This window comes from Nelumbo lutea, chromosome 3 (genome assembly GCF_056320005.1).
Source record: "Nelumbo lutea isolate HS-2025 chromosome 3, American lotus-T2T, whole genome shotgun sequence".
Taxonomy (NCBI): Eukaryota; Viridiplantae; Streptophyta; class Magnoliopsida; order Proteales; family Nelumbonaceae; genus Nelumbo; species Nelumbo lutea.
The window spans coordinates 42,982,440-43,121,927 of NC_142686.1; the positions used below are offsets into that span (position 1 = coordinate 42,982,440).

The 139,488-nt window shown below is 37.6% G+C and overlaps 2 protein-coding genes and 2 long non-coding RNA genes across 5 annotated transcripts; all 4 read right to left on the reverse strand.

Annotated features, from left to right (window-relative positions):
- Positions 1-16,187: 16,187 nt before the first annotated feature.
- On the reverse strand, positions 16,188-39,657 carry LOC148864540 (BolA-like family protein). 2 transcript variants are annotated; one of them, XM_088976777.1, is made up of 4 exons: positions 39,193-39,657; positions 30,006-30,073; positions 17,656-17,829; positions 16,188-16,891 (listed from the first exon to the last, which is right to left on the reverse strand). In XM_088976777.1, exons 1-3 carry the CDS (start codon positions 39,469-39,471, stop codon positions 17,679-17,681), a joined length of 498 nt encoding a protein of 165 aa, XP_088832903.1. In that variant the 5' UTR covers positions 39,472-39,657; the 3' UTR covers positions 16,188-16,891; positions 17,656-17,678. The 2 variants fall into 2 exon arrangements, with proteins under 2 accessions (XP_088832903.1, XP_088832902.1); XM_088976776.1 differs by lacking the exon at positions 16,188-16,891 and having other exon boundaries at positions 17,439-17,829.
- A 14,295-nt stretch (positions 39,658-53,952) lies between these two features.
- LOC148864541 (protein MODIFYING WALL LIGNIN-1-like) lies at positions 53,953-55,792 on the reverse strand. Its single transcript, XM_088980594.1, has 3 exons — positions 55,424-55,792; positions 55,110-55,318; positions 53,953-54,489 (listed from the first exon to the last, which is right to left on the reverse strand). The coding sequence occupies exons 1-3, from the start codon at positions 55,526-55,528 to the stop codon at positions 54,228-54,230; spliced, it is 576 nt and encodes a 191-aa protein (XP_088836720.1). The 5' UTR covers positions 55,529-55,792; the 3' UTR covers positions 53,953-54,227.
- A 4,195-nt stretch (positions 55,793-59,987) lies between these two features.
- LOC148864542 (uncharacterized) lies at positions 59,988-62,057 on the reverse strand. The gene is made up of 3 exons (XR_016109023.1): positions 60,634-62,057; positions 60,377-60,406; positions 59,988-60,221 (listed from the first exon to the last, which is right to left on the reverse strand). It is a non-coding gene; the product is annotated as an uncharacterized LOC148864542 (long non-coding RNA).
- A 3,073-nt stretch (positions 62,058-65,130) lies between these two features.
- On the reverse strand, positions 65,131-69,984 carry LOC148864543 (uncharacterized). Its single transcript, XR_016110049.1, has 2 exons — positions 67,083-69,984; positions 65,131-65,568 (listed from the first exon to the last, which is right to left on the reverse strand). It is a non-coding gene; the product is annotated as an uncharacterized LOC148864543 (long non-coding RNA).
- Positions 69,985-139,488: the final 69,504 nt, after the last annotated feature.

Below are 139,488 nucleotides of genomic sequence, written 5' to 3' on the forward strand. Positions count from 1 at the left end.
ACTAATAAATATAAAAATAAATATATTTATCATTACAATATTATCTTCAGCAACAAACAATTTAAAAAATAATTTCAATATAAATTAAAATATATTAAAAGATGAAATAAAATGAGGGTAGTTGGACCAGTGTTAACGCACCGACATTACACTGAATCCTTTCCACAAACTGTCCATACCATACTGTGGGCCATCCATAAAAAGATATTGTGAATGATAAATTGATGTATGGCCCATCCCTGTTCATGCTATTTTGTGGACAGAGACCATCCACACAAAGCAAAACACCACATTCTATCGTGGATGGGACTAACAATATTTTTACACTACCAAATATCCTCTTAATTGTTACATATTTTTTTTCAATTTATGAGAGAAACGTTTATTATAAAAAAAAAGCAAAAAGTGATGATTTTCAATTTTATGGGCAATGATATTGAGTTGATTGTTGTACTATTAAATACTTTCATTATATGACCACTCTGTTCATTGAAAACAAAACAAAAAAAAGTAAGTCATTCTGTTGAGCCACTTCAGCTTTTATCAAATTGCCCCTCAAAAGAGCTGAAATCATTGTATTAAAAGATTTATTGCTTTGACTTTTAGGCTGTGTTTACCTTTTCTTCCAAACCAAACACAACTTTAGTGAATAGGTTTTTATGGAAGGTGTTAGATACTCAATGGTTGAAGGTGAAGTTTTGTTTTGGATAACCATTCAACAAATTAAATATCTCAATACCGAGGAGAATCTTAAAAGGAGAGATAATAAAGTTTGAAGGATTAGAGAACCAGATTAGTAGCTAGGTTTGTCGAGGGCATACTGAGCAAGAGTATATACAACCCTTATTGGGAATTTGGATTTTGTTTGTAGAAAATCCATCCTCACTCATGCATTGGAAATATCTCCCCATGAACAGAAACATACAAATATTTAGATGTTCCCAATGCATAGGTACAAGTATGGTTTTCAAATCGAACCGGACTAGAAAAATTGGGAACTGGTCAAGTGACTGGTTCTGTTTTCCCCAAAAACTGGATTTTCCCACAAAACCATTGATTTTGATCAGTGAACCGCTAAACCAGACGATTAACCGTTCAACCCGGTAACCAGACCCCTTACCGGTTCAGTCTCCAGATAGATTTTTAAAGACTATGGGTACAAGCGTTGTTTGTGAAGACAAAATCCGAATGTTCCTATAATTAAATAGCATCGAGACATCATAAAACCAAGAAGAAACTCCAGCACATTGCAACCACAGAATGTATTGTATAAATGAGGAAGTGGTCTATCTTCCAACAGGAACTGGACCATGTCCTTCACATCACCTACAAAAATAACTTTACATAGACAAAGAAACGGGAGTTAATGGATTGCAATAAATAATATTAGGAAAATTTATTATTAGTTCATTCTCACAATTTTTTATTGGTTTTCTCAATGTATTGTTACAAATTCCTATTTATGCCAAAGTATCCGCTGCATTGTTATAAATTCCCTTACTTGTTCCTAGCTGTACAATCTCATAAAAATTTATAAATAGGAGGAATTTAAATATTATATCTAAAAGGCAAAGTAATAAGTTGTTCAATTCAACTTCAACCACTCTAGATGTAATCAAATTAATGGATCCGCCTAGTTAATGGATATGATTGATTAACCTGCAATCAGTCTCCAAAATATGACAGTTGAAAACTTCATTACTCAGTTCTTACCATTTTTTATACCAAAGAGATCCATGTGATGCATGAACTAGTGTAAAAAAAAAACACAAAATATTGAGAGAATTGGGGTTTAAAGGAATGAGGAGAGAGAGAATAAGCTGACATGGACGAAAACGGCTATTAAATAAGAAGTTGAAGCAATTGGAAAATGTTAATATTTATAAAAAAAAAGTTAATAATCAATTCTTTCTTAAAATTTATTGATATGCATGCATGTACTAAGAAGAGAAAATGTAAGTCAAAATTTAGAACTCATATATGGTTATACAAATGGTTGAAGCATGGTATGGTGATTGATGTGTTGTTTCCCTACTTAGATTTGTTTTGTAGCTTTTTGCAACCATAAATTTTATTGAGTATAGTATAGAATTAATTAGGAAATTTAATGGAATCCTTAATGCTGTGTTTGGTTTAAAGGAAAAAGTAGGGAAATGAAGGAAAAGGTAGGTAAACCTTTAAAAACCTTGTATAGGTTTTCCTACCTTTCCCTACATTTTCCTTCAAATCAAACATAGCCTAAGGGAAAGAGAATTAATAGCATTAGTAATTGTGAGAAGAGATAATTAAAGAAATAAATTAATGAAGAGAGAAAAACAAATTTCAATTTGAATTAATAAGTTAAAAATATGAATTAATGAGAAGGAATAAAAATAAATATTAGAGTTATTGAGTAGGGGTGTAAACGGATCAAATTCAAATCGGATCAGGCAATATCCGAATTCCAATCTGATTAAATATTCAAATATTCGAATATTCAATTTGCGTTTGAATAATTAATTATTTTAGATAATTAATAAATATATAAAATAAATATTTTATTGATATAAGTATTATAAAATATTTTATATATTATATATAAGAATTAAATAATCGGTCGAATTTGGATATTTATCGAATCGAATAAAGTCATATCTGAATTCAAATCCGATTAACTATTTGGTATGAATAGAATATCTGAATTCGATTTGATTATATAAAATATCGAATTCAAAATCGGATTTTCAAATACCGTTGACATCCTATTATTGAGAGAGAATATAAATGAACAAATTTGAATTTGAAAAATCTTATGGTTAAGATTTTAAATCCTCTCCCTCCACTTAGATTTTTTCACTTCAATGAAATTACAATCACCACCTCTCCACGGGGAGTAAATTGGGACCCAGTAATCTATAGATACCAATATTAACTTAAATTGAATATTGAATTAACACTCTAAATAACTAAAATAATAAAAATCCTAACAATTGAAATACATTATCATAAATGACCCAATAATTGAGATGATCGCTTTGTATCATTCCAAAAAAAAAATGTAGGATCAAATTGGCAAAATTACAGGCTCTCCTTGGTATGGCAAATGGCTGAACATGCACCTTACTCTGTCTCCACCCGATCATCTTTAGTTAGTACTATGTGAGATACCAAAGAGAGGATTGGTATTAGTAAAATGATTTCTGATGCAACCAATTTAGCAAATCAATTCCAAGTTCTTAAGTTTTAGTTGGTAGATTTAGTGGGTGTGGACTGATCCACACCTCACCCTGTGGCAGGGACCAATCCATATCACACCACAGTCCACAGTTGTTCTGAACTGTGGACAAACTCTAGTCCACACTCACAGTGGCATTTTGTAGTGTGGTGTGGACCAATCCACACTATACTTTTTTGACTCAATGTATCTCATGTACATTTTATGAATGATTTACACCAACATTTTAAAAAATGACCTAGAAACGGAATTGTTCTGGCCACCAGTTTTATGGTCAATGATTTGACCGTCCGATTCGAACGAATTACCCATTTTGACAAACAAATTAAAAAATAAAAAACGATAAAAAACTGTTGGACAGGTTGATGGTTTGACCGCTCGGGTCAACGGGTTTGGGGTAAAATGGAACTGCTTGCTTGGACGGTTCTCGAGCTGAATGGTACAACCGTCTAGGTCAACAACTGTTCGAAAACCTTGATCTACATAGTTAATCATAAATATCTAATTTTTGGATTTTATATGATAAATATATTGAAAAATGCATCAATGAATTAATATTAACCAATAAATATTAATTTTTTATAAAAACAATAGTAAAATAATTAAAATTATAAAAAATATATTTTAAATATTTTAAATATAATTTTATTGATAAAACATTAAAATAGAAAAAAATAAAAAATTAAGTAAAATAATTAATATTTTATTAACAAAAATATTAAAATGTGAAACAAACAATAGGGTAGCCTTTCAGGGAAAGTGTGAAGTAGGCGATCAAAAATCAAGTGTGGACGGTCCCCAACGACGAGATTTTATCGTGGATGAGAAATTGGGGTGTGGATAGGACCGGCCCCGTCCACATCCAGCCGAACGCGACCAAATCTCGTGGACGGGACCAAGAATTAAGCAGTTCCAAACACCGCCTAAAATGAGCAATTAATTAACATAGATTTTCTTCCATTAGTTCTCAATTATATTTGTTTTTACATGAATAATAGAAAATAAAAGAATGTCTATATATATTGGGTCGGGAGTATGTGGAATTGATTTTGAACCTGCAAGAATTGAGACAATAGAACTAGAACCAACCCAATTGGTTTGGGTCTGTCAGGTCCAACCCAACCCATTGACAACCCTAAGGAAAATTGGTCTAGGGCAACAAGTATGCATGTATGTTGTTCTTGCTCTCTTCAATTAATGGACCAAATTTGCAAGCCTTGTCAGTCATCTACAATGGTTTTGAGGGATCAGACTTTTAGAAGCACTAGTAATTAACCACATGCGTTGCACATGAGAAACTCTTCTTCATATTAATTGTTTGAATTTAGATATATCTTAGTTAAGATAAAATTTGAAAATTAGCAAAAGTAACAATATGATTAAAAATAAACTTAAATGCTTGTAGCAAATGTGCATGTGTATTGTACATGGAAATTTTAAATTACAATAACAATTATTATTATTATTATTATTATTATTATTATTATTATTATTATTATTATTATTATTAAATTTTGTACCATTTCTGTCATAAATAAAAGTAATTTTTATTTTAACAATTATTTTATTTAATATGATGAATATATAACATTGGAAATGTTCCCAAATGTTTTCGACAAAATTTTGTACTTTTTTATTTTTTGTCCTATATTTTTTTAAATATTTATTATTCAATTATAACATCATGAGTTTCTTTGAAATGTTGGATCATTGAACCACCATCTAGATAAGAAAATAGCTTTGATTTTGGATTAGTTTTAAATTATATATGCAATTTATATTATATAAATAATTTTTATTTACCACACTTAATTTTTGTTTGGCATGATATAATATATATATATATATATATATATATATATATATATATATATATATATATATATATATATAATATCTTATGTATGAGAATTAATGAGAGAGAATAGGAAAATAGTTTTATTTGCAATTGATTTTAAATTTTATATTCTATTTTCATCATTTATAAAAACATTTCTTATTTATCATATATATTATTGTTTAATATGTTGAATATATGATGTTAAAAATGTTTCCATTTTTTATGTATATATTTTTGCATTTTATCTATTTTAAAATTTTATTATTTAATTGTAGCAACATGGATTGGCCCATTTGACAAAAAATGGTTTAATTTCTTACCATCACCAAGATGAAAACATTATTTTTTAGGTAGATTTTAAAAGCATAAGCTTTTATGTTTTTTGGATTATTAATTTATTTATGTATTTAATTAATAGAATTTAATGATGAGAAAGAAAAATGCCTTAATCATATGATTCAGTGAATGTGAATGCAAGCAATACCTTAAATTTTGGATTTAATGAAAAATAATTGAATGCATTGAATATCTTAAAATTACCTCTTTTCAATTCATTTAATATCAGTGACCAACTACCCTATTTGCCCTCATTTTTCATCAATAAACTTAAATATAAAAGGTTAAATTTTATCATAAAAAAAAATCAAAAATATTCTTGAAGTTATTGATGCTTTTTAAAGTAGTATAGATTGATTTAACTGCTATCATGTCTTTTGGGTGTCATAGTCGAAAAATTAAAAATAGATGATGACATGTTTGAGAAATAAGAAGAGGAGGTACATGTGAGCCTTGTTGCGAAAGGACCCTTGGCCTCTTTCATCTGTATTATATATATTCTAGATTTAATGATCATTGGGTTGGCCACAGCTCGCATGATTGCCAAGCTCTATTACATGAGGATGACCACTTATTTGTATATAACTCCTCCATTCCTTGTACAACGTCAAAAATAATATAAGCATAATGTTGTAGACCAGCTGACATATTACCTCTTAGCTTATCAAACCATACACCGTGGGGCTTCAAGCGATGGTATGTCAACTTAGAATTCATATTTGGTTTCAAGAAAAATGTAGGAAAATGAAGGAAAACGTAGAGAAAAACCTTTACAAGCATAGCTTAAATGTATTTATTCCCACCCCTTATAAATAGCATCTCCCGTGAATTAGAATCTTTCCTCTATTGACATTGACCCAAACTGTACAATTGCATTATGAATTCTCACATTCTGAGGTGGACTGAACTCAAATTATCCAAATTTTGATAGGCGCGCCACCTTAGCCATATCTGCGGCAGTTTTGACAAGACCCTCAGCATAGGTTGTGCAACAGTCAACAATCCTGTCAGAAGCACCCTTGGACTAGACCCTATGCTGGTGGTCCTGATAATCTGAGCTGGAGGTCCAACCCTTTCCTGTGAGGAGATGAACGGATGACCGACAGGTGAGGTATAACTGGGAAACTTTGGCCAATTTCCATGTAATAAATCACCAAGATAAGTATTCACTTCTTGCTCATGCTCATGTAGATCTGAATCAAACCGACCGAGTTATATAGGATCTAGCATTATGTGTCTCAATTAATTGATAATTGGATTGTGATTGGTTTTTGATATAGGCGCATGTGGCAAGGCTTGGGATGGTGTCACATGGCATCGGTCGGATGCAATCCTAGCCGCTCACTAATAATAACCTCCAACTACTCCCAAGGCAAGGTCAAGTATAAATAAGGGTACCCCACCCTCTCCTGCTTATTAGCTTTCGAGTGATCCAGTCTGAGCCTTCTTTTCAGGCTTCGTCTAATTCCTCTCATACACTTAATTAATTTGACTGTTAGAGTCTTCACCTTTGGGATAACATCCATGCCCTCTGACATATTCTTTTATTCTCAAATTAGACACATCGGCCTCAATCCCAAGAAGCAGATTTACCTTGTTGCTCTCAGCCCCGTCATTGGCAGCAACAGCTTTGGTTATTTCAAACCAATTAAGACCTAAACCAACTATATATCATACATGATTGTATATATATATATTATAAAAATAACCCTACTCTAATACTTATTTTTCTCTTTGATTGTAACAATATCTATATTTCTCATAATATATTTACAATAACGTGCAAATATGTAATTAACAAATAAGTAGGTTTAATTACTGTCAAACCACAGGTTAATAGTATACCTGTGACTATAATTAGATATTTTTTGTTAGACTGTGATCACCAAACTTACTTATCCGGTCGGGGCCACCAAACTTAGACCAAACCCGATCCATCGACAGCACAATATATGTATCTCCACACAACAATGCTAATGCAGCTAACACATCGAGCTTGCATATTTGCTCATTAAATTGATGAGGTTAGTATAATTTAGAATTAGTGATGAAGATGTTACCATGGTTACTTAGGGGTGTAAGTTGGGTATCCCGTATCCGATTTTGAGATTTTACACTGAATTAGGCCCGGATTTTCGGGCTGGGCCATTGGTCCGCCCAAATTGCACTATATGGCACGGTGGAGGCTTCAGTGGGACAATAGTTTGGTATTCTTATGGGCCTTGACAATGTTGGCGAGACAAATTAGAAGATGTACCGAGTGTATGGTGTGCCAAAACTCAAAAGGATTGATGTTGGAAAGGACATCAAAGCATCAATTTAGTACAACATTACATTCCCCAAGCAAATACATACTTGTTCAAAAATGTGCCATGCAATCAACAGAGGATGCTGAAGTAGTGGTTCCTCTTATTGCCAACAAGGCCATGATTGAAACTAGATTTAGAGCTGTCAATGTGTAACGTCTGGTTTGGGACAGGGTGGACCAGCCCCGAATCAAATCGATTATTAATGGGTTTTATAAGATAGAACTAGAACTGAACCAATTATTAATTGAGACGATTAGACGCAATTATACTTGACATTTATAATTACCAATGATACTAATAATTTAGAAGTTACGTTTTTTATAATAGGATCTTAATAAAAATGACTGTAAAATAAAATAGTAAACTGTTTAAAATAACTGTTTTTTACCCTTTTAAACATACAATATAACAAAATTTTCAAGAAAACCATGAGATCTTTATATAGTATTAATTATATAATTGATACGGGTCTTAATCAGTTGAGAACAGCAATAACCAATCATGATTCCAATTCTTAATTGGAAACAAACCACAAAACCAGAACCGATGTAATCAGTGGTTTGTGTCATCGATTAATAATTGAGTCAGTCAGGACCGGTTCTAATTGGGTCAGGCTCTATTATCCCGAGTAATAATTGGTTCAGTTCTGAATCAGTTAATAGAATCAGATTAATGGGACCGACCCAATCCCAGACCAGACCTGACCCATTGACAGCTCAAGCACCATTCCCTGCTGCATGTGAATTGCCTCCAAAGTCCGAATCAATGAATGCCTAACTGTAGTTCTGATCCCATCCTCTTGGCTGAATTAATGCAATGGGAGGTAACACCCTGTACCTCACAAACAGCTGATATTTGTTTTTAGATCTAGTCAGAGCCTTGTGTAAAGAAGAGGTCTAAGCCACTCAGAATCTTCCAGATGTAACATCTGGCTCGTCTCACCATCCCCTGCTCAAAACAAGGAGAGATTGAGACTTAATATATAGATAGAGCCAAAACAAGTGGAACAGAACCTGTTATATCTTCAACAAACTAGATGAAATTCCATATTCAATTTCCTTTAAGGCCAAACCAACTCTGATCTGTTCTCTCTAATGCACAATGATTGATGGAACCTTGCGTTTAGTACTTGTTGGTGCAATAGAGGAAACAAAAGCTAGGTGACAGAGAAATAGGGTAGGTGGGTGTAGAAAAGAAGCCCAAGACCCAAGTGACACGATTAGGCAATTTTTTCGGTTAAATACATGTACGCTCATAGAATTGTGGTAGGTGTACCCTTATCGTGCAATAGGTTCACACAACTGCACCACACGATTCCTTGCATACTTTTCCATGTTCTCTCTCTTTTCATGTCTCCTAGAAGGATTTGTTTCACAGGAAAGCTTTGCTCCCCGATGGGTACCTACCTGATAGGAAGATTCATGTAGCCCTAATTAAGAAACTAAGAAGCTGTTCCAATTCCAAGAGGAAGAGGCTCTCTTATAAAATGGGTTCCCTGCATTTCTATCTTTGGTCTCTGGGGAAAAGGGGATAAGAGAATTGTAAGATTTTGAGGCCAACAGGTGAAAGTGGGTAGCTTAGCACCTTCCATTGACATCGGCTTAAGTATATATGAAGGAGAACTCATTTGGGGTAACAACAGCTGAACAGCATTAATTGTTGATTTTTCTGGATTATGATGCTGCACTCTTTTTTTCTTTCCAACAAATAGATTGTGAAGATGCAAACATTCAGACCCTTTTGGACCCAAAACAACATTGATGCTTTGGTGCCAATTGGAATTTCAATCTAGTATCTGAGTTCCCATCCTAAAGAAATTCTTAAACTGAAGTAAAAAGTAGTTGTATTTTATTCCATTGTGGTCTGATTAAAGTACTTGCTCTACTGGAACTCCCATTTGGATTTCAAAACAATAATTGTGCTTAATTTCGTGCATGTTTTTATGTTTGTGGGTGATTAGGAGAAGCAGAGAGAGAGAGAGAGACAGGGCAGAGAGAGCAATGAATTTAAAACTCAGCCTAGTTGACTCGGTTCGCTTGGATATATTTAGTAGATTAGGCATAAATTACTGAGCTTGTTGCATCTGCGAGCAAAGGATAAACATGTAATGTCAACAAGTTAACATGGGCTCTGAATCACAAGTTATCCAGTTTCTAAGTTCTTTCTTTCCTGTTCTTCTCTCAGCCTCTCCATAAGCAACAAATTCCTTATATAGCCTACCTTAATAGAGCCCAAGTTATTGACTATTGGGTGATTCTCTAGGTGCAACTCCCTGTTGTCCATCCACTTTGGTGCAATGTAGTACTGTAGTCCTTCCAACCAACCATCCCATGCTCTCTATACTTCTAACTAAATTAAAATTTGAGTTCTTCTCTTATTCTGCTCTACTGTGGCTATAGATAATTGGACTAGTCTTGAGGTTTGTAATCTCTTTTTTTCTACATGCTTGTCAGTTAGTGATGAGAGTACCACTTGCTCAATACTCATAAAATTCTGGCCATCACTGTGCTTGGATGGTCCTCATTTCTGTCTCCTAAGTAACACCAATCTGTAAAAAACCTCAAAACAGTGTCAATGCCACTAAACAAATGTTGGGGTTTTTCTTTCCAAGGAATAACTTCAGTCCTATTATCTCAGTTGCACAAGCTAAGTACCCAAACTTGATTGGACTCCCATTTTGACATGCTAATAATAAGCAAATTTGGAAGGCTATAGAAATTCCAAATTATTAAGCAGTGGTAGATTATCACAATATTAAAAAAAGTTTTTTTTTAAAGAAAAAAAAAAAGAATGTAGTTGCTGTGAGCTGCCAATGCACAACATGTCAGCTGGCATCTCCAAAAAGACACTAGACCCATATCAATTTGACTGACCCATATCACTTCCCAGATGATTTGATAGGCCCATGGACCCCCATAGGTGTTGGCAAGTCTAACCGTTGAAGTGTATTTTTCCAAAACAAGCAAGTTTACTTTCATGACACTCCAAGCAGCCCTTAAAAAATTCAGGAAAAAGCTGGAAAAGAAGAGAGATTTGTTAGGTAAAAATATGGGGTTTTTCAACTAATAACTTGCTTTTCAGAAGCTTAATTGTTAGGGTGAGAAGAGATTTAAGTAGGCTTGTAACAGAATTGAAGACTATATTACGGGTGTTTTAAGTGATTGGGTAATCATGAGGCAACGCCCAGGATTCATTCTAGTCAATTCCATGCAAAGCTCAGAATCTCTTGTCCAATCCAAGGTAAGGAAACGTATAAATGAGAATCTCCTGCCGCTGTCATTTGCTCTCTCTCTCTCTCTCTCCCTCCTCCCCTGTTGCCTGCAACTCTGCACTTTGTAGAAAACCTCCCCCTATCCATTCATTTCTCTTATCGCCAGTTCCCATATATACTAGAACTATAAGGAATCCCCCTCCCTCCTCTTAAATCTCTCTCTCTCTCTCTCTCTCTCTCTCTCTCTCTCTCTCATACGTTACTCTGCATTTATTTGAAATAGCCTACCACCCATTAGCGTGAGACTAAAGAAAACCTCACCTTAACTTGCCTTCTCTACCTCCTCTTCTACAACATTGAGCAGAAAAGGTTCAATTTCTCCTATCGACTTCCTACCCACAATACAAACCCAACAACAATTTAAGAGAAGAGAACACCAAGCAGAAGCAGCAGCAGCAGAGAAACAAAACCCAGAACCCAGAATCCAACATCCTTCCCTGAATCAGTGATCAGTCTCATGGCTTCTAAACCCCTCCTATTCTTCATCTCTCTTATCCTGCTCATACTCCTCCTCCCCACCACAAGCAATGGAGCCATATACAGGACTCCCCGCTCCGCTGTTCCCAGCAGCAACGGCCTCAACAACAAAAACAACAATCAAGTTCAAGCCACAGCAGCAAGCCTTGACAACAGGATTGGCGGACTCAAAGCATTCAGTTTCTTCCCCAAAGGCACCCCAGTCCCACCATCCGGCCCGTCGAAGCGACACAACCGAGTTATCAATGGCGATGGTGATCCATCAAATGACTCTTCTCCCATGGTCACAAGGCCACCTTTTCATTACAATGAACACCATAACTGAGACCCAAATTCCAGGCTATCTCTTCATCGGATACATTTTAGTTGGTGAATACAAAAATACTGTATGTGTACGTATGAATTAATTGTTTCTCATATATTTTCATGGCAGATGCCTGGATAGCAGTCTATACCAGATCATTACTGTATTTTCTCTGCTACTTTCACTTTTGTTTAGCAACAGAAGATTTTGAGAAATAAGCTGAAGTTTCTAACCTTGAAGATTAATTTTTACTATTTGGCCTTTAAATTGACGACAAATCTTCTCTTCTCTGTGTTTGAACCAAGACCCAATTGCCAACTTTTGAAGGAAACGTTGTAAAATGTATTAATTTGCATGCAAATGAATTGAATGAGATTTTATCTTAATATTTTCTCTTAATTGAACTCATAAACTCAATTATTGCACGTCTTAATTATCCATTTATTTAAAATTATTTCTCCTCTGTTTGTTCTCTTAAATTGAGTGTTCTGTTTAAACAGATGACATCTTGCATGACGGTAGGACGTGAAGGGGTCATTAAGATTGGGGTCACGGTACGACCCAACTCACCCCTTTATTCTTGGCTCAATATAAATATAAAGTGATTTGGGCACATTCCATTTTTTTATAAACAGGGCACATCCGTGAATTGACAAAGATTTTGCCTTCAAAGGCTGAAGGCTCAAAGCCTTATGGTGAGAAGGGGTGTGAGAAGTGAGAACAGGCAATCCATCCATGCACTGCACTGGGAACATTTCCCTTGAATGGCAACATACAAGTATAGAGATGTTCTTGATGATGTGTGGCTGAAATGCTTGCTCTCAGCCTATTAACACGCTTTCCGCTGGAGCCTGTCAGCAGATTCAGGCTGTAGGGGTGTGACCCCTTATCAAAGTTGTGATGCGCCCAAATCACTCCCCCTAATCCAATTTGGCTTACTTTCTGGAAAGGTATATGACTGGTCATGATATTGGTGGGATCTCACTACACAATGTGATGTAGAATTAATAATAATAATAATAATAATAATTTCTTTAGCTAGAATTAAGTGCCAAAATTGTAGTAAAGGGAATAATGTAACATGGCTTGGACATCTTCTAATAAGTGGGCATCTCTCTCTCTCTCACATAAAGAGGATGAGGATTCACCTATGGATGGGTCCTACTCAAGTCCTACTTAAAAAGAGTGCTTGCACAAAAAAATTCAGCTTGATTGGTCGGATGATTTCTTGGTTTTCGACATCTATATATCTGCTGATTTTTTGCTGAGTAGTACCCATCCATAGGTACAGACGCCTGTTTGCTCCTCCAAATGTACAGTAAATTTGCTCTTATTTTCCATGTTTTATGCTGTGTTTGGTTGTAATGCAATTTTATTTGCACTAATACAAATGTATGGGAGTACAAATGAAATAAATGCAAATTTTGGTTTAATCTTGTTTTAGATTTTACTTTATTCTGCTTTGGGTCTTATTTTAATTATTTTATTTGTACTGCAATCAAATAAAGTAAGGTAAATTTTGAAACAAAAATAAATCAAAATTTGCATACAAATCATTTGCACCACCATATTTTTGCATCGGTGCAAATAAATTTGTTCTTTAACCAAATACAGCCTAAGTAGAAGAATCCAAATTCTTCCCTTGGTCCTAATCCACTGTTAAATGTGACATGTAATGCTAGAAGAAGCATTGGCAACCCAAGGTTTTTTCACACTTGGCAAGCATCGCCATTTTGCCACAGCACCCATTTGCATCACTAGCATCTAAGCCTTGTCCCAACTATATATGGGGTCAGTTACAGAAATCTTGTTTTCGCCACACTGTTCTATTCAATTTCATATCCATTGTCAAGGGTGCTTAAATTATTTATTATGACTTTCATCCAAATTCCTTTCGGCATGCCTTTAATTCTTCTGGCCCCTTCAACTTGTAATAGATCACCTTTCCTAATAGGTGTTATAGATGGTATTCTATATAAATGATCACAAACCATCATCCATCCCCATGGCACATAGATTAAGTCATGTAAGGATGAATCTTAACCAAGCCAATTATAAAATCTTGTTAAAAGGGTTTTTTAGTCAGATTGGCCACCAATTCAATTTCCCAGTCCACATCAGACCCATATGCCTATTTTTATTAGTATTCTCCGCAAGTAATATTGGTCATTGCAATTTTTTAATATTTAAATGTTGAACTTGTTCAAATGAAGGGTTTATTCTGTTCATATGGCAGGCATTTCGAGGCTCAAATTTGTTTTTGTCCCATAAAAGGAGTATGTAGGGCCTCTTGGACCCAAAACAATTTGACACGTGGAAGATTCTTTGATCATTCAGCCTTGATCTATGGTCTAGATCTGCTGATCATAAGACGCTGTACACAACACCCTAGAGCCACACATCAAGAACATCTCTTGTACTATGTTTGACATCATGGGGAAATATTTGCAATGTACGACTATGATATCTTGTGCACGGGAAGTGTCTAAAGTTTTGTGGTCAGTACTCAGTAGATCCCAACTCTAGCAGACTCCCTCCCATGATCCCATCATTCATCGTTATCAAAAGATGTATCCCTTTTTTTTTATATATATAATTTTCCCTTTTGCAAAGAAGGAAGATGATGTGTGGGGTTGGCTAAATGGAGGCGGGGAGGACACTACAAGTTGCATTCTGTAAGATAGAAATTACTTGCAATGACATCATCTTATGGTCTGAATGCTGTTTATGGCTTTCATCTCTCTCTCTCAATATGAGTTGAGATTTTCTGCCAATAAAATATGTTTTAATCCTCTACCAAGGTTCAAAATATCAATACGTCCGATATGCTATAGGGGTGTATCGGGTATTTTGATACTCGTCTTTTTACCTTTTTTATTTTTATTTTTTCAAAACTGGTTCAGGGGAACCGGTCTAGGACCCCTCCATCCCCTGAACCAGTCAGACTCCTGATACACCCACTATAGGAGTGTATCGAAAGGGTCCCGAAACGATACATATCAATTGATATGTAACGATACTTTGAACCTTGCCCTCTACCAACTTGATCCAACACCACACATCTCACTATGATACTGAGACCACCATAGATGGGATGTGCGGTGTGGGATTATGTTGATAGAGGGTTGGAACATGTTTTATTGATAGGCAAATTATAAGATTGCCTCCAAAAGGACAGGATCATCTCTCCTCCACCTAACCACTACATTCCATTGATTTCATTTCATTTCCATCATATAACCATCTGATTTCTTGATGGTTATACGCAATTATAAGATTGCCATGTAGTAAGGAGATCTTTATAACCTAAAAGTCTCAATGAAATCATAGAAAAGAGGACTCTTTAAGCCACATCCAACCTAAAAAGTATTGACTTACAAATCCTTCAATTTCTTACCATGTGATTTATGGGTAATCTCTTTAGTTGAGTCATTTCTTTCCGGTCATGAATTCAATCACATGTATCAACCATCCAATCACCTTTTCAGTTATGATAGTCTAATGTATTGCTTCTTTAACTGAAAATTAATACAGATATATGGTTGCTGATCTTAGCCATCCATTTTGGGTACCCCCCTCCCCTGGTAGGACATCTTTGATGAAAGACCATCTTGATCAGATCGTTCAACCACTTAATATTAACTAGAAATTCTTCTAAGTGCGGCATAATCACTTTCGGACGTCCCAAAAGTATGATAACTTGTGGGTCAGGAACATTGAACTTGGTTGGTTTTTGTCTAAATCCTCTGACAGAACAATAAACTAGACCCTTAATGTCACTATGATGGATCAGGATAGAAATGGAAATAGGGGGAAGAACTGAAGGGGTCAATTCTGCGGGTTTCCAGATTCCAATCTTTTTTTTTCACTCTTTTGGTTTCTCTTCCATATAATCAGCACAGAACTCAGGAACTGGCACATTTTAAGCCTTCAATTCTGCACTTTGGCAGATCTGAACCACTTAGGAGGAACCATATGAAATAGAACTATGAAAGAGAGGAGCAGCGTTCAGTTCCACTCCCGCTGTTCATCCAAAAACACCTTACAATGGATGTTGTTCCACCCTCTTCCCTTGAAAAGTAGGAGACCAAGATATGGTCCTTGCATATTGCCCATGAAATGGGTCGACGCAAAGTAGGCCCAATTCATAGCTCTTAGCATATCCAACCAATGACGGACGGCCCATGAAGTTCAATATAATTGAATATACAATTCCAAAAGCTTGCATTCCATTAATAAAGTTGCCGGATCATTAGAAACATGTAACCTTCGGATCATGGGAAATCTTAACACAGTCAATGTGGGGTAATGCCGCAGTGGTGCCCCCACTCACAAAAGAAATGAAGAGGAAGAGCCACCCATCCATACCCTAGTTTTCAGATTACAAGAGGCTTATCACCCACCTTCTTTATAATCTGTGAAGAAAAAAGTGCAATTATGACCTGAAAAAAGTTGGGATATTTTGAAAAGGTTGTTGAACCACGTGAAGAGAGAGTACTAAACAAACTAAAAACAAGGAGTTCAAGTCAATTCTGGTGATGTAATTTAGGGACCCATGGAAGTAACACAGATATTAGAAATCTACAACTCAATCAGGATCCCCTCTCCATCTCCACCCTTTTAGATCATCTTATCCATATATAACCCATTATGGAAGCTCCTAGATAGATCTGAACACCACACAACTCTGTTTTGTTTCAACTTGTAATTCCAAGGTTCTCATTTGCTTTTCCCCCTCACTGTTATCAAAACATGAAATCTTCTTGGCCAGAATAATCCGAATAGATCAGTTAGGGCCCAAATGATGGATTCACTACAAGCAGTTTTTCTTTGACTTTCTTTTCAACTTATGAAGATAGATCAACTGGTTATGAGCGCAGGTTATGCAAATCCAAGATTTTGCCTTATCAATTGTCTTAGCACTGGGAGGGGAAATGGTGATCGACCACCCAATGGCAGTAGCACCATGTGGATGTTAAAAGCTTGAAACAAGATATCCATCGCTACAACCTAGATTTGCATATCTGACTTAAGTGACTTTGCTAGAATGGTTTACCAAGTGTGAAATGGCTCCAATAAGCATGGGTAAAAAGGACGAGAAAAGAATCATCAGCCTCACGTAGCAAGACCCATGTGCTAGCTGCAATCATGTTCAATGATCATTAAGAAAGTTGGTTAGTCATCCTGTGCCAAACAAATGAACAGAAAAAGAATGAAGCTCCCATCATATTCCTAATTCAGAGTCTCTACAGGGGCCTACAATAAGTATGTCTGTAAGATGTGACTAGTCATTATGAATAAACTCGATGCCAGATCCAAGTATGACAAACTGACACTGACTCGAGAACAGTATGAGAGAACTTCATACCTTGAAGCTGAGATAAGAATAAAGTATGAATTTTTCTATAGTGGCACTTACCTATGGCATAGGGTTCGCATGAAAGCTGATAAAGCACAACTCAATACTTAGTGTGGCCCAAAGGAAGAAGATTTGAGTTTTGCAAGATAAATCGAATTCCATTTGCTTATTTGACTTGTCAACCTGGACGTGTAGAGTATCCATTTGGATGGAATACCAGCTGGATGTTTGGTTTTCTTGATGTTGAAAGGATAATGGGCTCATAATAAAGATATGCTGGACAAAAGGATAAAAACACAACTGGGAAAGGTAGAAGGGCCCGTTCAAGTGGAGGAAGTTCCATCAATGATCAGGTTTGGTGAACAATATTCCATCACCATAAAGCAACCCAAGCCAATGATGACTTTGAGTCTACATCTTAAGACCATATGATGTGTTGGTGGCAACCCTTCAGAGAATTGAATAAACTGGGAGAAATTAATAGTAACTTCAGTGAAAACAAGTTTAACTTCCTCAAAGAAAGCTAAAATAAAATTTGCATTAACTGTTCCTTCTAGGATATGTTATTTTAATCCTCAGATGCTTCAGTAGGGGTTCTTGTGGTCATCTGGTCAACTGCATGTACAGTGCTCTGTAGCTCTTCCCATATTGCTTTGTAAACCATCCTCTGCCTATTCACAGCAGATTGTCCTTCAAAGGCTGAGGAGACAACATCAATGCTGCAACACCAGGAAAGATCTTTTAAAAGGAAACAGTGGTTATTTTATCAACTAAATTGGAGGCCAGAGCATTCTAAACTAGGGAACATTTTAAAACACAGGTAATAGATGACAAGATGACACATGCTTAAAACAGCATGATATATGCTCAAATAAATCTATAGCAGTCGTAATGTTTTCTTTATGGTGATTAAACATCAAAAATAAATGGATGTATTGTAAAATCCCAGCTTTATGTCTTTCCTACTGCTTATGTTTTTAGAGTGGAAAAGCATGCTTTAGAAAGACACATGCATTCAACTACCCCTCCATAATCCCTGCAAAAAGGAGCATGGGTCTGATCCTGGATTTAGTACCAGATGGAGCTCTGCCTTTTATATCGAAGGCTGTTTGATTGAATAGCCACATATAGAATCAAAGCAATCTAATGATCAAAAGATCCTACACCTGGTCAATGGGAACTTCTCAAATATTATATTTTTTATTTAATTATTTTTATAACTCTTGCTGATGGTATCATGGTAGACTACAAAAAGGCAATGATCTTCTTGACCATTACCTTTTTTATTTGATTATCATTTTTAGAACTCTTGCTGATGGTATCATTTTTACAAAACGCCTTTTTGTAGCTTAAGTACATATCTAGTCCACCCCTCCCAAGACCCTAGATATTTGAGACAAGCATTGTGGGCAATACCCCACATTACATGTGACCTGCATGTTCACTGGTCCAGATTGCCTAGCTAGAGTAAGCCATTTAGATCCTTAAACCAGATAATCAGTCAAAAGGAGAGCCACATTAGGATTGCCAATGTTGATATGTTATTTGCACGTGGAGATCACATGCAGAGGAGCAGGACCAACCATACAAAAGCATGCTATCTACAATATCACTCTAAAGTACAACACGTGTGCGTATCTTCTTTTTTTTTTCTGAAAGGATGCCCCATAGAGATAATGTTGGCTTGTTTGAAAATTTTTATCTTTTAGTATCAAAATTGAAGTTATATCACATGCATCTGAAGGACAAGAAAACTGTAAAATGCCTTTTTGTGGCATTCATTCATCTGTCTTCAAAAGAGACCTCTGATATACACAGTAAAGGCATCTAGCATCAGCAATTCAAACCTTTACTTTTCTTTTCAAACACATTATTTTTTATGGTGGGTCATCATAACCTTCCAGAAGGATTTTAGAACTAGCAGTAGGTACTTATTAATCATAACAACCTGGCCCTAGTGAGTTAACAGAGCAGGAATCCTCTCATCATCGCTTTACAAGCACAATACAATGAATGAAACCAAAAACACAAAATTCCAGAAGGAAAAGGATAAGAATCTGGTCTTATTGCATATAGGTCTAAATATTGAAGTAGGTCAGCTGTCATTGTGCAGCTTTGGAGAAATTGTACAGAATCCAAACTGTAAACAATGACTGCCAGCTGATTAGGACTTTCAAAGTGCATACAATTAAGTTTATTGCGGATATCCACTTAATAATTCAAATGACTAGTACATTGTTTTTATCAGGATGACCTTCATATCTTAATTTTTATCACAGATAATTGAAAATTTACTCTCTTTGATCCTTGAGTATACACAAACCTACCAGCACACACTTCATGGCTTTAAAACCATTCGACAGCTATAGTAGTTATGTGGCTATATTATTAATAAAATGAACTAAAACATGACTTTGATACCATATATCATAAATAAAGCAACTTGAAAATAGCATCCATGATACTTGAACTATGCAAACCAACTTTGCAAAAAACAATGACTGCCAGCTGATTAGGATTTTCAAAGTGCATACAATTAAGTTTATTGTGGATATCCACTTAATAATTCAAATGACTAGTACATTGTTTTTATCAGGATGACCTTCATATCTTAATTTTTATCACAGATAATTGAAAATTTACTCTCTTTGATCCTTGAGTATATACAAACCTACCAGCACACACTTCATGGCTTTAAAACCATTCGACAGCTATAGTGGTTATGTGGCTATATTATTAATAAAATGAACTAAAACATGACTTTGATACCATATACCATAAATAAAGCGATTGGAAAATAGCATCCATGATACTTGAATTATGCAAACCAACTTTGATTGAGGAGGTTCCATATTCCATCCAATTGTAAACAAATTGAATCCAGATCACCGTGATAAGAGTGAATTCAAATTCAAATTTGGACAAATGGATACCATTCGCAGCCCTAAATTTCATGCACCTGCATTTTTAAACACTCTAGCATGGGCAGAGACATTGATGTAGGAAAAGGAGTTGCATCTCTCCACATTTTGAAATCTAGGACATAGGTACAGGTGTCAGTATTCCTGGAAAATTACTTTTAATTCATCATAGACAATCCATCTTGTGGAGACTGTCAAATTTTCGAAACAACTTTGGTGGGGAGATAACCCCTCTTGCTATTTTTCCTAGTCTTTCAACCAATGTTTTCAACCCATCTTGGCTCAGAGAGATGAACCGTCGAAATTGTCACTCAGCCCCTTCTCTAGGTCTGGTTTTTCTAAAACCCAAAAATTGACCAAAACCGTTACTTAGTCAAAACCCCACCTAACAAGGCAATTAAACCATTGACCCATTTGATCCGGTCACCAAGTCATGGGTTACACACTAAATGCATATTAAAACCTCTAGAGGCCATAATTTAGCACTTGGTTGTCCAATTGGGGTGATCTTTTTTATTTTAGGTAACTTTTCAAGATCTACATGTTTTGAGGCACCAAAGGTGCCTTTCCCACTATTTTGCTAAAAAAAAAACACCCTTTTTACACAAATCTCAATTTTTAGCTTGTTCATAACTAAAAATATTAACTAGACAAAATAATCCATATATATATATATATATATTACATGTAGATTGTAATTATATATTATTTATTTTATATATTATATATTTATACATGTACATATACAAGTGTACATAGGTTGATGACATGTCATGGTCTGACCCATCCGAACAAAATAGTCAAACCGCCAACCCATGACCTAGAGGTAAAACCATTTTAGCCTCTAGGTCAGTTTTTTTTTTTTTTGGTCAATAACGCAGTTCATTAATTATCAACAATTAGAATTACAAAGAGGAAGACAAACTTTCTTATCTTCCAACTTCAGCTTAATCCCCAAGAAATGAGCATTGACTCACTGTCCACCCCTTGTTTAGCTAGCCCATCAGCAAAAGAATTAGCTGATCCTTTTACCCAACCGATTTTAACTTCCATTTCTCGAACCAGCCATATGAATTTCCTTTTTTTTTGAGAGAGAGGCCATATGAATTTCCTTCTCATATTGCTATATCTCCATAAACCACTATTGTCTTTCTTCAGCCACCCTACCACCACCCCCGAGTCCCCTTAAATTATGAGTTTTCTAAGATTCATCTCCCTAGCTTTCTGGACTCCTTCCAAGACTGCATGGATCTCAGCTCTAAGGGAGTCACCCACTCCAATGGGGCCTAAGAACATTGCAGAAACAACCCCTTTCTCATCCCTAAAAACACCCCCAATCCCTGATTGTCTAGGGTTCCCTTTGCTACTTCCATCAAAGTTCAGTTTTATGAAGCCCGCAGGTGAGGGAGTCCAAGACAGACTCATTACTGCTTTAGTCTAGGTACAGCTAGCAATCTCACCCCACTTCCTCAGCATGTCATCCACTGTATAGTCTGTGAATAGCTCTAAGGATTTCATCCACTGTAACCCTTATACGGATCAGGGCCCTCAGATTTTCAGCACTTCTTTCTTCTTTAGAGAAGATTTTGGAGTTTCTTTCTTCCCATAAAGACCAACAGACTGCTGCCCTCAGTCCTCTCCACATAGTCCTTCCCCTTTTCATACGCCACCTAAAAAAAGAAGCAAAAAGACTTTGCATATTTGATGGAGGATTCCAAGTACACCCAAATAGAGAGAAAGCCCACTCCCAAATTGATTTCGTAAATTGGCAAGACACCAATAGATGGAAACCAGTCTCCCCATTAGCCTTACAAAGAACACACCAATGAGGGGACAAACAAGAATCGGGTCTCTTCTTTTGGAGCGTCTCCCCATCAGTCTTACAAAGAACACACCAATGAGGGGACAAACAAGAATCGGGTCTCTTCTTTAGGAGTAGATAGTGTTGATTCTTTCCAAAAATGCTTCCCAGCAAAAACTACCAACTCTAGAAGGAATTGGTCTGCACCAAACCTCATTAACAGGGAAGGGGGGGGGGTTTACAGGATTGGTGGACTGGCTTAACACTTTAAAAAAGGAGACACCTCTAGGTCAGTTTTAAAAAACTACTTTCAATTATCAAACCTTAAGGACTCTTCTAGTGCTTTGTGTGACTCTACTTAGTTAATTTGTGTTTCAGGGAACTTTGGTTTCAAAAGTTATGGGATAACAAAAATGGAGGTGGCTAGGTTAATTGACTTTTAGATGGGGTTTTTCTCCTTGGTAGAGGTTCTAACAAAAGAATCTAGATTCCTATTCCAACTAGTTCCTTGTGCTTCATTCCCCACGGCTCTTTGCTCTCCTTCAATCCCCTTCAAATGGTTCAATAACCCAATTTAATGCAATTTGTGTCAATCTAACTCCACCTAAAATCACAGTTTTCCGCTTGCTACTTGGAATTATTTCTCTCAAAATTTAATACTTGTGACATACCTCAAAAGAAAGGGCCACTAGGCCATTGTCCTTTCAGATGTGTTTGAACTATGGTGAATGCAATTAACATTTGCTAATCCCCTCTTCTTTTGTCTCTAAGATTTAGGAGCACTTCTCTTTATTTGATGCTAGGTGGATACCCTCGGAAGATGTTGTAAGCTTGTTCACAAACCAATTTCTCTCTAACCAAGAAAACAAGACAAGATTATTATGAGATGTCTCAGACCAGCTACACTATGGACAAAATGGGAATTAAGGAATTCTACTATCTCTGAAGAAAATCTTGAACTATGAAAAGTCTAACTGATTTGATCACAACGAAAGTAGTAAATGGCTGCAAGCATTTGAGAAATTTAGATTGTTTAGTGTGAATGAGATTATGAGAAGATAGCAAGCAGCCAGGCAGCAAGTGTCTTTTTCATCTATCTGAAGTGACATTGTCTAACAAAAATAGAAGCTAATGGTGAGAATTGTTACCATCTAGAGGTTCGGTGCAGACCAATTCCTCCTAGGGTTGGTAGTTTTTGTTAGGATGCCTATCTAGAAAGATTCAATACTGGTGATTTGCTTCAAAAGAAGAGACCCAATACATGCTTATCACCTCATTGGTGTGTTCTATGCAAAGCGGATGGAGAGACTGGTTTTCACTTACTAGTGGGCTTTTTCTCTCTTTGGGCGCAGATGGAACCCTCCTTCAGATCTGCAGAGCCTTTTTTCTCCTTCTTTGTTCAGGTGGCACATGAAAAGGGGAATGACTATGTGGAAAGGACCGAGGGCTGCAGTATGCTGGTCTTTATGGGAGGAAAGAAATCTTAGAATATTCTCGAATGAAGAGAGAGGAGCTGAAGAATTGAGGGCTGTGATCCATATCAGGGCTATACAGTGGCTGAAATCTTTAGAACTATTCGCAGACTACATAGTGGATGACATGTTGTGGAAGTGGGGTGAGATTGCAAGTTGTATGAAGTCCAAATCAGTTATGAAGGTGTCTTGGACACCCCCACCTGCTGGATTCCTAAAATTGAACTTTGATGGGAGTTGTAGGGGGAATCCTGGGCATTCAGGGATTGGGGGTGTTTTTAGGGATGAGAACAGGGTTGTTTCAGCCATGTTCTCAGGTCCAATTGGAGTGGGGGATTCTCTTAGAGCTGAGATCTTGGCAGTTATGGAAAGAGTTCAGAAGGCTAAGGAGATGGACGTCAGAAAACTCATAATTGAAGGGAACTCGGAGGTGGTGATAGGGTGGCTGAGGAAAGACAACTATGGATTATAGAAGTACAGCAATGAGAGAAGAAAGTTCACGTGGCTGGTGTGGGAAATGGAAATCAGGATAAGTTGGGTTAAAAGATCAGCTAACTCTATAGCTGATGGGCTAGCTAAACAGGGGATAGAAAGAGATGTAATGTTTTGAGCTAAGTTGTAACTAAATTGCTTCTTTTTTTCCTTTTATTTATTTGAGGACTTAAGTTGCTTTTGGAAGATAAGAGTGTCTTCCTTGCTGTAACTGTTCTTGTGATATTTTAATAAAATTGCTGAATTTGTTATTGATAAAAAAAAAAAAAAAAGAATTGTTACCATCTACTTATCCCTTCATTGGTGTGTCTTATGCAAAGCAAACAGTGAGAACTGTTACCATCTATTTATCTCTTGTTCCTTTACTGCATATATTTGGGATTGGTTTTTCTCCTTGTTTGGGTGTAGGTGGAATCCTCCGATAGATATGTAAAGATTGTTTGATCCTTCACTCTTTCCATGGCCATACAAGAGGGAAAGGTTGATGTGGAGATGCACTAGAGCAGTGATACTATGGACAGTTTAGGAAGAAAGGAATTCAAGATTATTTCTAGACAAGGAAAGAAATAAAGAAGACTTGATTGAAGCAATAATGGTCAGGGTGGCTCATTGGCTCAGATATCTTGTTCCTTTTCTAGTGTAACCACGGATGATGTTCTGAGAAAATGGAAGGAAGTAGCAAAATCTGCTCCTTATACACCTACCACTACTCAGTTTTAGTCTCCACCAGAAACAGGATTTATCAAATTTAATTTTGATGGTAGTAGCATGGGAAACCCAGGACAATCAGGAATTGGAAGTGTATTTAGGGATGTCGAGGGGAGAATAATTGCCTTATTTTCAGGCCTGATGGGAGAGGGAGATTCTCTCAAAGCAGAGGTTTTAGCAATGGTGGAAGGAGTTAAAAGGGCAAGATCTTTGAATATTAGGAAATTAGTAGTGGAAGGGGATTTACAATTGGTTGTAAATTGGCTGCACAGTGCTGAGATGAAGATGTGGGTTTACAACAATGAAAAGAAAAAATTCAGATGGCTAACAAGGGATATGGAAGTTTCTGCCAGCTGGTGCAAGCGTAGCACCAACTCCTTTGCTGATTCTCTAGCAAAACAAAGGGTGGGATGACAAGTTCTGTTCTGGGCACAATTGTAAGGGAAGGGTGCATCTCAGGGGAGGGATAAGTTGTTTTATCTCTCACTGTCTTCTCTTTGGTTTTTTACTCACTGTACTATATCATTTTTCTAATATAATGAAATTTCACAGTTATTGATTAAAAAAACAAAAATAGAAGCCACCTTATGCCAGAAAATTAAGCTCAACTTGTCCCCTCCAGCTATTAGGTTCACCAAATTGAATTTTGATGGAAGCAGTGAAAGCAACCTGGGCTCTTCAGGCATAGAAGTATTTAGGGATGAGGAAGGAAAAATTATTTCTATGTATTCAGATCCTATTGAGTTGGGGATTCCCTAAGGGCTGAGGTTATGGAAGTTTTGGAAGGGACAAAGAAAGCAGAGGAGTTGAATATCAGAAAATTGGTTGTGGAAGGTGACTAATGTTGGTCATTGGCTGGCTGCAGAAGGAAGAGAATGGGATTTGGAAGTTCTCAAATGAGAAAAAGAAACTTAAAAGGTTGACCCAGGACATGGAGATTAAGCTTCAGTGGATTAAGAGAAGTGCAAATTCCTTTGTGGTTGCACTTGCTAAACAAGAGGTGGGAAGAGTCGGTCTTTATTGGGCAATGTTGTAACATGAGTTTTGTTCTCAGGACCTTCCCCTAGCTCTATTGTACTTGATGCTCTTTTTTTTGTTTTAATAAAAGCTCAGAAAATAATCAAACAAACATTAAGCAAAAGGACAAGAATGCCCCCAGGTACAAGTAGAACATATAAGGCAGCACCACAACAGCCCACACACCACCATTAAAACCCAAGAAAAGTCATCTTCCACCAACTGAAACAGCAGTGATATAAGAATACTGAGCAATCCCCTTGTCTTGCACCTCCACCACATCAGTCTCCCAAATGTCCCAAACACCAAGATTCCCCTTGCCATCCCCAAAGATGGCACATAATCCCAATCACACTCTGGAACCCCATACTTCTAACAACTGATGCAACACATAATCCCAATCACACACTCTGGAACCCCGCACACTTCTAATCACCAATGCCTCAACTCTCCATTTTAGATAGACACAAGACCCCCAGCTACCACTTCTGAGTAAAAGAACTTGCAACAACTCTCCTACGACCCAAGTTTAAGCCACGAATATTCCAAGTTATGATTTGTAATTGAGTTATCAAACTTGGGTTCTGTTTCTGTTAGAAAATAAAAACCTATTCAGGGACTTCACGTAACAGCTTAAGCTTTTAGGTTGAACGATTCCTTAAAAGAGCCTGTTTGACCAAGTGATCCTAGTGTTCAATCCTCGCCAACCCCATTAAAATTAATTAAATTCCAGCTTTCAGAACAAGGTATGGATGGGCCTGCACTTGTCAACACTTGAAGCCTGATGGACATTCATGTGAGGGGGTATGTTAGAAAATAAAAACCTATTCAGGGACGTCACCTAACTGTTTGACCAAGTGGTCTAGTGTTCAATCCTCGTTGCCCCCATTATAATTAATTAAATTTCAGCACAAGGTATGGGTGGGCCTGTGCTTCTCTATGCTTGGAGCCCGATGGGATTTTGTGTGGGGCGTGTTAGAGGATAAAAACCTTTTCGGGGATCTCACCTAACAGTTTAAGTTTTTAGGCTGAACAGTTCCTTAAAAGTATATTCTAATTCCTCTGCTTCCTTGCAAAGAGTAGCCCACCATATCATCGAGACCAAAGGAAAATCTGAAGAATTCTTGGTTTGTCCTCTTCCCTCTCCTCTCCTTCCCCTCAATAACCCTTCTCTCAGTAGCCACAGACAGCTCCTTAATTCAAGTTTGTGTCCCCTTGAAAGAAACCCCAAGGAATTCCTCAAAGCTAATAAATTTGGAGAGCACCTAGGTCAACATTTCCTCCTGCTACCCATCCCTAGGTGTAGATAATGACAACATACCTCAGTTTGCTTGTTGTAAACATGCCCCTATAGTGGCAGCCTCACAATCCTCTGCCAGCATGACAGCTAAGGGGGCTCACCTCCACCACTATGTCAACATCCACCTCACCTAGACTATCACCTCGAACCACAATTGCTTTCAAGTCCTTGCTACACCCAGTTCCAAACACTGTCAACAAGCCTTCTATCTGTTGGCATTTTGAAGGAGCACCACCCAACAGCAAGTCTTCTTTGATAGAACAATAGGGTTCTTACCATGCATATTAATCCAATTGACCCTTTTCCTATCCACCCCGAGTACCAATTCGACCTTTGACCTAGCTCTGCCTGTCTTACAGTCCAAATCAACCTTTATATCTTCACACGACCCACCTTCTTCAAGACACACAGCTGCAGGTTCCACACTTTGGGCCTCCAAAGTCCAATCCCACACCCCAGCACAAGCTCAATGCCCACACACCTGTCCCTCCTATCACCCCTTTGATTAAACGTCCTGCTACTGAGCTAATCAATCGATGTTTCTTAAAACCTTTATACCAATATACCTGCTCCTACCCTCCTGCCAACCTGGATTTAAATCTAGAATCACCCAACCTCTACCTTCATTATTCATTTATTTGTACCAACCAAATAATGAGGGTACAATCACTTTGCTTTTTGTCAGCTAGAAATTATAGTTATGTCCTAAATGTATGATTACATCAGGTCCCTGAGCTCCGCATTCCAACTTGCAAAAATATAACTTTTAAACCTTACATATGCATACAAGGTTGAGAGAAGATTACCATAAAAAAGCCAATATCAGATTTTGTTTTCTAGCCTTTTAGTTAGGGCAAAACAATCCACAAACAGAAACATGTTTTCCAAGTACATCAAAATAGGTTTCTGGGTTCAGGGTGGGTGTCTCTGTTTTAAGGTTGAGATGAAGGATTAGGTGGGAGTGAGCAGTCTTGCTTTTATGAGTTTAATGGAAGGAGGTTTTTTTATGTGTTTCTTGGGTTTTTCAGTTTTGGTTGGAGTGGGGATCTCAAATTGTAATTGATGATTTTAGGGTTGTTTTCTTAAGGTCTAAGGGGTTAAATTGATTGTTTTTCCTGGGTTGGGTGATGTCTCATCACCCAGTTGTATCCTCCTTTTTCTGTTTCATTAATAAATTTTCCTCTTTATTTATCTTCAAAAAATGTTTTTCAAGTACAAATTTTTTAATCAGTAGCATGCACGAGTTAAAACTTGTATTAATAATAGAGAAAATACTTCTGGAAATTGGACGAATCTAACACAGGAGGTTAAACACAAATACAAAGCAGCACAAGCTGATAGAACAAATAAAGAATGTATAGAAAATTCATCCACGAGCATAAAGCCTCCCATACAAGTCATTCTCTCCATCCCTTATGTTGCTAGTGTATTAAATAAGGCATTGAAAGACCTACAAATTAGGGGTGCAACTTGGGTGGGCTCGGGTTCAGTTTTTGTCAAAATTTGAATGGGCCTGGCCTGAAGCCTAAGCCTTTAGTGTAAAATGTTAAGTTGCACCCTACTACAAGCCCACTTCAATGACCTATTTAAAGTGGGTGTTAATGCCTTGGCCCTTTTAATAGCAAGTTTAAGAGGCCAAAGTCCGTTTATAAATGATGTTATCCATTTATTAACACCATACAGTCTCCTTCCGCCAGTAGATCATTCCAGCCTGAAGAATAGGCAAACTTGAGAAACATGAAAAGATGGGTTAGCCTGAGAATGGTCGGTTCATGCAAAAAATGACAGAGGTTAGGTCCAAATCCATTCTACCCAATCAAAAATCCCAGATAGCTAGATCAAAATTGGGTAATGACCTTCTTGAAATTCTAGCCCACTGGCTTCAAAAAGTGCATGGGCACAAAAAAAAAAGGAGACCCTGGGACAAGTTTGATAGAAACGCCAGTCAACATCATCGTGTAGAATTGAAGTAACCAATGTCCTAGACTTTTAGAGTGTATGCAAACCTCTGAGGCTGTGACATGACAGTAAAGTAGATAACCAAGTACCATTGTTGTCCATGTTTGATACATGAAAACATGGCAACTTTCTATTAAAAATAGCAACGCATAATAAAACAAGCAGTAAGAGAACATCAACTTTTTACTATACCTGTACGTTAGTGAAGTGGGGGGTGCACAGGGAACTCCTTGCTTATACAAGTTGTAAGTCATATGTAATTCTTTTTGTCAGTCACGATGCTAAAATCTAAATAACTTTAAATAAGTTGGTCATATCTAAATGAACTTTTGCTTTGGTAACTTTTTTTCTATTCCCTTCATTTACAGAAAATCACGTGTGTGAGTTTTGCAAGATCAACAAATTTCCCATTTCTCAAGTGCACAATGTTAAAAAGGGCCAGCTGTACCCAATTGATGAATACTTGGATCTTATACTAGCACTAGATCAGAACATAAGGGAAGACATTACAAATAAACCAAAAATTAAACAAGAAATGGAATTTAAATAACCAAGTACAAATCCAAACTACATAAGCATGTCTATTTTTATAATATTAAACAACTTAGTCCTGTTCGTTTGCTCTGAAGTCTGACATCTGAAAATGAAATAATTACACTAAGAGGTATATTGGTATTGGTGAACTTTTCTTTCCTCTGAACTCTGAATGTAGAGAATGTTGTTCTGAATTCTGAACTCTGAATTCTGAAAATTATCAAATATCCATTTTGACCCCATATATAAGATTTTTGTTTGTCTTTCTCGGGGTATCATTGAAAAACAAAAAGTTGTATTATTGCACTTTAAGAACAAGGGATAAGAGGAAACGAACAACCATTTTTCTCTTAAAGTTAAAAGATTCTTCTTAAGAGATTTAAACTGTGATTTCATGACCATGTAATTACAACTTAACTGCAAGCTAATCGACTGATCATGTAATTACACTCTTGTTATCTTGTTTAACTTAGAGGTGCCTTTTATTATTATGCCCTTCCTGAAGCAAGTAAAAATAGGTGTAATACTACCAAGAACCATCTACCTCCTCCAACAGGTTCCCTTTCCAACTAGCACAGAAGATACCAGCAAACCAATTAACTAAGCCTAGTAAGTGAAAAAATTCAAAATTCATTCATTTAACTACCCTTTTTTAATATGGTGATTGTGCAAACTAGAAATATAAGTTTACCTCACATGGCGACCATCCCCATAAGCATCCTTGACAATGACCAAATCTGCATTTAGCTGCTCCTTGATCTATTGATGCATGAAGTAATCATGATTAACATGTGAAAGTAATGCAAAAGTTCATAAAGGTGGAAGAGAGAAGAATGGACATCAAGAAAAGAAGATGTAACTGTTCTATGCACAAGTCCAGATGGACAGAAAATAAACTCAAAGAAAGCAATACCCAGGAGCATGGAAACCACAAAAATAGAAAATTTATCAGTTTTAGCTACCATCACAAACTGCAGCACCATCCTTTGGAAAGTTGGGAGTATTAAACTAACAGAGTAATTCATACTAAAGGAGAAATGAAACCTAAATGTACTTCTTAAAAATGATTTATAGAAGTACCAAGGCATAGAGTTCCTGAACCTGACTTTTTGCTCAAACTTTGTATTCCTTTTGGTAGTCATAACCATTTTTTTGGTATACAACTTTTCCTTTTTTTTTTTGAAGAATAAGAAGAAAGGTCAAGTAAATCTTATTGATGCAACAGCAAGGCCAATATAATACAACAGACTCCTTGAGACTAGGGGCCATAGCAGCAACCACCCAACCCAAAGAAGAACAAGGAATAAGATTACATATCCCACAGGTTTTTGGAGTTCAGGAACAGAAATACATTCTGGTGAGAGAATTTCTTCAAGATTGAGATCCAGTATCCCAACTTGCCCACCCAGATCTTAATCAGATCATCAACCCCCCCACTTGCTGTTGAAGATTCTCCCGCTCCTCTGAACCCAAATAATTCCTGTTACTTATTCTTTTGGTACTAGATAAAGAAGAAATAATTTATTAACAATAAATGAGAGAGAACATCCACAAGGTGATGAGGAATCACCCAACAACAGAAAGAAAAACAACAAAGATAACACACCATAATCATCTCACACAATCCAACTCTAAAGATAGCCAAAAACTACTCTAAAGATCTTTTGAAGTTTCTTCAAATTCTGGTAGCATAAAAAACCACTCCCTAAATCTCTTCCCACTTAGAAAAAGTTTTTTCAAGAAAAAGTAAGGTAATTGAATTAATGAGTATAACTGTAACACATTACAACCTTTGGTCCACAAAACTCCATGTACAGCCAGAAACTATACAAAAAGTCAACAAAAAACCGGTCTCTCCCAAATACATACAAGAGACCCCCAACTAAATCAAGTAAACAAAATATCTAAATCAAAGTATTGATGGTGGGGAATATGCTTAAACGAGTCCTTGGCTGACAGCCAGGAATGTAAAGTAGCCAATGCCCGAACCACCAACTCATCTGAGGAGCACCTTTGACCTTCAAAAATCCTACTATTTCTTTCTTTCCACAGGACCCAACACACTACATGAGGGATCATACACCATAACACCTTACTCCTGTTACTTAAGCCTGTCAACTTCCAAGAGAAAAGCATTCAGCTAAAGACTTGGGGCAGCACCACCTCACATTTAGCAGGGAACAGAAATGACAGAGCAGCAAATGGGCAACCTCACAATGAATAAATAGGTGATCCACAGGTTCAACTTCTCCATTGCACATCACACAACTTGTGAAGGGCAGCACCAGACCCCTCCTGATTAACTGCTCCTTGGAGAGACATTTACCATGCACTGCAGTCCAGACCAAGAAGGAGACTTTAGTAGGAATGTAAGGAAGCCAAATCTCTTTCCAAGGAAAAGCCTGAGCCGAACCAGCACTCGGATTTGAAAAAAATGACTTCACTGAGAAAATCCCATCCTTAGTCCATTTCCAAATTCTGGAATCTTGCTGATTTGGGTTCAGTTGATAGTCCTGAATCGCTTGTAGCAGACTCTAACAGATAATTCCCAATCATTGAGATGCCTCCTAAATTTTGGACACTAGTATCCTGTATTTCCCCACTGCTCAAACTGATCTTCCACCACCACATCCCTGTCTTCTGCTATAAGGAATAGCGACGGGACAGTCTCCATTAGGGAGGCACCATTGCACCAGGTGTCTCTCCAGAAACTAATCCTCTTGCCATCCCCTAAATTTAGCCTAATCCCTTGGATAAAAAGAGGATCAACCTTCTCAATTCCTTTCCAAACTGAGCAGCTAGCAGGTCCAGGGTCCCATCCATAGTTTCTAGTTCCAAACTTTTCTGCAATTATCCACCTCCAGAGAGCTTGGGGGCTAGAATTAAAGAGCCACCACCATCTACCTAGGAGAGCAGTATTTACCTGCCTAAAATTTCTCACTCCTAAACACCCTGCCGAGACAGGTTTGCATATGAAATCCCACTTAACCTGATGGATCTTTTGTTCGCCATCCTTCCCACACCATAAGAACTTCCTTTCTAGCTTTTTCATCCTTTCAGCCACCTGTGTTGGGATTGGAAACAGAGATAAAAAGTGGATAGGTATATTTGCTAGGACACTTTTCAACAGAGTAATCTTAGCTCCCTTGGACAAATACCTGGACTTCCAACCCCCCAGCTTCTTCTCTATCCTTTCAATCACCAGTTCCCAAATGGATTTGGAGTGACATTTTGCTCCAACTGGAAGACCCAGGAACCTGAAAGGGAGTTTTCCCACTTTACACCCAAGCTCCGCAGCAAGATCCTGGATGTTATTGACCTCCCCAACTGGGATAATTTCACTTTTCTGAAAATTCACCCGTAATCCAGAGATCACCTCGAACCAAACCAGAATCATCCGAAGATTACTTAACTGCTCCTTTTCTGCCTGAACAAAGAATAAAGTATCATCTGCATACTGTAGTAAAGGGACCATGGTTCCTTCCTCTGCCACTCTAAAACCTTCCACACAGCCTTCAGCCGCAGCTCTTTTAGCTAATCTAGCTAAAGCCCCCACCACACAGATAAACAGCAACGGAGAGATGGGGTCTCCCTGTCGAAGACCCCTCGTACTTCTAAAGAAACCAGAAGATGACCCATTCACAAGTACAGAAAACTTAAAAGTGGGTATGCACACTCTGACCCAATTCCTCCATTTCTGGCCAAAGTTCATTTTCTGCAACACCAAGTCAAGAAACCTCCAGTTTACATGATTGTAAGCCTTCTCTAAGTCAATTTTGCATACCACCCCATTGCTGCCACTCCTTAACTTCGAGTCTACCAGCTCATTAGCAATAAGAACACCCTCTAGTAATAGTCAACTGGGCAAGAAAGCCCCCTGCACCTCTGAAATGATCTCAGGAAGTACCTTCCTCATTCTATTAGCAAGGGTTTTCGCCAGAATTTTGTAGAAACCTCCTACCAAACTTATGGGTCTGTAATCAGAGATACGCATCGGATTCTGAACCTTTGGAATCAAAGTTATAAATGTAGCATTTAAGATACACTCTAAGGATGCTCTTTCGTGGAAATCCAATATAGCCTTCATCACCTCTGGCTTTATGAAACTCCAACATTTCTTGAAGAACAGCATTGTGAACCCATCGTGTCCAGGGGTCTTCTCTCCCTCTAGACTTTTAATAACCCCCCAAACTTCCTCTTCTGAGAAAGGTTTCTCTAAGTCTTCTCTTTGATTGTTGGAGAGGACTTCAAACAGGCTCCCATTCAGACCTGGACATACCGGCCACACCTCCTTATACAGGTTCTTGAAGAATTTCACCACCTCCCTTTTAATAGAAGATTCATCCTCAATAATCCTGTCTCCCACCTGCAGCTTCTTCAAAGTATTCTCCCTTCTTCGACAATTAGCCACTGCATGGAAAAACTTTGTATTTCTGTCTCCTGCCTTCAGCCAAGAGATTTTAGCCCGTTGTCCCCATTTAATCTCTTCCTGATATGCTACTTTGTCAAAACACAATTTTGCCTCAGTCCTAGCTGCCTTCTCTTCTTCAGATAGGTTCACCAGCTCTTCTTTCCTATCCAGCTCTTCAATGGTGCTTAACAACTCTCCTTTTTTCAGTTCTACTGCCTTATAATTGTTTTTCTTCCAGTCTAGGATTTTCTATTTCAACATCTGTAACTTCTTTGCAAGAATATGAGATCCTGAGCCTTCTACCTCAAAAGACAACCACCACTCCTTCAACTTCTCTTCAAACCCAGCCTCCTGAAACCACAAGTGTTCAAACCGAAAAGGACCTGGCTTCCTCCTCAGGCCCTCCCCCCTAAGAAGAATAGGCCTATGATCAGACACAGGTCTTGGTAGGGCTTCCCGAAACAAGTTAGGGAAACTTTCCTCCCACTCTGTTGACACCAAGAATCTGTCAAGCTGAACTAAAGTAGGATCGCCTTGGTTATTAGTCCAAGTGAACTTAGCACCAGACAACGGCAAGTCCACCAGACCATGTCTATAAACAAACTCACCAAAAGACTGCATCCCCGTAATCCTTCTCACACCTCTATTTTTCTCCTGTGGGAATCTTATAATGTTAAAATCTCCGCCTATACACCAGGGAATATTACCCCTACTTATTCTGCCCAGCTCCTCCCAGAAGTTCTGCCTTTCAGCATCATCATTTGAGCCATACACCCCAGTAATTATCCCCTTGAAACCTCCCATCCCTACAACTTCAATGGAGACCGAGTAATTTCCAACCATGGAGTCACTGATCATGACAGTATTGGAATTCCATACTACTAGAATTCCCCCTGCTGTTCCTGAAGCATTTAAACATCTCCACTTGCATTGTCTATCCCCCCACACGCTTCTAACCACTGATGCGTCCATTCTACTCAGTTTTGTCTCTTGAAGTAAAATGATATCTGGTTTGTGTGCCTTTATTATGGAGCAGATGACAACCCTTCTCCTCCCCGAACCCAAGCCACGAACGTTCCACGACAAAATTTTCATCATTACTCAAATACATTCCTATCCCCCCCCCTTTCTCCTACTTCCTACCTCCCTCTATCACCGTCCTCTGTACACCCACCCTGTCATTCAGGCCCCAAGTGAGACATAACAACTCCCTTTTCCCTTTCGCATTCTTCTTACCTTTGGCAATCATTACACCTCTGTCCCGTAAAATCCTGTGTTCAATTTCCATTAGGAAGTCCTTCGTCTGTTTCTCAAGACCCTCCATTGAGACCCCAAGAAACTCCCCAAAACTCAAGTATTTGGAATAACACCCAACTCGACAGAAGCGCTCCCTCCGAGATTTCCCCACCCTCCAGCAATGTTGCCTCTCCATCACCCTCACTCCAACGAGCTTGTGTTTCCACCACGGCCATACTAAGCGGAAACTCACTCCCCTCTCCTTTTCCCATCCTCTCTTCCAATGACGGTTCCACAACCTGCAACGGAGACACTTCTTCCCCATGAAGGCCCTCACTATTCTCCATATCGTTCTGAATTTTACTGGGGTTCCCTCTAAATTCAAGAGTGTCATCAGCAATCGTTCCGTCCACATCTTCGTCAGATGACACAGCTTCTGCCTCCACCATTACTGCTTTCCCTTTTTCCACTGCCTCCCCTGCAAGGGCTCCTTGATTCTTCGCATGTCCTCTCCTTCCCTCAAAGATCTTGATCGCCCCTGGTCCCTTCTGTACACATTTGGAAATTTTCGATTCTGGCCTCCATACTCAAAGCTGGGTTCATGACTCTCCCCTAACTATCTCCCCCAACCGGCCCAGCAACTAGAGAAAACTGGGTCCCAGTTTTTTGTCGTCCTCCCCTCTCTTATCCCCTAGCCCACAGTCCAAGCCCCTAATACCAAACAGGTCCCTGGACCTCCTTTTGTGATTGAAATTCTGGGTCTTCTGTCCGACCCGTTCTTCCCTACCCTCTCCGCCCGTGTGATCCATCTCCAGCAAGCATTCCCACTTAGAAAAATGATGTGCTCCCTACACCTTGGTTTGCCTTCATATATTCTTCTATTTCTTTCCTTCCAAATTTCCCAACAGATAGCAAAAGTAATACAGCTCCAAACAACTTTAGCTTTCCTGTTTCCTCTCAACGTGGGCCAGCAACCAAAGAGTTCTTTTGGGTTTCTTGGACTCCATAGGTCCAGTTTAAAGAGACTGAAGTAACATCCCCAGAAAAATTTTTTTTGATAAATATATCCCCAGAAAATTTTCAAAAATCCAAAGTCAAAAATAGATGCCTAACATTCTCCTCCTCAGCCAAGCAAAGAAAACACATTCCCACAATCTGAGTTCCCCTTCTTTTGATAGATCCTGTGTGAAGGTGCTATCCAAAGCAACTAACCACGCAAAAGCCTCCACTATTGGCCTCAAACCCCTTTAACATAGGGTTCCCCCAAACCCCTTCAACATCCATTATTTCCACTTGATTTCTTGCCAAGGCTTTAAAAAAGGACATTAAGAAAAAAAAAAATCCATTTTTGCTTTCTTTCCACCATCCCATGTCATTCCTCTCTGCTTGGATCTCCACCAACTATAATTTCACTAGCAGCTCCACAGATTCCTCAACCTCTCAATCAAGGAGGGGTCTCCTAAACTTCGCCTCCAAGTTATTCTTCCTTGAATGAGCTCATAGCAATCAACAATAAACAAATTCCTCCTACTCAAGTGATAAGAGTCTTGGACAGAGCTAACATAACCTGCCAACACCCAACCAATCATCCTCCCAAAATTTTATGTTTGAGCCATCTCCCACCTTGAAAGAAATAAAGTTCACTTTGATCACTAATCTATGTAAAACCTCTACATTCTACAACAATCATAAACAACAAAGAAGAGAAAGAGAGAGAGAGAGGATCCCTTGTCTCAACCCCCTTGAAGCCTGGAAGAATCTTTCGATATGGCATTGACTAGAACTGAAAAAAACATTGTAGAGATACAAGCAGCATCCAACTCGGCAACTCCTCCACTTTTCCCCAAAACCCATCCTCTCCAACACCACCTCCAGGAAGCCCTGTTCCACATGATCATAACACTTTCCAATAGCGATTTTGCAAATAAGACCCTCCTTACCACTCTTAATTCTTGCACCTACACATTTGCTTGCTATCATCCCTGTTACAGCACAGGGGTTGCCTTCCACACACATTTCCCTCTTTTACTCAATCCAAGAATGGACCAAGCTGATAGCAGCTCACAAACAGAAACCTGGCATTATCCAACATAGACCTGTTGCCTAAAGAAAGTGAGTCCAAATGCTAGAGGCAACATGACATTGGATACAGAGATGACCAACAGGTTCCTCCCCCTACCCACACATACAACAAGACAGATCATGGATTTGTGTGTCCCTTCTCACCAACTGCTCCTTAGTGAGAACCTACCAAGGGTCATAGCCCACACCAAGAACCAACCTTAGAAGGAACATTTGTCTTCGAGTTATCTGCAGAGGATTTAACACAGAGCTCCCTATTACTGCTACCTCCAACAAAATTGGTTCTCTTGCCCACATCTAGGAATCTGACTAGTAAGCAGCTCCAAGACACTAACAACATTACCCAACCCCAAATCTTGGAAATCCAAATAAGATTCTCCTCCAACAAACTCTCAACATACTGTCTTTCTAAAAGCTCAAGTTCTATTTATTTTCCAGCCTAAAAGAGGTACTCTCTGAAAGATGAATTGATGGCCATATTACAAGGCCTAAGATTAGCAAATCAATCTGGCTTCCACTTCTTGGAAGTATAGGGGGACTCAAAACGATCATCACTTGGGCAAAAGGCATTTGCCAAGTCCCTTGGATATACAAAAATGTTTTCAGGGAAATAGAATGTCTCTCAAGTGAGTTAAACCAATGTCCTAAGACTCAAGCCAGATTGACAGTCTAACCATGAAAATCGGGAACAGATGGTCTTTCCGGGTCCTAGTTAAATTATGGTTTTGGTGGGTTGAAGAACTGGGACATGGAGAGCATTTCGTTTTTTACTCCAGTCCAAGTCTTAAACATTGAGTTAAGCAATTCCTACAATTGGGTTTGAAGAACTGCTAATAGGATAGTGGATTCATTAGCAAAACAAGGGGTTTATAGACATCAGCTATTTTAGGCTTTAGTGTGAATCTTTTGTATTTTGGGCTGTTGGAATATCTATGGAAATCAATTTTTATGGAAAAATAAAGGAAATTTTCATTAATGAAAATAAAAATTATAAAGAGATTTCTGAAAAGGCCTCGAAAAAAGACAAAATCCAATACAAACTCTAACAGGTAAAGAAACACACAAAAACTTCTATACATTATCCATCACAATGTCCAAAGTGGACAACATATCAGTGCAAACAAGTCTTGCTTGACATCTTCAAATTCAGAATGAACAGCCAACCACTCCATAAAAAGATATTAAAAGAGCCAAAATTCTCGTATTGTTTCTACTTTCTTTCTCAATTGTCATGTTGTTCCTATTTTACCATGGAAATCAACTATGGAACTTTGTACTTAAATTAATATACAAGTTCAGAAATCAGAGGAGAGATCTTCATCTGATATTTACCGATTAAAAAAAGCATATTATAGAGTGAAATCATTAGAAGGTTTTGAGAAAGAAAGGAGCTTGAACTAGGTATAGTAATATCACTAGGGATATTTATAAAAGTGCAGTAAGTAATGTGAGAATACTTGATGGGGAGACAAAAGAGTTTCCAATCACACTAGGCATTTAAAAGAGGTCTCATAGTTTATAAGACTAAATAGGGACAAAATGCAAAGCCAAAGTGATGAATAGGTACTATTGAACAACAAAAGTTTAAGGCAAGCCAAACCAAACTACATATATGTGTTGCAAATTTAGTAGAAATAGTATTTGCAAAGGGGATGCAATTAGCATTGATAGTCGGGAGATAACCCAAACTGACCAGTTCAATTACCTTGGATCAATCATTCATAAGGAGGGGGTAATTGTAGCAGATGTGGCTCATAGAATTAAAGCGAGGATGTTGAACTGGAGAGGTGTACTTGATGCAGGCATTATAAAGGAAAAGAAATAAGTTTTTCTTCCTCATTTTCGGGTTATTTACTTCAGAAGTACGGCTTGTATATCTATTTCTGTTGATGCTCTGCTGAACCTGTTGTGGAAATCTTTTCCTAACAATATATGTTATTCAAGCAAAAGAGCCAACTCCAACATTCTTTTATTAAAAATCACATACAATACCAATTATCCCACTTAAATGGATTAACACAATTCGTCTAAAGCATAGAGGAATAGAAACAAAAAATAGTGGGCTGACTAAATTTTTCTTCATGATGCATCAAAAGCCATCAAAATGATAATATGCAAAATTGCAAGTGGTTTAAGTTAAAAAATAGACCTTCTTCTCCATTGATTTCATCAAAGGAGAGTCGATTGCGCCTGAATCGTTGACCTGGGTTGCTCCAACGCTGAATCTCCGATGAGAAACACTTCCGAATTTAGTCCAATGAAATGGAACGCCACGAATTTGAGTATTGCTAGTAGATGAGACATGGGTTTTCTCGAGCACGCTTGGAGAAACAAATGGTCTCGCTTGAAAACAATTAAAGGAGCGGCGGAGGAGTGGTGTTCGGAATGCAGAGAATACATAAGGACGAATCAGCAGCGATTTAGCCATTTCTCCTTGTCTCCTTTCTTTCTGGTTCGCCGCAGTCCGCAGATGCTCGCTCTCTCTCTCTCTTGCGATACGACAATACGATACCTGAGCCTGACCAACCAAAATTGCCGGAGAGAAATGCTAATCCAACTCTCGCAAGTAGAATCAGGGATGCACTCTCACCTTGTTTTTTACACGTGTCTATGTAAATAGTTTAAAGGGTAAATTACAAGGACCCCCAATATACGTGGCAATTGGGTTGGTGGGTCGGGTTTGGGTTGGGTCAAGACATTTCGGGTTGATTTCAGGGTGGATTGAATTTCAGGCTGGATTGCCAAATGATAGTCCCTAACCCTAATGGATCAATTCAGGTCATCCCAAAAAATAATTAAAATTTAAAAAAATAAAGAATAAATACATGAAAAATGTCAAAATTAAAGGAATTAACCTTAAATTTTCAAATATAAAATAAAAAAAATTAAAGAATAAATACATATTTTAAATGTATTAATGTTTAAGTTAAAAGTTGTTTGCAAACGATTTAAGTTAAAACTTAAATATTAAAATACATGCATTTACCTTCTCATCTATGTATTAAAAATATTAATCTTAAAGCTAAAACATTTTATAAAAATAGTTTTAGTTAAAACTTAAATATTGAAATAAGATGAGTAAAAAGTACCTAAAATAGTAATAAGAGAAAAAATAGATAATACAATAAGGTAAATAATAAAAGTAAAGTAAAAAAAACTTAAATTAACAATCTTAATATATATAATTATAGATAATATAATTACAAATTTAAAATACAATTAATTAATTAAGTACACTTAAATACTTAATTAAGTATAGTTAATTAAGAATTGACAATTAATTATAGTTAACTAATTACAGAACTCAACTTAAATTATTAAGTAAAGTATATATAGATAGATATGTTATTGAAAATTACCATAGTTCATGTAAATTATGTTACTTAATAGTTATTAAATTGTTTGAAAAAATGTTTTAATAGTAAATTAGTAAATTTACCATAATTTTGTTAAGTAAATTACTGAATTATTTAAGTAAAATATCATAGTAATTAGAGATTCTTGGACTGCAATCTCCCTCAGAATTTTTTTTATTTTTGCAGCCCCCTCCTAGTCTATTAGTAGCCCCCCTATAAATAACATCCTACCCGTGAATTTGGCATCAATCCACGGGCAAGATTTAGTCCACCCCTAGGAAATCCTAGCTCCACCTAGGGGTGGACTGAATCATAAAAACCCCTAGTAATTAAAATAATTTCACATTTATTTACTTAATTAGGTAAAATGCTTTCAAAGTAATTAAAATAACAGTAGTTAAGCTCAACCTAGGCCTAATCCTTAGAATTGGGCTTAGGGCCTGAGCCTAAGGTCAAGTTAGATCTGTCCAACCTGAGTCCATATCGCACTAAAATTTGATGCACTTGTTGGGTTCAGGCCTGGACCACGTCAATAAGCACATATAGTCATATACTAAAATTTAACCTAAATATATATGTTTCATGTATGCATATATATGCATACAAATAATGTGTCTGTATGTACATGCACATATGTATATAGTTCAGTTGGGATAAGGTTGGGTTGGGCTCACACTGACTAGGCTTGGGCCCAGCCCCAAAGATTTAGGCCCAGGCCCAACCTAAGGACAATGGATCCAAGCCCAGCCCATGTAAATTTATGTGTTGAAGTGGTCTGTACTCAAGTTGGGTTCACCCAAGTTGCACCTCTAGATATAGGCCCTTGTTGAATTTAGACCCATACTAGATATGGGTCCATTAGTTTGATGCCGATATGGATCCATATGTTATACAACAGTTGTATGTGCAAATTATTAATTATTAACCGTGCTTTAAGTTACCTATTTAATTAGGTAACTTATTTATGTGGTTAAACAATTTTAATTAGCTTAATTAGGTAGCATAATTATTAATTGTTATTATTAATAAAACTATAAAAATATAGTTTTAATCCATTTGTCATATTTAAATTTATAAAAGTTAATTCAAATTTGTTAATAATAACAATAATGACAGTTTTATAATAATTTTTATTAATTAAAAGTCCAATTAAATTACTAATATTAAAAATAAAATTAATTTATAATAAATTTAGTTTTATAAATAAAATTAATAAAAATAGTAATATTATAAAATTAATTTTTCTATGAAAAAATTATTAGTTTTAAAACTAATTTTTATTAATCCAAATTTGGTTTAAAATAATTGCATTAATAAAGCTTTATAATAGGTCTATAGCCTAACCTGGTCCATGATCACACCTAATTAAGAATGTCATAATGCTCTTTCTACTTCATTTTCTCTCAAAAAGTCCATACATATTAAAAATAGATCATAGGAGAATTAGATTGTCAACCTAATAACCCATAAACCAATTTCCAACTTAAAATAAAGGCTCTTGAGTTTTCAATTTAAATGTGCCACAAAAAATACAATTGAAAGATCGTGACATGGATTGGGTTGGTATCAGGCTGAACCCTATAGAGTTGGGCAGGTTGGCACAGGTTTGATCAACCCTGATCCAACCCTCCCATGCTTCCACTCAAACCTAACCCAATCCGGTTCAGTACTATGCAGTTTTTGAACCTACCCCGGCCTATAGGGTTCAACTCGATACTGACCCAACCCATCCTATAGTCTTTCATTTGTACTTTTTGTGATACTTTTTCAAAACTCAAGAGCTATTGGCCACTCTGGGGGAGATCCCCACCAACAATAATGATCATCAAAACATTTGGCTTTTTGTGCTAATATATGAGCGGCTTTGGTGAAGGTTGTAGAAATATAAATATATTTAAGGTTCACAAAACCTTTTGATTCATCAGGCCATTATGTTTCCAATGTAACTCTTTCCCTTGAGATTGTATAAACTGTATTGCCGCCATTTTAGCGTCAGAAAATACTCTCCAACCATTATGTAGAGCAAAAACCAAAGCTTTATATATCACCTTCAATTCAGCACACAAGGGCCCATCTACAATTCCCAACAAACCACATGTAGCCACCGAAAATTCTTTATTGTTATTACAGGGAAAAATTCCATATTGGTACACTGTATTTTGAGTTTAGTGGCATTTTGGTCTCCAAATTTTAAAATAGACAATTTAGTGTTCGAATTTTCAAAATGTGTCAATCTAGTACTTGTCATTAAATAACCCCTTAACCAGTTGTTAAGTGTCATTTTAAAAGACACAAATACTCTTCAAGTGTCATCTAATTCTCTTTATCAACCATTCAAACGTTGACAAAAAATGAACAGACCCAAATCCTTGGCTCTTATGCTACTCCAATTTTTTTGAACATAAAAGGCAAGGATTTGACACTGTTCATTTCTTATCAACATTTGGATGGTTGATAAAGAAAATTAAATGACACTCAAAGGGTATTTATGTCTGTTCAAATGTCACTTAACGACTGGCTAACGAATTGGATAATGACAGGTACTGTATTTACACATTTTAAGAGTTCGGATATTGAATTGTTACATTTTAAAATTTGGGAAAAAAAGTGGCACTAGACCCAAAATACAGGATACTAATCGGAAATTTTCACTTATTATAGACAGAAAAACCATAAATACTAAATGGCTCATACAAAAACCATATGAACCATATAAAACATCTTTCTTCATAAAGGTGCCAGCATCACATTGGATTAAAATTCCATCACACTCCCCACTCACATTGATAATGCTTAAAGTCTGATTTGATTTATGCCCCATATCATCTTCATTCACCGAAGACATCACCCAATTACCATGTCGTCTAATATTTGAAAAAATGGCATTCATTACTGGATTTTCAAACAAAATAAAATGCCAACTCACTTAACATCAAGCCTGAATTCATCAAGAAAATCAAATACTGAGGTATAGAATGAGAACATTCCTCAGGGATCAATAGAGTCCAAGGACTAGCATACAAGACAGCTCTAGTAAAAGGGCAAGAACAAAATAAGTGACTCAGTGATTCCTTTTCCTTGGTTACATAAAACACAATCACTATCCACATTAATGCCTTTATCAACCAAATCCATTTTTGAAATGACAAAAAACAGTTTTAAACTTGGGGCGGGGGGAACTCTTTTTGTTGTTTTTAACATGCTTTGGTCTAGACAGACATTATTTATACGCCATTCATTTTTAAGAAAACTATCCAAATATCCTCTTGCCTATTCCTCATAATGGTTGTACTCAAAATTGACTCCCCCTCTTCTCTACCAAACACTTCTATAATCAGATTCCTATTCCAAATTGCTAAATCCTCCTGAACCAGATATTGATCGAATCACCAACTTACTAATACTCCTTTCTGCAGGTCGAATGGGAGCTCTAAATATATTTATCATTCACATAGATTCAAGGGTTATTCCAAACATTAAGGTTTGACTGATTATTATGCACTTGAACACCAATCTTGTTGAAAATATCTGTAAATGCCTTGGCAATTCCCTTCCAAATAGGAGAAGCAGATCCCACAACTTTCGAGGGAAATCTAAAATGCCTTGGGAGATATCTACCCTGCAAAACCTTTACCCATAACGAGTCTTTATCAGTTAAAAATCTCCAAGCTAATTTATATATTAAAGCCCTCTTCATTGTTGCAGCCTTTCTAAACCCCAATCCACCGAAGTTTTTTGGAGCACATAACTTCTCTCAATTAATCCCTTTTCTTTGTGATCCCTCATTCCACCAAAAACAACTTTGGATTTTATCTATTTCATTTAGGGATTTTCTTTTTTTTTTTGGAAATTGGAGGACACTCATGCAATGCACAGGGACTGTTTGTAATACTGATTGCACTAAAGTTTTTTTACCAGCATAGGACAACACCGACGATTTCCAATTTACTAATTTTGCTTTCATTCTATCCAACACAAATTTTAAAGATGTTGCTTTCTGCTTCTTCCAAAGTAGGGGAACCCCAAGGTATTTTCATTTGTCTTCTAATCATTTTAGCACCCTTTAATTGGGGGGACATTTCTACTAAATCAAAGCCAAGGTTCAAAATATTGATATGCCCGATATGTCAGTAGAGGTGTATCGGGCAGTATCGATAGCTTTTCTTTTTTAAATTTTTTTTAGTTTTTTTTTCAAATATGGTTCAGAGGGGCCGGTTTAAGGTTTGTCCACCCCCTGAACCAGTCAAACCCCAGTACACCCTCTGTAGGGGCATACCAGGAAGCTCCTGATACGATACGTATCGGTCGATACTTTGAACCTTGACCAAAGCCCAGATTTTTGAAAATTTATTTCTAAGCCCAAAATTCTTTCAATACTTTTATAAAATCAGTTGCCTCTTCTCTATTAGCCTTGCCAAACAACAAAACATCATCTGTTGACGTTAAATGAGAAATACTTGGAGCATCTCTATGAATTTTAATCCCTTGGCATCTATTTTGATCATTGGTCTTTGCAATCAATCGAGATAACCCTTCCATTCCCAAAACAATTTAGGGGGTGTTTTGTAGTGTGGATGAGAAATTGGTGGGTGTGGACTAATCCACACCACACCCTATGGTAGGGACCAATGTGGACCAGTTCACACCACACCACAGTCCACAACTGTTCTAAACTGTGGACAAATTGTGTGGATTGGACCAGTCCACACCCACAGTAGCATTCTATAGTGTAGTGTGAAGCAGTCCACAACACACTATGAATGATATACACAGTTAATCATAAATATCTAATTTTTGCATTTTGTATGATAAATATTTTAAAAAATGCATTAATTAATTAATATTAACCAATAAATATTATTTTTTTATAAAACAATAATAAAATAATTATAAAAATTATAAAATATATATTAAATATTTTAAATTTTTAGTTTATTAATAAAAAACATTAAAAATATTAAATTAAAAAAAATAAATAAGATAATTAATATTTTATTGACAAAAATATTAAAATTAATATTTAAACAATTGATACGAGAAATTTTTGCAAGACAAGAATGACATTTAACGATTTAGGCAAATGCTCTCTTAGCTCAAATAGGACGTATAGACAAATGCTCAATGGTTGACGAATGAGCCAAACAGCCATGTAAGAGATTCTTGATGTAAGGCCTAGAAAGCGACAAGACTCATCTATCAATTCAATCCACGCCGACGCGTGTCCCTGAGTGAACCAGCGAAATCATGATACGTAGAATGTACGAACCAACGACAAGACAGAAATGGATCTCCAAAGATAAGGACCTTTGCTTCTCTATTGCTATTAATACCACCAACATTCAACAAGCCTGAAAGAAAATAAACTAACTACACACCTTCTCTTTTCTTAGCTCTCCTTAGTCATCACACACTTTCTCTTCTATCATGGTCATGGCTACCTCTGTAATAATATGACTCTCTCCTCTCCTTTGGCTGGAAAAGCACTGAAACTCACTGGCTTCACCTCAAAGAATCTAGGCGAAGGAAGGTTCACCATGAGAAGCACCTTGTCTCGGCTCAGGCAATCCAAAACTGGTAGCTCATGGTATGGTCTTGACTGTGTCAAGTACTTGGGTCCTTTCTCCATCCAACCTCCGCCCTACCTCACCGATGAATTCCCTAAGGACAATGGCTAGGACAATGTCAAGCTCTCTGCTGAACCAGAGACCTTCGTCAAGAACCGTGAGCTTGAGGTCATCCACGCCAGATGAGCCATGCTAGGAACCATGGGGGTGCATCGTGTGCATGAAACATGGTAGCAAAAACAAATCGTGGACTGGCCCCATCCACGAAAAAATGTCGTTGACAAGAAATTGGAGTGTGGATAGGGCTGGCCCATGAGATAATGTGGGTTGGTCCCGTCCACAACGAACCAAACGGTGATTTCATCCCATGGTATGGGTCAAAATGGTCCATCCACGAGATGAACACACTACCGAATGCCACCTAAATAAGGGGATATAGGATCACCCTATTTAATGCCTCTAGATGTTTCAAAGAAACCTTTTGGGGAACCATTAATCAGCATAGACATCCTAATAGAGGATATACAAACCCATACAAGCTCACACCACTATTCTAAAAATCCCAAAGACTTCAAAACCCACATTAAATAATCCCACTCAATGGAATCATAGGCTTTAGAATATCAAGTTTTATTGCCATTAATCCTTCCCCACTTTTCTTTTTTTTTCATAAAGTGGATCAATTCTTGAGCTATAATAATGTTATAATGGATTAATTTGTCTGGAACAAAAACCAATTGAACAGGGGAAACACATTTTTCCAAAAGTGGTTTAATTTTTCTCACAATTTGGCTATAATTTTATAAAGCACATTGCACAGACTTATTGGCCTAAAATTTCTAACCTTAAGAAGATTATCATACTTAGGAATCAAAGTAAGAAATATATGATTAACTCTACTTGGAAATTTTTTGTTTTGAGAAAATCACAAACAAACTCATACAAATCATTGCCCATCAAGTTCCTAAAACATGATACACCATAGCAGGTATTCCATCAGGTCGAAGAGCTTTCAAGGTGCCTAGAGACATAACAACACTTTTGACTTCTTCTTTAGAGGGCAACACTACTAAGGCTTCATTTTCACTTTCAGTTATGGAAACCCTTCAAAATTCTAAGATCTTTGAGATTGGAACACAGACTTGAAATATTGCACAAAATTCCTCAAAATTTCTTCATGATAAAAAATCCATTCTCCTTGTTCATTTTAATCCAAGATTGTGTTCCTATGTCTTTCCCATGTCTCCCGAACAGGGTTGCTTTACGAAAAAAAAATAGTATTTGAATCACCAAACTTTAAAACCACAATTGTCTTGATTTTTCCATCCATAAATATTCTTGTTGATTCATCCATTTAATCCTCAACTTTTCTAGTTGTTTTATCATGGTAAAATTTTCCATTGAATCCTACTCCTCTTCTAATTTGTCAATTTCTCATTAACACATTCAACTTTCTAGTCCATATTCCCAAACACCCATTTATTCAATTGTTTTAAGTTTCTTTTAGTACCATCTATCTTAACATTTATCCTATGACCAGCAAAACCTGTAACCCTAACTTACCCTAACTTGCCATCCATCTGTAATTATTTTAAGGCATTCATCCTCTTGCAACCAAGATTCAAAAAATCTAAAATTGTTTGGGTTTATTGATTGATTGTGTTTTCAGATTTAGGGCAATGGGTTTATGTTCGAAAGTAATAAAAAGGCAGAATGGAACTTATCGGTAATTGTTTTTTAAATTGAGAACTTGTAGAACCGTAGTATTGAAAAATTATAAATTTGAGAAATTTGCAAAGAAAAGAAGGACTGAGTTGTGCCACTTGGTCATTCTCCTTAAAACCACGTTTGCCCCTATGATGCAGCCGGGTGATTGCAAATCGGTCGCCAAGATAAAATAACCCATAGGCCACTGGTAGGTGCGCACTCACTAACCAGACCTCCGCGAACAACTGAGAATGATGCTTAGAAAGTTAACACTTGATAGAGAGAGCAAATTATGTTGTGTGCATTGATGTGTGTTTCTGGGTCGACCAACACTCTTTTTATAGAGTGTTCTTAGTCACCCAAATGGACACAAAAATGTCCTTTCAGAGAGATGTCCCTTCAGAACACTGCACCTATTCGAAGAGACATGAATAAGAAGAGACACGAAAAGGAAGAAGAAAACGTTTAAAAATAAATTTTGAAATTCAAAAGTCAAATTCTTTAAACCAATTCGGTGTAGTGCTTTCCTCCTATGAGTCCTTACCCATAGAGAGATCAAGTCTATAGATATACTCAAACTCAACTTCCTTCCCAAGAAATGTAGGACAATGAATCTTCCCATACATTTAAAGAATGGAAGAGAAAAAGACAAAATCCAAAGAATACAAGGGAGGAAGAGATATTCTTGAAAATTTGAATTTATTAATGAATTCATACAAATAGAATTTATTAATGAACTTTAAAAAGGCATTTCTAGCATTTTTGTAAAAGATTTCCAAAACTTAGATTTTTCCTTTCTATGGGGTTCCAACATACAATAAATAGAGCAACCGAGTTAACAGATAAAAGAGTATACTTTGATGAAGCATTCAAAATATCCACCTTTATATTTTCTTGCCAAAAGACTGCTAACCCATCAACTAATCCTTCAGGAAGCACCAAGAAGTAATTAGGATATCTTAATCGTCTAATAAGATTTTGGACTTTTAAGTCAGGATTTTTAGTTTTAGAAAGAAAAATGATATCCGGTGCTTGTTTTTTACTCAAGTTTCTAATATTCTTCAACACATCCTTCCTACCAACTAAAAATCATAAAAGGAAATTACTTTAGTAAGGCTGAGATTCCACTCGATTCATCCAAGGTATTGCTTCTTCAAAGTGAAAGAAAGAAACAAAACAAAAACAAATAGTGAAATAAATCATATACTTTAAGGTTAGGGGTTAGAAATCAGACCAAATTATAAGAATATCCTTTATATGTGTAGGGGTATTATGCCCCAATGGGCGGGAGTTGCCCAAACCTAAACCTGATTTGGGTTAAATAATCAAAACTCTAACCTAACCCTAAACCTGATTTGGGTTAAAATAAACATTGAAATAAATCATAAACTTTAAAGTTAGGGGGTTAGAAGTCAAACCAAATTATAAGAATACTCATTATATTATGACCAATAATGGGCCATGTTAGCTAAACTGCACAGGATTTGGGTTTAAATACTCAAAACTCTAACCTGACCCTAACTTGACCATGTAGGGGAGAGTCAAGTCGAATTTACCATTTAACTTGACCCATTGACATCCTTACATACGAGATTAGCCACTCTTACCATGGTTTCATTATGCAAGGCACAACCATATATATACACATACAATCGACGCCTGAAATTTAGGAGCAGGAGACTCACTTGTAGTAGTAACCTACCTACTAATCATAACTAGCTAAAGACACCTAGGGAACTACTAGAATTTGTGCCTAGATACATGATTATCCATGCTTATCCAGGATTTCCTAGTCCATGACGAATTCCAATACTCCCCCTCAAATTGGTGCATGAAGATTCCGAATGCCCAATTTGCCAAGGAAATAGGTGAATTTCCCTTTGCCAAGAGCCTTCGTCAAGATGTCATCCAACTGCTCTGTGGTTCGAACATGCCGAGTAACAATGTTCCCATGCTACAACTCATCGCGAACAAAATGACAATCGACTTCAATATGCTTTGTCCTCTCATGAAACACTAGATTCACGACTATATGCAGGGCTGCCTGGCTATCACAATATAAGCGCGCAGGTTCATCTTGCGCCACTCCCAAGGACAATAGGAGTTTCTTCATCCACTTCAATTCACAGCATGTCGTAGCCATCGAACGATATTCTGCTTCTGCCGAGGAGCGTGACACAGTGTGCTGTTTTTTTGTTTTCCAGGAAACTGGTGACTATCCCAACAGAATGAAATAGCCGGTCAACGATCATCACGACAATGGGCAGCTTGCCTAATCAGAGTCACAATAAGCATACAAGTGCAGATCGCTATCGGAACGCAATACTATACCTTGTCCAGGATCGTACTACACGCATAGCTGCCTCCCAATGTTCTTGGCGCGAGCTTTGCATGAATTGGGCCAGAATATGAACACAATAGCATAGCTCAGGTCGTGTGATGGTTAAGTATATCAACCTCCTTACTAGTCTTCGATACTGATTTGGATTGTGCATTAGAGCACCCTTGGCCAGCGCAAGATGATGATTCTGTTCAATGGGCACTGACGCTAGTTTGGCTCCCAATAGTCCACATTTTGAGATAATGTCCTACGCATACTTCCGTTGAGATAAATATATTCCATCAGGACCATGAGCTACTTCAATACCTAGGAAATATTTGAGTGGACCCAGATCTTTCATGTGGAAGCATCGACTGAGATACTCTTTGAAGCGAATGTCTCATTATAATCTAACCCCTCAACCTGTCTATTCCCGAGAATAACTAGCCGAGCCTTATGTCGTTAAACCGTCCCATCTGAATTATATTTGATCTTATAAACCCATTTACTCCCTATTGCCTTTTTCCCGGAAGGTAGAGTTTCCAATGTCCAAGTACCACTATCCTCTAGAGCCTGGATTTCCTTCCTCATAGCTTCCCTCCATTTCTCACTTTTCATTGCCTCCGAAAAACTGGTGGGGCTCGGCTCCTACAGTGACTGTAGCTAAGAAAGCTTGATGTCTAGCAGAGAAGTTAGTACATGTCACATAATTCGCTATGGGATAGGGAGTTGTACCTGAGGACTCTAATTCAGGACTCCAATGAGCATAGCAGAGACAACCAAATACTCTCATGTGCTCGTATTGAGGTGGCGTCTCGAACAGTACCTCATACGTTGTCTTCCCGCCAAGTACAGAAGAAGGTGTCCTGTTTATCAAGTATCCAACGGTTAAGGCACTCCCCCCAAAAACCAATGGGCAAGCCTGCTTGAAATCTCAATGCTCTCGCAACATTCAAGATATGCCTGTGTTTTCTCTCTACCCGACTGTTTTGTTGCGGTGTCCCAACGCACGAAGTTTGATGCTGAATGCCATGAGTCTCAAAGTATGATTTCAAGCTTTTAAATTCGGTTCCATTATCACTTTGAACAGTCCTGACTTGCTTTCCAAACTGACGTTCTGCCATAGCACAAAATTTCTCAATAATATGTGCTACTTCACTTTTGTCCAGTAACAAGTACACCCACACAGTACGAGAATAATCATCAACAATGGTTAGAAAGTAAACTGCACCACAAGAGGTAGGTACTTTATAGGCGCCCCATGTATCACAATGAATTAGAGAGAAACAATCATCAGCTTTATGTTTACTTTCAGGAAAAAATTTTCGCGTTTGTTTTGCTCTGTAACAAACATCACATGGCTTATCTCCTTCAGTTCTACTATTTAATTTATTTGCTTTAGGAAGAAAAGATAATATCTATTTAGACGGATGCCCTAATCTGCGATGCCATAACTCCCATTCATCCATACCTCTTGTTCTATTCACCCGAACCGGTGCTACTCCTCTAGAATGATAGACACCATCACACTGCTTACCCACTCCGATCAGACTCCTCGAGGTTTGGTCTTGTATCACACCTAGCTTGTCAGTACAAGCTACGGAAATAAGGGTGCAGTTCATTCTTGGTACAAAAAGCACATGATGCAGATAAATATTTCCACCCAAATGTAAAGTCCCTTCCTTCACTGTAGTGGTTTGCTTCCCACTGGGAAGTCCCACTAGACACGGTGTAATATTCCGTACATCCATCAATAAGTCAATTTCTCTAGTCATATGGTGCGACGCCCCAGAATCAATTATCCAATCAATAGAATTTTTCTTACCAGAGAGTTTTTCATTAGTCTTGGTTTTGTAAGCACCAAGCATGTTTACAAGAATCTGCCACTACTCGTAATTAAGCCCGTTTAGTCCGGTCCTGTCTCTGTCAGTTATGACTGCATTAGCAGCCACCTCACGCCTTGCCGATGATTGAGCAGCATGAGTTTTTGCTGAACTTCAGTCACATCCACCAAAAGGTCCAACATACTTACTCGAACTCTCACCGTTCCTACTGCAAATGGCCGTCGTCATTTCCCTCCCTAACGTCATAAAAGCGTCAATCCGTCCAGACATTGTCAACTTCGTTCACGTCAACGTATCAAAAAAAAAAAAAAAAGGAAAGACAGTCGCCAGCAAGCGCACCGCCCATCAGACCTCTGCTGAGTCATGGGGTACTGTTCGTGCCGTCCAGCGGCAACCAACAGAGGTGTCAGAGGTTTTTCTTCCTTCTAATTTTGACTTTGCGGCAGGAAGAGGAGTTGCAGCGACAAGCTTTCTCTCTTGTTCTCATCGAATTCGATGAAGCATCGGTCCTTCGTATTAATTTCCGATTACCGAGTTTCGATATCGTTCGGGGACAAGGGGTCCCAGTTCTCTTGTTCCGTCGATCGATTTCAGACATCAGCAGAGGCAATAGCAACATCAGCCAATCCACTGTTCATTAGCGTCTTCTTTTGAACCCGAAACCAGAGGCAATGGCGACAAAAAAAGGAACGCACAATGGAGCAACGTCTCTCATCCTCTTTGTGTTCTTCCCAGAAATCACGACATTGTTCATCGTCTTGAAAACCAGAGCGGCAATGGATCTGAAACCGATGACCCGCGGGCATTGAGAAGACATCTTCCGCGATCAAGATCCTCAAGCAGGTCGGTGCTTATTCCGATGTGGATAGCCATGCGATCCAACCAGGAAAGGGTAAGATGAGGAACCATTGATACATTTCTTGCAAGGGTCCTCTCATTGTTTATGGCACTAAGGGTTCCAAGATTGTGAAGACTTTCCGCAACATCCCCAGTTCTCACCGCCGCTAATTCCGCTCGAACAGGGAGAAGAGGAACAGTAGCTTCACCGCCGCTCTTCTGGGTTGGGTTCGAATGGAGGGGACGAGCTATAGTGCCGATTTGGAAAAACTGGATTGCAAGCTCTGGACTCTGCCGATGCCAAGCGAATGCGGTGTTGCTCTCAGCAACTTCGTTATGGCTCTGATACCATGAAAAAATAATCTTTGTGGAGAATCTCTTGTTTCATTATGCAAGGCACAACCATATATATACACATACAATCGACGCCTGAAATTTAGGAGCAGGAGACTCACTTGTAGTAGTAACCTACCTACTAATCATACCTAGCAAAAGACGCCTAGGGAACTACCAGAATTTGTGCCTAGGTACATGCTTATCCATGCTTATCCAGAATTTCCTAGTCCATGACGAATTCCAATAACATCCTTACATACGAGATTAGCCACTCTTACCATGGTTTCAATTTGGGTTGTGGTAAGAACAAATAGATATAACTCAAAAATATATATAATACTTGAATTGGCTTTTGGCTCAGTTCAAAATGCCATAAGCATGGTTTTCAAAACTGGACCGGAAAAACCGGGAACCAGTCACCTGACCTGACCTGTTCCGTTTTTCCCAAAAAACCGTTTTTTCCCCCCAAAATCATTGATTTTGATAAGCAAACTGCTGAACTGACTGGTTAACCATTCAAACCGTTTTTTAATTTTTTTTTAATTTTTTAATTATTTTGTCAAAACAGGCCAACCATTCAGGTCGAACGATCAGACCATTCAAACCGGTAAATGGACCAATTGGTCACTGGTTTAATTTTAAAAACCATGGTCATAAGGCTCTTTCTAATTTAATTTTGCGTAACAAAGCCCATGCATCACGTGCATCCCAACTAATAGTCTTTAAAAATAATGCAAAGTTTGATGTTGGTGGAGAAGCCACTTTTTTCTTTGTTTTTTTCTTCTTCCATTTATTTATTTATTTTGGTAGAAGCCTCTCCAGGACAGAACCGAGACATATAGCTATTTCCTCTCTTAAGACTGCATTTAATTATTCTTTAATTCTCATTTTTGACGCTGATAAGTCCAAAGAAGAGAGGAGAAAAAAAGACAAATTAAGCAGACGTTTGATCGATTTTCAATTCTTTCGCTTTCTCTCATTTTATTATTCTTCTTTATTGGATAAATATTCTCATACAAATATATCATGGTGCCTGGTCAAATTTTGCTTGTGAATGGACCCACCCATGCTCGATCACGGTGAGTGGCCATTAATTGATGATCCACATATCATGAGAACTATATTAAGAAGATTTTTTTATTTGTTTCTGATTTTTCGGGTCTTCTCACCTCCACCAGTTGAAGACTTGGAGTATTGGATTGTCTCTCAGTCTCTCTCTTTCATCTTCCACCATCGTACTCTACTTGTGCATGTATCCTCTTCCTTTGCTCCACCTCATGCCGTTGCCAATCTCTCTTCCTTGACATCAAGATGGATCCAAGTGAAAAGATAACAGTAGCCAGAATTAGCACAGCTGAGCCAATGTACACTCCATCTCTGACCATGTAGCACTCTCCATCTAGCCACCCTTTCCCATAGGCCTGCCTGTGGTTCATACTTGTAGCCCCACCCAGTAACACCATTGCTACTACGAAGCTAACCCTGTTGATGATTCAAACACCATATCAACTTTTAAGAAAACTTTATCTTGACTCGCTTTCTTTAATTTTTTTTTTTCAAATTAATTTATAGGGTTCGGTTTAAGGTCCGTCTACCCTCTAAATCAGGTGAGACCCCGTATTGAAAGGCCATCGATATCGAAATTTTGAACCTTGTGAAAATGTTTCTATAGCATAGTCATAACAAGGTTGGACAGTTGACACTAAGATAATTGGAGTGTCTACAAGGTTGTTCCTCTATTTGGGAGGGCAAAAGTTTTGGCTGAATCACTTTCATTAAGCTGCTTTCGAGAAACCACTAAAAAAGATTCACAGAAAAGCTAGTTTTTGCATGGCTGAAACAGAAACACAACTAATTTGGCCATCTGGGTTTTCCGTGAACATTGCTTAATTACAGGCAGCAGTCTGAGTGGGCCCACCTCGCAAAGCCAAAAGCAAAAGTCTTCCTTCCCAGTTCCCAAACGGGTACCTCAGTGACGGACCGGCCAACGTATTGAATTATTGATTGATGGGAGATCAATTCATTCAATTGCCCCTTAGATTAATCCTACGCAGTATGATTTATGAAATGTGTTGGGTTAGGAGAAGGGATTGAGTACCTACCATGAGAGAACCAACAAAGTCATTGCTACCGTTATTGGTTTCCTGGTCTTCAATTCGGTTTTCTTCTCTCTTGACCAAAACTGCTTGCCGATGACACAGTTTCCGACGAACTGAATCCCCAAGAGACAGATCAAAGCTGCGAGTCCGAGCCCAAACGCTGGGCTGGTTGGAGCATAACATAGTTTTCGATCAAACTTTATATCTTTCACCTACAAATTAATCAAGAGCAATATAATTCTCCTTTCAGGAACTGAGGAAGAGAATTAACCATGGAAAAGCAAGAACTATACAGACTGTGGCAGCGCCTTCCTTACCTTTGTTCGCTTGACCTCAGCAACTATACACGTCGAGAAGGCAACCAGGCCCAGGAAGATGATAATTGAGCAGATCACCGCAAACCCATGTCTTGGTTCCACCATTGGAGCCTGAGCTGATCGAGTTTCCTATCTGCAGCAGAGCCCGGAGAGAGGCCTCGGAAAGTTGAATAAACAGAAAAGCTCGGAGCTTAATTACTCAGGAGAATGAAAGTTGTGTAGGTCTGTCTTTGGGATTTCTTCACTCTGTGACTTGAGACTTTCTTGCTTCAAATCTATTGATTGGAAGAAGAGACACCATTCCAACTGTAACTGTACAACTTAGAACCTTCAGTGGAGCTTGAGATTCCATCTCTATCAAACTCAGCTGATCTTATCTAAGCAGTCTCATCTGCTTTGACAATAAGGAGCAGGTCAACTGCTACTGCTACTGCTACAAGGTTTTCAATTATTACCATTAAATAAATAAAAAGATTAATAATTTATATACAAAATAAGGTGTTGGTTTTCCCTAGATGGAATTCTGGCTTATGGATATAAAACTACAAATGGTTTTTCTTTAATAATAATAAAGAAAAAAAAAGAGTGTGAATGGTCGTAGTGGCGGTAGTGCCAATTAAGAACTTCTAAGACTTTTCAATGGAGAATGAGATTACAGAAATAAATGGTGGGTGGGTAATTATTCTCAGAGGAGTCCAATGGTCCCGAACAACTATTTGGACTGCCCATAAAAAAAAAGAACAAGTACTTTGACTTGGGAGATGTAGGACCTATGCAAGATAGCGTTTGGTGTGGAACGTGGAATGCGGATCTCCTCCACGCTTATGAAAAGAAAGGGTAAATTACTGAAACCTCCCCCTCAACATTGTGGGTGGATGCCTCCCCCTCAACAATTCACAAATCTGAATTGTGGCCTTGTGGGTGGGAGGGGAAGGCATTGACGGGTCCATAAGTCCAGCCAAAACGAGACCCAGTTTAGTACAGCCTTGAGCCGGGCTGAGTGGATAGTGGATTTCCCCCAAATTGGTTCAGGCTCAATTGGCTGGATTCGGGAGTGTCTGAAATTCAGCCTTAATGGGCTTTGAAGTAATTCAGTGGATTCAGGCCCAAATATTAAATTAAAAATCCTTTTGAAATCCAAAATATTTCGACAGCAATTTTTGCTTGTTTTGAAATAAATGCTCCAATTCTTTTTTTTTTTGTTGAAAAAAATATGGATATTCCATAATATTCTAAAATTTCAGCTAAAATTAATTTGGGTGGAATGTCTAATATATCATTCCAGTCTAGCTAATTAAAATCAAAATATCCCAAAATTCTATGAAATTTTAAAAGTTTGATTCTAGGTTCATACTGGCTAAGAGATTAGCTGGATCCTTTCGATTGGGGAAAACAAAAAGGGGTCCACAGAAATTAGGCTCAGTTTGAAAGGAGTACAAATACAAATAATTTTATATTTTGTATTACTTTGTATGTATCTGCATTGTACATATTTGTATTTGTATGTATTTGCACTGTATATATTTGTATTTGTACTCCTTCTAAACTGAGCCTTAAGCTGCTTGGAGACGATGCAAATAAGTGTGAATGCAAATATATATGTAGAGTGTAAAACAGTTCATATAAATTGTAAAGTTGGGTTAATTTTGCAATCACAAATTTATCTTCTTACTAAACAGACTTTTAGCTGTAATGGATGCAAACATGAATTTCAATAAAGTATATGCTTTTCTTTTTTATAAAAAACCCACTTGAATGCAAATTTACTTCTATTTAATTGATGTACTTTTATATCTTATTATCAATATAAAATATACATTGGTCTGTCATTTGTCAATGCATAAATTTAATATTGCCAACCACAGACAAAAGTGAATTAGAGTGCAAATTTACCCAGAACGTTTCCAAACACAGCCTCATAAAATGCAAAACCTTATATCTTGTATTATTTTATATATTTGTATTGTGCATTTTTGTATTTATACTAATTCCAAATTGAGTCTTTGCAAACTTATGCTCTTTGCTGGGGTCATGAGTGATGAGTTGTTCTTCATTAGAACTGCCTACCAAGACCAATCCAAATTCAGAACAGGTTGGGACTTGGGGACTGGGCAGCTTAATTGTACTCATAGTAGGTGGAACTGGGTTGTGGGTCATGGCGTCGTTGCTATGGCCTATGGCCCATTTGTTATTGTTCTTGTGTGAAGGAGTTTGCTTTTGGGGCGATAGAACCCAGAAAAATGTCTGTGGTCCTAAAATTTGCCATGTGTTCAAACTTCAAACATTTATAGGATTACAGTTTGGAAAGAGTGCAAATGCAAATATGTAGAGTGCAAAACCTTATATTTTGTTTGTATTTATACTGTACATATTTGCATTTGTACTCTTTTCAAATTGAACCTTAGGCCGCGTTTGGAAACGATGCAAACATGTAGAGTGTAAAACGGTTCATATAAATTGCAAAGTTGGGTTAGTTTTGTATTGGCAAATTTACCCTCTTACCAAACAGACTTTTATCTATAATGGATGTAAATATGAATTCCAATAAAGCATATACCTTTTTTTTTTTTATCAAAAGCCCACTTGAATGCAAATTTACTTCTTTTTTTATTGATGTACCTTTACATCTTATCATTAATGTAAATATGCATTGAAAATTTTGTTTTCAGTCATTTGTCAATGCATAAATGTAATGCTGTCAAACACAGACAAAAGTGAACCATGCAAATGTAACCTGAACCAGGATTTACACTCCATTTGCATCGTTGGCAAAGACAGCCTTATAGAGACTGTTTAGTTGCATTGCTGTCTATCTCCAAAATGTTTTGCATTATTTTTCTCTTGAAAACTGGGACATCTCTTTGAAGATGGGGACAAAAACAATTATTATTGCTTTTATGACATCTAGGCACCACATAAGCTGGCCAGTGGAAAAACACCTAACTATTGGAGGTAACATCAAAATGACTTTTACCCCAATGAATTAGACTCACACAAACTGAGAAAAGTGTTTTATTGATAAATGGCTTAACCAAACAGTATTTCAAACTCCATTGGAGGAAACACTTGTGTGGCACTGAATATGAATTGACGCCAATCTATATCTATAATAGAAACTAGAAATAGAAACGAGAGAAGGCACGAGGACTCTCACGAGGTTGCACACACGAGTACCTCTGCAGCTCTGCTCTCTCCTGTCTCACATGTGTGATATTATTTTGTTTAAATTAGAAAAATAACCCTTCATGTTGATATTGTCACTATAAAGCTATTTAAATTCTTTTTGTTATTGCTATGGTTGATATTTATAATACTTTTTTCCCTTTTAGGTCCTGTTCACTTTTCGGTACGTTACTTACCTGGGTAAATGCTTACCAGCTTAAGTTTTTCCTAGTAAACACTTACTCAGGTAAGTGCATTTTCCTATGTTCTTTTATTTTTCATGTAAATAAGGCAATGACCATTTTAGCCATAAAAATATATTATTAAAAGAGCCATTTTTGTCCCATTCAAGTGTTGGCAACTTTCCCCTTAGGTGGGAAAGTACCCACCTAGGAGATGGCCACCACTTACCCGGGTAAGTGGTACCCAAGAAAATGAACTTTCTTTGACCCCCACATAAATTTAAAAAAAAAAAAACAATGGATTCTTGGTCAATGGAAACCAAAATCCCATTGACCAACTTTCCCCTCTCTCAAAATCCGAAAAAAGAACGCCTCCTTACATTTTATCCCACTTCCTCAAACCCTCTTACTCTATTGGGTTGAATAGTTTTTCTTATTTTCTTTTCTTAATACTTTAATAACTTATTCTCATACACCATCTTAGTAATTGGATTGGGTACCTAAAAATCAGCCATACAATTGGACGGTTGGGAAAAATATGCTCATTTCAATACCAAGAAATCGCTAACAACAAACTAGTCCGAGTACGTGTTAGAAGGTCATTGGATCATGGTGACTTAGTGTTAGTGTGGCCACTGTTTTAATTGATACCCATCTGATACTGATAGTGGGTCTTGATCATCCGAGCATTTGATGATTGGATGGGAGAAGCTATTTGATCAAAAGACTTTCGTATGTCAGGTGAAATATTGAATATTGATTGGATGGGTCTTGATCGACAAAGCAATAAAGTCTCATTCAATTTAGCCACTTCAATCGTTACCAAACGGCTCCTCAGATGAAATATTGAACCGTTTGTTCCTTTAGTTAGTTTAATTGGTTTTTCTCTATTCATTTATTTTTAATTATCTGAGCTCTAACGAATTTGTTTTATTCAATAAAGGCTGTTCGAATGGAGTTTGCTCTGACTGAATCCTGTTACAAGACAAAAACACTCTTATCAATTCATTTTTATCATTAGGAAGTCTTCATTTGTGTGTTCACTAGTGGTACATTTGGCTGCCGAGAAAGGAGAGGATGATAAAGACTGGGATGGGAAGAGAAAATATTTTTCTTAGATTTGCATTTCGTGTTTGTTTCCCGAGAAATAATATGCTAAATAACCAGTTTCCTGTATTTGCTTGTTTACTGAGAAAATCGGTCGGTTCTGCAATGTGATGTTTTCAATTGCTTGACATTGTATTCATTTAAATATCAGCACAAGAAATTGGTTTGTATTCATGCCAAAATCAGCAAGACAAAAGTTTTGTATTCATCCAAAAATTCAGAGCAAAGCATCCATCCATCACATGATGGTATTCATCCCAATAATGTATCGAATACACCCTGCTATGCAAATCAGTGTTCCTATGAACATTGTTACCTTTGCGTGAGTGAGAAAAAATGATACATACCTGAAACCCAAAAATCACAAAAACTATACAAATCTCAACCCAAAACGTACCATATTGAAAAAAACTGACCACAAAATCGAAAAAATACAGAGCTTACAGTAGATCTATAATAGTTGTTCATCATTTTGGATTTGAAAATAGTTAGGATATCTTACCTTTGCACGAATGAGCAGGAGATTTGGACCCTACAAGTTAAAAAAAGCACACACACACACACAAAAAAAAAATAAAAAACGTTAGATCTACAAGATAGAAGTGCAGATCTGTAGAAAAAATCAAGATTATCTGCCAGAAAGAATGGATTTTGGCCAGAGAGCATCCATCTCTTCATGCCGACAAGAGGAGCTCGACGACTACAAAAATAGTATAAAAAATACTTGCCAGTCATCAGCAGTCATGTTCGTGGTCATACCTTGTCCAAAGATCAACAATAACGGTGCCGAAGAGAAGACCGTTGTTGACATAGGTTCACGGTGAGGGTTGTCTAGAAAGAGAGCAGGAGGAAGAGCCCGATCCTTTTTCTCAGAAGTTTCCTTTCGCATTAGGGTCACACCAAATCAACACGACCCGTTTCATCCATTTTGGGAACTTGCGTCCCACATGTTTCCCTTCCCATCCCTTTGAACAAATGCAGGAAAGTTGGAATCTTATGAGAATGTTCTCATTTTCCCTTCCCCATCGCAACAACCAAACATACCATAGGGAAATCCTCTTTTGTCAAAGAATGGGATGCACCAAACCAACAACCTTAATATTTTAACCTAGTCTCATTTTTTATGTTGATAATAACATTTCTTTTAACCCTCAAACTTTGGGACACCAATAACAACATTCATATCAGTTTCATCACTTAGCATCCCAGTGTCTTTCTGTTTGTTTTAAGTAAATTCAAATTTACATGGATGGAAAATTTGACCCCAGTTTAGTGATCAATGGAAAATTGAAGTGGGGTGTTTTGGAATTCTTCTCTCATGTTGTTTGGTTGTTTCGGTGTAAAAACGAAAGGTTTCCCGCTCCTCTACTTTGAAACTCTCTGCCATCAATTTGATAAAGCCTCTTGGTTGTCTCTTTAGAAACACCGACCAATCTGTCTTTCATCTTGTGATGCTTCATCGGATCCGTCTTCAACCCATCTTTGATTATTGTGAGCACGATCTGAAACTTGGCATTGTCCATTGGTGATGAATCTGGCAACTTTCCGGTCTTGGCATACTCTTCCTTTGCCTTCACATGTGGATGAGCAATGTAGCGTCACCACCGTCGTCGATGATGAGATCGGGACCACCACCACTCAGTACAACACCAGTACTCCTGAAGGGTTCCCCCCTTCTACTCGAATATGGAGGCGTTGTCGCGAGCGATGGAAGTAGTGTCATGGTCCTAGGTGGAGAAGGTGTTGCAAGAGCACCCACAGATCTCAGCATCGAGGGCGGTGAGGGTTTTGATCAGAATCACCGTCTGGATCGTCATGTGGAGCGAGCCGGTGATCTTGGCTCCCTTGAAAAGCTGAGAAGGGTTGAGAGAGGCCGAACTCCCTTGACCTTGTATTGACGATTAGAGGTCTCCTTGACGAGTAGCAACAAGGTTGCAGATAGATCTGAGACTGAGATTTATTGTCTCTTCTTTTCACTCTCACACTCTCTCGTCCGAGGCTGAGAATATGTGTGGGCGAAATGATCCAGACATTCCATCAGCTTCATTGGCGGCCATCACTGGCTTGTGTTTCTTCTAGTTGTTGAGCGGAGGAGATTGTTGTAGGACAAAGAGGAGCAAAGCTTGTTTGTATAGAGAGGAGACCATTGGATGGAGAAGAAGGGAAAGTTTACATCCATTTTCAATGTAAATACTGACAAGAATGGACTTTTATATTGATTTACGAGTACATTTACACCTCAAGCAAAGGAAAAAGAAAAAGAAAGAAAAATGATGGTTCTAACTTTAAACCCATCTTCTTTATGCAGATGATTGGGTTCTATTTTCTAAGGGTGGATACAAAATATTTGGAAAATCTACAGAGCCATTGAGGCGCTTTGAAGAGCTATTAGGCCAAAAAATTAAATATAAAAAAATCAGGCATCTTGTTCAACAGAAGCCTTCTAACCTAAAAGAATATGTGGTGAATCCTTCATACTTAGCTCATGGATTAAAATAACAAATATTTGGGAAGTACATCATGAACTGGAAAGAACACAGACAATCGAACTGAAAGAAATAAAAGAGATGGATTAGAGAATTGAAAGTTGGTAAGCAAAGGTTCTCTCTCAAGTGGGAAGAACGCTGTTGTTCAAGTAATACCATCTTAATTACTTGATGCAAGTCAACATACTCCAAAAAACCTCTACAACTTAAAAGAAATGTTTGGTGGAAAGGCATAAAAATGACAAGAGAGAGCATATAATTAGTTGGAATTTGGAAGAAGATATGTAGGCCCAAAGACAAGGTATGCTTTGGGCTTTAATATCAAAGCACGTTGAGAAGACAAAAGTTTATGGGTCCAAATAATAAAAGGCAAGTACTTGGAGGACAACAATTTCTTTGAATGTAAGAGAGCAAATCATCACTCTCCATGGCGCAAAGAGTCATTAAGATTAAGAGAGGAGCTAGCTGGCAACCTCTGTTGTAGAATCAAATTAGGGAAGAAGGTGAATAACTCCATGATCCCTTGGTACATGGAGAAATGACAAGCCCAAGTCAAATAAGTGAGAGATGATGGGAAAATAATTTTGCAAGGGGGAAAAGTGCATGACTTGGGGAATGAGAATAGATCACGGATTCCTAAACTAGTTATTTGAATATAAAAAAAAGTGTGGAAGAAGTTAACAGTGGATATGGCTTTAAACAGAATGGATTGGCAAATCAGATTTTATGTAACTGACCCCATATAGTTGGGATAAGGCATGGATGATGATGATGATGATAAGCATGGAAGAAGCACCATAATGAACACACCCGAAAAAAAACCAATTCATGTGAAAGAAAGCTAGTAATGGCTTAGCTTCTCCATTAAATCAGCATATCCATCTTTCATCAAAGAAAAGTAAGGGATGTCCAACTCTAATATCAATTTGGTCCATAAAAAGCCCCTCATGGAGACCAAGTCTTTCCATGGAAATTCTTTTGGGAGGGAATCAAAACAAAACAAAATATTTCCCATGAAAAGAGATTTTAAATTGTAGTTATTTATTTATTTATTTTTTGTCATGACTCATGATAGTAGTGAAACGCAGTGGCATCTTTTTCTTGAATGCCCTGTAGGCCCAATTAAGCATTAACCCAGACAGGTTGCAGGAGGTAGACGTGCATAAATATTCTTGAATGATGGTGGATGAATCACTCATGTGATAAATGCCCCAAAAAGGAAATTTTAATGACCAAAATAGTTGCCACAAATATACCATGATTTACAGTACCAAATTTTATTCGGTGTAAATTGTAATGGTAAATTTCCAGCCTGGCAAGTATGAGAACACAGCTTCAAATTTGAGGTCAGGCGCTTTGTGTGAAAAAAATGCGAAAGGTTTAGACCTTACCCAACCTACCCCTCCCAAGATAGCTGGGGCCAACATTGAGTAATAATTAACCTATTTTGTAGTTAAACTCGAATTGCTTTTTCGCTCAAAAGTTCTACTTATTTTAAAGCATCTTGTTTCTAACTTTTAAGGTATTTATCCACTAACTAATTTTGTATTTAATCGGCCTTTTTAATTGTATCAATTATCAACTAATATTATGTCCTCTTAAATGAGACTAAATCAGTCCCTCACAAGACTGTCTCCCATAGCGTCCCACAGCACATCCCCTCTGTGTATATGATAATATTAGGAATGATGATATCATCATCAGAAAATCTTCTCAACACATAGCCGAGATGTGCTGTGCGATGTGGGGGGCTGATTTAAACTCCTCATAAATATATTTGGTCATTTCATCCATAATTAGAGAAAGAAACAAAAGCTAAGTATTGAGTCATTACGAAGCTGTACTGTAATTGGAAACTCTTATATCTCCCCACAATTTTTGTGACATTGGTTGTTTAAATTCACTACCTATCTAACACTCAATTCTTTTATCTCTCTCTCTCCCCGAAACTTTTCTATCAATTATTTCAATAGAAAATAATTTCCACAGTTGATCTCCTTAACACAAAACTAAACTAGTTTTTGGTATACTTATTTTATGTTATGTCATGATCCTTGCAATTACTCTCCTAAAATTTCATATTTTGGCTTAAAATTTTAATCCTTTGATAATTACTACAGCTTTATCCGATAATTATTACAATTTTAACTTTGCCTTTATTTTTAAATATGCTAAGCATAATGCTTTTTTTTCTCTATTCTTAACATCTTTGTTTTCATTATGTTATTAAATAGTTTAGTTATCCATAATAACCTTCTGTATATTAGCAAAAAGAATCAAGTGGATTTAATCTTATATTCTAGTTAATGTTTTAAGACTTGGACCAGACGGGATGGTCAGACCATAAAAGCAGGAACTGGTGACCCTTCCAGGTCCTGGCTAAATGATGGTTTTTGCAGGTTGGAAAGGCAAACCACCTGATTAACCGATAAACCAGGACTCAGAGAGCATTCTGGTTTTCTCTTGTCCAATTTATGTCAAAAATGCCCATTAAACCTGGACCCAAGGGTAAAAAAGATAAAATATAAAAAAATTAACCACTTACCTGAGAAGATGGGTGAGGCAAAAGAGGAGAAATTGAAAGGTCTCATTTACTCAGGTAAATTAAACAAAAAAGAAAACATGGATAAATAAATGACATCTTTCTAAACAAACGAGGCCTTATAGTTATTTCCTACCATCAGAATCCTTAAAATAAAATTACTTTTGTGATTTTTGGGTTTCCCCAATTTTTTAGAAAAATATCCATGGATTTAATAAAGCAAAAACATTACAAATCTAACAGCACATATTTCATTGCATTTCAAATATTGAAATATATAAATATACTGCAATATTAACATTCCGATGCTCTTCCTTTATAATACAAGATCTCGAATAGTTTTATAGAACCAATAGAAACCCCCTTATTCCATCTAGGTCTTGGGCTATGAACTTTCCTTATCGTATGTGAATGTCACACTGATTCTTCTTCAATTCATCTTCAATCAAATAGGTCCAAACATAGCCTCAAACTAAAAATCTCCTGACCATTAACAAGCCAACAGAGCAAACCACTTGAATGCTTATGTGGAACCTCAGGGTAAAGCGTCTCTGAACTGGCAAAAGCAGAAGGCTTGGCAAAATGAGAACTTGGACCTCTGATATTATCTCCACAAACAAGTTGCAACATAATCAATCAAGCAGTCCATACTGCTTTAAGATAAACCTAGATTGTGCAAAATAAGTACCATATCAATCTAATAACTAATAGGAGGAAGACACTGCATGGTGGCTAAGTGCCAAATATAAGATTCAGAAACTTCCCAGGGCTACTACATTAATTACATCATACATCAATCCAATAGCAAAGCTAAAACGTCAATTAATTTCTTTCCAATACTTTACCATCTCCAGTCAGCACATTACTAACTGAAAACTCACGTTTTGGTTGCTCTACGAAAAAGCAATAACTTACAGCTTGGGAGAATGTCAATGCAAACTAACAAGTTTAAGGCGTATAACTTTTTCTTTTTCGCTTCATGGGGCTACACAACAGGGGTAGCCCATCCCCTGGTGGCAGAGGGATTTGATCCCAGGTCTCTACTCCGACGAGTCAGAGAACCTACCGACTGAGACACCATCAGTTTAAGGCGTATAAGTTGAACACGCTTGGAAGTCTTCCATAACATGAATTTGTTGCAAGGAAGCGAAGTTTATTCCCAAGACTGAAATCCAGAGCCTTCCGATCAGTGTCTTTGAAGGCATCTAAGGTTTTATAGCTTGAGGCTCATGCCTTAAAAGTCACATTCTTCACACCTTGAAATGCCTTATGTCTATGTGCATTATATGTACAAATAGGAAGGCACATCCTCTTTATGTAGATTTTCTGCATGCACTCTCAAAAAAGTGGGGTATCCACTTCATATAGTAATAGACATATGTATGTATTTGTGCTTGTATTTAGGCTTCAACATATTTAAAACTGTGTTTAAGAATAGTTAAAACTTAGAGCCTTTGAATAGGTATTAAATCGATAACAAGAATATGATGGGTTTGATCAAATCTCTTACTATTCTTGTAGTCCTAGTTTTGTGATCATTATTCATTCATATGCTCCATCAGTCGTCTATATAAAAATATGATTCTCGTATGCATGTTTCTATATTTTTCCTCCATTTAGCTTCACACGTTTCTTTCATGTCTTGAGGCTTAGATCTCATCCATCTAAACGTTCTGGAACATTCATGCCTCTGCATTTTTTAGTCACTATTCCATGCCCTAAAATGTAAATAAAGGAAAAAACCTCTAAGCACTCTTATACTGGAACAGCACAGGAGCCCCAAATTAAATAATAATACAAAGGTCAAGAACTTTAGTTTTCCCAACAATGGTATCTACTTCCTACCAAACCTTAACTTAAAAACATATCTGGCAAGGATAGAGACAATAATACCAGCAAACTTATTTCGTATGCAATGAATGTTGTTTCTAGTAATAATAATATAAAAAAAGAAATTAAGTTGATGCTTAAAAAAAGATGACATGCAAGTAAACTTACCAATCAGAAAGAACCCAAAAAAGAAAGAACCATGCACCATAATTCTTTAATGATAGCACAAGTTTTGTTGAAAAGAACGGATATACAATAATACAGGACTTGTCGAGTAAGAAATTTTACAACATACATGAACCAAATACCACATGAGACACAAAATTCAATAAAGATGCTAGATTATTCACCTTATGTTTGTACAACTTCCATCCAAGTTAGCATGTCAACATGCATTTGTCCCATGGCATGAATATGGAATGTCATAAGATGAAACAATATCCTTCAAAATAGTTTGACGTGTTCCGGGCAAGCAATGATTATTTGAGAGGGTACCTTGCAACCAGCCTCAGAAGATTGACTGTGGTAGAAAGGTGCCAAGTCAGGTGTGTTCTCCACTTCTCTGTCAAATCCTGCTATGCTCTTCTGGAGGCCTCACCCCAAGAGGATGTTCCTTGGTAGGGGATATGAAGCAGAAATCTCTATCGAAGGTAGGATCCTCGCTATAAAAAACCTTCATAGAAAAGGTATGAACATTGTAAACCACTGCTGCCTCTGTGGATCAGCTGAGGAATCCACCCAGCACCTCTTTATTCATTGTGAATTCTCTTATTGTTGGGTGCCACTTGCTGAAGCTGTTTGGGCAGGCAGCTACAGGTGATCCCTCCTAACATAGATAGCTTAATATCTTCTTGGCAGACCTCTACTCTGAGCAGATATAGAAGTATCCTCTGGACCATGGTTCCAGCTGCCATCTTTTGAGAACAGCAAGTCTTGTGGAGGTGGTTCGCAGTAGAACATAGAGATGGCTCATTTGATGGGTTTCTATTTGTGAAGACTTTCGGGGGGGATCTAGTTAAACCATTTTTGTATGGGGGAAACTGATTTATGATGATTTGACTATTTTCTAGTTATAAGCTGCATTCCTTGTGAATCAACTTCCTTTATCGTTATTTCTGTGGCTTGAGGGAACTTCTCCCTCCATTTTAATACAATCTCATTACCTTTCAGAAAAATGTAGAATTCATGGTCAAGCAAATGCCAAGGTCTACTCCCCTAATTTTAGCTTCCAACAAATGGCTATCTTTGTCTTCACAAAGAAGAAAAAAAGAAAAAGAAATATAATACTGATCCATAGTTAAACAATTGCTACCTTTTTTTGTGAGTTAAAAAGGAAAAAAGAAATAGCACCGTTATCATTGTGCAAGAAACATAAAAATAACCCCAATAAAATTGCAAGGGGGCATGAAACCTAAATACAACTACTCCAGTGTCCCAATACTCAAGTGATAACACTGAACTACCATTGGGCACTGACAGGGACAACTTTTGAGAAGGCACAACGATGGGTGGCATTTGTGAAGTTCAAGCATGCACTTAGCAGCAAATATTTGCATTGAAATTACAAAGTGCATTTAAATTTATAAATGCTCTGCAATTATTAGTTATAATAACAGACCTGAATTTTGTGAAAGAGCAAAGGTATGAGTGCATGAGATGTGGCAGTGATTATTCATGCTGAAATTACAAATTAAATCCACAACAATACTTGATCAATAATCACTGATAGAATTATCCATAATATCTTTATATAGAAGAATGCAAAATCTAAGAATCACCATCCAATCTAAAAGTATAATGTATAATATCTCACATCTAGAGCTTTGAATCACTTAAAAGGTTCTAAAGAGTCTTGAAAAGTATCCATAATATCTTTATATACTGATAAATAAACTTCATGAAAGCAACTATGACGTTCATTTAGATGACTATTAATCTATGACAAAATGGACATAGATCCACGTATTGACCAAAAACGTACAGTCTTGAATTTTCCAAATGGTGACTACATCTCAAATAACTGAAAGCAAAATCTAAGAAGATTATCCAACAACTTTAAACGAACCTAGGATGCAAGCTTAAATGCAGATTTGAGTATATCAGGGCACACCAGAATGCATTCTAAGATGGAATAGAGGACATCAAGTACAGAAATTTAAAATGAGAATGGGATATAAAATGCAAAGTAAAATAATAGAACAAGCCAACCAAAGAGAGAAAGAGAAAGAGAAAAAAAAAAAAAGAGAGAGAGAAAGAGAACCATTTTTCCATCAAGTCCTTCTCGATAAGCAAATTATTAGCCGATACATACCAAGATGAGGTCTTCAAGAACTCCAGTCATGCATAAATGTACAACCTTCATCTCAATTCTAGAGATATTCAAAGAAAATAAAATACAAACAATAACAATACAAAAAAACAGATCAAAAGAAGATGTAGGCAGTTATGTCTAAGAGAGAACAATAGAATAGGAATTATGAATTTACTTTAAAAGCTAAACTAACCAAACTTAAACCCACCATATAGCAGTTTGAGATAAAACCTAAACTATGAGCTAACTCTGCAGAAACTCGATAAAATCATCTGAAAGAATGCATTACTCACTGTATAACGAAAAAGAAAGAAATTCAAAGATCTAAAATTGGAGAAAGAAGTAACTGCCAAAAGAGGCTTCAGACACAAAGACGTCGATTTGAACGTTAGTCAGTATCCACCAACCATTTGAGATTAAAGCGCAACACAAACGACGAGAGGGTTCAACTCTGTAGCTGAATCGACTTAAGAAACTCCAGAAGCTCAAGATACAACAAAAATATATGCTCAAATAGAAGCAAGATCCACATGCCACGGACTCCCAGATCGCCACATTTCATAAGAAAATGCACATAGAACCACAAATTACGATCACTAAATCCATCACCACGATGAGAATTGAAACAAAACATTGCCAAATTCCATTGATAGACCAAAGGCCACGCAAACCCTAAGCCTTCCCAGCCAGAGCCGAACCAGCGAATTCGAGGGGGAAAACCAACAACTAAGAGGTCAAACCAAATCAAGTAGAAGAATTGCAGAGAGCAATACCTGCTAGCGTCAAGCCATTAAAATCGAATCCAAGATCTGAACTTCCGCCTTCAGGAAACGTCAATCAGCCGCCAACTTCACTGTCATCTCCGATTCAGTTGATGCAAGGCGGGAATCCATTCGCCTATTAACTAATCGAACCTCGCCAAAAAAAAAAAAAAAAAAAAACCATAGAGGCGGCGCATTCCCGACCTGCACCAAGCGAATTAGAGACGACAATGACAGAAAACCTCAACAGAATCCACCAAATTTCCCTACAAGATCCTCCAAAATGGAAGATCTAAGCTTCTAAGCACAGAGATCTAGCTGCAGAGACGCAGATTGAAGTTTCCATTCGAAAGTGTGAACAGTAGAGAGAGAGAGAGAGAGAGAGAGAGAGAGAGAAGCTTTCTCGAGTGTTTGTTGTTGTTGTTCACCAAATTCCAAACTAAGAAAACACAAACCAGAAACCCTATCCCCCCCTCGGTGGCTCCGACGGTCCACACCTTCGATTGAGAAAGAGAGTTAATCTACTCTCTGGCACACGGAGAGGATGTATTTATATTGCGGTAGGGCACACAGGATGTTGACACGTTGCTGTCCAACTTTGTAACCATGATCCAATGCGGAAGAGTGTGGACAAGGTCAATCGTGAACAGTTTCACTCTTAATACTGGGCCAATCAGGATGTACCACGTTATATCCCTACATATAGGGCCTACATATTAGTTGATGTGGCTTATTTTAATTGGCCCAAAGTCCTTTGATCCGTTAAGATTCGTATGCTCTTCTTGTCAAGGTTCAAACCAAACGCCAAACGTTTGTCCGAAACTGACGTCTTTCAGTTCTCAATTTTACCAAAGTTACATCTGACGTAGGGTAAGCTTTTCTTTTCTTTTTTCAGGTAACGTGACGTAAGGTAAGGTAGAAATTAGTTAGCAGTTCTAGAAGTTACTGACCCGCCCCGGAACCCGAGTGAAATTGAAGCGTCTGGACCTGCTATCCACAAACGCCACCACTATTTATGCAAATGGATCAGATCGGATTGGGAAGGAGTATATCTGAATCCGATCCAAAATATTACAAAGTGTAGATATCTGATCGAATCTTATAAATAATAATTTGAATCAGTATCTATATCTATATCGATCCATTTGTACCCCTAATCAACTAAACTATAATGTCTGATCCGAGCTCCTAATTGAATTCGTATATATTGACTTGAGGAAAATAGAGACTCATACTGGTATAAACTTGATTCTGTTTGATAAAGGCCTTAAGTCTTTTGATCCTGCCAAAAAATGTTTTTTCTTTTTTTTTTTTGGCCTTAAGTCTTAATTTTTAGTATAAAAAATTAAATTAAAACTAAAACAAAAAATAAGTTATATGAAAAATATAATTAAATCTTTAAAAAAATGTTTCTACTTTTAGTCGAGTTCTCTGAACACCTATAGAAACATCCAATGAAAAAAGAAACATCAAAAAGGTGTTTTATCCGAAAATGACTGCACATGACCCAATGTGAATATGGTACAAACATTTATACTTGAATCTGTTTAACTAGAGTTTATCTTAGCTCCTTAAATTTAGGATATGCGTCCTTAGAGCTTTCAATTAAACCTTTTTTTCGTAAGTTACTTATCTAGATAAATATATTTATCCCTATAAGCATTTTCTAGAAAACACTTACATAGGTAAGTGCATTTGTCCATATTCTTTTATTATTCAGATAGATAAGATAATGATCATTTTAGACGTAAAAAGCCATTATTAAAGGGGCAATTTTATCACATCCAAACGTTAGCAACTTTTTCTCCATATGGGAGTGTTAACCACCTTAGAGATAGGTATCACTTTCCGTAAATATGAAAAACAAATATAGGTTTCTTAGTCAATGAAAACCAAAATTTTCACACAAAACCCAACAAGTCATTAATGGGTTCTAATCTATAAAGAGTGTATGGCTTCCAATAAAATAAAAGATTGAAGACAGTTGAAAAACTTTAACCAATCACAGAAGTACATGAATTTAAGCAAATAGCAGTCAATTGGATACCAACCCATTGATTGGTTATCATCATTTTAGGTTCCATACCTTTTAGGTATCATGGTTGGATTCAGCAATTTTTATGATACCGGAAAACACTGAACTACTTCTGTTGGTTGTACAATCTATCATAGAAGAAGGGGAACATGGCCATATGGAAGACACACATGGCCAATTCAGTGAGCCTCCAATCTGATGGACGGTCTGGATTAACCATAGGATTCCCCTACCTGGTAAAATAGGTGGATTGGTGTATTTAACAACTCAATTTGGAAACTTTTGTGCATTTGTAAAGACATAAAGGGTACTTTAACAAGAATAGTTAAGATTACATAAAAAATTATTCGAAAAAAAAAAACTTTTCTAAGGGTGTTTTCTTAGAGTCTCCCCTCCTAGGTGATCTTGGGCATGGAAGCATTGTTAAAAGTCCGAATATTCTGATCGAAGGTCTAAGGTGGACAGTGGGAAAAGAAACCAAATCTTGTTTTGGATTGATGACCAGTCCAGGAGAAATTCTTGATCAGTTCTGCCTCTAAAATGGAGTAAATGCAAACTTCGATTAAAGAGCAATTGATTTCATTAATCACATCAAACTGTTGGAAACTGGACTTAATTATTGTCCTAATCAGGGAAGTGTTGGATTTTGATCACTGCTATGTCTCCCACTAATGGGGAGGGGGGAATGAGGATGATCAACTGTGGAGAGAGATTCATTCTTAACTTGGATAATGACAATTTTTTTTTTCAATTTTCAATTTCAAGTATTTCCACAAAAAAAAAAAAGGTTTACATAATGCCCAGTTTATTGTACCACTAAATTTCATTGAAAACAAAACTAGCATAAAATCTAGTTTTTTTGCCTGAGTATATTATGTTTATAAAAATAATAAATAATGATATGAAATAATAAGATTATGAAAATTGCTAGAAATATATGTTAGCCTTTCCCAGTTTTTGGTTTTCATGATGTATGGAAATTGTTAATTAGGACATAAGTAATACTTTTTCTTTTTTATTTTGTTTTTCCAAATGGTTTAATTGATGTCCTAATAAGAAATAGTGGTATATTGGTCATTGGTCAAATTTTCATGCTAACACCTCTTCTTATTTCACTAATAAGGTACATACAATCCAAAAATTTCAACCTTTACAGTTTTATGCACATAAAAACTTTAGCTCACAAAAAATTACTCCTAACCATTGAAACAAATTCCCAATTTCATCCTACCGAATGTGCACCCTACCCATAAAAAAAAACGTGGATTCCCTTGGCTTTGTTTATAGCATGGCCCTGTTTATTTTTCAATAAATGGAGGGGGATTGTTGGTCAACAACGTTCCTATTGACCAACAATTTCATGTTTGCTTTTCAATAAATGTGGATCTTATGGTAAATTACTCTTTTCATGCATTTTCCACTTTAGGGGAATATTTCTAAAGTATTATGAGATAAAATTGTCCCTTTTAATAATAAAGTTTGATAAATATAAGTGATTAATTATTTAATTTACTTGAGAATAAACACTTTTAATCAAAAGAACATAGATAAATACACTTACCCGGATGAATATTTCCTAAACCAAGTAAATGGTTTACTAAAAACTGAACAAAACCTAAGTATAAGCTAGATCCTTGCCTACTTGACCTTGATATAATTCTCTCCATTGTCAATACGATACGGCCTTGTAATGGATGAGCATGTGCTAGATCTGAACATTGTATACTTTTTTTAGAACATTTTCTTTCAAATAAATGAACCTTTCTTCGTGCCACAAGTTGACAAATAATAGTTGTAGCAGCAAATTAAGTACCAATTGACCTAATTGGTTCTTTTTAGTGCTTTCATATGCTCACTGCTGGTCCTTGTTCCAACTATTGTCTCCTTTGTTTTTTCTCTAATGTTCTTATATGTTTTCTTTCCAACCTTTACATTCATTATTTTGAATTTTAATTTATTTACCCTCACCTTACATCTAAAAAGCCAAAAGAAACAGTATTTTCTACCAAATAGTCCTATAAAAACTAAGGGTCTGTTTGGTTTGTAGTCGGAATCGGAATTAAAATCCTCCGGAATCGGAATGGGAGTAATCTATTTCCATAATCTATTTGGTTCAGATAGGAATAAGAATAGGAATTAAAATAAGTAGGAATAAGATTTCATTCTCAAGAGAGGGGCAGAGAATGGCCATTCCCTCAAATGGGAATGGGATTCCGATTCTGCCCAACCAAACAGTTGAAATTGGAATAGCCTATTCTGATTCCGATTCCAGACCCTTATTCCCATGAACCAAACAGGGCCTAAGATATTGATTCTTAGCTCTGAATGGCAATTATGGGAGAGAGAATACCTCAGACCAACAACAATTCACAAAAGGGAAGAAACCCAACAGTTATCTCTCAACCACTTTTCTTAATTATATATCTCTAGATTCTCCCTACAATCCCATGCATGGACAATTAGGGAGATCACCAATGATATTTTTTCAATCAATTAGGGAGCACAACATTGAGATCAAAGTCAAATTAACATGTTTTCAGCAAATCAGCTGTTGGTTTCGGATGAGGGATGATCTACCCCTCCAATTATATTCGGCCATGTGGTAAATGATTTATGACATAGCTGCACACATGGCAGGGCCTCTCTTAAACTCCATGGCCTGAGGAACTTCTCCAACCTATGTGGCACTCTCTCTCTCTCTCTCTCTCTCTTCTCCATTCACACAGGACAGTCAGCTTGAAATGTATGTGAACATGAAACCCACCTTGCAATGATGAGCTCTCTCACCCCCGCGAAGAGCCCAGTTTCAGTCGGAGCAAAGTCCGTTCCAACAGCCTTTATATCCTTGCATTGGAAATATCTCTATAGTTATGTGATTTATTTCATGGGAGATATTCTTAATGCAAGATTGCAAGGGCTGTTCGAAGGTGTGAGCACCGACTTACTCTAATAGAAGCCGAACTCCCCCGCGAAATGGATAAAGACACCCGTGATGTCATGTGGGTGTGTCTCGAGAATGGCAGATGTGTAGCCATCAATTAACCGCCTGAATGTGCTGGATATGTCCCCACCAAGCTTCGAGGTTTATATAAGATTAAACCTATCTAAAACCTATTCGGATATTTTATACCACTTTAAAGTTATCAACACTTATTGGCTTAAGCATCGGAGTTCTTTTCTTGGGAAATTCCCTTGAGCCCTTTGACATTGTTTTTGCATATCTATCACTAGAATTTACACTTGAGCTCCAAATCACCACTGCCAGCAGGGATTGCAATTTTCGACCTCCATCAGTTTCCATGCCAACCTAAGATCATCATGAATGTAAAATAAATTTTGTTTTATTTTACCATTATACTAAGTAATGGCTCCTAGTGTAGAAGTATCATTTTGAGATGAATTGTTTATTTCAAGTTTAATAACTTAGCTTCAAATAAGAATAATTTTTTCTGAGAACTCATTCTTGTAAGAGTGATTATTTAGCACAAAATTATAACCAAGCAATGGATAGGTTAATGGCCCAATCAGCATAACAACCCACAAACCTGGGAAGCTTTCTTTGCTCTTAAGTTTGGCGGAAAGTGGAGATGAAGTGACTGATTAGGTTGCTTTACCTTTCACCCAAAAGGAAAAAAAAAAAGTAAGTTAGCCCAAGTGGCTGAAGTTATAATTAAAATATTATTAAATTAACAACAAATTTAGAATTTTATAGGGCAATTTCTTCCAGGCATCCAACTTCAGCATACAAGGACCAATAAAAAACTAAAAAAGTGTATACTTTCACTTTGCCATAAACTTTAAAAAATTAAATAAATCATCAAAAGATAAGCTTGGGTGCTTAATTAAAATAGGAAAAAGAAGAGAGTCATTTTCTCTTACTAAAACAAAGTGAGGGAGAGGATCAAGACATTCACTAGCATTGTTACTTGGGTCGACTTCAATCTTTCGCTTTTCAAAAAGGAAAGAATTTTCTTTCCATCTCTTCTTTTCCAACTTTTGTCTATTAATATTTTAGGAAAGGCAATTAATTATTAATAGGGAAATTGTCTAAAATTCACCATGAATTTTCAACATTTCTCTTAAACTTATCATAACTTTTTAAAATGTCTAAAACTCACCATGTCAGTAAGTTTTTTTTCCAAAATTCACTTTCCATTAGTGCACCGTTAATGCTTCTTAACAGGGGTGTCCATGTCAGCATAAATTACAATTTTCATGACCAAATTACCCTTGAATGGTGAGTTAAAGGAAAAATGGTCTTTTTCGGTTTTCAATTTTCTTGTTTTTTTTTGCATTTTTAGTGTTTTGTTATAATTTCCAATGTTTTTTATAATTTCTGTTTTTTACACTTTTCTATTTTCTACAATCTATAAATTTCCCTGTATTTTTTGTTATTTATTTGCAATTTCTGTGTTTTTCTATATTTTTTTGTGTTTTTCTACAATTTTTATTTTCTGATTTTGTTTTTCAATTTCTATAGTTTCTATAATTTGAAATAATTTGTTATATTTTTTGTAATTTCTACTTTTTATGTATTTTATATTTGAAAATATTTTTTGAACTTTTTCCTTTTTTCATGTCTAAATATTAAAATGATAATATATTAACACCTATTAATTTATTTTGTGTATATCTTATATTTTTCTATTAAGGTTAAAATGGTGACGTATTAACATCTGTTAGTCTATTTAACATCCAATTAGTGACATGCTGAGTTTTAGACATTTTGAAAAGTTGTGGTAAGTTTAAGAGAAATGTTGAAAACTCATTGTGAGTTTTAGACAATTTCCCTTATTAATATACGAGGAACATGCATATGAAACTTGGTCGGTCGAGCAGGAAAAATCAGTGCTAGTGCGTGCACTTGGAAAGGCAACAGCTAATTATTAATTGGCCATCACGGTGTAGGCTACTTTCTCAGCGTTGTCTTAGGTAGTGTTTAGTAATCACGTGGAATAAAATCATTGTCCTTTGATTTTCAATATAAATTCATCAGTTTGAATGCAATAATCAATCATAATATCACATGAAAGAATGAGAGGAAAATTGAAGAATCCATTTGGCAGTGCTTAAGAATTTATTGAAAAAAAGTATTCATTTTAGGCCAGGATCACACCAAAAAGCACTTGTACATGCATTTGAAAAATAAACTTGAATAAGCACTTTTTCAGATATTAAGCCATTTTGTATAAGCTCAAAATTTTGGCCTTTTTTCAAGTGCTAATTGTGTTTTTGGCCTATCTTGGCCCACCTTTTATCCTGTTTGAAAGAAGTGCTTTTCACCAAACACTCAAAATTGCTTACTAGGATAAGCACTTATTTATCCAATAAGCACTCCCAAATGACAACTAAAACAAATAATAGTCTAATTCTGTCTCTTATGTATCACCATTTTCATGTTCAAGCTCCATATCAATCCCGATTATGATTAAATCACTCGAAATTTTATCATCATGGTCATCATCATCAGCCAAACAAGTATGCTTGCAAGTATAGATAATTAATACAAATTTCTATTCTTAGGAAAAAAGAAATCAGTTTAGATAAAAGGATGGAAAAAGAAGCCTAAATCCTTTGGAGAAACTAAACATCAATAAAATGCATGCATGTGCAGGTGTTTTGAGGAAAATAGTTCTTGTATTTTGTACGTATAAGATATGCATAAGGTGTTTGGGTGAATTTTACACTTAACCTGCGTTTGGTTGCAATGCAAACGTTTTTGAAATCGGTGCAAAGTGTGGGCCCATCATTAAATGCTCCAACTATCTTATGCTCCAATATATTGACTTTGGTCAAAAAGTTAAACACAAAATTGTATCCAAAAAATAGGTACAATAGTGCTCCATTCTCAAAATACAAAAGTATTAGAAAATATATTTTTGCTCTGATAATCATTACTTTTTTACATATCAAACAAATGCCCGTAAATACGAACCAGGGTACATAAATACCCCGATTGGGCATTTGTATCGCAAAAAAATGAAGCATAAAAAATGCAAAAGGTTAGGACTAGATCCAGTCTATTTGATGGGGTTGTAATTCACCCCGGTTGAACCAAGTTCAAATCAGCCCCCCACAAGATTTTCCCCCACAACATCCCACAGCACATCTCCGTTGTGTATTGAGAGCATCTCCTGATGATACTCAATACACAACGGAGATGTGCTATGGGATGTTGTGGGGGGCTGATTTGGTCACGGTTGAACTGTCATGTGGATGATGACATGGGATGGCACATGGTTGAATAGTAGATTGTGATGAGTCCTAAGCTTGACTAACGTGGAGAATGCTGATGAAGCATGCTCTTATTCATTGTGAGGTTGAATGTTGGTCCTTTGGATGAAAGGGGATACATGGTTAATGTACATCGCAGTCACACATGGAGAATATCTCATCCTCCTACATATAATATAATGCAGGGGGAGATGTATTCACGGGGGTAGTGTGTTGTCAGTAAATATAGGCAGAGTTCTCCTAGGCAAGAGATCCCTCATCGTCTAAAGAAGCCCTAATCTCTCACACTCCCTGTCCTGCCTCTCATGCGAAGGATGCTGAGTGTGCCCTTGGAACCTCCAATGAAGATAAGTTCAAGACATGATACATGTCTCTCAAGTGAAGAGTACAAAGATACTCCCTATCAGGTATTTAAGGGCATGCTGCCAAGGTATTTCTCTTCTTCCACATTCTCTCAATCTAATTCCCTTGCTTCCTGCCACTCTAGCTCTCTTAATTCTGAATTCTCTAATTTGACTACCAGCTTGATTTGAGCATCAGATTGTTCCTCCCAGGAAACCACTTTGGAGCCTCTAACCTTCTCTATGTGCAAGTCCTAGGATTCAACTCAACCTGTCTAGTTCATTAAAATACCTCATCTACTTCTTGTTCAGCTCAATGCAGGCAGCATCACCATCCTCCCAATACCTTGGCCAAATAGTTGTGACTAACGTTGGGTAATGCCCTTTTTAGTCATATCTCACCGGCCAAGCCTTATCTCATCTAGCACCAATCTATCCACTAGTTAAGGTAGGGGTATAAATGGATCGTATTTGAATTGGATCAAGCAATATCTAAATTCGAATCCAATTAGAAATTTCAATATTCGAATTTGATTCGATATCTGATAGATATTGAAAATTAATATTTAAATTTGAATCTGATTAAATATTTGATTCGATTCAAATTCGACTAATTAATTATTTTAAGAAATTAATAAGTATAAAATAAATATTTTATTTATATAAACTATATAAATAAATTATCTATACAATTTAATTATTATATATATAAATTATATAAGACATTTAATTTTTTATATATTATATATAAAAGTAAAACAATCGATCGAATTCAGATATTTATCGAATCGAAGCAGGTCATATTTGAATTTGAATCCGATTAGGATTAGCTATTTGGTATGAATAGGATATTTGAATTATCCAAATTTGATTCAATTATGTCATATCTTCAATTTGAAATCGGATTTTCGAATATCGTTGAAACCCTTAGTTAAGGGTAGTGGTGGCAACGAGCTGAGCTTTTCATAAGCTACTCGAGCTCAGCTTGACTCGGCTTCAATCGAGCTCGAGCCCAATTCACTAGCTCGATTAATATATATATATATATATATAAAATAAAATTATAGAAAATAATATATATAATAGAAACATTATAATTATTAATTATTATAATTCTTAATTTTTAAATATCAAATAAAAAATATTTTATATATAATCTTTATTTTTATAAAATAGTTTTTCTCAAAATCGAGCTTGAACTTATGAATTTTTTACTTGAGCCAAGCTCGAGCTCGAGCTCGAGCCTTGTAGAACAGTCTCGAGCTGAGCTCGAGTCTTGTAGAATGGTCTCGAGCCGAGCTTGAGTCTGGTACTATTCGGCTCGACTCGGCTCGAATCAGCTTGAATCCACCCCTAGATAAGGGGGATGGTTTTGCTTTTAATTACAAAAAAAAGTGCATGGTTTTATTTTAATAGTGGCAAATTTCTTAAAATACCCCTAAGGTTTAGGAAATTTACTAACACTACCTTTACTGTTTACATATTGTTTTAAAGTACTCCTTGATTTTCTGACGACTGTTATTATCGTTCAATCCTGATGAAAGAAAGCAAAATATCAAATTTACCCTCCATTACTTCTTAAATTTTCAAAAGAAAACCCATGGATTTTAAAAACGAACCAGTGACCGAACCAGTCAGGGTTCTGGTTACCGGTTCGAACTCGAACTATCGGCCCGTTTTGACAAAAATAATAAAATATAAAAAATTGGAAAATGGTTAAAACCGTTTGAACAATTAACCAGCTGGTTCAGCGGTTTTCTGAGCAAAATCAACGGTTTTGGGGGAAAAAGAGGTTTTGGAGGAAAACAAAACCGATCAAGTGACTGGTTCCAGGTTTTTCTGGTACGACCATTCGGTCCTGTACGGTTTTGAAAACAGTGGAAAACCCAAAAATGGTAGATGATATCAAGGCCAACAGCCACCCAAACCTCCAAGTTCCCGTCTCCATTTTGCGAGATTCTAAAAGAGAATGTGGTATCTCTACCTAGTATTTCTAAGATTCAGATGCCTCCGGTTTCCCTCTCGTTTCTTTCTATATTTTCCTCCCTTGAAAGTTGAAATGATGATTTTGGGTTGCTGAACCTAGCGTGACTTTTTCTAGCAAATGAATCAATATGTTCGAATAAAAGAAAACAAAAAAAAAAAAAAAGCAAATGGAGCTTCTTCTTTTGTTTTTGGGTTTAGAATTTAGAATTTCAGGTTAAGAAGAGGTTGCCTTGATGAAAAAGCTTGGAATCGGCATGGGACATTGGTGGGCTGTCCCACCAAGGGTTTGTGTTGAGTGCATTCATAGGAATTGTCTGATTTTTTGGAAGGTGAGGAAAGATTGGTGGGTTGGAGTTGGAATGCCAGGCTAGGCTTTTGTCGCTCCAGTTTGTGGTTCAGTTGGTGCAAGTTGAAATGATTGATTTGTAAATATAAATTGTAAAGTTGGGTTAGTTTTGTACGATAAATTTATCTTCTTACTAAACAAACATTTATCTTTAATGGATGCAAGCACGGATTCCAATAAAATAGATGCCTTTTTTTATCAAAAGCCCAATTGAATTTAAATTTATTTCTTTTTTATTGATGTATTTTTACATCTTATTATCGATGTAAATATGTATTGAAAAATGTGTTTTTTGTCATTTATCAATGCATAAACATAATGTTGCCAAACACAAGCAAAAATGAACCGGAGTATAAATTTATCTTGAACTAGGATTTATACTCCATTCAAATCATTGGAGAGGGCCAATTGGAGTGTTCTTGGAAATTATTAAACGTAGCCTTAACAATCCAAGTTGCTTGGGTCGAGTTTTAATGGAAAGTACTACAACATTATTGTTCTTGATAATGGGCTTACCATCACGGTCAAAAGGCTTGAACCCTTAAAAAACCCTTCTTCGGAGATTCTAAGCAAGTTCATCAAAAGACGGATATAGCGAGAGCTATAATTTCTAGCCAGCCTAAGGCACTGGGATCTGATGAGCCTCCCAGGATGACAATTTTCCCTATCCTCGAAGGGACCCAATTTTTATTTTGGTGGGGTGGGGATGGGGATTAATAGGAATCTCCGATTGGGGTCGGGGATTAAATATGTTTAAATTATAAATATATTTAAAATATTATTTATAATTTAAGCTTTTTATTTATGTTAAGTAAATTTATTTTTCAAAAAAATACAATTATCTACAAATATTTTAAGGATTTGGGTCCTTATGGGGAACCCATCCCCATTGGGAGTCGGGGATGGAGGACACATTTTATCCCCAACGAGGATCAGGGATAGGGATAGAGATTAATATCAGAATCGGGGTTGGGGATGGGGAACATGATCTCTGCCTTGTTGCCATTCCTACTCCCAGCTTACGTTCATGAATCTTATCAGTTTTCTTTAATCAGTAACACTTGTTAACAACAAAATGTCAGTGGAGTGTAACAGAGTTTTTAGACAATTGTTAGAAAACTTAAGGGCACTTTAAGACAATATGTAAACAGTAAGGATAGAATTAGTCAATTTCTCAAATTACAAGAGTATTTAAAAAAAGGAATCCTTTTCAAAAACAAAAACAATTGCCACATCATTAAAAATAATATAGTTTTACTGATGTGAAAATTACTTTTATTATCAAAATCAAAGCCATTGACAAACACCCCCTAAATGTACCATTGTCAGACTCGAACCAGACAAAATACCAAAAAAATTATCGGGCCATAATTTCAAGGGTTAATCAGCTAGTAAAAGCTGTTCAGCCCATAAGAACCATCAAATAACTAAGTCCAGATCTCCTACCACACAAAGTCTGCCCACACCTACCCGCATAACATCGCAGCCACACATGAAGGACATCTCATCCTCTTACATAGTATTATGCAGGAGTAGATGTTCCCAATTCACGGGGGATAATGTGTTATGGGTAGACGTAGGCAAGAGATCCGGATAACAAATAACTAGGACTTGGAAAACCAACCGTGTGATTGATCATTGATTCAGTCATCTGGTTCGGTCCAACAACAGGTGGATAGTAAGAATGGCAATGGGGCATGATCATATTCCTGTCCCTGTCCTCAATCCCCATCGGGGGTAAACATCCTCAATCCCCAACAGAAATGGTTTCTTCATGGGGACCCAGAACCTCCGAAATTTTTAGTTAAAAGCATTTCTTAAAAAATAAAAAAAAAGAATTAATTCCCCACCCCACACCACCTCAATGAAGGGAACCTACTGTCTACTGACCTACATTCGATTGGAATTAGATGGGACGTGTGGGGCTATGCAAAGTGGGACATTGGTGTTGCTTGGACGCCAGATCGACTAGAAAAAACTGGAGCATCCCCTCAAGAAAGGACCCCTCGTTGAATTCTAAGCTTTCCATTGACAGGACTGCTTTTTCAGCCATGACCCAAAAACACAAGACTTCTAAAGAGAATCCGTTTTCTTTTCATGTCCAGCAAATTGAAAGTTCAATCTCCTTGGAGTTATCACTCTTCAGTGCATTTATTTCTGAGCCCAGAATTGTTTCCTTCTTCTTTTCTCTGTTTAATGATTTTGAATTTACAAAAGGCTACCCACTTCGCCCAAGGACAACAACCATTGTCAACAAGTCAGTCCGCTTTCCAACAACAGGACGCAGTCAATGGATTTACATTTCCCCCCAAATCGAGGTGTATGCATTGATCCAATCGTCTTTCGAGGCTGAATTCAACAATTCATCGACGCATTTCCCCAACTCGATTGTGATTTGTGAATCCAGAAGAAGATTTGGTTTCCCTTTGACTTTTGAAAATGAATCTCCAGGTCCAAGGGCACCTAGGTGGAGGAGAAACTTAAAAATGATCACCCCTAGTTAGTAACCTGCCCTAATTGGTCGAATGGTGATAGATATACATAGACTTGGTTTCTGTTCTTCTTGGAGGGTTTAAAATTTGGATGCTCCGGTAAAAGTTTTAGAATTTCTGAATTTTGGGTAATATTCGAAAATAAATTTTGGAAACTCCGGTTATAATATATTTATATTATTATATTATCGTTATTTTAGTAATGTTCAAAAAATAAATTATCAAAATCCTGAAATTCTGCTATTATAGTCAAAATAAATCTACCTGATATTGCAGAAACTTCAGGAAACTTCACAAAATTCCATCAATGAAGCTTTAAAAAGGAGTATTCTACAGCCTGAATGTTTTTGTTAAAACCAAAACTTATTTCGGAGTACAGATATTGCATGATCTATGAAAGATCATTAGATGAAAATATATTTTTCAAACCATAAATTCAAGAAAACTTACCTTTTCGTTTCAGTTTTAGAAACAAAAAGCACATATACAATATTGAAGAACATGTTTTCCATGCTTTTTGTTTTAAGAATCACTTTTTTTTAACAAGATAGTTTTAATTTGTTTTAGAACTCGCAATAGGAAAAACACCCATTAAAATGGTTGTTTTTTTGAAAAAAAATATAGGTTCATTATGAATTGAACATGTAGTTGTTTGAAAATGGTCTGACTATCACTCGAATTCAATTAACTTTCATAAATCCTGAATGCGAAAACTATGTGAACAGTGTAAGAGCATGACATCCAGCCGCACGTTAGGAACATCTCCCCATGAATTTAATATACATGCACATGAGATATATCCAATATGCATCTAGATGTTATGTTTTCAAAGTAATCACACGGATTTTGCTTTTAGGATATTTTGGCTCATCTTAAATCATAACCACTAAGGTCCGTTCATTTTTCTGTAAGTTACTTACCCATGTTCTTTTATTTTCCATGTAAATAAGGCAATGCCTATTTTAACCATAAAAATCTATTATTAAAAGGGGCATTTTTGTCTCATTCACATGTTTGTAACTTCCCCCAGGTGGAAAAGTTATTTGCGTACCCACCCGGGTAAGTGATATTTAGGAAAATAAACTTTCACTGGTCCCCACATAAATCTAAAAAAAGAACATGGGATTCTTAGTCAATAGAGCTTCGAGAATGGTTAAAGAGGAGGTGGGAATTAGTAGTACTACCATATATTGGCTTCCCAAAAATTAATAAATACATGCATGTCATTGATTCTATTATTTTGAATGTTTTCTGATGAAGGGTGATTTGACCTGACCCCTTGAGACAGTGACACGTGGACATGACTCAGCACAAGTAACAACTCAACACAATGACCTAACTGCGACTTAGTAACGAGCCAGCAGGGCAGCTCGCTACGTCACAGCTCGCCACAGGGTGAGCTTGCTACAACGCGAGCTCAAGGATCCCCATCGTACTGAAATGGAATACTCCAAGACAAGTCTATCCTAGCTCGTGAGCTGGGATAACCAACTCGCTCCAATACTTAGGCGGAAAAACTGCCTCAAGGGCCACTTCAAGAGGAATCACCTTGCAGTACCCTCGGGAGCTCGCTGCAAGGTAGCTCGCTACAAGGCAACTCGTTACAAGGCAACTGGCTACAAGGCAACTCGCTACTAAGCGACGCAACATTTTCAGGAAGTTTCTATCTGACAAGACCGTACCTGTCAGACTGCACCACGTCCCCTGACTTGCGGCACAGTCCCTACCAGCCCGACAGACTGCTCCCACGTCTCTCAACAGATGGTGGCGTGTCTGTCTTTCCGGGACATGTCACTCATCTGACTGGGTAGTACTCTGCAATGGTCACTTGCGCAACCCTGGCAAATAATGGCTGCGACAGAGATCCAGTGGTGGTTACGCCTGATTAGACAATAACACTCATATTTAAAAGCCCCATGGTCGAAGGGGAAAAGGTATCTTGAACATATCTAAACTTTATCTCAAGCTAATCTCGAATGTTCAATGATCTAGCACGACTTGCACTCTTAGCCTTCTTTGTACTCTTTACTGCTTTCTCCAGCATTCTAACTTAAGCATCGGAGTATTCCCACCGGGCAAGTCCCTCGGGAATCCTTCATCGTCTCTCAGGTACCGTCCGTCGGCAATCAAGAGCCAGCCAGTTGCCAGCTAGGAAAAGGGAACCAGAAACCCCAACTCAGAGCGACAGAAAGAAGAATAAGGACCAAACTCAGGGGGCAAAGCCAAATCAGCCTTTCCGAGCTCCAGCAGCAGAAAGGGACTACACGCCCCGCAACGCAAAGCGGACTGAGATCCTCATGGCGATCAAGGATGCCCCGTATGTAAAGTGGCCACCCTGACTGAAGGTAGATTCTAATGTAAGAAATAAAAATTTGTATTGTAGTTTTCATAAAGACCACGGTCACAGCACCGAGAATTGTAAAAAACCTCTGCGACGAGATAGAGGAACTCATCTGTCGTAGGTATCTGAGAAATTTTGTACAAAATAATAATAATAAAAAAAAAAGGTCGGTAGGGGGAGTAGAGTAGAGATGCTCTAGAATCCAGCAGGAAGGCAGAACAACCGCAAAAACAACCCCCCGAAGAGAGACCAATTCGGGGGACCATCCATGTGATTGTTGGAGGTTCGATTGTGGTGGGCTGCACCTTAGCTGCAACTCGGACATCAACTCGCAAGGCTGCCAGGGAAGAACATAACCCCCCGAAGCGGCCAAGGATGGAAGACACAATCTTCTTCAGAGAAGATGACGCATGCGGGGCCCACTACCCCTATGATGACGCACTCGTCATAAAGATGAAGATCAATGACTTTGAAGTCAAGTGCGTCCTCGTCGACTTGGACAGCTCAGCATACATCATCTTCAAAGTAGCCTTCGACCAACTTCAGCTCCAAGAGAGCGACCTAAAGCCCGCGAACACCCCCCGGTAGGCTTCAGCGGAGAGGAAGTCGGGCCCCTAGGAAGGATTACATTACTTGTGGAAGTCAGCACTTGGCTTAGCATATTGAGTTTCAACCACAATTTCTTAGTGGTCACAACCCCCTCCCCGTATAATGCCATAGTAGGTCGGCCGATCACCCATGCCTTACGAGCTGTGGTCTCCACTTACTACTTGGCCATGAAGTTCCCCACGGACTTCGGAATCGGGATAGCACAAGGTGAACGGCTTGAGTTTCACAAATGCTACATTGCTGCCCTCAAAGGGAAAGCCAAGGTGGCCGACGACTTCAAGCTGGAGCGACCTACAGAGCAGTGCATGGAGCGAGCTGCTCCCATGGAAGAGACTGTCTCCATCCCGACATCGACAGACGACCCAACTCGGATACTTCAAAACGATGCTTTCATTGAAGAGCCCCTACGATCTAAACCGGTACACTTCTTGCTTGAAAACTTAGATGTTTTTGCATGGTTCACGACAGAAATGCCCAGCATAGACCCCAACATTATAACTCATAAGCTTAATACAGATCCTGTAGTAAAGTCTGTTAGACAGAAGAAATGCAACCTAGCCCCCGAGTGATGGATGGTAGCCAACGAGGAGGTTGGGAAGCTCCTTGCAGCCGATTTTGTCAAGGAAGTCCATTACCCGAGCTGGGTGGCCAACCCCATTCTGGTGAAAAAGGCTAACGGTAAATGGCACTTGTGTGTCGACTACACCGACCTGAACCGAGCCTGCCCAAAGAACTACTTCCCACTTCATAAGATCGATCATCTGGTAGATGCGACCTCGGGGTATGAGTTGCTGAGTTTCCTAGACGCCTATTCGGGCTACAACCAGATCAGGATGGACCCGACTGATGAAGAAAAGACTACCTTCATAACCGAGCTTGGCTTGTATTGCTACAAGGTCACGCCCTTTGGGCTAAAAAATGCTGGGGTTACCTTTCAAAGACTTGTAAATAAGTTGTTTGAGCCATTGATTGGCAGCAAAATAGAATGCTATGTCGACGACATGGTTGTCAAAACACAGTTTTCACGTAAGTGTTTTTCACTTGCGTAGATTTAACATGAAATTGAATCCGAATAAGTGTGCCTTTGGTGTCACCTCGGGTAGGTTCTTGGGGTACATCGTTAACCGATGTGGCATTGAGGCTAACCCGGATAAAATAAAGGCTATCCTAGACATGAGATCACCCCGAAAAATGAAGGAGGTTTAGAGGCTGAATGGCCAAAGAGCTACTCTGAGCCACTTCATGTCCAAGTCGGCAGACCGCTGCTTACCTTTTTTTAAAGCAATTAAAAGCAAAGGGTTTGAATGAACCCAAGATTGCTAGCTCACGTTCGACAAGCTCAAAAAGTACCTCACTAGCATACCAGTCTTAACCTAGCCTGAAGAGGGCGATGTTTTAGAGTTCTACCTCTCGACAAGTGACAAAGTGGTCAGTTCGGTACTAATAGAAGAGGTAGATCAGGTCCAACGACCTATCTACTATGTTAGTAAGGTGTTGCAGGGAGTAGAGACAAGATATTTGGAGATAGAAAAGTTGGCCTACGCACTAGTTATTGCAGCCCGAAAGCTTCATCTGTACTTTCAAGCTCATACTGTTGTCGTCCTCACCAACAAACCTCAGAGGCTAGTTCTACTCAAGCCCGAGGTCTCTGGCCGACTGACGAAGTGGGCCATCGAGATCAACGAGTATGACCTCCAATACAAGCCGTGAACTGCTATCAATATCCAAGCCTTAGCAGACTTCGTCGCGGAATGCACTTTCAACTCCGAAGTCCCCAGGCCAGTTGAGCACGAGGCCCCTAGTTCGGGTGAGCTCGAAGCTCCCAGGCCGGTTGAGTCCGAGCACCGTGAGGTAGCAACCAATGCAGCATCTCTCCTACTTAGGCCAAGTGTGAACTGGGATGACGAGCCCTGGATCCTTCTCGTAGATGGCTCCTCAAACCAGTAGGGCAGCGGAGCCAGAATCGTTCTGTATGGCCCAAGTGGCACAAAACTGAAGTACGCACTACACTTACTAATCTTTATAAACAAAAAATCGGGCTTAACAGCCCAGAAAAAGTTCAACAGGAAAAAAAAAGTAGAGCCCAACCGCCCAAGAGAGTTCATCAAAAAGAGATATTTAAAATCGGGTTCTGACACCCGGGAACCACCATAATCCATTCAGAGAAGAAAAACAAAAGAGCAACCGACCTCAGGGATACACTGCCTCCACCTCGTCATCATCCTCTAGAGAGTTAGGCTCCTCCTCCTCCGCTAGGTCCACCATCTCAAGGTCCAGACCCTTCATTGTTATGCCGTCGAGGCTGAGCCCAGAGAACTTCTTTTAGACCAACTAGCGGCAGAGTTTGATTCCAGAGTGGTAGGAGCTCGAGCCATACTCCACCTGGAGGTCGTGGTACTCCTGGGAGTCCTTGAAGTCCCACACTGCCTTAGCCCCCTCAGCCTCCACCTGGGAGTTAAAGTTCCGAGTTCGGTCCTGAAGCGTGGACTCCAAGTCTCGAACCAGCTGGCGAAGAAGCTCCCTCTCCGCTGCCACCCTCGACGACTCCTCTCAGTAGCGATCACTCTCCTCAGATATCTGGGCAATTTGCTCCTCCTAGTCTCGGATGAGCAGCTCCTAGGCCTCGCTCCACTTTCGAGCCTGAAGGACTTCACCTCGGGCCTGATCGAGCTCGCCCTGGAGCTTCTGCACAGTTGACCTCTGAGCACAAGCATCGCTGGAGTGGATGTTGGTCTAGAGGGCCATGGCGTGGATGGCGAAGTTCACCTGCCAACAAGAGACTAAGGTTAGAAAAGAGAAAAAGAGGGAAAAGAAAGAAAGAAGAGAAAGGACACTTACCACCATGCAGTGAGTGGAGGTTAGCCTAGCAAGCTCTTTGGGGTCCATCTCTCCCCAGTAGGCGACCTCCTCGTGGCAAACCGCCCTTCGGCTCTTTTGCGCAGCCACGATGTAGTCATTAATACCCTCCCAGTTCTCGGTAGGTAACTGTGAGAAGGGGAAGGGGCGGGATGGCCCAAATGAAGGGAACTTCCCTTGCGCTGGGAGCTCAGGCTCTTCTATGCCACCTTTCGTGGCAACACCGTCGAATGGAACCAGTGGAACCTCAGGTGGTGGAGAAGCGAAGGCCGAGACTCAAACTCAGTGCCCCCAAAAGTGGAAGCTTGGTATGGACACGACCTCTTTTCCTTGCGCTTCTGGTTGCTGGATAGAAGGTGGCGTGCGTCTACACTAGACATGATGGCTGCCAAAAATCACAAGGAATTAGTCAAAAAAAAAAGAAAATTTTACCAAGGCACTATGCGACCTAAAAGGCAACCTACCCGAGCTCAGGTCGGCCTGTGCAAGCTTCTCCTCGGTCAAGTAGTCCAACCAATGAAAATTTTACAAGGCACTGCAGCGTTTCCCGAACTTTGGAATCCAAGTCAACCCCCGAATCCTAGATGGAGGCCCTTCAGTAAGTTTGGTAGGGCCACCCCTCGGGGTTGCGAACTACAAAATAGTCCCTCTTCTAGGCCGAGATCCTATTCGGCAGCTCATATAAGAGCTTGAAGCTGCAGCGGGGAGAAAAATAGTAGGAACGCCTTTCTAGAGGCACTCCGGGGGAAGCATTCTTAATGCAAAGAATGGTGGAGAGGATGTCAAGGTTAAGGGGAAGAAAATACTCATAAAACAAAGAGATAGTCCTAACTACATTTTGGATGGATTTGGGGTGAAGTTGGTCAACAATGACACTGAAGTGATTCAAAACCTCCACCATCAGTGGGTGCAGAGGAAGACGGAGGCCAGCAATGAGTTGCTCTTGGAAAATCACTATTTCATTAGGACAGTGTTCCTAGTGATAGTTATCGGAAAGGAAACTATAGACAATGTCTCTAGGGAGGTTAAATTGGAGAACTAAGGTCCTAAGTCTCTCCATCGACATGGAGGAATGACCAAAGCTATCTGGCTCCTTGCCCCAAGAGGTAGAAGTAGTTTTGCTAGAAGCCTCCCGAGCTTCCGCAACCTACCCCCAAGCTCCCCCTGAGCTCGAGGGTGCGTCATCTAGGTCATCACCCCGGGAAAAGACGTGGTATTGATACCCAGACATACTGAAAAAATGATAAGGCTCACCAGGGAAGAGATGAACCAAAAAGACGGTGTGAACAGAAGAAGAGTTCGGGCAGCAATGATGAAGACGCGACCTCAGAATCCGAAGGCAAGGCAAGTTAGCGTAAAAGAAATGAGGCCCGGGGCCCTCCTATTTTTAGCCACTGTGCCCTCAAACCCACGACTCAGATTAAAATGGATCTGACTATTCACAGTCAAACTGACTGCATGTCTCCTGAAGCCGAAACGTGACTGGCTGCACGTCTTCCAGAACTGAGAGCCGCTTCGGCATGTTTTTTGGCATTCAAAAGGTCTAGAGACCCACTAACTTCTGCGCGCATATTTAATGCGATCAATCAATCAAGTTTGAACTTCGGGTCAAATCCACCCATCACACTTCATGAACTCCTCACGCTAAGGTACCACCCCTTGAGACGGTAACACGTGGACATGACTCAGCACAAGTAACAACTCAGCACAACGACCTGACCGCGACTAAGTAACGAGCCCATAGGGTAGCTCGCTACGTCACAACTCGCCACAGGGTGAGCCCGCTACAGCACGAGCTCAAGGATCCCCAACGTACTGAAAGGGAATACTCCAAAACAAGTCTATCCCAGCTCACGAGCTAGGATAACCAGCTCACTCCAATACTTAGGTAGAAAAACTACCTCAAGGGCCACTTCAAGAGGAATCACCTCGCAGCACCCTTAGGAGCTTGCTGCAACGTAGCTCGTAACAGGGTAGCTTGCTATCTGACAAGACTGTACCCGTCATACTGCACCACGTCTCCTGATTGGCGGCGCAGTCCCCTGCCAGCCCGACAGACTGCTCCCACGTCTCTTGACAAATGGTGGGATGTCTGTCCTCCGGGACGTGTCACTCATCTGACTAGGTAGTACTCTGCAATGGTCACCTACGCCGCCCTGGCAGATAACGGCTGTGACAGAGGTCTAGTGGCGGTTACGCCCGATTTGACAAGACACTCATATTTAAAAGCCCCATGGTCGAAGGGGAAAAGGCATCTTGAACATATCTAAACTTTATCTCGAGCTAATCTCAAATATTCAATGATCTAGTGCGACCTACACTATCAGCCTTCTTTGCACTCTTTACAGCTTTCTCCAGCGTTCTAACTTAAGCATCGGAGTATTCCCACCGGGCAAGTCCCCCGATAATCCTTCACCATCTTCTTCTCAGGTACCGTCCGTCGCCAGTCAAGAGCTAGACTGTTGCCAATTAGGAGTGCCCGGTTTACGCAACATCATTTTCCAAGTGTGTCCTTGTAGTTGATACTTTACAAAAACTATCAAAATATGTATTTCTATTATCTTTATGTGCTTCATTTATAATCATCTAGGACTTGTATCAGTGCTATTAATGCATGTTTTGAGATATTCATGCATATGTTAATTTTTTCACCATATTCATGTATATCCTAAATACATCTGTTAAAATTGCCTTTCTTATACTCTTTTCATTTATCAACCTTATATCCAACAAATATATGAAGCATAAATTAAAGTTAAATTAATTTATGTATCTAGATATCCTATTTGAATTTCAAATAGATAAAATCAGGTTTATCTGAATTCCAAATACTAGTTGATCTTGAAGAATATTAAGGCCCCATTTGCTTTTTGGTAAGTTATTTACCAGGTAAATGCAATTAATTAGGTAAGTTTTTTCCTGGGAAACACTTACCCAGGTAAGTGCATTTACCCATGTTCTTTTATTTCTCAGGTAAGCAAGGCAATGACCTTTTTATCCATAGAAATCTATTATTAAAAGGGGCATTTTTGTCCCATTTAAGTGTTGGAAACTGATGAGGGAGGATTTGGCCCTCCAATAATATTGTGACACATGGCACCTTGGAACAACTAGGTGACACTCGAAACCACTTAGGCAACAACTTGCCTTAGCTAAGTTGATGGTGTCCCACTTGGCGGCTTGGCACAGGAGCCAACCTGGCTGCCTGCAAGACATGCTTGCCGACGAATTCGGCATGCATATCTTAACACTCCCATGATCCTTGGAAGTTGGCCCACTTGCCGAACGATCTGGAGGGTGGTCAACGTGCATGGTGGTTACCTCTGGAATCTCGTACCACTTAGACAACCTCGCGGAAATCTCGGATGCGGTGCGTGAAGTCCACGCCAAACAATGCCTATATAAAGGCACCAACCCCATGGCATTGAGGGGCAAATAAGCATATTCTGGCTCTCATAGTTTGTGATTTTTAGCTCGTAGTCTACTATGAGAGTACTGACTTAAGCATCGGAGCGACCTCGTCGGGTTAGCCACCCCGGGTCCTCTGACATTGATTCCTTGCACGTCTCTAAAGAACAACGAAGCTCAACAATCAATCCAGCTCGCCACCAGACAGCTCTACCCTCTGGTCAGCTCGGAAACTAATAGGCAGCTCGACCCTCTGGTCGGCTCGGCACCTAATAGGTAGCTCGACACTCTGGTCAGCTCGTCAGGTTAGCCACCCCGGGTCCTCTGACATTGATTCCTTGCACGTCTCTAAAGAACAACGAAGCTCAACAATCAATCCAGCTCGCCACTAGGCAACTCTACCCTCTGGTCAGCTCGGCAACTAATAGGTAGCTCGACACTCTGGTCAGCTCATCACCTAACCTGCCTAGCTCAGCCCAGTCATCTCGGCACCTAACCTGCTCAGCTCGGCCCAGTTAACTCGGCACCTAATCTGCCCCTAGCTTGGCATCCAGGTCCTCATTCAACAAAAGTTCACTTCGGCCTCTGAGTCATCGGCCACTTGGAAGCAAACCAAATGACAAGGTACTTAGCACAAAAAATTGATACACCACCAAAAATTGATCCATCAACAACTTTCCCACTCTGTGGGAAAGTTATTTACCCACCTAGGAGATGGGTATCACTTTTTTGGGTAAGTGATACACAGGAAAATAAACTTTCTATGAGCCCTACATTAATCTAAAAAATAAACATGGGATTCTTGACTAATGAAAACTAAAATCGCATTGAACAAATTTCCCTCCTTTCCAAATCAAAAAAAAAAAAAAAAACATAGCGCCCTCTAAAACGAAATTCTAAATAAGGCATGCTATCTTGTATGCAATTGAATTGGATTTTGAGAGATTGATCAAGCAATATCTACATTTGGTCCAACAAATCACATTTCCAAAGCTAATCAGACCCAATAGTGGCAAGACCATCTTTTCAATAGTGGCAAGACTAATTTATACATTTTTTTTTTCTGTTTGCTCTTTATTTTTGTTCTTTTATCTGTCAAGCACCTAATAAAGTAGCCTGGTTACCTTTTTCCTTTGGAAAGTTGTTCTTCAAATTAAATTTGTCGGTTAATGGATGGTGATGTCAAGCAAAAGAGTGTAGTACCAAATAATAAAGAAACGAGAATGCAGGATACGAAAAGGAAAGACGATGTTATTAGTACTAGAATGAAAGAATCTACTGTGCTATGTTCCCCAAAGAAATCAGTGGAAAAGATTAATTCCCAGTTTATCATCAATCTTGATCCACAATGAAACTAAATCTCCTTTCCAGTGAACCTTATGGGCACCCTGAGAGTCCTTGTAATGTACATTATAAAGGGCAGCGAATTGCACGAGATTCCTGCTGATGCAGAGTCTAGGGAGGAATAGATGTATGCAGCCTTACCCCTAATATGCGTTACGTAATATCAGTTAGGTTCTTTGCTTGTTCTGAACCAATTAAAACCTGAATTGACGATCATTGAGTTAATAGTGTAAAAAGGTTTCTTAGTTTTCTTGTAAATTTTATTATATTTTACATTTAAAAGGATAAGTTTGATCCGTTATAAGATAATTTTAGTCAAAACACTTCATTTATTAACAATAAACAATCTAATATTTTGCTGTCATTTTTATCAAGATTATATTGTTAAAAAAATGAAAATTTAAGTTATTATAAACATAAACAGAAAATTATAGATATCGAATTATCAGTATAATTGGGTCTAATTGGATCGGATCCAGTTAATAATTGGGATAGTTTTTGGTCTATAATTTTGTCCCAATTAATAATGGTGATATACAAGATTGATACACCCAGTCTCAAACCAAACAAACCTGACCCATTAACAACCCTTCTTAGCTCTTATCACTAATCTCATGACACACTTAAAATAGTATGGGTACCAGATGATATGAGTAACAAGAATGGATCAAAAGTGGATGGGAGTATGAGGATAAGGACTTGGAGCTATGCTATGAGCATAACTAAAATGACTTGAGGTGATAGGTAAACCAGAGGTCCTGTGCTGCTGTGCATCAGTGCATGATCAGTTAACCTAGTCCTAACTCCTCATTTCTACAAAGAGAGGCCAGAATATATTGTTTTTTGTTTTTTATTGGATATGGCAAGGACATGACTGGATATGAAATTTAAAATATATGATATAATATGACACCTTTGTACAGGTATCATTGGTCAAATAATCAAACTCCAATAGGCCAGAAGCAGTACTTTTATCAGATAGACTCTGATCAAACCAGACAAGATGGTCCTTCAAATCGGTATTACCAGGTTTTTTTTTTCAAGTATATATCCCAAATGCATGTGTTAATTAATGGGTTATTTTATGCAATCTTTATTCAAAGACTTTTCAATCAAACATGCAATCAAATATATAGGCCCATTTGGTTCGTAGGAATAGGAGTTTAGAATCGCCAATTTTGATTCCAACTGTTTGGTTGGATAGAATTGGAATTCCATTCCTATTCTTAATAGAATGGCATTCTCTCAATTTAAGGACTTTCCCTTTCTTTGAGAATGAAATCCAATTTCAACTGATTTCAATTCTCATTTCGATTCCGATTTGAATCAAACAAATTACGTAAATAGAGCATTCCGGTTCCAATTCTAATAGATTTTGATTCTGATTCCAAATACAAATCAAATGGGCCCTATGTTGAATAAGATAGATTTTACCATCAGTCCTGTTCTCCATCCTCCAAACCTATGCGGCTATGCCCCCTTGAGATGAGTTCAACTCTAGAGCCACCAAATCATAGTTTCTGTTTCTCTCTAATTATATCCTATCAAACCAAATACGTCCTTTGGTATTCTCATCCAAATCTCTGTTTCTCTCTTGTTTTAATTTCTATCAAACCAAACGTATCCTAAAGACCCCATCAATTGCTAAAAGGGTAAATGTGGTCCAGGGTATCAAGGATAATTAACAATAGGTGACAACCATGTGTGTTAGTTCTTACATTATGCAATGCTTAGACAAGTTAATTCCAGGCTTTCACCAACCTCTCATTTTTAATTGGTAACCAGGTACTGAGTTAACTCGCCCTTTTTAGTCAGAATACACAGGTTGAAAGGGCTACTGAGGGATTCTTCAGTTGTACTTAGACAGGTTGATCCCAATTTCTGAACAAGTAATTTATGGAATTTTTATCTCTACACAACCTACAATTCTTTGGCAGGTCTGTTTGCAGAGCCATTTTGTAGTAATTGCATTATTCATTCACCTTTGACCAAGGTTCTAAATATTGTGTTGGTACATTTTTTTTTATGTTTTACTTTTTTTTTTTTTTCAAAGTTGGTTCAGAGGGGCCAGTTTAAGGCCTGGCAACCCTCCAAACCAGTAGCTGACCTGGTACAACCCCTGTAGGGCGTATCAGGAAGCCATTAGCATGATACATATCGGCTGATATACGTGTCAATACTTTGAACCTTGTCTTTGACAGAATATGTTGGTTTCAACCTCAACCCTTCTGAACATCTCAATAAAAGGATAAATAAAATAAAAAAAATTGAGAAGAAAAAATATCAAATTATATCATTCTAACATTAATTTTATCTATGTACATAGGATGGACTAATCCGTCCTTCACTACGAAAAAAAGGGGTAATAGTATATAAGGGCAACTTTTGAAGTTTAACATAAATAAAAGTAATATATTTAAAAAAGATTTCAAAAATAGGTTAACTTTTTAAAAATAATATCAATAAAGGAAAAAACACTGTTCATCATCTTCTTTTTGTCATTTGTTCACCAGAATTGCTGTCAGCCGCTACCCGCTGCTGCCCGCCACCACCTCCGGCAACGTTGCTGGAGGTGGCCGGAGGCAGAAGTGGCGGCAGCGGCGCTGGTGGTTTCTCTGTCCAATGCCGCCACCTCTGCCTTCATCCACCTCCGGCAACGTTGCTGGAGGTGGCCGGAGGCAGAAGTGGCGGCGGCGGCGCTGGTGGTTTCTCTGTCCAATGCCGCCACCTCTGCCTTCATCCACCTCCGGTAACGTCGCTAGAGATGGAGGCAGAGGTGGCAGTAGGCGGTAACGGGCAGTGGCTCTGGTGAACAAATGACAAGAAGAAGAAGATGAACAGTGTTTTTGTCCTTTATTGATATTATTTTTAAAAAGTTAACCTATTTTTGAAATTTTTTTAAAAATATTACTTTTATTGATATTAAACCCCAAAAGTTGCTCTTATATGTTAGAAACAAAAAAAAAAAGTAAAAAGGGGGTATATAATTCGAAAAATAATTCAAAACCCTTGTAAACTCATTCTCCCTTTCCTCTCCTTTTTAATAAATAACTCTAAACTCTATTCCCAAAACCGGTAACCCAAAAAGCAATCCTATTTATGTTCCAACACCAAAAATGACTTAACGAAACAATACTACAGTAAATTTCCTTTTTGAATGTCAATAATTAATAGAATTTATTGTCGCCTTTAAGAAAAGGAGAAAAAGACCATTGACCCGGCTTAGTTATCCATTGCCATGGTAAACAAAGGAGAAATTTCCTAAATATATATAGTAAACAAAGTTTCTTCTCTACTTATGATGTATTCTTTCTTATTTTAGGGTCCATTTGGTTCATGCGAATAGGGGTCTAAAATTGGAATTAGAATAGTATAATTGTTTGGTTGAGTGGAATCAGAATCTCATTCCCATTTCTGGTTGAATAGCATTCTCCCATTTGAGGGGCCATTCCTCTAGGAATGAGATCCGGCCCATTCTAACTAATTCTAATTCTATATCTTTTTCCCATTTGATTCAACATATAGACCATTCCGATTCTAGTTTTGAGGGATTTTGATTCGATTCTTATTATGAATCAAACTCACCCTTAGTTCTTGACTTTTACTGGTACAACAATTAGCAATTGGATCAATGGCATCAATAATGTATGTGTTACTAAAAGAATACTGCACCAGAAAATAAAATCAACTCTAAGTTAGGGTAGGGGAGACAAATTAAGAACAAACATAAGGGTGCAGTGGCTTGGGCTACTGAAGATTAAGATGCACACAGAATTATTAGTTCAACAATCAAAGACATAAATCATGAGTCATCTGGGTTTATTGGCGGATCATCAGGTCATCAATTTCCATCCTTTAATAAGGTTGTGTGTACTGTTTGGACCACCAACTAGATACCGATCTTTTTTCTTTTCAAATTACTCTCACCAAATTCTTCTTTATCTGTCCTTACGTGACACTTTTAATTTGCCAAGTCGCAAAATCTTTATGTGAAAGGTTACATGATTCAATAAAAATATAAAGAGGGCCGAAAAGGGCTGACCTGAGGAAAAAACTTGTTTCGCATAAATGGGGCCAGTTAGGACGTCCAAGACATCATAGTTTGAGTAGTAGAAATAGAAGGGAACATAATTGGAAGAGAGCTAGTTTCTAGTTTTTAATTAACCCAGAACTGGGTCCATGAGTTATATATATTCAGAATCTCTCTCTTTCTCTCACACACACATACAAACATTTCACATACATCACCATCAAATCATCAAAGGACAGGTTTGCTTTTTGTTTTATGTTTACGGCCAACTTTGATGGGCTTCTCTCTGTCTCCCTCTTGGCCTCTTCCATGTGAAAAGTTTCAGCTGAACAGCCCTCTGCCATATGGCAAGGGTCATCTTCTATCTTCTGGACTATTTTTTGTTTGAAAATTTTCAAAACCATGCTATTAAAAGTAAAATGGAGCTTATTACAAGGAAAAACTGCAAAGCTGCAATATTAGAGCCCTCAAGGCATCCAATGTATCACTTTACTATAGAAGTCTAAACAAACAGCCTAGCAACAGTCCATGTGGCAAGATGGTTGCGCCAAAGGGTCCCACCTTGCCACAACAGGGCTTCAAAATTGTTTCTCCCAGCCAGCTTCTATTCACAGGGCGAATTTCAGCTTAAAATTCCTTGTCACTTGGCCAAAATAACTTCCTTTTTGGAGTCATTTGTTACTCAGATTTGCACCCAGTTATAATTCATGGTACTCCTCACTGCTAAGGGTGTCAATGGGACCGGTTTTGGACTGGACCCCATACAGTCCAAAATCAATTTGGACAGATTGGATGGACCAAAATGACATAGTGGATTGGATCAATCTGGTCCATTTATAATAAATTTATATTGGATTTGGTTGGATTAAGTCGATATGCAGTTCATTGATATAAGATAAAAATATAAGTGTCAATGGGCCGAATTTGGGTTGGTCTAAATTAAAATGAATTTGAACAAACTGAATGGTCTAATATTAAATCGGATCAATCCAAAATGATCCAAATTATTCATTGGATTGGATTGAACCTGGTCAATTTGTGGTGGACTCACATTGGACTGGATCGGATTAGACCAAATCCAGTCCAATCGACACCCCGACTCACTGCCAGCATATGCATTGTTTGTGCAGTGGAGAACAAAGAAATGTAAACAAAGAATGCTAATAACTTTCATAGGGGAAGGGATGAAGACATGTTGATCCTTTCTCTAAGATGTTCCTTCAAGAGTTTACTCGATCCTATCCATTGAATTCATGGAGAGGATTCGCATGTCTTCATCTCTTGGGTGATATAAGAGGATCCCAATTCATCATATATTCTTTTTACATCTAATTTGATGGCTGAAGTTTAGAATGTTCCTTCCACGCACAAAGGTCCTAAGAAGCTTAAAGCTTATCTGGAAATGCAAAATATAACCTCGTAACACAAATAAATTAAAATCAGAGATAGAGAGGAAAACATGAAACAAAAATATAGGCTTATATTTCAAACTGAACCGGTAGTATTGATTTTTAGAAAACCAGTAATTGAAATCGAATTAAAGCTGATCGGTTTTATTAATCACTGATTCGGTTTATCAATTTTTTGGTTTTTTATTTTTATAATATATATTATAATAAATATATAATAAAAAACTAGAAATACATATAAAACATTATTTTATAAATAATATTATATATATAATACATATATATTCATTTATAATATATTAGTTCAATTAACTTTTGAACATTGGTTAATCGAAACTGAACCGATTGATTTGGTTAATAAAAAATTTAGGTTCGATTCATTGATCCGGTTCGATTATTTGATTTTTTCGGTTTTTCATGATCACGCTGAATTTGTCCCAACCCAATTGGCATATTTTATAATTGACTTGGTTCTATACAGCGCCATCATTGAGATGACAAGTGTGAAGTCAAACATGGTCGATGGCCCATGTGGTGACCATCATTTTGGGCCGGTTCAGTGTATTTACAGTCCAATGTCTGAACCATACAAAACATGCATCGATATATGTGCTCATGCAGCACAAGATCCAATACAAATTTTGATGCCTACGGAGTGTTTTGTACTGTGAAATGGCTGATTCTGAAACGTGTCACATCCATTAGGTGTTCTTTTTGGAGTCTGGCATATTTTGAAATACAATTTTTCCTTCACTCTGAAAAAAATCTGTAGAAATTTTTCTATGCAAGATTACATCGTGTATATATATATATACAACAGGAGATTCAGTTGTAGTTGTAGTGGGAAATTACAGCTGGCCAAACAAATCTAGATAAATCCTAATTACAGCTAGCGAAAGAAGCCAAATACATTCCTAAATACATGCATGGCTTTCTAAATACAATCCCAAAAACATGCTTTCCAATACTCTCCCTCAAATCGGCGTATGAAGATTTCGAATGCCCAATTTGCCATGGAAATATGTGATTTTTTTCTTTTCCAAGTGCCTTCATCAAAATGTCAGCTAACTATTCTGTAGTTCGAACATGGCGAGTAACAATGTTCTCATGCCGTATCTCATCTCAAATAAAATGATAATCGACTTCAATAAGCTTTGTTCTCTCGTGAAACATTGGATTTGATGCTATATGCAGAACTGCCTGATTATCACACTACAATCGCATAGGTTCATCATGCGCCACTCCCAAGGACAATAGAAGTTTCTTCATCCACTTCAACGCATAGCTTGTCGCAGCCGTCGAACGATATTTTGCTTCTGTAGAGGAGCGCGACACAGTATGTTGTTTTTTCATTTTCCAAGAAATCGGTGACTGCCCCAGTAGGACAAAATAGCCAGTCAACGAACGTCGCGTTAACGGACAGCTTGCCCAATCAAAGTCGCAATAAGCATATAGACGCAGATCGCTATCCGAACGTAACAATATACCTTGTCCAGGATATCCATTCATATATCGTACTACTCACAGAGCAGCCTCCCAATGTTCTTGTTGTGGACTTTGCATGAACTGAGCTAGGACATGAACACAATAACACAGTTCGGGTTGTGTGATGGTCAAGTATATCAGCGTTCCCACTAATCGTCGATACTGATTCAGATTGTCCATTAGAGCGCCCTCTGCCAATGCAAGATGATGATTCTGTTCAATGGGCACGGGTGTTGGTTTGGATCCCAATAGTCCACATTCTAAGATGATATCCAGGGCATACTTCCGTTGAGACAAAAATATTCCCTCAGGGCCACGGGCTACTTCAATACCAAGGAAATATTTGAGTGGACCCATATCTTTCATTGGAATCCTCGAGACAAGGATAAGTTTGGAGAGAAGAGTAAGAAGTGTGTTTTTGTAGGTTATCCCAACGGGAAAAAAGGCTGGCACGTATATGATGTTGAAAGAGGTGAATATTTCGTCTCCCGTGATGTAGTCTTCCATGAAAATGTATTTCCATATGCCACTAATTTAGAAGTAACTCTGGAAAACAACCCTGGCCCAGCCATTGGAAAGTCCCATCGGACACGGTGTAATATTCCGAACATCAATCAATAAGTTAATTTCTCCAGTCATATGGTGCGACGCCCCAGAATCAATTATCCAATTGATAAAATTTTCCTTACTAGAAATTCTATCTACTCCACCAGATTTATGAGAATTCAGAATATTAAGAAGTGTTGTCCATTGATCTCCACTCAACCCAGGAAATCCACTACGATCATGACCACTCGTGGTCCCAGCTTTCTGTCCTCCAGTCTCACTTGCCGATGCTTGGGTAGCGTTTGCTCTTGCATTGTTCCCTCGTCCACGTCTGCCGATACCCGTGCTCGAACCACCTCACCCATGACCTACTCCTTTCCCGGTTGAGCGTGGCCTATCACCCCTCCATTCTGGATATCTGATGACCTGAAAGCAGTCCTTTGCTTCATGTCCAGATTTTCCACAATGTGTACAACTCACGTTTTTATCCTTCATATGTGCAACAGCTACTTTCACACCAACACCAATATGTACCGCAAATCCCACGGCATCACTTCGTTCTTCTTTGCTCTTGGCTATATTCCGATGTCTTTCCTCTTGAATGGCAATTGCATAGACATGGTTCAAAATCGGCAACGTTTCCATGCTCAAAATATTCAAATGCACAGTGCCATACTTTGTATCGTCGATGCCCATCAAGAACTGATGAACCCTCTCCTCTTCACGCTTCTTTTCAAGTACGGTTGCAATATTGCATTTGCAACCGCCACACTGACATGCAGGTACTGAATCATAATCCACCGGTTCGTCCCACATGACCTTCAGCTTCCCGTAGTAAGCCATCGCTGCTTGTCCTTGTTGTTTACAAGCAGCCAAGTCAGCCTTCAATTGATGGACCCAAGGTCCATTCCTGATAGAAAATCTCTGTCGAAGATCCTCCCACAAGTCTTTCACGCTCTCTGTATACGATATAGTAGATCGCAAGGTTGGTTTGATAGTATTAAAAATCCATGCAACCAGCATTGGATCCACCAATCTTTGATGTCGGTCGAGTCATCTGTTGGTTTACCCAACTTTCTGTCAACAAACCTGAGCTTTCTCTTTGCTCTGAGGGCGTTCCTCATAGATCTCGTCCATTCCTCATAGTTCTCACCTTTCAATTGGACAGGTGAGATGATCATTCTAGGGTTGTCAGACGGGTGCAATTAGTATGGCGAGAAGATGGCCATGTCCTTCCCTGCACCTTTCTTGCTGTCTTCTTCTCCACTGGTCATGGTGGAAAATCTGTCGACGGAAAGCTCCTGGCCACGGTAGGCAAGTCTGGACTCGTCCAAGTCTTCGATCTCAAGAAACGGATTCCCTTGTGTCAGCTGCGCGGCCACTCTCGCTCGGTTCGACTCGTTCGGTACCCAGGACTGGATAAACTCCACTTGTTCTCAAGTGGCGACGATGCTTTCGTCAAGTTCTGGGATTGCCACGGTCAGGCTCGGGAATAGCACCAGAGAGGTAGAGGGCTTTTTCAAGATCGGCTTCGATGGTTTTGGCACCAGGGTTCTTCTACATGCCTTGATAACCTACACCGCAGTAGGCGAAGAAGATGGCAATCTTGCGCCGCTTGTACCTCCTGCAATCGCAAAACTTCTTTGCGTTGAATGAAGTCATCACACGCTTGAATCCGAAAATTCTTATCTGAGAGGGAAGATTGGAACTGAGACGGACGATCGATGAGGCCGGGAGGGTCGATATAGAACCGGCCGGAGATGACCTGGCCGACGGCGCCTTTATGGATGCTGGGATGTCGCTTCAGAGGCCGAACCGATTCACTTTCAAGGCCACAAGGACTACGTCCGATATGGGTTTGCTTCGCCCAGGAGGCGTGCAGCGCAAAGTTACAGGTGCAGTGCCACGATAGTTCCGGGTGCAGCAGACTGTGGCAAAGTTACGTTGGCCACTGCTCCGCTTCCGTTTGCCGACAGAGGAACGACGACAAACGCTCCTCTTTTTCTTCCCGAAGCACCCTCGCTTTGATACCATGAAAAAAATCTGTGGAAATTTTTTTGTGTTTGTTATGAAAGATTACATCGTATATATATACAAGAGGAGATTCAGTTGTAGTTGTAGTGGGAAATTACTGTTGGCCAAAGAAATCTAGAAAACTCCTAATTACGGCTAGCGAAAGACACCAAATACATTCCTAGATACATGCATGACTTTCTAAATACAATCCTAAAAACACGCTTCCCAATACACTCCAAAAATATATAAAGCGTAGCAAGTTGAATGTTCATTCTTTGTAATGCAATAAATGATTGAAATATTTTTGTGCAAACACCTTATCAATTGCTAGAGTCATTGGTAAAAATTGTGCACTTTCATTTACAATAATAATCAATTATAAACATTATTGAACCTAAGAGCATGAACCCAAATTTCTATTCACTTTCTCTACTCACACCCAACCTACTATACTCTGCAGCCGCACATCCTATAATACAAGATAACAATGTATGACTGCAATTCAAGGCAGGTAGACTGTGGGTGGAGAGTAAATCCAATTTGTAAGGGCATATATTATTCAACAATCCTAAATAATAATGAGATTTTATTTTTATAGGAAAATCTATGATGCCAGAAAAATATGATACCAAAAAGATTTTGACCAATCGCAAACTCCACCCTCACTACTTTTATGATGCAAGTTGATTGATTAGGGCTGTGTTTGGTTGCAACACAATTTTATTTGCACTAGTACAAATGTATGAGAGTGCAAATCCTGCTTTAATTTTGTTTTGGGTTTTACTTTATTTTGCTTCAGTCTTGTTTTACTCTATTTGTACCATAATCAAACAAAATAAGGTAAAATTTAAAAAAATTATCATAATTTGCACCAAATTCATTTGCATTACCATGGTTTTGCACCAATGCAAATAAATTAGCATTGTAATCAAACACAGCCTAGATGGTAATAGCAGGACTCTATAATGCATATGCACAGGGACTACCTATTTAATGAGTGTAAATTCTGACCTATTTTTGCTTCAAATATTAGCTTATTTTGTTTGATTACAGTTCAGATAAAGTAAATTAAGACATGGAGCTGAATAAAATAAAATTTCAAACAAAATTAAACAAGAATTTTCATTTTTTACATTTGCACTCCCATGCATTTGTACTGCAACCAAAATAAAGCCCTTGGTCCATCTCTTAGGACGATGAGCCTTCAAATAAGAGGTCCTTGCTTTGCAATAGGACCAAGTCCATTCAGGGCTGGGCGGGTCAGATCGAATCTCACTTAAACCTGGCTACCAAGGATTATAGAGAGCGCTTTGACCAGGTTGTATGGTCGAACCTTTTTGAGATGGTGGTTTTGACATGAAGCCAATTAGGAAAAGTATGGGCATTATTATATAGTAAAGTAGGTTTTCACGTTTGACTCTGTGGTCGAACCATTTAATTCATGAGACCATGACCCCTTTTTTGACTACAATACAATCAACAGAAAAAAAACACTTACGCGGTGTTTGGTATGGCTTCTGTTTATCAAATAAACGGTGTCATGTCATTGCCAAACCAGCATTTGTCCCACTATAGGGTTTCATATGCATAATTATGTATAACTTTTGGTCTTGATTTACGTGTGTATCAACCATTGGGGGAAGATTCATTTTATCGCTTTCCCCATTGATTAAGCATTTATTTACCGTTTCATTGAGGCGGTGCCTAATGACACTTAGTGGCATCTAGTTGCCAACAAATTATGGCAAAATGTTTATCAACTACTGTTTCTCGTTTTCGAAGACAAATCAAGTAGAAACGTTTATTTAATAAACAGAAGTCATGCCAAATATATTCTAAGTTGGTGGGCATTTATTGGAAAAACACCACATCAGTTTCACATAGGCATTGTCATTTATTGTGCATTAAACCACTGTTTGTTTTCAATAAGATTTATCAAATAAATACTAAAAGACATAAACACTTGGATTTATATACATGAGGCTTTTGGGGAAATGTCAAATTCTTGTTTCCCCTAATACCCTAATGTTCTTGAAATGAAATGCTTACATGACATACTATAAACACCGCATCTATAAACATTCACGGAACAAAACACACTAAATGCTTCAATTACAATATATATACATATATATATATATTTGAAACATAATTTTCTTGGTTCATAGATGTCAGCTCATTTCATCTAAAGCGTTAGACGATTAACCTTGCTTCACATCTCTATCCAATCTCTTCCCATCTCTGTTGATTCTGCACTCCAACAGGCGATATCATGATTGCAATGTAGCACGTTAACCATGAAAGTAAGAGTTCGGGCCCTTGACACATCCTTTTCATGCTTTGTATTGTGTGGTTTAAACAACACAAGGACCACTTTATCAGGTCGGAGGTTGGATGAACAACAAGCCAGATTGCAATTTGCATGGCGACATTATCTGTTTAACCCATTTGTCTAGCTAGCATTACGTGTCCAGACTCCAGAGGAATCCACAAATGATCACTGCAAGAGTAGTAATCACATCCTTTTCTGTCTGTCTGTAATGGAAGCTACACTGCACCTTCACTGGTTTGCAAACAAAGTGAAGTTGTGGTCCTCCATTTCACTGATCTTCATCAGCTACTTCATTCATGTGTTGTTTAAGCTCTATAGATAATTAATGTGAGAATGAGACTTGTGTTCACAAGACCAGAGAGAATGTGGGCAAGCTCTGTCAAGGATTTTGATAGCTTTAATTTACTGGATAATATACCCAGCTCTTTGGTGGAACTCTTATAAGTTTTAGGGTTCCGTCTTAGTCTTCCAAGTTCCAAGTTCCAATATATTAAGAAATAATTAAGTTTTCAATTGCACATTTGCACTGACATAAATGCATGGGAGTGCAAGTAGGTTGAGTGTAACTTCTAGCTTAATTTTACTTTGGATTTTACTTTTTATTTATTTATTTATTTAATCTGTGAAAAATAGTGTAAAAAGTAAGAGGATGGGTGTCCACTTTACATGAACTGATGAAAGGGGAGGAAGGAGGAGATTTATTTGTTTTAGAATGAGACAAGAAGCAAGATGAGGTAGTTCCCATTTTATGAGAGAGAGAGAGAATTGATTGACGTGATGTGAATTGTTTAAATTTTGCATTTTTACACTACCAATAAGTATATGAGATAATTAAAAAAGTAACAATTTTTAATCATGATTACAAACGGATGCAAAACTGACCAAGGTGCAAAATTGGTATCTGGTTCAGATTTACACTGCAACAACCAATAGACTGAGAGAGTTCAACAACCACATGATATAGAGCACTTGTTAATTTATTTACATAAAATAAATCAAATATGGGCATATCTGTAACAGACAAGTCAGGATAAAAAAAAGGCAAAAACAGACATTTATTTATTTTTATCTGTCTAACAGATGGAACTACTTTTTTGAACTATGGCTAGGGTTGAAGCTTATGGGACTGCTTCCATGGTTGTGATTTAGGGTTTAAATTTGCATGGATGGATATAAGCACGTCTATCACTATCATCTGCCACTCTCATTCTTTATTTAGGCAATAATACTACTCTCCATCCAGCTTGTCCGATTTATGGGAGTTGTGTAGGGTCTCTTTTCCAGTCCATAAAGAACTGGAACCCTCCAATTTATGGGGCTTTATTGAAGCGGTATTGACTTTTTGAATGTTTTGGAGAAATGCTTAGGACTTATTGCCTTAGTAGCAGCTGAATGGCTTATAATTTTGTTTTTTAATGGATAAAATAATAAAATAATGAAATACTCTAGGCCATTGTAAGGAACCTAATTTCAGTTTCAATCATAAAAGAGTTCATAACCTCCTTAACAACTTATTTATTGAAAAACAAAAACAAGTCATTCAGTTCAGCCACTACAGCTATCCCTTAATTTTAGCTTGGTTTAGCTGAAATGTGGCTTATATACATAGAGGAGTAGAAACATGTAGAGACATTTATTTCACTTTATTAAGGGACTGGGGTGACATACACAGGGCTGGCATGGCCCTTTATGTATGGTTCATGTGCAGCACCCATGTAGCATCACTGGATGGCAATACGAATTCGGATTGTCTCCACACAGAGCGCATCCCACACGTGCTCACAACACAGCTCACATACATTGGGAACACATGAGATGTTCTCAATGTACAGTGGGATGTGCTATGGGGCACGCTCTTTGAAGAGACAATGTAGCCCACACCCCAAACCCATAATCTCACTGACCATGGCGAAGATGGGATTGATCATCCCAACTCTCTGCTACTATTAACTAGAGACTTTACCGAGTGAGCTAGTTTGAGAGGGCTTTCATGCTAAAACCACTAATACATTCCAACATCATCTGTATATGCACATCTCAGACATGATGGGTCCTTGATCTCTATCTACACATATCAGATATAATGAATATCACCAGTTTTTATGGTGAAATGTGTAGGCAGAAATCATGTTGTAAGCGAATTGGGACAGTTTTTATTGGAATAAAATCCCAACAGGGGCAATCAATCCGTAGGACAAGAGACCATTTCTTAGTATATTTTACCTTTGAAGAGAGAGAGAGAGTAGATGATGACATTGTACCAAATGGGCCCTTTAACTTGTCTTTCAATTTCAGTTTTAAGTCGGACATCTGAGTTGGACCGAATCCAAAGATGTCAAGTGCCAGGTGCCAGGCTGAATCCAAATTTGAATGGGAGCGCGCTTCACACGCATATCCCACCATGCATTTGGAAGATCTCTCATACTTCTTGTCATGGAGAATGTTCCTAATGCATGGGGGATGTGTCTATTTGCGCTGTGTAGGGAATTCATCGGACCTCACTGAATCCATCTCTACATTTTATTAGTTATATATGAGATCAAATCAGCCCCTATAAGATTGTCCCCCACAACGTCCCACAGCACATTTCTGCATGTATTTGAAACATCTCCCCATGATAATATCAGAAATAATGATATCATTATTGGGAGATGTTTCCAATACATGACAGAGATGTACTGTGGGACATTGTGGGAGACAATTTTGTGGAGGGCTGATTTGAACTCCTTATATTATGATTGGGTTGGGCCTATTTTAACTCTAAATCATAATTCAACAATGGATATGGCACAGAATGGCGAACAGTGTTCAGAGGATGATGATATGATGAATGATGATGATAATGATGAAAATGAATCATGAAATACATCAAGTCCAAGCCTGTCTTGTTATGGCAAACCCGTAAAGTGGTACCGAATCCAATCAGTGACCATACACTACAAGAGATGAATCTTCTGAAGAACCCTCTGCACTCTGGAAGGGGGTTGGGACAGGCCTTTGAACTTTACAAATTTCTTTGGGCCTATCTTGGGTTGCATCTTTCAGCCCATGTCCTGTTAGACCAAACCTAAGTTTAAGGTCCATTTGTGAATGGGTTCATACTTGACTTAGCATGGCGTGATGAAAGCCTGTCTTGTGTGCATCGTCATGCACAATTACTCATTAGTCATTACTAATTTAGATATGGGCCTTTATGTTTAGAGTCCAGGCGAATCGTAAGCCTAGCTGGATCTACTCCAGATCCAACCTAAATTTTGCTTGACAATGGGTCGCAAGTTGGGGTCCGGTTCTGTTTCTCACAGAGTGCTCCTCACACTGACCTCACACCATATTCCAGCTGTACATCGGAAACATTTCCCCTATAATTTTGTGTTATTATTCATTGGAGATATTACTAATACATGGTGGGATGTGATTGTGAGGAGTGCTCTGTAAGGAATAGATCTCATTTCCCCTTGGATAGAAGCCATTCAAAAGTCCAACCTAAGCCCAGCCAAATTGCACCCCTACTTGATACAGGAAAAACATGATACCATAAAAACTCAATCATAAAAACATGATACCAATTAAGTAGTATTCATCGAAATTTCAACTGAAGGGGAGGGAAAGATTTGTATTAGATATTAAAGCTTGTTAAATTAAAATGTGGTAAGAGAATACACAAATATGTCAATTTCTTTACGCCATTTACTCATCTGGTTCTGATATACTCTACATCCATATGCATGTTAAAGTTTAGGGATGGCAACCTGCAAGAAACAGAGAACCCTAGTGATTCGATCTACCTTCTCCATTTGCCCTTTTATTTGAAAAAAAAAATTAAAGCTTTCACATATAGATAATCCATCCAAACCCATCAATTTGAATAGTGGGTCAAGACGGGTCAAATGACTCATAAGGGTCAGGAAAAAAGGGTTAGGGTCGATTGGGTCAAGGGTTACCCATTGACCCTCCCTTCGGGTTCGATTTATTCTCCTGAAACCCTCCCTATCCCTCTCTTTCTCTGTCATGTTGCCGCTTCCGGTCACCCCTCTCTTCCTCTCTCTCATGTCGTCGATCACCCCTCCCTGGACCCTGCCTCTCTCTCTCTGTGTGAAGCCGACCACCGCACTCTCTCTCTCTCTCTCTTATGTTGCTGGTCACCCTTCTTTGCTTCTCTCGCCTAGATCTTTGATTAAAGCCAATTGCCACACTGATTTCTCAGATCTATTCGCCTAGATCTTTGATTAAAGTTGATTGCCACATTGATTTCTCAAATCTATTGAAGGTGGACGTCGCACCATCACACTCTCTCAGATCTTAAAGATGGCTGCTGCACCGACTCCTCATATATATGGAAGGTAGACGCCACACCAACCACCACATTGGTCGCCGCACCACCACCACCACCCTCTCTCTTTACCACTCAAATCTTCGATTTGAATTAGCAAACACACCACCACTCTATCTTCTTCACTCAGATCTCCAGATTGAAGATTCGAATCTTCGAGCCCGACTTTTGGAATAATACACTGTGTTTCAGCCTGATATTGTCATTGTTTTAGGGTATTATGATAAAAATATCAATTACCGAAGCGGAAACAATGTAAAATTTTCATTTTACATGAAAAAATTTTGATTTTTTACATTGGCGCAATCTAATATGAATATTATCCAATGACAAAATGCCATCAAATAACCTTTGATTTTTCTAATATGAATCTTTTGCAGTTTCTGATTTTTTCCAAAATATATATTTTTTTGAAAATTTTATCATTTTCTTGTTTTTCTACATTTCTTTTACTTTTTTGCTATAATATATAGATTTTTGAATATTCTATCATTTTATGTATTTTGCAGTTTCTGTTTTTATCCAAATTTTATATTTTTTCTGAGTTTTTTTGTCTTTTCCAATTTACTTCTACTGTTTTTGCAATTTCTAATGTTTATCATTTTCTGTGTTTTTATGTGTTTTATATTTGAAAATATTTTTGAACATTTTATCTTTTTTCATATCCTTTTAGTTGAAATATATATATATATATATATATGTGTGTGTGTGTGTGTATTTACATTTTTCTGTAATTTTTTGCAAATTTTTATATTTTCTGATTTTTTTTATAATTTTTCTGTATTTTTTTGCAATTTCTGGTGTTTTATATGAATTACCATTTTCTGTGTTTTTATAGGTTTTTATTTTTAATTTGAAAATTTGAAACTTTTTATATTTGTTTATTCTGTGTTTTTATGTATTTTATATTTGAAGATATTTTTGAACATTTTATCTTTTTTCATATCCTTTTGGTTGAAATATATATGTGTGTGTATTTACATTTTTCTGTAATTTTTTGCAAATTTCTATATTTTCTGATTTTCTTATAATTTTCCTGTATTTTTTGCAATTTCTGGTGTTTTATATGAAATATATATTATTTACTATTTTCTGTGTTTTTATAGGTTTTATTTTTTATTTGAAAAATTGAAACTTTTTGTATCCATTTATTATATGTTTTTATGCAATTAAAATAGAGAAAATAAAAAAACCTACTTTAAATTAGACGATCAAATGGGTGGGTTAAGATGGGTCAGGGTTAAAGTGGGTCACAAACTTGGGTGGCAAATGGGTTAGCAGGTCAATATGGGTGGGTTGAAACTCAACCCACACCCAACCCAACCCAACCAACCCACCCATTTGCCACTCCTAGGCATGCCGTTCAAAAAACCCGAATAACAACTCATTTGCATTGTGGCCTGCCATTACACTTTTCAATAATATCCGAGCATTGTTTTTAACCCAACATCTGAAACTAGTGTTTTTAACCCGTTGATGATGAGGTCAAATCATCACTCGATTAAGATTACAAAATTCAGAATGGAAATCAGAATGGTGTTTGGTTGACCAGAATTCCAAGCTGAATGAGATTCCCGAACCCCCCCCCCCCCCCCTTTGAGGTTTTTTTTCGGGACAAAAAAAACCCTTTGTTCCAACCCCTAATCAACGAAAGTGCTGTGTAAGGAACTCCTGCTGTACTTCAGCCTCCACTAGTCGTTGCCACCATTGCCACCAATCGCATCTCCAATGAGGAAAAATCGTTGTCGACCATTCTTCTTCCCATCCTCCTCTTTCTTCCAAATCAGCCGCCCCTTTTCTGATTCTTCTTCCTCTTTTTTATCAACTAACTGTAATACAGTGATTCGTTTTACAGATCCATCCTTGCACTGATTTGAATCTGCCCTTGCTCTGATTCATCTTATAAATCTACCCTATTCTGGTTTGTTTTACACTACTACATCTTAAAATATGTGAATTTGGTTATTCTAAGGTTTGTAATTTTCGAGTTATGGATTTGTATTTGGTATCATGAACAAGAACTCTGACTATTCAACTTTTTCTTCTCTTTTCTCCTTACATTGCAATTAGCTTTACTGCACTCACAACCAAAATCAACAGTAAGAGCACTAACATACATTGCTCTAGAAGTTCTATCAAGGAAGGAATATGATGATAAGGTATTTAACTATCCCTTTAACAAGTGAAAGAAAAAGAGGAAGTTTGCTAAGATTTTGATATTTCTTTATGTTGGTGCATGGTACAGAGGATACTAGCTCTAACCAATTAAATATGAACAATACTTAGGTGATAGTCCAAAAGTGCAATTACATTTCATCAAAACCATCTCATCCATTGCCATTTCACTGATATTTTTGCAAACCAGTTTAGAGGGACCTTTTCCTTTCTTTTTTTTTTTTCTTTTTTTTTATTGGGGGTGGGGGAGCATTTCAAATTGTATGACCATGTGTTCAATGTTCACATAACCAAAATATTTGTAACTTTATTTTTTTAAATAAAGAGATGATATTAAAAAGCATTTCAGATTGTAGTCTGGATTTTAATATTTTAAATGGCCTGGAAAACTATGAAACAGAATTTTGGTAGCCAACCCCATATAGTTGGGATAGGGCTTATATGAAGATGGTGATGAAATGGCATGGAAGCTTGACACCTAGATATTATAGATTATAGAGACCAGGTGCATGTGTTGTTCATTTACCCAACAAATAGAACCCAATCCATTCTTTTACAACTTTGTCTTTTATTACAACCTCATGAATGAGTTTTCCACGACAAAACTCAAAGATGATTTCAATAATCAAAGAGATGCGTGTTATGGATTTTATATCATTGATCTAGGTTTTTTAACTATAACATTCATGGTATTTTTGGCATTTCTTCAATTGCAGATTGCGGATGTTTGGTCCTATGGTGTGACACTTTATGTCATATTGGTTGAAGAATATCCATTTGAGGATCTTGATGATCCTAGAAATATCTAGAATACCATTAGTGTGAATTCTTTTGTAGAACACATTGTAGTTATTACCTTTAACTTAAGATATGTATATTTGAATCCATATGTATATTTAGTACTTCATACCAGACCACATGTGTCTCAATAGATTGTAGATAGCTCTTTACTCGAATTTTTGTTGCTAACCCAGTGAAGACATCTTTCTGTCCATGACTATTTGTTTCTTTTTCAACATCATCATAATTTTGACATGTTATGGTTCATCATCTATCTTATCCACTTTGAAGAGGATTACCATTCTGGAGATAAAAAAGCATCCTTGATTTCTAAAGAACTTGCCAAAGGAGCTAGTTGAATATGAGAAAAATTATGAGGATCCAAACAAGGACAAATCAGCTCAAGCATTGGAGAAATAAATCAGCTTTGATAATCAGTGCACTATTTGGTTGGGCTTCTTCGGGGATAGTCAGATTAGCCTTTGATAATCAACTTAGTAAAGGTGGGGAAAACACCAATAGGTGAAGGTAAATTCTCCACAATGTTTTCCCAGCTTGGTTTAGGTGTTATTCCTAGCTAACCCAAAGATCCAAGATGACTAGCTTTGGTGTTCAACCTAAGGCTGTGTTTGGTTTGATATAGAACATAAGAGATAAACAAAAAGTTGTTGGGGAAAAGTATTTTATGATTCCCTTTTTTTCTATTTACTGTCAAACCAAAGGCAATGTAAAGGTCCAATTTAGTATGTTGGATTCCAGATGGGCCAAATGAATTTTGAATAATCTGAAACTACTCAAATTCAAGCCCTGTTAGATAGTTTTGTATGCCCTTAACTTCAATCCAATTTACTCGTGTAAGTGTTGGGCCCATAGGGTCCATGTGATGGGCTCAAGGTGTCAATGAGTTTTTCAGTGAATTCAGCTAGGCCTTGTAATAAAGGCAGGGCCGAACCCATGTGGTTGGTGCGTAAATCAATGCTTGGGTCCCACGCCATACAAAGAAGACCAACTAGGCAGCAGATTGGAAACTAGTTAAATATTGAACACTTAATGGGCCAAAAGCCCATTACGAGTTGGGTTGATATGATCACCCATCTAAGGGGCGAATCTGAGATTGATGTTAGTAAAAGGATTGGGCTTTTGAACTTATCCACTCTGGGAGACCAAATTCAAATTAGATTTGAATCTGGTAACCTTCTGATAAGATCAGGAGTAAATTAACTTAATCTGTAGATAGGATTAAGATTATCCCCTATTCAAATATTGATTTGGATTGGGATAACTCCTAATTGGAGAATTTCTTAATCAAGAAGAAAGGAGGAGAAAACTAATTCGAAAATACCAGATTTTGAACCATGTTTTTTCAATGGAGAAAAAAGTCTTCTGCGTACAGAGATTAGATCTCAAAACTCCAAAGAGAAGAAAAGCTACTGAGCCATCTTCGTCCCAGGAGTTCTCCTCCAGTCGCCGCCAACCCCTCTTGCAAGATTCGATCTTTGCAGTAGAAAGAAGTCAAAAAATCAGTTCTTGACATCAGTCTTGTAGAAAAGACTGAAAAGGATTCGGTGTTCAGAGTTTCCAGTGGATTCTTGCGAAGGATCCAATGTGTAGGACGCACCCTACTAGTTTCGTTCCATCCACAGATGTGTCATCTTCAGCAGGAGCAGATCTCGGTGTCTTCTTTGGGCGTAAACACCAACTTTGGGAGATACTGTTTCTCCGGATCAGGTATAATCCTCCCTATTTCTTTTTTTTTTTTGTTCAGATCTGGTTCGATTATGGTTCAAGTATAATCCTTGAATATTCTATTCTAAATTTAGGGGATATGATTCCTAGTTGGGAGAAGGTAGGAAATTTTTTGAAATTCACCCACCCATTCCGCACCCTTCATGGCATCCATTAGATGGATCCTACCATTCTTTCAGTGGTATCAGAGCCACATGTTCGAATCTTGAACCAAAGGAAAATCATATATGAACCTGCGCAGATGGACAAAAGATGTTCTGCCAAGATTTGCGCAGATTGTTTTCTTTATTTCAAGAAATCGTTTCTTGTTAAGGGCGATTGATCTGAAATTAATTTCTGTTTAATCCAAAATTTATTTAGAACTGTTCTTTATTTATTTTGATTTAATGGACTGTTCGAACCTGGAGATCGCAGTGCAGATTTGGCGCAGATGGTCTACGCACCCTTTTCCTTTTTTTTTATTCAATTTAGTCTGTAAATATTTTTTTTTTATTTTTCTAGACTGAATGTATAGGATTTGATCAAGAATGTAATTAATTAATAGAAATAGGATTTTTGTTTTTTTATTTATTTTCTTGATTAAAGAAGAAGGAAGAAGAAGGCGGCGCTGGAGATTTGCAGATGGAGAAATCGTTCTCTGCGATTTGTAGTTTGTGAAACTGCAACCCTAGTGGTTAACCTCTGTTTTGCAGGTGGTGCGAACAGTCCATAGTTGATTTGTGTTTGTCTAAAATCAAATTATTAATTTCAGATCCTTCATGAATTAATTCTTGAATTGAAAATCAGTTTCGGACCATTTCGGACTAGATTGGACCAAAACTATTTGGACCGAATTTGGGGTTCGAAAGGGATTGTTTTTCAGTCCATTTTTCCTCATTCTTTCATTCCAAATCTGATGTTCAGTTACAGGGATCAATTCGGCCCACCTGTAAAGCCCAGTTTTAAAAGGTTAAAACTGCAAAAGCCCACACTTGTGAGAAAAGCTGTATGGGCCGAACTGCTAACTACGATTCAGCCCATACACCTAGTAGACATTAATTGCTAATGTTATGGATTTCATATGGGCCATTTAATGGGCTTTACAGCAGTTGATTGATTGGATCAATTCCTCCCTTTTTTCATGTGATGATTGGATGTTTGATGTGCTGCGACAATGGGCCATAAGCACTTGGCCCATGATGATTCGTTAGTGGCTCTTGCGCACACCATGGCTGAATGCACATCATTGCCATGGTGTCCCTTAAGGTCGTTGGATGACCCTTCCTTTCTTGGTGGAACCCACAACCCTGAAAAGGGATGCGTATAGAACTCCTAGCCAATTAAGGCCCACCAGAAGTCTGACTTTATGAAAGTCAGTGGGAGCCACTTTGGTTTGACCTAAATTAGAACTAGGGCATATTTTTGTTCCCTCCAGCAAATATGAATGCATGTGATAGGGAGATCCATATGATGGACTCTCTAAAGGCCTTCCGTCATTAGCATAATGATGGGTCCATTAGTAATGAGGAAACGCACCATAAAATTGGGCTATCCATTTGTTGTTGGATCTGTTAGAGTGTTTCATAAGATGATAGGGACGTCATAAACTGATGTGGGAGGGGATTTACCAGAAAATGAGAACTCTCTAATGGTACTTTGGCGTAACCTGAATATGATGGGTGTGCACTCACTGGACAGAAAGGTTTACCTAAAAACGGCTCTGAACCTTGTTTAACAGAGGCCAAAGGGAAACTCATCTGATGAGTGGATATGATCCGTCACAGAAAGGTGGTGGAGTTATGCAGCTGGAACAGTTGGATTCACGCACCCCATGTGATTTCCCACATTTCCATAGACATTTTGTCGTCTCCGTCACTGAGAAAGGAGGGAAATCTCAGAGATGAATAAATGGGAATGGAACATAGATTAAAAGTCATATCTATGTGGGTAACTTGAATCAGACTAAGGTTGTGGACTAATGATTTTTTTGTTTTATCAGAAAATGGCAAACGGTCAATTCGCAAAGCTTCTAGATGATAACAAGCTTAAGGGCCCAAACTATGCCAACTGGTACAGAAATCTTATGCTAGTCCTAACATCTAAAAAGTTAGATAAGGTGGTGAAAAATCCTGCCCCAGAGCGTCCAGGTGATAGGGCTTCTGAGGCCCGTAGGAGGGACTACCAAGATTGGGAGGATAAGAACTCCCTAGCCAACTGCTTTGTCATTATCTCACTAGACAACTCAATACAGAGGCAGTTCGATCAGATCGAACTAGCCAATGACATATTGGACAGTCTAAAGACAATGTATGAAGAGCAGAACCGTTCTACTCGACAGAAGGTCCTGAAACTGTTCATGACCGCACAGATGCCCAAGGGGCAGAAAGTTCATGACCATTGTCTTTGGATGATGGGTTACATTAACGAACTAGAAGCCCTTGGATCCGGGCTAGATCTTGGCACACAAGTGGATGCCATCCTGAATTCTTTGCCCTCTTTTTCTTCAATGTGTTCACAATGAACTACAACATGAATAAGCTGAATGTAAGCGTCTAGGAATTCAGCAATATGTTGCAGAGGGCCGATGATCTACTTAAGAAGGATGAGCCTATGGTTATGCTTGCTGAAGCTAACAAATCGAGCAAGAAAAAGAGAAAGGCAAAGAAGTCCCAGAAGAAAGCTGCCAAACCTAAGAAGCAGAAGAAGAACAAGGGATCTGATATCTGTCACTTCTGCAAGTAGACCGGTCACTGGAAGAGGAACTGTCCTGCCTACCTGGAATCTAAGAAAGGTAACATCGAAACTTGTGTAATAGAAACTAATATGTTAGTTACTTCTGTGTCCTGGTGTGTTGACTCCGGGGCTTCAAGTCATGCGTGTAACTCACTACAAGGGTTCAAAGTTAGTAGAAGATTGAGTGAAAGCGAAGTGACACTATTCTTGCGAACGATTGCAAGTGTTGCAGTTGCGGCAATAGGAACCGTAGAATTAGTTTTTAAAGAAGGAGTGCTTGTACTTAAAGATTGTCTTTATGTACAGAACTTAAGAAGAAATTTGGTTTCTATTTCTAAACTGTATGCTGATGGATATACTGTTTATTTTAGTAATGTGATTACTGTTAAACAGAATAACAAATTCATTGCATGCGGGGAACTGGAGAACGATCTCTATGTTCTATATCCTTCTCTAGAAACTAACTTAACCGAAACTACGTCGGTCGAAAATCTCAAGAAAAGAAATCGTGATACAGTAAATCCCACATGCCTCTAGCATTACCGACTTGGCCACATCGGTGTTGACCGAATCACATGGCTGGTAAAGGATGATCCTTTGGATTTTCTAACTGTAGAAAATCTTCCCACTTGTGAGCCTTGCCTTCAAGGTAAGATGACTAAGCGGTCATTTGACGGTAAGCCTAAAAGATCTGCATGCACACTTGACCTAATACATACTGATGTATGTAGTCCCCTGAATGTTAGGACACGAAATCAACACGTGTACTTCATCACCTTTACAGATGATTTTTCACGATATGGTTACGTGTACCTAATGAGACACAAGTCTGAGTCATTTGAAAAGTTCAAAGAATTCAGACAGAAAGTTGAGAAACAGTTAGGGAGAGAAATTAAGGCCCTTCGATAAGATCGAGGTGGCGAGTATCTCTCTGACGAATTCAGGGACTACTTAAAGGTCAACGGGATAGTGTCACAATTAGCTCCTCCTGCCACACCTCAACTCAACGATGTTTTAGAGAGGAGGAATAGGACCTTGTTGGACATGGTCCGGTCACTTCTCGTCCACTCATAATTACCCACATCCTTTTAGGGATATGCATTAGAGACTGCTATCTACGTACTGAATCGGGTTCCAATCAAATCGGTTCCAAAGACTCCATATGAACTATGGACTGGAAGGAAGCCAAGTGTAAGACTTTTGAAGGTTTGGGGTTGTCCTGCACACGTTAAAAGAACAAGTGCAGACAAGTTGGAATCCAAAACTAGTCGTTGCCTATTTATAGGCTACCCAAAAGATTTAGTGGGTTATCTTTTCTATGACCCAAGTGAGCAGAAAGTGTTCTGCAGTCGAAACGCCCAATTCTTAGAAACCGATTACACCCTGGACACCCATCGTCAAGAATTAGTTCTTGATGAGGAGAGCTCAGGTGTAGTGGGAGATGTCCCACAGGCTCTAGGTTGTGACCAACCTAGAAGATCCACTCGGATATCTAGGCTACCAGTCCGATATGGTTATGACGATGATAGTTACCCGGTGGAAGCCTTGACTAGTGAAGAGGATCTCGTAACTTACACGGAAGCTATGTTAGACATAGATTCCCAGAAGTGGGTGGAGGCCATGAGAGCTGAGATGGACTCGATGGAGACCAATGTAGTCTGGACTCTAGTAGATCCACCCTCTGAGGTAAAAGCAATTGGTTGCAAATGGATATACAAGAGGAAGAAGAGCCCCGATGGCAGGATTGAGACCTACAAAGCTCGTTTGGTGGCGAAAGGGTACACTCAGAAAGAAGGTATCGATTATGAGGAAACCTTTTCGCCCGTGGCCATGCTCAAATCCATTAGGATCCTACTAGCTGTAGCAGCATACCATGACTACGAGATTTGGCAGATGGATGTCAAAACTGCGTTCTTGAATGGAGATCTTAATGAAGATATCTACATGCAGCAGCCACAAGGCTTCATTGTTGTTGTTCAGGAACACATGATATGTAAACTTAATAGATCCATATATGGACTTAAGCAGGCTTCTAGGAGTTGGAACATTCGTTTCAATTCCGCTATCAAAACGTTTGACTTTGTGCAGAATCCGGATGAGCCCTGTGTTTATAGGAAATCCAGTGGGGATAAGATCACCCTTTTGGTGTTGTACGTGGACGATATCCTTCTCATTGGGAATGATGTAAGAATGTTGACTTCGGTCAAGGTATGGCTGCCACAGCAGTTCTCCATGAAAGATCTTGGAGAAGTTTCATATATACTGGGTCTTCGACTCTATAGAGATAGATCGAAGCGGATAATTGGATTATCCCAGGCTGCTTACATTGACAAAATTGTCAAAAGATACAGCATGGAGAACTCCAAGAAAGGAATTGTTCCTTTCAGGCATGGAGTCACTCTCTCCAAGAACATGTCTCTCGAGACTTCTGAGGAGATTGAGGGCATGAGAGACGTTCCCTATGCCTCAGTCGTAGGGAGCATCATGTATGCCATGTTGTGCACTCACTCGGACATAGCTTAGGCGGTGAGTGTGGTAAGCAGATTCCAGTTCAACCCAGGGCAGGAGCATTGGACTGCTGTGAAGAACATACTTAAATACCTTCGAAGGACAAAAGAGTTTTATCTGGTTTCGATGGTAGTTCACTACAATTTCTAGGGTATACCGATGCCGATTTCCAGTCGGATCCAGATTAAAGAAAGTCTACATCTGGGTATATTTTTACGATAGGATCGTGTGTTGTTTGCTGGAAAAGCAGCAAACAGGGGTCCACTACAGATTCCACAACCGAGGCCGAGTACATTGCCGCAAGTGAAGCTGCCAAGGAAGCCGTGTGGATGAAAAAATTCATACATGAATTGGGAGTGATTCCGTCCAGCACATCACCCATCCCGTTGTTGTGTGACAACAATGGAGCAATCGCCCAGGCTAAAGAGCCTTGGGCACACTTGAAGTTAAAGCACATCGAGAGGACGTACCATGTACTGCGGGAGATCGTTGGTAGAGGGGACGTCCTAATTCAGAAGGTAGCATCAGCGGATAATGTGGCAGACTCATTGACTAAGCCACTGACACAGAAGGTGTTTGAGAAACACGTGGAAAGTATGGGACTTTCGCTTGTACCGGATTGTACCTAAGTGCAAGTGGGATCTGTTAGACAGTTTTGTATGCCCTTAGCTTCAATCCAATTTAATGTACTTTTGACATTTAGCGTAAATAAATAAAGTGCATGTTTGATTCATGTTATTTGGTATATTTCTGTGTAAGACCCTAAAACTGGACACTTATAGAGACTTGTGTTAGTTTTAAATGTTCACAGCCCTTGGATAAGTCTGGGGAGATTTATCCTGCCAAGGCTGATACTGATGTGCCACCAAGTGTTGGGATGGCTTTTCTCAGCCACTAGGGTAAGACCCAAGGCACATGCAGCATGAGATTGCTTGAATCCTCGAACCGGACCAGATTTCCAGTATTGCTCTAGACCTTGGAGATAGATGGGCAAAACTGGAAAGTTATACTTGACCCCTAGACTCGATTATGACACTTCACTAGATGTCGGATCGGGCTGTCTTTGATATGTCAATCAGTGAGATCCTTAGTGTGGGTCAAAACCTAGGCATGTTGGGGTAGTCTTAGAATTCATCTGAGTGAGTGATCATAGTGACAGGATCAGCCCCTTTGTCGGACAATGGTAATGATCGGGAATGCACTCACTGATGGAAACCAAACTGCCGGCAGTTGATTTCAATTGTTGGAATTTTGTTTTGCAAAATTAATATATATATATATATATATATATATATATATATATATATATATATATAAATGTATATGTACGATTTCAAAAGGTTTGCAAATGGTTTTAATTCCCGGGATCCATGTGAGTAGAGATTGTGGCACTGTTCCTTGCAGCTGAGGGAGAGGTCCTCTCTTGTCGGGCAATGCTTGATCATTAAGGGCTGAGAGGTTAAGTGTAAGACCATTTAGGATAATACATGATGGGATAATCTTGCACCTGCCCACAGTCCCTGGGTTTTTATAAGATGGCTTGGCCTATGGACCACTTAATGTAAGTGTTGGGCCCATAGGGTCCATGTGATGGGCTCAAGGGGTCACTGAGTTTTTCAGTGAATTCGGCTGGCCTTGTAATAAAGGTTGGGCCGAACCCATGTGGTTGGTGTGTAGATCAATGCTTGGGTCCCACGTCATACAAAGAAGCCCAACTGGGCAACAGATTGGAAACTAGTTAAACACTGAACACTTAATGGGCCAAAATCCCATTACGAGTTGGGCTGATATGATCACCCATCTAAGGGGCGAATGTGAGATTGATGTTAGTAAAACGATTGGGCTTTTGAACTTATCCACTCTGGGAGACCAAATTCAAATCAAATTTGAATCTGGTAACCTCCTGATAAGATCAGGAGTAAACTAACTTAATCTGCAGATAGGATTAAGATTATCCCCTATCCAAATATTGATTTGGATTGGGATAACTCCTAATTAGGAGGATTTCTTAATTAAGAAGAAGGGAGGAGAAAACTAATTCGAAAATACCAGATTTCGGACCAAGTTTTTCCAGTGGAAAAGAAAGTCTTCTGCGTACAGAGATTAGATCTCAAAACTCAAGAGAGAAGAAAAACTACTGAGCCATCTTTGTCCCAGGAGTTCTCCTCCAACCGCCGCCAACCCCTCTTGCAAGATTCAATCTTTGCAGTAGAAAGAAGTCAAGAAATCAATTCTTGACAATAGTCTTGTAGAAAAGACTGAAAAGGATTCGGTGTTTAGAGTTTCCAGTGGGTTTTTGCGAAGGATCCAGTGTGTAGGACGCACCCTGCTGGTTCCGTTCCATCCACAGCTGTGTCATTTTCAGCAGGAACAGATCTTGGTGTCTTCTTTGGGTGTGAACAACTTTGGGAGATACTGTTTCTCCGTATCAGGTATAATCCTCTTTATTTCTTTTTTTTTTTGTTCAGATCTGGTTCGATTATGGTTCAAGTATAATCCTTGAATATTGTATTCTAAATTTATGGAATATGATTCCCAGTTGGGAAAATGTAGGATTTCAGATGGGCCTAATGAATTTTGAATAATCCGAAACTACTCAAATTCAAGCCCAACCAAAAAGAGTCAAAGAGCCGAAAGTGCTAGCCAACAATATTCAAGCTGATGGGTCCAGTTTAGGATAGCTAAAACAAGGAAGATTATGTTTTATGATTTCAGCCCCTCGCCTATAAAGTGAATATATAACTCTTTGAACCAAACATAATACAGTAATTCTGATGGTTAAGACTTAAGAGTGTAGACTTGAGAAGACCCACTAAATGGAAAATGAGCTCTCTTCTTAGGTAGAGAAGCATTCTACTTTACAGTCATACAATGTGTTTTGAATAAAGTTGGTTGTTTTTCTAGTAACAAAAACATTAATCTGTTCTTTGAATTGAGTGACATCAAATCTCAATGGTTTGTAAGAGGTAATACCATCAAAGGTTGCCAATGTGTTTATGTACATGGATATATTTGATGATTCCAGTATTATTTCCACCTGTATGAGAGATTTTTGTTTGTTTATGTGTTTTTCTTTTTATTTTTTTGTGGTGGATAATGATTTTTTTTTTTTTGTGATTTTTGTTTGTTTATGTGTCTTCTTTTCATTTTTCATATTTTCTCCATATATGCACTTGTTAGTAGGTTGCCATTGTGTTTATATATTGAAAATATATAATAAGTGAGTTGTTTTTAAGGTTCTTTTAACAGGGGCAGAATTGAAAATTTTGGCTCATTCTGATTCCAACTTCTAGCTGAGCCAAACAGCAACAATCAGAGTCTGATTCCATTTTCTGATTAAACCAAACAGGATCCAAGAATAGGTGATTCTGATTCCGATTTCTAGGGATTCCGATTCCGGTCCTATCTGCAAACCAAACGCATCCTTAATTAGTCAAAAATCATCGAACCTAGACAGTTGCATTATTGATTTATTGATCCAATCACTAAAATCATAAATTGCACACTCAATATATGTGGAAACTATAATTGTTAGTTTTTACTTTTTAAAACGGTGACTGAAAAACTATGGAAACTGAACGCTTTCCCGGCAAGCATTTTGTCCATAGTTTTTTCCCACTTGATGATTTTTGCATTGTTAATTTGTTATTCCACCCAATGCGGCAACCATACTCATCTATCATTAATGTTGGCAGTATTCAGAAAATGTTTGTCCACATCCATAAAGTGTGTGGCTTTGTCAAAATGACTTAAAACACAAAAGCTAAAGGCAAAGGTACCATTGGATTTGAAACCAGACAAGTCGTGCAGTTATTTAATTAGTTGATACTTGATAATCGGCAACTAGGAAAGAGAAACTAGTTAGATCACAGCACCGACAATCACAAGAGCAGTTAGAGGCCGTGGAGTTATTCCTCAAGGGCGGAGTCTCCAATCCTCAAGTCAATTGCAAAAGAGAGAGGAGGAACCACCAATCGGAGGGGTAATGGCTCCCGGATTGGCTCAGGTCCTTCGCTGCTTGTAATGGCAACATTAACCCTTATCCTCATTAAACTCGACCATTTCTTGGTTGTTACGTGGTCATTGGCCCACTATTAATAGGTAGTAGCTGGTGCATTGTGGTTGACACCTCAGCAAATTTCTTATTTTATCCTCTCAGATTTGCCATGTGGCAATTTCTAATTAACCCACATTATTTTGCCATATCATTAACGGAAGGAAAGTCTTTGTTATGATGTTATCCAATAACCAACAAAAGAGGTCTTATTTAGTGTTTGGTTTTTTGGTTGTTTATTTGAAAAATGGTGCCAGGTTATTATCATCATGTAGGTGTGAAACGCCATCGGTATGCGTGTGTATGTGTGTGATGACCAACTATCGGGAGAAATACTTTTTTAATGTTTCTCCCAACACCTAACCATTTATTCATGATTGAGCTTATGTGCTAACTGTCAAACAACACCAAATCTAAAAAAAAGTATAAAATATTTATCAACTATTTTCTAAAAAATTACAAAACATTTATTCAAATAGATGGTCATGGTACTTAGTAGCCATGGATGGCCACCAATAGTATTGAAACATTGGTTTGGCCATTTGGGCATTCATCTCTTCATCCCAATGGTATTAAAACATTTAACTTGGGTGAGGATAAAAGAAGAAATATTTTTTATTCCTTTTACTTGTTTTTATAATAATTATTTAATAGAAAATCAGGATTAGTTTGGACATTACAAATAATTACTGAGCTAATTGGGGAACTTCCATTGATGGTAACAAAAATTCTCTAACATGGGATTTATGGAGGTTTTAATAATTCAGGCAAAATTTAAGATATATGGGAAAAAGTGAAGGAGAGTTTTAGGTAAAACGACAAATATGTTAAATTATCCCTAGGTTTTAGGAAATAGATTACAGCTTTCCTCATGTCTGCAAAATCTCTTAGGCTCAGTTTGGAAGGAGTACAAATGCAAATATGTACAGTGTAAATACATATAAAATAATACAAAATACAAGGTTTTATGATGTACAATTTTGTATTTGCACTCCTTTCAAACTAAGGTGGCATTTGATGAATCTGAAAATTTAAAAAGATATTAAATGTGTCTGAAATCTGAAAAGAGCCATAGTTGCATTTATACTTTTTAGAAGATCTGAATCCATAAGTTTGTTTGTGTTGGATCAACCCTTTACCATCTGCAATTTATTGATTTTACTATTTTACCCCTAAACACATACAATTTGGAAATGTTGAATTCAATTTACATGATTTCATAAAAAAAAAATTCAACCTCAAAATAATATTGAAACAATACAAGTAACAAATAATAAATTAATAATTACTAATTAATAAATGAAATGGTTAAAATTAAAAAAAAAATTAATGATTATAAAAATATTAAAACAATTAATAATTTACATAAATAAAAATTAAAATAATTTATAAAAATTAATGAAATAATTAAAAATTACTAGTTAATAAAAATAACTAATAATTAATAAGTAACACAAGTAAAGTTAATAAAAATAATTAATGTTTAATAAAAAATATTAAAATAATTAATAAAAATAAAAAATAATTTATAATTAATAATTAATAAAAGCACTATTATTATTCACCAAAGTACCGAACCACCACTGTTGCCTGTTGCAGTGGCGGTGGAAAGATAGGGGAGAGAGAAAGAGAGAGAGAGAGAGAGAGGGGGGGCGAGAGCGAGAGAGAGAAGACAGGGGGAGGGAGAAAGAGAGAGAGCCATCGTTAGGGGGAGAGAGAGAGAGAGCCATCATTAGGGGGAGAGAGAGAAGACATCGGCGGTGGCAATGGTAGGAAAACAGGGGAGGGAGGGAGGGAGGGAGGGAGAGAGAGAGAGAGAGAGGGGGGGGGGAGAGAGAGTCGCCGCTGCAACTTGCAGCAATAGTGGCAAGAATACAGGGCGAAGAGAGAGAGAGAGAGAGGTCAAATGTTTAGGTTTTCTATGTTTGGGGGTATCAGGGGTAACTTGGGTCATTTATGAAAAATTGTAAGGATATTTTGGACATTGGATTGGCTCTAAAACACGTATGAGTGCGTTAAAATCTAGCCCAAGGTCTATGATTTTCATATCTGAAAAATCAGTTTCTAACCTAGTTTAAGAGGTACAACCAAACAAGGGGTGAGGTCTAAAAAGTAGCATTTTCTGATTTAGACCTCTAAAAAGTGCAATCAAACGGCACCTAAACCTTAGGGGGCATTTATTGTTTTGATTTTGAGAGGGGGTGAAAGTTGGTCAATGGCCCATTGAACAAGAAACCCATGTTCTTTTTTTAGATTAATTTATTTTCTTGGGCATCACTTCCCTAAGTTTCGTTTTCTCTTATTTCTTATCTCTTAAGAGGAATCTTTTAACTTTAAGAGAAAAATGGATGTTCATTTTCTCTTATCTCTTATCTCTTAAAGTGCAATCATACAATTTTTGTTTTCCATTGGTACCCCCAAAAAGACAAACAAAAACTCTCATATATGGGGTCAAAATGGATATTTGATAGTTTTCAGAAATCAGAACATTCTCTGCATTTAAAGTTCAGAGGAAAGAAAAGTTCACCACTACAAATATACCTCTTAATGTAATTATTGCACTTTTAGATGTCAAACTTGAGAGCAAAGAACAGGCCCTAAGTGATACCTATCTCCCAGGTTAGTAAATTACTTTCCAACCTATGAGAGAGTTGTCAACACTTGGATGGGACAAAAATGCCCCTTTTGATGATGGGATTTTCATAATTAAAATGGTCATTATAATATTTACCTGAAAACTAAAAGAACTTGGGTAAATGTACATACCCGGGTAATTGTTTCCCCCAGTAAACAGTTACCCAGTTAGATTTTCTGGCAATTGGCTAACTCTACCCCTACCTTTATGGACACCACACTGTTAAATTCCATTTGTCTGTAATTGCACATAAACTGTTGTAATATTATTAAAACCCAAATTTGCCCTTTTGTGGTAAAAATTGCCCTTCAACCTTGCCTCCTAATTAGAAGATGAAGCCCGTGGGTATTTTCCTCTCCATCTAAACACCTTTGGAACAACAAATCAGTCCAACATTCTTCATGGCCTTGTTTTTGGAAACCCACTCTTGAAATTCAACAATGCATTAAGAAAAAAAGTGCCACACTTTAATCGTTATGTAAAACAATGACTCTCATAATCCAGGCCACACTTAGTGGGTGTTCTTTTTTCGGATTTTGAGAGGGGAGAAGACGGTCAATGGGATTTTGGTTCCCATTGACCAAGAACCCTATGTTCTTGTCGGTAAATTACTTTCCCATATAGGGGAAAAGTTGTCAATGCTTAAATGGGACAAAAATGCCCCTTCCAGGTAATTGCATTTACCCAGGTAAATAACTTACCGTAAAGCAAATAAGGCCTTAAGGCTATGTTTAATGGCATGGGAATTAAAGATTGTGAGGTCAAGAAATGGCATGGAAGTGGAAAACGAGAGCTGGGTTGTAGAAAATGAGGCCCAGTTTGACCGGTGGTCCTTCAAGGTTTGTAAAGGGAATGGAGTCTGAAAAACAAACTCACTGACTAGAAACAATAGACCTAATCGAAGCAAGACAATGGGACCACGATGAGTAAAGTTTTGCTTCTCCGCGACACAATTTAGGACAGTGCTGTCTTCATTGTTGTAATGGTAAAGTTTTGTTTGCCAATCTAAGATACAGACAGAAGAAAGGAACCCTGAAAGAAGACATTAAAACTTCTTCTGATCTTCTGTTTTCCATACATGTGACAATAACGGCAGCAGTAATTAGAAGCTTAGATCTGTTTGTTCTGTTTATGGAGGCCTTGATCGGTCTTAGATTTCTCTCACATCATCCCCCATATTGAGAAATGACTTGAAGGTATGAGGATTTGAGAGGAAAGTTTGAAAGAGAAGGAAAAGAAGAGGAAGGAGAAAAAGAAGGTAGTTAACAACAAGAAATAATGGTCATGAGAGCAGAGAAGGCAAATGGTGGGAGTAGGTTTATCAAACCCAGATTTCCTACTCACTTTCTCTAGCCACAGAGCACTGCAGCTGCACATCTCATAATACAAAATGGCAATGTGTGGCTGCAATTCAAGGTGAGTAGAGAGTAGTGGGCAGGAAATTCCGTTACTTGGTTATTAGAGGTAATCAACATACAGGTAGAGGCATTGCTAAAATTTAGATAAATCCGATTGGGTTTTATTTCGAAAATTTGAAGAATAATAGAGGAAAAAATCAACATTTCATTTTTTGTGTTAATTGTTGAAAAACCTAAGTATTGTTAAAGGGATTTTTTATGAAACCCACACATAACGGGGCATAAGAGATTTCCCTTATTATGATAGTATTAGTTGATTTACTTTTTTTTGGTAAAGGGAGAATTCATTCAAAAGAGCATAAAGCTGAAACAGAGTATATATAAGAGTTGTGTCTGTTACTAGTCCAATTAAAAGACAACAAATCAGTAAGCCAAAGTGGGGATTACCAATCCAAATCCCTTTGGCTGAGTTTGAAAAGAATATAAATGCAAATATATACAATATAAATACATACAAAATATAACACTTTATACTCTACATATTTGCATTTGTACTCTTTCCAAACTCAGCCTTTGGAGTCTTGATGCCAACCAAAAGATTGGGCCACTGAGTTTTCCAATCTATTAATTAAATTCCACCCTATTGAAACAAAAGATTTTACTAAAACTTGGGAATAATAGAAATTTTCGAAGACATGATACGAACAAATTTACAACCATAAGTGGTGGTTTACATGATAGATTTTCCCTTTTTTAAATCCTTAAAAAAACATACATTTAATAATATAATTCTTTGTTGAACCAAAAATGGAAAAAACAAAGGAGACAACATAACATGGCCATGTGATGCGGGAATGTCATCATCACTCCCTCTCAATCGGCACACGTTAGCATTTTCAAGCAATTCAGTCTACAGAATAGAGATATGTGATCCACGTGAAGCGTTGGATTAGGATCTATCGGTTTGCATTCATTCATCTATTCCATAAATCGTGCGGTCAAAAAGAGGTAACGAACATGAACACGTCCTCTTGTATTCACAAAAGAATTCCCATGTGGAGGGGGTGACGTCTCGGTGTGGTTGCGGCTGCACCGAATAATGAGAATATGCGACACATCACGTGGCTCCATGTGTCACGTTTTAAGGCGACCACAAGACGATAAAGACTACGTCTGATTCAGTGATTCTCTCCCGCCGGAAGGTTCTCCCGAGTGACGTCGACACATGGATGTTGTTTATTGGCCTGTAAGAACGAGAATCGAAGTCGTTGAGTTGAGTCCAAGGGGGACCCACTTTCGCTTTCACTCCATGCGATACAGCTGTTTGGGGATTGGGGGAGATGTGGATATGTTCCTTTTGGATTTCGTGTAGGCCTGCTCTATGGGGTCACGTCACCGGCGGCCTTTAATTCCAGTTTCCAAACGATGACTCGGAAAACTTCGCAGATAAAATTAATCGGGAGTGACGTGGTGGATAAGTAAGGATAAATATTGGGTTTGAATAAATATGTCGTGATAATGATATTAATGTAAGTTGACTCGACCGGGTCGGACCTATACAGTTAGGTTTGGATGTTGAGCTGCTGAAATACAAGGGGCTTAGGCGGCATTTGGTTGGGTTTTCTAAAAATGCAAAAGCTCAGAAGATTGTTAAACTTTCAAAGGCCCTGTTTGGTGTGTCTTTCCGTGTGGTCTTTCGATTGTTTATAAGTCAAGCAGACCATGTTATGGTATTTTTCCGTTTGGTTTGTAATAGATCTAATCATCAAAAATTGGTGCACCGAAAAGACATGAGAAACCCATTTTAGGCTGATTTTGGGAAGCTCCAAATGGAGATTTTCATGCCTTTCTCGCTTTACCCTCATGTGGAAAGACACAAAAAGACGTGCAGTAGTCAAACTAACTTCAGCTTGCTCAGATCTTCATACAAAAGCTCGATGTATTTTTGACCGTTAGAAATACTAGAAGATCTTCCCAAAAAGACTTACTAAATGGCCACAAAGTATGGAATGTCTTTTTTTTAGCCTTTTAGTTTTAGTTTTAGTTTGACAATGAAAAAATTAACAAAAGGTGTCTTCTGGAATATTCCAATCTTAAAGCCATGAGCTAGAAAAAAATTGAATTGAAGCTTCTTATTTTTAGTTTTTTTTATTTTTTTTATTTTTGGGTTTTTTAGTTTTTATCATGTTGGTGCTTTCAAATAACATTTTAACAAGTCACAAAAGAGGGTCCTATTTTTTTTTGGGTAGAACTAGAACCAAATAGGCAATTGATTAGTTTGCTTTTAACCAACTGCTTTGTGCATTTTAACTCATCCTAGATTTGCAATGACACAATAGGTGGGATGGTCACTCTTTTGTCTCTCATACATAGGTGCAAGATCAAATCCATGTAATTGACTAATTGAAACCTCTCCACGATAGTCAATGGGCCTCATTAGGGCTGTTCACAAAAAAACACCAACCCAATCAAATCGGCCTGACTACAATGGATTTTGCTGGTTTTTATAGTGTTTCAGTTTGTTTTGATCCAAAAGTTTATCAATTGAGAACCAATTATATATTTGCTTATATATAATAGTCTAGTATTAGTATTAATAGATAAAAAATAGTATTAATAACTTACAGTTTCATATAATATGTATCATATCAACGATCTCCCGATACATCCCTACAATAAGACACCTACTAGGGACAAGGAGTCAAGCTTTTCATAACAGTGAAGAGAAAAGCATTCACTTTCCACCTTGAGAGCAAAGAAAGCCATAGTCAAAAGAGATTTGAATACCATCTAGTAGGGCCAAGAATTCCACTTGAGTTTGAAATTGCAAAACCATAGCTGCAGCACACCAAACAAAAATAACCCATGGTGTTTCCAACTATCCCATCCCCCACCATTCTCGCCGAGTTACCACTGATTAGCACCATCAATACTTAGTTTAAACTCATGATTTGTAGGAAATTTCTAAGAAATCCATCTAACTTGTCTTCTCCTTGGAGCTTTGAGGGAGACACTGAGAACCTCAAGGACAAGAGAGTTTGAGCTAGTAGTAGTAGGCATATCCATAGCAGAGTTTAGATCAATGAGCCATTGCTTGATATTTATGATTAAAGCTTCGGAGGATCCAATTCCCTCGTAAGTGTGCTTGATCTCTCCTTCCATAAAACCCACAGGATGATAAAGGGGAACTATGCTAACTAAACTATGAATTTGGGAATATTTTTTCAAAAGTTCCACCAACTTTTGATTCTGTCAATGGCATGATGGGATGGAATTAGGTAGATGGCAAAGAGATTAGAGAAATACTTCAAAACATGTATATTATTGCATCAATGCCCAAGGTTCAAAGTATCAATATGATATGATACGGGGTATATTGTATTATATCTTTGAGTGTCATACGCCTATTTATAGGTAGGGGTGGCCATGAGTGAGTTTTTCATGAACTATTTGAAGTCGAGCTTGAGCCCAATTTACAGGCTTGTTTATTAATCGAGTCAAGCTTGAGCCTAATAAAACACGGCTCGTAAGGCTCACGAGCCGGCTTGAATAGGTACATATAATAATATATAAAAACATTATATATATATATATATATATATATAATAACTAATTATTATAATTCTTAAATTTTTAAATATCAAATAAAAATAATATATATATTATTTTTATAAAATGTTTTTCTCAAATTGAGCTTGAGCTTATGAACTTTTGACTTGAGTCGAGCTTGAGCTCAAGGTTCTAGCTTGAGCTTGAACCTTGTATTACCTTGGCAAGTCGAGTTCGAATAGCTAACTATTCGGCTTGACTCGGCTCGAACCCACCCCTATTTAAAAGTATTTTCATGAACTGTTTCTTTATTTTATATATATATATATATATATATATATAATTTGAAAAAAAAAACCAAAAAAAAAATACATATTGATTAAATTACTAATACACCTCTGCCTTCTACCATGTATCGATACATTGAATCATGACATCGCTAAATAAGTGAATGACAATTTCAGATGTATAGCTGTCACAAGAACAACACTCGCAAGCAAAAGAAACCTCTCTAAGCTTAAGTAAAGCTCGATCCATGCATGAATTTCCACATAAACCATAAACATAGAAATTCTCAATGGAAGGTGCTTCTCCCACACAAACATTAGCCCAACCGACTTTAAGATGTTTGTCTCTAAGTAGGATTCCAGATGAGAGAGTCGTTTGAAGTGCCATTGATTACCTAGCTTCATGATCAAGAACCTCATGGAGCTTGAAGTCATTGATTACCTCAGTATCAATCTCATAAATTAAGTACTGGACCTCTATCTAGCCAGCTGTCATGCCAAAGGAGATGCCACCTTTACCCCACCAGCCATTTGCAATGACGAAGAGCCAACTCTTATAAATTTAACATCTCTTTCCACAATCCATCTAGTGCTCACTTTTAATAAGGAAGGTAAGCAAAGGCAAGGGTGTACTCTTCACATATTTAAAAAACATGAATTGTGCCCAATAAGCATTCTCTTTATTCAACAACCTAAACCAAGATTGCAACCTCATAATGATCCAATTTGATTTTACTTCAAAATATTTTAGTAAAAGGCCACATGCAATACAATCCAACTTTTTTATCCTACTTCTTTAAATGCCTTTACTCATTGATTGGGTTTAGAATATTAAAATATTTTTATGATTATAGTTTCTAAGCATCGGCGTTATATGATGCCATTAATTAAAGTTTCTAATTTTACTTTAATGGCCTGGACATGGACATGAATATTGACATTAGTTTCAATGCTGTATATTTATTTACCTAAGAGTCATAATAGGTTCAAGTTTCATGCTAGTACTATATTTCCAATACATTCTGTTCATAATATATAATAATATCAAGGTCATTTTTGTTAATAATATTTTGATCGATCGTTTTCTTTTTATATACCTTAACACAATCATACCAATTAATGATCAATATCCACTAGCAATCCAAATTCAATTTGAATTCAAATCAAATATTAAAAAATCAAATTTGAATCTAGGTATATCCGATTTAATTCAATCTCTTTATAATCCTAAGATTCATGATATCAAATTTTCACTAACTTATAAATTATCTCATTATTATGATTAAAATCATTTCTTAGGATTTGTTTGGTTCACAACGGGAATCGGAATTGTTATCAGAATCGAAATCCTTCAGAATCAGAATTTGGATGGTCCATTTTCATAGCATGTTTGGTTCAGACAGAAATAAGAATGAGAATTAAAATCAATAGGAGAGGGATAGGGAATGACCACTCCCTCAAATGGGGAAATGCCATTCCAATTCCTCCCAACGAAATAGTTGGAATGGATATAGCTAATTCTGATTCCGATTACAGACCTCTATTCCTGCAAACCAAATGGGGCCTTAATTATAATAACCATTGCTCTTATGGGCTTTGCCACAGTCCATATGAGTTGATTGTATAAGGATTCTGGTGTCCAAATCTTAGTTGACAGGAAGGAGAAAACCAATGTGATTCGTGTGGGAAGATAGGAATAACTTCCAATGGAGGGAATTGTCCACAGATTTAATTTCCTGGAATTAATAGAAAACGGCTTGACCAAATCACAAGAGCATTGCTTCAATACAGGATACATACGAATGTAGCCCTGATTATTATTATTATTTTAATTTATTAAGGTGGACCAAATCTTAATTGGTTCTCATGCCAGAGCCCAACTATTAGTTAACAAGTTTCTAAGCCTCAGCCTTTCAGAGACCGAAACATAAGCAATTATTTGTCTGAAATCTGAATTAACTATCTCAATTCTCAACCAAATCACAGATTTTTCTAACAGTAGTTGAATGAGCATGTGGTAGACTCAGCTCGAATGGGTTTTAATTTAAAGTTTCTAAGCTAATGGATTACCACCAAATCTTTCTTGGTTATTGATGTCTTGGTCTAATGGTTTATATATTATTTTTTTATTGTTAATTGAAGACTATAACATGAAGGGATGATATTCAATATTTTAGAAAATATAAATAAATAAATAAAAGCAAACGAAGAACAGAAGTGAATGAATCCCTTTTGTTCTTTTCCATTTATTAATTTATTTTCGTTACTGGTTTTGCGTGCTAGACATTTCCACCAAACATATTAATTCTTGCTTATTTTATGATTTAACTAAAGTTTTTATAATTAATATCTAAGGGCAAGAGATTATCTGGTCAACTTAAGTGGATTACTGCAACCACTCAATTTATTTCTTTTTTTTTTTATCATTTTCTCTTGAGTTCAGTTTGTTTGTGGTGTAAATTTCGTTTGCACCGGTGTAAATGCATGGGCTGTATAAATTCTGATTTAATTTTGCTTCATATTTGACTTTGTCTTGTGTGTAAAAAATATAATGATATGATCTTCACACATTATATGAAAGAGTACTGGGGTAGGAGAAAAGTTATTCATTTGGGACTGAAGAAGAATAAAGATGATGTGACCACACTTTACTTTATATGTGAGAGAATTGAGATGAGAAAGTTAGAAAACAATGTGCCAAATTTGCATCGCCGGTGAATACAAATAAAAGTTTGTATCGTGCAAACCATTGTTACAAATAAATGGATGCAAAACTGAAACAGGTACATAATTTATATCCAATTCATATTTGCACTGCAAGAAAACAGAGAGGGATATTTCCTCTCTTGCCCTTTGCAACTACCCTGTAATTACATGCCTGATGCCCTACTACCGAGAAATTTCTGCTTTGACCTCTAACTGCTAATTGACTTTATTTTGCCGGAAGAAAACATAAGGATTAATATGTGATAGAAAGTGAAAGAAATTAAATAAAGCGAAAAGGAAAAGGAAAAGGAAAAGACATTCATTTTTTAATACATTTGATTGGCTAGAAAAAAATAAATATAATTTTGAAGAAAAGATTAGCCTTTAGTTGATCACACCAACCCATGGTCCAACTCAATTTTAAGCCTATCAATGTTCTAAGTCGATACAATAATAGACCAAATCAAAACCAATCCCACTCCATTACACAGGGTTTGGGTCCATACCGGCCGATTATGTTGGTGAGCTTTCCTACATGATCCAAGAACTTTACATATAAAAAATCAATTTACAACTCAAATAAAGGAAATTTCAATTTTTGGGATGGGTTTTTAAATAAATGATGTCAAAAAAAAATGTAACCAATGAACCGATATTATATAAATGGTAATCAATCAGATGGTATTCATCATCGAAATTCATAAGGGGTTTTGATTGGTCAAATCTTTTTAGGAATCACATCTTTCATGCATCATGGGTTTATCCATGTTATTAGCATGGATGGTTTGAAGGTGTGATACGATAAAAGAGAGCAAGATAATTAATAAATTCATTATTAGATTAATTAAGGCTAGTCCTCTGAGGGGACTGAAAGATGGAATAGAGTAGGGTGCATGTATTAGAGAACAAAAAACCTACTCAGGTAACCTCACCTATATAACATTTTAAATTTCTTTTAGGTTGAACGATTTTTTGATATAATATCAAAGCTTGTTCGACCAAATCACGGTCGAGGAAAAAAAATATCTAACAATATAAGCTTTTGAGTTGAACAATTCTTTGATAAAATGTGCAAAAATATGTGATACACCGCCATTATTAGATGGAGGGATCAAAGTTCTAACTAATTTTTGTACCATTCTGGATGTAGACCAGGCTACCCCGGTGGTCTAAGAAGCTTTGAAAGTATTGAGGAACGATAAGTGGTGGTTGGAAGAAAGTGAGTTCTTAATAGGTTTGAATGTATTGAAAAGCTTCTCAGACCACCGCCTTAGCCTGGCCCACACTATGGGTACCCATTCAGATTGGTACATCACATCAATACAAGGTACCCAGTACCCTTCTAATTGACCCTTCTTCCATGCATGAGGATTGAAATCATGAAAATCGTCTAACTCTAGTTGTGAAAGTTTTTAACCTACTGTTTCAGTAACTAAATTGGCCTCCTTGATTAGAATCCTGATTAGCTGTAATCGGCTGTGGAACCAATGACAACGCCCCAAATTCTATCATTTTCTTTTCTTTCTCTTCTTACAACTCTTATAATATAATGTCTTTTTTTTTGGTATTATATAACATATAATTAATACACTTTACGAGGCTCATGGGTTGGAGATAGAGCTGGATCAATGCATATGAGGGGTGCAGCATAAATGGGTTTGATCTCGTGCCTGGTGCCAAGGGGTGTCAATGGTATTTCAAATATGACCTGATTCGACTCGATCAATACCCAAATTCGATTGATTATTTAATTGTTATATATAATATATAAAATATTCAAATAAATTTTATATATAATATTTAAATTATATAAATAATTTATATATTTGTATATTTTATATATTTATTAATTATCTTAAATAATTAAGTGATCGAAATCGAATCTAATATTTGAATATTTAATCAAATTCGAATGTTGATTTTCAATATCTATCGAATATCAAATTGAATTCGGATATCAGATTTTCTAATCGGATCCAAATTCAGATGTTGCATGATTTGATTCGAATTCGATCCATTTACACCCTTCCTTACTAGTGCCTCTTCTTTTAGAGGGATGCTGAGTGACCATTCAAGCTAGCTATCAGGCCCGCTTGGATTGCAGGAATAGGCGTTTAGAATGGGTCATTCTAATTCCAACTATTTGATTAGATGAAATTGGGATCCATTCCACTCCTAGTAGAATAGCATTCTCCCATTTGAAGGAATAGTCATTCCCTCTCCCTCCCTTGGGAATGAAATCCCTTTCCAGCTGATTCCAATTTTCATCCCATTCCTGTCTAAACGAAAGAAACTATGGGAACGATTCCTATTCTAATTTCAACTAGAAACCAACAGACCCTTGATTCATCGGCAATGAGATAGAGTAAAGTAATGAAATGCAACCATCATAGTAAGCATTACTATAAAGTTGTAGTAGTCTTGTGATTCTTATTGCCTAGATGGACACCTCATCACACCTAGACGGAGACCTGGTCACTAGACTAGCCAGGCACCTTCCTCATAGGTCATGGTGTTCAGACTAGGCATTCCAATAAGAGGCCTTATTGCCCAAGCAATGCCTTGACAACTATAATGATATTTTATGTAGTCTAGAATATATTTTCATGTGCTATTGGGTCAGCCCAATGGTTGAACCATTTGAAAAAGTTACACAATGTCAACTTTGCAAATGACTTTAATCTGACAACAAACACCATATTCAAGAAGTACTTTTAAGACTCCAAACTGCAGCTATGTGTGTGTTTTGGATGATGATCTCTCATCCCTCAGATGTGTAATATTATGATGTGTAAGCCTGTAGCTACTTCTATTCACTACTTCCATCAAATATCTTCCATGCACAAACATTTTACTGATACTCAAATATTGCTTTTGCTTTTGCTTTTGAACGAACTTGTCTCCCACAAGTCTGTAGCGACATTTGGATGAGAGTGACGCAATGAAGCCTCTTTCTGTGTCACCTCCCACCACCTTCTTTTCCTGTAGTTGAAGAAAAACATTCCAGAGGGAACCAACTTTCCTCTCCAACTGAACAAAATATCCGATTCTGTAGCTAGCTAGCTTTAAACAACTATAACATTATATAAAGCAATTACACCAATACATACTTGTGTAGATCTGCCACCTATCAGTTGGGCCATGGCGTACAGAAATTAACAATTGATGATTTTGGCTTTTTCTGTTGTTCATGGCGGATCCAGGTGGTACAGACTCATCAAAAGTATTGCTGTCTGATTTCTGAAGCCTGAACTAGTGGGACACACGTTCCACACGGATTGCAGGGTTTCACTGTTTATTAATTAGAATGGTGTAAGCTAGCCCTTGAATTTTTGGATGAGAACCAGATAAGTGATGTCATGTGACCCTCTTAGTTAATGGATGATCTGAGGGAATTGAATCTGATCCCATTGTAGAACAGGTAAATTTTTCTAAATTGAAATCCAATCCTATGATATAATAAATCATCCAAACCTGAAACAATGGAATTTGGATTGGGTTTCAGATTCCATTGACAGCCCTATGCATGTGCATGTGAAGACCGACCCTAGTCACTATAAATATAGTAAAGGTTCTTCCCATTGGGGGAGAGCCTCGGTCACTAGTCAAAATTATAGGAACCCCTCAAATCACTCACCAACTTCGTTTACATTAATCTCTCTCTCTCTCTAATAATTTGGAGATTGACTTCTCTCAATTGATTAAATCGCTTACCAAACCTCCCAAGAATCACTCACCTACTTATTTTTATAATCTCTCTCTGGAAATTGATAACTGTATATACAATCGAATCCTAACGTGCAGTACCAACTTAGGTATGTACACTAGCTACCTCATAAGCTAAAAAGTTAAATATTAAGACAACCCACCCTTGTTGCCAACCCGTCTTGATTTTAAGTTGAAATATTCAGATTTGTCATATATAGGGTGGTCATGAGCTGAGCTTTTTACAAGTTATTCGAACTTGACTCATGAAAAGCTCAGCTTGTTTGTTTATTGAGCTGAGTTCGAGCCCAATCAAACTTGACTTGTGAGGCTCGTGAGCTTAGTATAATAAATAAATAAATTTTTATTATATAAAAACACATACATACATACATACATACATACATGTACATATAAATATATAAATTTATTTAAAATAAATAATTTTTATTATATATATAATATTTTTTATATAATGTTTTTATTTTTTATGTATAATAGTAAATAATTTTTATAATTCTTATTTTGTGTATGTAAAATAAAAATACTTTTTTATATGTATATTTTTTATTTTTTATATGTATAATAATAAATAATTTTTACAATTCTTATTTTGTTGTATGTAAAATAAAAAATATTTTTATATGTATATTTTTTATTCTTTAGAAAAAAAAAACTTGGTTTATAATCGAGCCCGAACCAAGCTTGAATAACCAAGTATTCGGCTTGGCTCTGCTAGAATCCACCCCTGGTCATATAATTGAATAGAAAATCTCTTTCTCTCTTTCTCTCTCTCTATATATATATATGTGTGCCCATTAATCTAAGCTACTTGCCATGCATCTTTCATCCAAGTATTTTCATGAATGAATTCTTCCGACACTGTTGTAATTAGTTTCTACATTGAGTTGGATTGCATTAGAATATGTGCTTCTAAAGACAGCACAAAGCTCCAATTTTAGGCTCTGTGCATTGGAGCTTAATAACATTTTGACTTTAGGTTATAATGTTTTTAAAATTATTCTTACCAAACACTCGAAACACTTTTGCCTCAATTTTTTATTTTACAGCGCAAAGCTCAAAGCTAAAATTTATCCAAACAGATGATGCATATAGTTAAATTATTTCCTCCATTGCTTTCAGCTAAGACAACTGAACCATTGGATTAGTAAGCCAAGCAATAGCCTTCTTCCACTCAAATAAGTCATATGGTTTTAAATGTCTGTTAAATTTGAGTTTTAGAGACTCTAACCAAACGATGCATTATAAACGTTGGATTGATTTATTTTGGCAAAAAGTACAAACTTTTTTCAGAAATTTAGGATTTAA

What these genes read in the sequence shown, in the direction of transcription:
- LOC148864540 (XM_088976777.1), bottom strand. Translation starts at nt 39,471, where the DNA reads ATGGCTAAATCGCTGCTGATTCGTCCTTATGTATTCTCTGCATTCCGA. An exon ending in TGAAATCAATGGAGAAGAAG is followed by an intron (nt 30,074 to 39,192) that starts GTCTATTTTTTA and finishes ATGCATCAATAG; the next exon opens with ATCAAGGAGCAGCTAAATGC. An exon ending in GGGGATGGTCGCCATGTGAG is followed by an intron (nt 17,830 to 30,005) that starts GTAAACTTATAT and finishes CTGGTGTTGCAG; the next exon opens with CATTGATGTTGTCTCCTCAG.
- LOC148864541 (XM_088980594.1), bottom strand. Translation starts at nt 55,528, where the DNA reads ATGGTGGAACCAAGACATGGGTTTGCGGTGATCTGCTCAATTATCATC. An exon ending in CTGAGGTCAAGCGAACAAAG is followed by an intron (nt 55,319 to 55,423) that starts GTAAGGAAGGCG and finishes ATTAATTTGTAG; the next exon opens with GTGAAAGATATAAAGTTTGA. An exon ending in ACTTTGTTGGTTCTCTCATG is followed by an intron (nt 54,490 to 55,109) that starts GTAGGTACTCAA and finishes AATCATCAACAG; the next exon opens with GGTTAGCTTCGTAGTAGCAA.